The 105,198-nt window shown below is 45.3% G+C and overlaps 3 protein-coding genes across 3 annotated transcripts; all 3 read left to right on the forward strand.

Annotated features, from left to right (window-relative positions):
• The first annotated feature begins 3,522 nt into the window (after positions 1-3,522).
• On the forward strand, positions 3,523-5,849 carry LOC138846101 (lysine-specific demethylase 4D-like). The gene has a single exon (XM_070060795.2). It carries the CDS (start codon positions 3,523-3,525, stop codon positions 5,698-5,700), a length of 2,178 nt encoding a protein of 725 aa, XP_069916896.2. The 3' UTR covers positions 5,701-5,849.
• Positions 5,850-10,161: 4,312 nt separating this feature from the next.
• LOC138843084 (lysine-specific demethylase 4D-like) lies at positions 10,162-12,315 on the forward strand. The gene has a single exon (XM_002708438.6). The coding sequence runs from the start codon at positions 10,162-10,164 to the stop codon at positions 12,313-12,315; it is 2,154 nt and encodes a 717-aa protein (XP_002708484.4).
• Positions 12,316-39,510: 27,195 nt separating this feature from the next.
• Positions 39,511-73,033, forward strand: ENDOD1 (endonuclease domain containing 1). The gene is made up of 2 exons (XM_002708622.6): positions 39,511-39,810; positions 68,843-73,033. Exons 1-2 carry the CDS (start codon positions 39,511-39,513, stop codon positions 70,043-70,045), a joined length of 1,503 nt encoding a protein of 500 aa, XP_002708668.1. The 3' UTR covers positions 70,046-73,033.
• The last annotated feature ends 32,165 nt before the right edge of the window (positions 73,034-105,198 follow it).

Genomic DNA, 105,198 nt, shown 5'->3' on the forward strand with positions numbered 1-105,198 from the left:
GCGCCGCTCCAAAGCCAGGAGCCAGGAGACTCTTCCAGGTCTCCCACGGCTCCACGGCTACGCAGGGGCCCAAGCACTTGGGCCATCTTCACTGCTTTCCCAGGCCACAGCAGAGTGCAGGATTGGAAGTTTAGCACCCTGGACTCAATTGGCGCCCATATGGGATGCTTGCAGGACTGGCAGTGGCTTTCACCGGCTATGCCACAGCAGTGTCCCTGCATATGCAAATCGGAATGACATACCACTACACTCTCACTCGATTGGACAACACTCCAAAGTTGATACTCATCCAGAGCTTGACAAAGTGAAAAGTGTAAATTGTCCTCCTAGGCAGAGAGTGTTTCAACTGATACAAACTTGGGCAGAACAGTTTGAATGGTCAAGTGTGCATTCACATACATGTTTTCCAAGATGTGTCCTTCTCTTTTTGAAAGATGTATTCATGCATTCGAAAGGCAGAGTTAGAGAGAGGCAGTGATCCTCTGGTTCACTCCCTAATGGCCTCAACCTCCAGAGCTGAGACGATCCTAAGCCAGGAGCCAGGAGCCAGGAGCCAGGAGCCAGGAGCCAGGAGCTGCTTCTGCGTCTCCCATGTGGGTGCAGTCCTGGGGCCATCCTCTGTGGCATACCCAGGTACAATAACAGGGAGCTGGACCTGATGAGGAGTAGCCCGGACTGGAACCAGCACCCATGTGGGATGCTGGCCCCATAGGTCCTAGACATCGGCTTTACCCGCTGTGCCACAGCGCCGGCCCCTTCCACAGAGCTTTGAAGTACACTTGAATGAGGCTGCTGCCAGCACATGACATGCTGGTTGACAATACACATTTTTATGAATAGAATGAGCACACTGAAATTAGAATGAAAAATGAATACATACATTAGAAATAGTTGTTTATCGTCAAGTACTGCGTGCATAAGACACTATTTCAATGCGTTTTCATTAATTTAATAAGAATGTAGCGGATGTATCAAATTGCACATATTAATGTGATTCTGTGTGATGTCTTGATGCATGTGTACATTGTGTAATAGCTATTCATGGGACTGGTGCTATGGCCTAGCGGGCACACCACCACCTGCAATGGCAGCATCCCAAATGGGTGCCAGTTAGAGTCTCAGTGCTGGGTAGTTAGCCGCATACCATAATCACTTTTTGTCTTTTTTTTTTAAAAAAAAAACAGGTTTTTGGTATGTAGTCACATATACAACTTGTGTTTATTAAGTGGTGTTCTTTTAATTTATTTGAAAGGCAGAGTGACCGAGAGAGGGGAAGAAACAGAGCAAAGAGGAGATCTTCCAGGGAGGCTAGCAGGGAGCTGCATTGGAAACAGAGCAGCCAGGAGTCCCGCACAGCTGTGGGCTGCTGGAGCCCTAAGTGGAGGCAACACAGCCTCAGCTCCACCTTCTTCACTTTAGTCCTTTCCTACTGAACTCACTTGAATCCTTTCTACTGAATGCGTCTTTTTCTTAACTATGAAGGATCTTCTAAAAGTTGCTAGAAATGTATTAAGAGGCTGGCGCCGAGGCTCACTTGGCTAATCCTCTGCCTGTGGTGCTGGCAGCCCCGGTTCTAGTCCCAATTGGGGCGCTGGATTCTGTCCCAGTTGCTCATCTTCCAGTCCAGCTCTCTGCTGTGGCCCAGGAAGGCAATGGAGGATGGCCCAGGTCCTTGGGCCTGCACCCACATGGGAGACCAGGAGGAGGCACCTGGCTCCTGGCTTTGGATCGGCACAATGTGCCAGCCGCAGCGGGATGGCCATGGCAGCCATTTGAGAGGTGAAACAACAGAAGGAAGACCTTTCTCTCTCTCTCTGTCTCTCTCTCTCTCTCTGTCTAACCGTGCCTGCCTTCCTATAAATAAATGAATAACGAAAGAAAGAAAGAAAGAAAGAAAAGAAAAAGAAAAAAAGGAAATGTATTAAGAAAATCCATGTTTCTATATCAATTTTTAACACTAAAATAATTGTATTTTTAAAAGGAATTTTGCAAATCTTTGAAAAGGACTTTTGTGTAAAATGTCCCCTTAGGGGCCTGTAGGGTGAGAGAAAGGATTAGTTCACACCCTACAGGGCTGACCTCCCATAGTGCATGTTCTGGCCACTCCCCTTCCACTCCAGCTTTCTGCCACTGCACCTGGGAAAGCTGTGGGAATGGCCCAAGTACTCCAGCCCCTGCCCCTCTTGGGGGAGACCAGGATGGAATTCCTGGCTCCTGGGCTCAGCCTGGCCCAGCCCTGCCTGTGGCTCCCAGCTGGGGAGGGAGCCAGCAGATGCAAGACAGGTTGTTGTCACTCTTCCTTCCCAATGAAGCTGTTCACAAAGTACCCGCTCCATTCGTTTGATATTCGTGTTGCTCCCTGGGATTTCTTTGGTTGTATCTGTCAAGGTTGCCTGTCCCCAACACTTGATTTTCAACTCTGATGTTCCTTTGAGTTTGGCTACAAATGTCAACGCAAAGGGTGGGGCAAAATGAAGCTGGGCTGTCAGACAGAAACCCAGCTCTGGGATGTCCTGAGCTGAGGGCTGATTGGATTCGAACCTGGCCCAGGTATAAAGCCGGAAGGAAGCGCGGAGAGATGGAGCCTCCTTGCGACTGCAGCGGCCACGGGAAACCACCTCTCTCTGAGTCCTAGAGTGTGTTCACCTGGATCAGGATTTCATCCACGGCAGGTAGCTCAATTTCTTATTCTGTTAGGCCATATTTGGTGCCTGTGCTTTTGAGAAAGTCCTTATGCCAAAAGCGTTGACGACTCCATTTCAACTTTAAAAACGTCTTTGGGAGACGTTTATTAATGCCACCTATGTTATCCTAATATGCTTTATGTGCGTTGTCTCTCTGTTCTCTTCGTGTTTCTCCATGTACTCTTCTGTAGGAGTATTCACGGATTTTTTCAAACATGTATTTATTTTTTGAGTGGCAGGGTTAAGACAGAGAGATGGAGAGACGGGGAAAGAGGTCTTCCCTCCTTGGGTTCTGCTATGACATTAACAAGCCTGCAAAAGAGACCTTCTCATTTCTCTACATTTCGATCTCTGTTAGGGCTTCACATAGAAAGGAAACCACGTAGCAAATCAGCAGAGAGGGGCAGGCCGCTCTAGCTTAGGTGGTTAATCCTCCGCCTAGGGGCCAGCATCCCCAATGGGCTCTGATTGGAGTTCCAACGGCTCTGCTCTCAACCCTGCTCCCTGAGATGGCCTGGGAAAGCAGTGGAAGGAGATCCAAGTGCTCTGACCCACTGTACCCACGGGGGATGCAGAAGCAGCTCCAGGTTTGGATGGGCCCAGCTCTGGCTGTTGAGGCCATTTGGGGAGTGAACAGGCAGATGGAAGACCTCCCTCTCTCACTCTGTGTGTGTGTGTGTGTGTGTGTGTGTGTGTGTGTGATTCTGCCTGTGAAATGAATGAATCCATCTTTACTAAAGAGAGACTACGTAGAGAAGATCCTCTGGGGGAAATTCTAGGGGGACGATCTAGAACACACCTGGGGACTCAGAGTCGCCCACTTTCCTGTCTTGCAGCCATGACGCCTGAGAGCTCCGGCCCCCAGAACCCCAGCTGCCACATCATGACCTTCTACCCAACCATGGAGGAGTTTATGGACTTCAACCAATTTATCGCTCAGATGGAATCTCAGGGTGCACACCGAGGAGGCCTGGCCAAGGTCATCCCACCCAAGGAGTGGAGGGCCAGACAGAGCTACGACGACATGGATGACATCTTGATAGCCCGCCCCCTCCAGCAGAAGGCCTATGGCGGGGCAGGTGTCTTCACTCAGTTCCACAGAAAGAGGAGAGCCATGAGCCTGAGACAGTATCGCCAGCTGGCCACCAGCACAAAATACCAGACCCCAGCGCACCTGACTTTCGAAGAGTTGGAGCAAAAGTACTGGAAGACCCGTGTCTACGATGCCCCGATCTACGGCGCTGGCATCAGCGGCTCTCTGTTTGATGAAAACACGGCACACTGGAACCTCAGGCGCCTGGGCTCGCCTCTGGACCTGCTGGCGCAGGAGTGCGGCGTCGTCATCGAGGGCGTCAACACGCCCTACCTGTACTTTGGCATGTGGAAGACCACGTTCGCCTGGCACACGGAGGACATGGACCTGTACAGCATCAACTACCTGCACTTCGGGGAGCCCAAGACGTGGTACGCGGTGCCCCCGGAGCACGGGCGGCGCCTGGAGCGCCTGGCCGGGCAGCTGTTCCCGGGCAGTTCCCGCAGCTGCCAGGCCTTCCTGCGGCACAAGGTGGCCCTCATCTCGCCCAGCGTCCTGCGGCAGAACGGCATCCCCTTCCGCCGCATCACTCAGCAGGCTGGCGAGTTCATGGTGACCTTTCCTTACGGCTACCACGCGGGCTTCAACCACGGCTTCAACTGCGCCGAAGCCATCAATTTCGCCACCCCGCGCTGGATCGACTATGGCAAAGTGGCCTCCCAGTGCAGCTGCGGGGAGGCCAGGGTCACCTTTGACATGGACCCCTTCGTTCGTATCCTGCAACCCGAGCGCTACGAGCTGTGGAAACGCGGGCAAGACCGTGGCGCTGTGGCCCTCCCGGAGCCCATGGGCCACACAAGCCAGGATCCACACACTAGCCGGGAGCCAGGCACCAGCCAGACGCTTCTCACCAGCCAGGGGCCAAGCCTCAGCCAGGAGCCACGCAGCAGTGAGGAACCTCACAGCAGCCAGGAGCTTCTCACCAGCCAGGGGCCAAGCCTCAGCCAGGAGCCAGGCACCAGTGAGGAGCCATGCAGCAGCCAGAAATCACGCCGCTGCCTGAAGCCGCGCCCCAGCCACGCGTTGTGCACCAGCCAGGAGCTGACGGCCTGTAGGCAGGATCGCGGGCTCTGGAGGGCTGCCCTGGGCCTCAGGCAGCTTTCCTCGCCCCAGGCTAGGTCCACTGGGCCTGTGCCGGCCTCTGGTAGCACCCGTCGAGCTGCTCCTGTGGGCCCCGGATCTCAGTTGGCTCTGGGCCGCAGCAGTGATGTCACACTGCACACTGACGTTCGCAGGTCCAGGCAGCCCAGCCTGGCCTGGTTACCGACTCCAGCTCTGTCTGCCGAGGCTGTGCGCCTGTCAGCTGCCAGACCTGGTCGTGGTCGTGGTCTTGGTCGTAGTCGTGGTCGTGGTCGGCGTCCTCGGCCACTGCAAGCTGAGGAGCCCAGCCTGGAGGTTCCACCCAAGAGGCGGCTGTTGTCCCCCTCTGCACACACCGATGCTGGCGCCGAGGCTCCGCCCCTGCCCAGTGATGGAGCTTCAGAGGTCAGTGCTACTCAGAGCCCTGAACGCCCGTTTCCTGCCAAGGCTTCGGGATGTTGCTGCGCCCCGGATCTTCAACCCTTGGGGCCCCCGCTGGATCCCCATGCCCCGATGCACCCGGGCCCCTGCCTGCTCTCCTTGGACAGCATCACCGTGGGTCTCCCTGACGTGGTGCCGCTGACTCCTCCCAGCACCAGCGTGCAGCCATTCAGAAGCTTCTGCAGGGACACTGCTGGGGACTGGGCGTCTCCTGGGAATCAGGCAGAGGATGGGGTGGTGCGCCGCACTTGCGCCTCCAGAACCTTGGCTGCGTCTGTGCTTGCCCCCGGCCCTGGGGTGCCTGATGCTAGTCCCCTCTGGCTCAAGCCACAGGGAGGCGCTTTCTGGTGGCATGAGCCAAGTTCAGCACCAGTGAACGCTCTTCAGCCCCTGAGCCCTTGACCATCTGCTCTGTGACTGTGCAGTGGCCCCTGACCCTCAGAACCTGTAAAGTTCCCAGCCACGGGAGCATTCGTCCTGGCCTGTCCCCACTGGAGACCTAGTACCTGACTGGCATTTCTGATTTCTGCCTGTTATGTATTCCTCGTGCAAAGAGAAACGAGAACTCCTTGGCGTGTTTTTAAACTTAAATTGTATATGAAGCAGAGTAGATGAAAGGTAGTCAATGATTGTATTTTTGTATTCTTGTTGCTGAAGTTGTTGTAATTGCTCAAATAAACTTCACTGAATGAATTTAGTGTAAGTTTTTTCTCTAAGCTGGTTTAAAAAAGAAAATGTAGGAATAAGCTTATCTTAGCAATGCAGTCAGAACAAAAGGGATAGGATCAAGTACTCATGAATGCCAATGGCAGCTGACAAAATTCAAGCCTAGGTAGGCCTTGTTTCAAAACATACCACCACGAGGAAGCTGCATACCCTCTGAAGATGCAGACTTTTTATTTAGTTACTATTTAGTACCAAAGTCAGCATTTTACTGAAGAAGAAATACTTGATACATGTCTAGCAAAATATATAGAATTTAGAGGCATCCCTAATACAAAATGAAGGTTATATGTGCAGGAAGGCAGGTGGCAAAATGTATTTTGTTGTTGCAGTTGGTAGAAACGGAATAGCAGGACAACCCGGGGTGGGGAGAGTCTCGTCTTCCTTTTCTCCCCTGATCTTCACCCTAAGAGGGATTCTTGGCTGCCCAGAATTACAGCCCCAGACTCTTTAGTAAAATGCTCACGGGCATGTCGGCCACGAGGAAGCAGATGATAAGTTTATTTTTTTTAAAGATTTAGTTATTTGCTTGAAAGTCAGTGTTAAACAGAGAGAGAAGGAGAGGCAGACAGAGAGACAGAGAGAGAGAGAGAGAGAGAGAGAGAGAGAGGTCTTCCATCTGCTGGTTCACTCCCCAATTGGCCACAAGGGCCAGAGCTGCGCCGCTCCAAAGCCAGGAGCCAGGAGACTCTTCCAGGTCTCCCACGGCTCCACGGCTACGCAGGGGCCCAAGCACTTGGGCCATCTTCACTGCTTTCCCAGGCCACAGCAGAGTGCAGGATTGGAAGTTTAGCACCCTGGACTCAATTGGCGCCCATATGGGATGCTTGCAGGACTGGCAGTGGCTTTCACCGGCTATGCCACAGCAGTGTCCCTGCATATGCAAATCGGAATGACATACCACTACACTCTCACTCGATTGGACAACACTCAAAAGTTGATACTCATCCAGAGCTTGACAAAGTGAAAAGTGTAAATTGTCCTCCTAGGCAGAGAGTGTTTCAACTGATACAAACTTGGGCAGAACAGTTTGAATGGTCAAGTGTGCATTCACATACACGTTTTCCAAGATCTGTTCTTCTCTTTTTGAAAGATGTATTCATGCATTCGAAAGGCAGAGTTAGAGAGAGGCAGTGATCCTCTGGTTCACTCCCTAATGGCCTCAACCTCCAGAGCTGAGACGATCCTAAGCTAGGAGCCAGGAGCCAGGAGCTGCTTCTGCATCTCCCATGTGGGTGCAGTCCTGGGGCCATCCTCTGTGGCATACCCAGGTACAATAACAGGGAGCTGGACCTGATGAGGAGTAGCCCGGACTGGAACCAGCACCCATGTGGGATGCTGGCCCCATAGGTCCTAGACATCGGCTTTACCCGCTGTGCCACAGCGCCGGCCCCTTCCACAGAGCTTTGAAGTACACTTGAATGAGGCTGCTGCCAGCACATGACATGCTGGTTGACAATACACATTTTTATGAATAGAATGAGCACACTGAAATTAGAATGAAAAATGAATACATACATTAGAAATAGTTGTTTATCGTCAAGTACTGCGTGCATAAGACACTATTTCAATGCGTTTTCATTAATTTAATAAGAATGTAGCGGATGTATCAAATTGCACATATTAATGTGATTCTGTGTGATGTCTTGATGCATGTGTACATTGTGTAATAGCTATTCATGGGACTGGTGCTATGGCCTAGCGGGCAACACCACCACCTGCAATGGCAGCATCCCATATGGGTGCCAGTTAGAGTCTCAGTGCTGGGTAGTTAGCCGCATACCATAATCACTTTTTGTCTTTTTTTTTTTTTTTAAAAACAGGTTTTTGGTATGTTGTCACATATACAACTTGTGTTTATTAAGTGGTGTTCTTTTAATTTATTTGAAAGGCAGAGTGACCGAGAGAGGGGAAGAAACAGAGCAAAGAGGAGATCTTCCAGGGAGGCTAGCAGGGAGCTGCATTGGAAACAGAGCAGCCAGGAGTCCCGCACAGCTGTGGGCTGCTGGAGCCCTAAGTGGAGGCAACACAGCCTCGGCTCCACCTTCTTCACTTTAGTCCTTTCCTACTGAACTCACTTGAATCCTTTCTACCGAATGCGTCTTTTTCTTTACTATGAAGGATCTTCTAAAAGTTGCTAGAAATGTATTAAGAGGCTGGCGCCGAGGCTCACTTGGCTAATCCTCTGCCTGTGGCGCTGGCAGCCCCGGTTCTAGTCCCAATTGGGGCGCTGGATTCTGTCCCAGTAGCTCATCTTCCAGTCCAGCTCTCTGCTGTGGCCCAGGAAGGCAATGGAGGATGGCCCAGGTCCTTGGTCCTTGGGCCTGCACCCACATGGGAGACCAGGAGGAGGCACCTGGCTCCTGGCTTGGGATCGGCACAATGTGCCAGCCGCAGCGGGATGGCCATGGCAGCCATTTGAGAGGTGAAACAACAGAAGGAAGACCTTTCTCTCTCTCTCTGTCTCTCTCTCTCTCTCTGTCTAACCGTGCCTGCCTTCCTATAAATAAATGAATAAAGAAAGAAAGAAAGAAAAGAAAAAGAATAAAAGGAAATGTATTAAGAAAATCCATGTTTCTATATCAATTTTTAACCCTAAAATAATTGTATTTTTAAAAGGAATTTTGCAAATCTTTGAAAAGGACTTTTGTGTAAAATGTCCCCTTAGGGGCCTGTAGGGTGAGAGAAAGGATTAGTTCACACCCTACAGGGCTGACCTCCCATAGTGCATGTTCTGGCCACTCCCCTTCCACTCCAGCTTTCTGCCACTGCACCTGGGAAAGCTGTGGGAATGGCCCAAGTACTCCAGCCCCTGCCCCTCTTGGGGGAGACCAGGATGGAATTCCTGGCTCCTGGGCTCAGCCTGGCCCAGCCCTGCCTGTGGCTCCCAGCTGGGGAGGGAGCCAGCAGATGCAAGACAGGTTGTTGTCACTCTTCCTTCCCAATGAAGCTGTTCACAAAGTACCCGCTCCATTCGTTTGATATTCGTGTTGCTCCCTGGGATTTCTTTGGTTGTATCTGTCAAGGTTGCCTGTCCCCAACACTTGATTTTCAACTCTGATGTTCCTTTGAGTTTGGCTACAAATGTCAACGCAAAGGTGGGGCAAAATGAAGCTGGCTGTCAGACAGAAACCCAGCTCTGGGATTTCCTGAGCTGAGCACTGATTGGATTCGAACCTGGCCCAGGTATAAAGCCGGAAGGAAGCGCGGAGAGATGGAGCCTCCTTGCGACTGCAGCGGCCACGGGAAACCACCTCTCTCTGAGTCCTAGAGTGTGTTCACCTGGATCAGGATTTCATCCACGGCAGGTAGCTCAATTTCTTATTCTGTTAGGCCATATTTGGTGCCTGTGCTTTTGAGAAAGTCCTTATGCCAAAAGCGTTGAAGACTCCATTTCAACTTTAAAAACGTCTTTGGGAGACGTTGATTAATGCCACCTATGTTATCCTAATATGCTTTATGTGCGTTGTCTCTCTGTTCTCTTCGTGTTTCTCCATGTACTCTTCTGTAGGAGTATTCACGGATTTTTTCAAACATGTATTTATTTTTTGAGTGGCAGGGTTAAGACAGAGAGATGGAGAGACGGGGAAAGAGGTCTTCCCTCCTTGGGTTCTGCTATGACATTAACAAGCCTGCAAAAGAGACCTTCTCATTTCTCTACATTTCGATCTCTGTTAGGGCTTCCCATAGAAAGGAAACCACGTAGCAAATCAGCAGAGAGGGGCAGGCCGCTCTAGCTTAGGTGGTTAATCCTCCGCCTAGGGGCCAGCATCCCCAATGGGCTCTGATTGGAGTTCCAACGGCTCTGCTCTCAACCCTGCTCCCTGAGATGGCCTGGGAAAGCAGTGGAAGGAGATCCAAGTGCTCTGACCCACTGTACCCACGGGGGATGCAGAAGCAGCTCCAGGTTTGGATGGGCCCAGCTCTGGCTGTTGAGGCCATTTGGGGAGTGAACAGGCAGATGGAAGACCTCCCTCTCTCTCTCTGTGTGTGTGTGTGTGTGATTCTGCCTGTGAAATGAATGAATCCATCTTTACTAAAGAGAGACTACGTAGAGAAGATCCTCTGGGGGAAATTCTAGGGGGACGATCTAGAACACACCTGGGGACTCAGAGTCGCCCACTTTCCTGTCTTGCAGCCATGACGCCTGAGAGCTCCGGCCCCCAGAACCCCAGCTGCCACATCATGACCTTCTACCCAACCATGGAGGAGTTTATGGACTTCAACCAATTTATCGCTCAGATGGAATCTCAGGGTGCACACCGAGGAGGCCTGGCCAAGGTCATCCCACCCAAGGAGTGGAGGGCCAGACAGAGCTACGACGACATGGATGACATCTTGATAGCCCGCCCCCTCCAGCAGAAGGCCTATGGCGGGGCAGGTGTCTTCACTCAGTTCCACAGAAAGAGGAGAGCCATGAGCCTGAGACAGTATCGCCAGCTGGCCACCAGCACAAAATACCAGACCCCAGCGCACCTGACTTTCGAAGAGTTGGAGCAAAAGTACTGGAAGACCCGTGTCTACGATGCCCCGATCTACGGCGCTGGCATCAGCGGCTCTCTGTTTGATGAAAACACGGCACACTGGAACCTCAGGCGCCTGGGCTCGCCTCTGGACCTGCTGGCGCAGGAGTGCGGCGTCGTCATCGAGGGCGTCAACACGCCCTACCTGTACTTTGGCATGTGGAAGACCACGTTCGCCTGGCACACGGAGGACATGGACCTGTACAGCATCAACTACCTGCACTTCGGGGAGCCCAAGACGTGGTACGCGGTGCCCCCGGAGCACGGGCGGCGCCTGGAGCGCCTGGCCGGGCAGCTGTTCCCGGGCAGTTCCCGCAGCTGCCAGGCCTTCCTGCGGCACAAGGTGGCCCTCATCTCGCCCAGCGTCCTGCGGCAGAACGGCATCCCCTTCCGCCGCGTCACTCAGCAGGCTGGCGAGTTCATGGTGACCTTTCCTTACGGCTACCACGCGGGCTTCAACCACGGCTTCAACTGCGCCGAAGCCATCAATTTCGCCACCCCGCGCTGGATCGACTATGGCAAAGTGGCCTCCCAGTGCAGCTGCGGGGAGGCCAGGGTCACCTTTGACATGGACCCCTTCGTTCGTATCCTGCAACCCGAGCGCTACGAGCTGTGGAAACGCGGGCAAGACCGTGGCGCTGTGGCCCTCCCGGAGCCCATGGGCCAAACAAGCCAGGATCCACACACTAGCCGGGAGCCAGGCACCAGCCAGACGCTTCTCACCAGCCAGGGGCCAAGCCTCAGCCAGGAGCCACGCAGCAGTGAGGAACCTCACAGCAGCCAGGAGCTTCTCACCAGCCAGGGGCCAAGCCTCAGCCAGGAGCCAGGCACCAGTGAGGAGCCATGCAGCAGCCAGAAATCACGCCGCTGCCTGAAGCCGCGCCCCAGCCACGCGTTGTGCACCAGCCAGGAGCTGACGGCCTGTAGGCAGGATCGCGGGCTCTGGAGGGCTGCCCTGGGCCTCAGGCAGCTTTCCTCGCCCCAGGCTAGGTCCACTGGGCCTGTGCCGGCCTCTGGTAGCACCCGTCGAGCTGCTCCTGTGGGCCCCGGATCTCAGTTGGCTCTGGGCCGCAGCAGTGATGTCACACTGCACACTGACGTTCGCAGGTCCAGGCAGCCCAGCCTGGCCTGGTTACCGACTCCAGCTCTGTCTGCCGAGGCTGTGCGCCTGTCAGCTGCCAGACCTAGTCCTGCTCGTGGTCGGCATCCTCGGCCACTGCAAGCTGAGGAGCCCAGCCTGGAGGTTCCACCCAAGAGGCGGCTGTTGTCCCCCTCTGCACACACCGATGCTGGCGCCGAGGCTCCGCCCCTGCCCAGTGATGGAGCTTCAGAGGTCAGTGCTACTCAGAGCCCTGAACGCCCGTTTCCTGCCAAGGCTTCGGGATGTTGCTGCGCCCCGGATCTTCAACCCTTGGGGCCCCCGCTGGATCCCCATGCCCCGATGCACCCGGGCCCCTGCCTGCTCTCCTTGGACAGCATCACCGTGGGTCTCCCTGACGTGGTGCCGCTGGCTCCTCCCAGCACCAGCGTGCAGCCATTCAGAAGCTTCTGCAGGGACACTACTGGGGACTGGGCGTCTCCTGGGAATCAGGCAGAGGATGGGGTGGTGCGCCGCACTTGCGCCTCCAGAACCTTGGCTGCGTCTGTGCTTGCCCCCGGCCCTGGTGTGCCTGATGCTAGTCCCCTCTGGCTCAAGCCACAGGGAGGCGCTTTCTGGTGGCATGAGCCAAGTTCAGCACCAGTGAACGCTCTTCAGCCCCTGAGCCCTTGACCATCTGCTCTGTGACTGTGCAGTGGCCCCTGACCCTCAGAACCTGTAAAGTTCCCAGCCACGGGAGCATTCGTCCTGGCCTGTCCCCACTGGAGACCTAGTACCTGACTGGCATTTCTGATTTCTGCCTGTTATGTATTCCTCGTGCAAAGAGAAACGAGAACTCCTTGGCGTGTTTTTCAACTTAAATTGTATATGAAGCAGGGTAGATGAAAGGTAGTCAATGATTGTATTTTTGTATTCTTGTTGCTGAAGTTGTTGTAATTGCTCAAATAAACTTCACTGAATGAATTTAGTGTAAGTTTTTTCTCTAAGCTGGTTTAATAAAGAAAATGTAGGAATAAGCTTATCTTAGCAATGCAGTCAGAACAAAAGGGATAGGATCAAGTACTCATGAATGCCAATGGCAGCTGACAAAATTCAAGCCTAGGTAGGCCTTGTTTCAAAACATACCACCACGAGGAAGCTGCATACCCTCTGAAGATGCAGACTTTTTATTTAGTTACTATTTAGTACCAAAGTCAGCATTTTACTGAAGAAGAAATACTTGATACATGTCTAGCAAAATATATAGAATTTAGAGGCATCCCTAATACAAAATGAAGGTTATATGTGCAGGAAGGCAGGTGGCAAAATGTATTTTGTTGTTGCAGTTGGTAGAAACGGAATAGCAGGACAACCCGGGGTGGGGAGAGTCTCGTCTTCCTTTTCTCCCCTGATCTTCACCCTAAGAGGGATTCTTGGCTGCCCAGAATTACAGCCCCAGACTCTTTAGTAAAATGCTCACGGGCATGTCGGCCACGAGGAAGCAGATGATAAGTTTATTTTTTTTAAAGATTTAGTTATTTGCTTGAAAGTCAGTGTTAAACAGAGAGAGAAGGAGAGGCAGACAGAGAGACAGAGAGAGAGAGAGAGAGAGAGAGAGAGAGAGAGAGAGAGAGGTCTTCCATCTGCTGGTTCACTCCCCAATTGGCCACAAGGGCCAGAGCTGCGCCGCTCCAAAGCCAGGAGCCAGGAGACTCTTCCAGGTCTCCCACGGCTCCACGGCTACGCAGGGGCCCAAGCACTTGGGCCATCTTCACTGCTTTCCCAGGCCACAGCAGAGTGCAGGATTGGAAGTTTAGCACCCTGGACTCAATTGGCGCCCATATGGGATGCTTGCAGGACTGGCAGTGGCTTTCACCGGCTATGCCACAGCAGTGTCCCTGCATATGCAAATCGGAATGACATACCACTACACTCTCACTCGATTGGACAACACTCAAAAGTTGATACTCATCCAGAGCTTGACAAAGTGAAAAGTGTAAATTGTCCTCCTAGGCAGAGAGTGTTTCAACTGATACAAACTTGGGCAGAACAGTTTGAATGGTCAAGTGTGCATTCACATACACGTTTTCCAAGATCTGTTCTTCTCTTTTTGAAAGATGTATTCACGTATTCGAAAGGCAGAGTTAGAGAGAGGCAGTGATCCTCTGGTTCACTCCCTAATGGCCTCAACCTCCAGAGCTGAGATGATCCTAAGCCAGGAGCCAGGAACCAGGAGCCAGGAGCCAGGAGCTGCTTCTGCGTCTCCCATGTGGGTGCAGTCCTGGGGCCATCCTCTGTGGCATACCCAGGTACAATAACAGGGAGCTGGACCTGATGAGGAGTAGCCTGGACTGGAACCAGCACCCATGTGGGATGCTGGCCCCATAGGTCCTAGACATCGTCTTTACCCGCTGTGCCACAGCACCGGCCCCTTCCACAGAGCTTTGAAGTACACTTGAATGAGGCTGCTGCCAGCACATGACATGCTGGTTGACAATACACATTTTTATGAATAGAATGAGCACACTGAAATTAGAATGAAAAATGAATACATACATTAGAAATAGTTGTTTATCGTCAAGTACTGCGTGCATAAGACACTATTTCAATGCGTTTTCATTAATTTAATAAGAATGTAGCGGATGTATCAAATTGCACATATTAATGTGATTCTGTGTGATGTCTTGATGCATGTGTACATTGTGTAATAGCTATTCATGGGACTGGTGCTATGGCCTAGCGGGCAACACCACCACCTGCAATGGCAGCATCCCATATGGGTGCCAGTTAGAGTCTCAGTGCTGGGTAGTTAGCCGCATACCATAATCGCTTTTTGTCTTTTTTTTTTTTTAAAAAAACAGGTTTTTGGTATGTAGTCACATACACAACATCTACTTATTAAGTGGTGTTCTTTTAATTTATTTGAAAGGCAGAGTGACCGAGAGAGGGGAAGAAACAGAGCAAAGAGGAGATCTTCCAGGGAGGCTAGCAGGGAGCTGCATTGGAAACAGAGCAGCCAGGAGTCCCGCACAGCTGTGGGCTGCTGGAGCCCTAAGTGGAGGCAACACAGCCTCGGCTCCACCTTCTTCACTTTAGTCCTTTCCTACTGAACTCACTTGAATCCTTTCTACCGAATGCGTCTTTTTCTTAACTATGAAGGATCTTCCAAAAATTGCTAGAAATGTATTAAGAGGCTGGCGCCGAGGCTCACTTGGCTAATCCTCTGCCTGTGGTGCTGGCAGCCCCGGTTCTAGTCCCAACTGGGGCGCTGGATTCTGTCCCAGTTGCTCATCTTCCAGTCCAGCTCTCTGCTGTGGCCCAGGAAGGCAGTGGAGGATGGCCCAGGTCCTTGGGCCCTGCACCCACATGGGAGACCAGGAGGAGGCACCTGGCTCCTGGCTTGGGATCAGCGCAATGTGCCAGCCGCAGCGGGATGGCCATGGCAGCCATTTGAGAGGTGAAACAACAAGGGAAGGAAGACCTTTCTCTCTGTCTCTCTCTCTCTCTCTCTCTCACTATGTAACTGGCTGCCTGCCAAAAAAAAAAAAAAAAAAAAAAAAAAAAAAAAAAAAAAGAAAGAAAAGAAAAATAAAAAAAGAAATGTATTAAAAAAATCTATGTTTCTATATCAATTTTTAACACTAAAATAATTGTATTTTTGAAAGGAATTTTGCAAAAACTTTGAAAAGGACTTTTGTGTAAAATGTCCCCTTAGGGGCCTGTAGGGTGACAGAAAGGATTAGTTCACACCCTACAGGGCTGACCTCCCATAGTGCTTGTTCTGGCCACTCCCCTTCCTCTCCAGCTTTCTGCCACTGCACCTGGGAAAGCTGTGGGAATGGCCCAAGTACTCCAGCCCCTGCCCCTCTTGGGGGAGACCAGGATGGAATAGCTGGCCCCTGGGTTCAGTTGGCCCAGCTCTGACTATTTTTTAAAAGATTTATTTATTTGTTTTGAAAGACTTATAAAGAGAAAGAAAGAAAGAACTTTCATCTGCTGGTTCACCCCCCAGATGGCCATAATGGCCAGTGCTGGAACAGGCTGAAGCTGGGAGCCAGGTCCTTCATCCAGGTTTCCCACAGGGTGGTAGGGGCCCAAGTACCCGGGTCATACTCTGCTTCTTTTCCTAGATCATTAGTAGGGAGCAGGATGTGAAGTAGTGCAACCAGGACCTGAATCAGTACGTACATGAGATGCCAGTTTTGCAGGTGACAACGTCACCCATTCTGCCACAACACCAGCCCGAGTATGAATTTTTAAACTGAAGTGTTTGTTGTTGCCATGTCATATTTCCAATCCCTTCCCCAAAATTTGGATCTCTACCACAGTTAGATTTTTTTTTTTTTTCAATGAGAATTGTGTATTTGGGGATTTTGGCTTTCAAGATTTCAGTGTTTGGAATTTCAATCATTTGGGATTGTGACTTTTGGGACTTCAAATTTTAGGGATTTTAGACACCAGGGACTTGATCTTTGGGACTATAGTGTTCAGGATTCTGTGTTTTGGAATTATGATGAGCACTGCTGGAAGGGATGCGCCATGTTCAGAGAACTTGACACTCACATCCATTGCTTGTAGGAATGGAAAAATACATAGCACTCTCCCTTTTTTGGAAATCTAATAAATTGCCTTTATTTCTTTTTTTAAACAACATTTACTGTTCTAATGAGATGTGTATTTAAAGATTTTTTTCTAATGAAACAGTTATTTAAGGAATACAAACTTCATGCATTTCATAAGTACAGCTTTAGGTATATAGTGATTCTTCCCACCGTACCCACCCTCCCACACCATTTTCTGCTCCCTCTCCTATTTCCAGTCTTATTTTTTACTAAGATCTATTTTCAATTAACCTTATACACAGATTAACTCTAGGCTAAGTAAAGAGTTCAACAATTCATATGAAAAAAAAAAAAACTGTCCCTCAATAATTGAGACAAGGGCTGTTCAAAGTCATTGCATCTCAAAGTTGGTTTCACTTCTTTTTTTCTGTTTTGAGAAATTTAATTAACTTTAAAGAGGCACCCAAGAATTATATATTTTCACAAACACTTAGACATAGCTGTGATTTATGAGACATAAGAATATCCTCCACTTAATACATTAAAAGAAAGTAAGACTTTGGGAACAAGTTTTATCATTAATTAAAGAAGCATCTAAGAAGACAAGCACTTGAGTTGGACACTTTGGCATAACTAAAACTTATGAGACTTAAGAATATCCTCTACTTAATACACTAAAACAAAATAAATCTTTGGAAATAAATTTTCTGCTAATTCTCATAATACAACTCTTTGAGGACAGAGGTCCTGCATGGGAAGTTAGTGCACAGTGATTCCTGTTGTGTTAACACTCTTATGTATGATGTCAGTAATCACCCAAGGCTCCTGACATGAGCTGACTAGACTATGGAAGCCTTTTGAACCCACAAACTTGGTCAGTATTTAGACAAGGTAATAAACTAAGTGGAAGATCTCTTCTTCCTTCAGAGAAAAAAGTACATCCTTCTTTGAAGACCACTTCTTTCCACTGGGGTCTCACCCACAGAGGTCCTTCAAGTAAGAAAATTTTTGCCACAGTATCTTGGCTTCCATGCCTGAAATGCTTTGTGGACTTTTCCGTCAAACCAGAATGCCTTAAGGGTTGATTCTGAGGCCAGGGTGCTACTTAAAGCAATTATCATTCTATGAGTCACAGTATGGACTGCTTTCCATGTTGGAGCAGTCACCCCTTTTTAATTCTATTTATTATTATTACCAAATATTTAAGCCTATTTACATGATCACTTTAACACTTTATCCTATCTATATGAGCACTTTAACACTTAATCCTATCCATATGAACATTTAAAATGCTATTATTACTGCCCAGCTATAGAGGATTTGGAGTTCCATGGCTAGTTTTTAAAATGTACCCTTAGAGATAAGTACACAGGAATGTATGCAGAACTACACAGCTTTACAGTTACAAACTTCACGTATTTCATAATTACAACTTTGGAAACATGGTGCTTCTTCCCACCATGCCCGCACTCCCCCTCACATTCCCACCCCTCTTCCTCCTCTGTCTCTTATTCTTAATCTGATTTTTTACTAAGATCTATTTTTTTCTAACTTTTTTTTTTTTGACAGATAGAGTTAGACAGTGAGAGAGAGAGAGAGAGAGAGACAGAGAGAAAGGTCTTCCTTCCGTTGATTCACCCCACAAATGGCCACAATGGCCGGAGCTATGCCAATCCGAAGCCAGGAGCCAGGCACTTCCTCCTGGACTCCCATGCAGGTGCAGGGGCCCAAGCACTTGGGTCATCCTTCACTGCCTTCGCAGGCCACAGCAGAGAGCAGGACTGGAAGAGGAGCAACTGGGACTAGAACCCAGCACCCATATGAAATGCCAGTGCCACAGGTGGAGGATTAACCAAGTGAGCCACGGTGCCAGCCCCTAAGGTCTATTTTCAATTAACTTTATACACATATAATTAACTCTGTTAGGTAAAGAGTTCAACAAATAGTATGAAAGAAAAGGCTGTTCCTCAAGATTCAAGACAATTGCTGTTCAAAGACATTGCTTCTCAAAATGTCAATTTCACTTGTATAGATTAGTTTTCAGGTGCTTTATTAGTTAACATAGATCAGGGAGAACATATGATATTTGTCCTTGAGGGACTGGCTTATTTCACTAAGCATAATGTTTTCCAGTTTCATCCATTTTATTGCAAATGAGAGGATTTCATTTTATGTTAATCTCTGCGTAGTATTCCACGATGTACATATCCCATAATTTCTTTATCCAGTCTTCAGTTGACAGGCATTTGAGTTTATTCCATGTCTTAGCTATTGTGAATTGAACTGCAATAAACATGGGGATACAGATAACTCTTTCATATGCTGATTTCATTTCCCTTAGGTTAATTCCCAGGAGTGGGATGGCTGGGTCATATGGTAGGCCTATATTCAGATTTCTGAGGTATCTCCATACTGACTTCCATAGTGCCTTTACCAGTTTACATTCCTATCAACAGTGGATTAGGGTACTTTTCCCCCACATCTTTGTCAGCATTTGTTGTTTGTTGATTTCTGTATGAAAGCCATTCTAACCTCCTTGTGGTTTTGATTTGCATTTCCCTGATGGCTAGTGATCCTGAGCATTTTTTCCTGTGTCTGTTGGCCATTTGGATTTACTCTTTTGAAAAATGCCTGTTTAAGTCCTTTGCCCATATCTTAACTGGGTTGTGTGTTTGGTTGCTGTTGAGTTTCTTGATCTATTTATATATTCTGGTTATTAAACCTTTATCAGTTGTTTATATCAGTTGTATCAGTTGTTTATAGTTTGCAAATAATTTCTCTTATTCTGTCAGTTGCCTCTTCACTTCGCTATTTCTTCTGCAGTACATAAGCTCAATTTGATGTAATCACTTTTGTCAATTTTGTCTTTGATTGCCTGTGCCTCAGGGGTCTTTTCCAAGAACTCTTTGCCTATGCCAATGTCTTGCAAGGTTTTCCCAATGCTCTCTAATAATTTGATAGTATCAGGTCTAACATAGGAGTTTTGCTTCATACTTCTGCTTGTGGAGACCCAGTTTCTCAGCACCATTGTTTAAATAGACTGTCCTTGCTCCTTTGTCAAAGATAAGTTGGTTGCAGATGCTTGGATTGATTTCTGGCATTTCTATTATGTTCCATTGGTCTATTTTTGTTGTTGTTGTTTTTGTATCAGTACTAGGCTGTTTTAATTATAAATGCCTTGTAGTATGTCCTGAAATCTAGTATTGTGATGCCTCCAGCTTTGTTTTTGTTGTATAAGATTTCTTTAGCTTTTCAGGGTCTCTTATGTTTTCATATAAATTTCAGCATCATTTTTTCTTTATCTGAAAAGAATGTATTTTGATTGATAACACATTGAATCTGTATATTGCTTTTGGTGGTATGGACATTTTGATGATACTGACTCTTCTAATCTATGAATATGGAAGATTTTCCCATTTTTTATTATCTTCTTCTATCTCTTTAATATTTTGTAATCCCCATCCTATAGATCTTTGACATTCTTGGTTAAATGTATCTCAAGGTATTTGATACTTTTTGTAGCTATTGTGAACGGGATTAATCTTAGGAGTTCTTTCTCAGTCATGGAATTGTCTGTGTATACAAAGGCTATTGACTTTTGTGTGTTGATTTTATATCCTGCTACTTACCAAACTCTTCTATGAATTCCAATAGTCTCTCTTAGTGGAGTCTTTTGGATCCCCTATATATAGGATCATGTCATCTGAAAATAGGGATATTTTTATTTCCTCCTTTCCAATTTGTATCCCTTTAGTTTCTTTTTCTTGCCTGATGGCTCTGGCTAAAACTTCCAGGACTATAGTGAATAGCAATGATGTGAGTGGGCATCCTTGTCTGGTTCTGAATCTTACTGGGAGTGCTTCCAACTTTTCCCTATTCAATACAATGCTAGTTGTGAATTTGTCATAAATTGCCTTGACTGTATTGAGAAATTTTCCTTCTATACCCAATTTTCTTAGAGTTTTCATCATGAAAGGATGTTGTATTTTATTAAAAGCTTTCTCTGTATCTATTGAGAAAATATTATGGTTTTCTTCAATTTGTTGATGTGATGTACCACATAGATTGATTGCAAATGTTGAGCCATCCCTGAATTCTGGGGATAAATTCCACTTGGTCAGAGTGGATGATCTTTCTGAAGTGTTTTTGTATTTGATTGGATAATATTTTGTTGAGGATATTTGCATCTATGTTCATCAGGGATATTGGCCTGTAGTTCTCTTTTTCTGTTGCATCCTTTCCAGGTTTGGTTATTAAGGTGATGCAGGCTTCATAGAAGGTGGTTAGGAGGATTCCCTCCTTTTTGATTGTTTGGAATAGGTTGAGAAGAACTGGAATTAGTTCTCCTTTAAATGTCTGGTAGAATTCTGCAATGAAGCCATACAGTCCTGGGGTTTTCTTTGTTGGGAGGGTCTTTATTACTGATTCAATCTCTGTATTAACTATTGGTCTGTTTAGATTTTCTATATCTTCATGACTTTATTTTGGTAGATTGTATCTTTCTAGGAATATATCCATTCTTTCTTGGTTTCCTAGTTTGTTGGTATACAGCTCTTTGTAATAATTTCTGATAATTCTTTTTATTTCTGTGGTGTCTATTGTTATATATCTGTTTTCATCTCTAATTTTATTGATTTGGGTCTTTTACTTATCTTTTTCGGTTAGTTTTATCTATGGTGTATCACTTTTGTTTATTTTTTCAAAAAAAAAAACTCAGTTTTTCATTTCACTGATCTTTTGTATTTTTTGCTTCAAATTTGTTTATTTCTTCTCTAATTTTAATTCTTTATTTCTTCCTACTAGTTGTGGGTTTGGTTTGGTTGTTTTGATATTCTAGGTCCTTTGATGTATTGATAGCTCATTTATTTGGTACCTTTCCAATTTCTTCATGTAGGCACCAATTGCTATGAACTTTCCTCTTAACACTGCTTTAGCTATATGCTATTGGTTTCGATATGATGTATTGTCACCTTCATTTGTTTCCAGAAATTTTTTCATTTCTTTTGTAATTTCTTCTATGACCCACTATTCATTCAGGAGTATGCTGTTCAGTCTCCATGTGTTTACATATGTTCTAGGGATTCATGAGTTGTTGATTTCTAGCTTCATTCCATTGTGTCTAGAAGATGCATGAAGTGATTTTGATTTTTTTTGAATTTGCTGAGACTTGCTTTGTGGCCTAGTATATGGTCTATCCTAGAGAATGTTCCATGCACTGATGAGAAGAATGTATACTTTGCCACTGTGGGGTGAAAAGTTCTGTAGATATCCATTAGGTCCATTTGGTCTATAGTGTCAATTAATTCTGTTTCCTTGCTGATTTTCTGTCTGGTTGATCTGTAATCCTGACTTTCAAATAAATAAATAAATAAATCTAAAAAAAAGAGACTTGGACTTTATCTCATCATTCTCTTCTGACCTGTAGGGTTTCTGATGAGAAGTCAGCTGTGAGTCTAATTGGAGAATCTCTTAAAATAATCTGGCATTTCTCTCATGCCAATCTTAGAATCTTTTCTTTATGTTTTATTGTGGAAAATGTGACTACAACGTGTCATGATGAGGGTCTTTTCTGGTCATGTCTGTTCAGAGTTCTATGTGCTTCCTCTACTTGTACATCTGCTTCTTTCTCCAAATTAGGGAAGTTTTCTGTAATTATTTTACTAATTACATTTTCTATTCCTTTCTCTCTCTCCACTTCTTTAGGAACTCCTAAGACCCATATGTTGAGTAGCTTGATAGTATCCCATAGATCTCCAAAACTGTTTTTAAGTTTTCTATTTTCTTCTTGCCTTTTTTTTTTTTGTCTGACTATAGGATTTCCAAAGATTTGTCTTCTAGATCAGATATTCTTTCTTCTGCCTCATCAAGTGTGCTGTTAAGACTTTCTACCACATTTTTACTTGATCCATCGAATTATTCATTTCTAAAATTTCATTTTGATTTCTTTTTATATTCTCAATTTCCTGGGAAAAATTTTCATTCATGTCATGTATGGTTTTATTTTGTTCACAGATTTGCTTCTGATTTTTTTTGAGTAACTCTATGAATAATTTTTCTAAATTCCATTTCTGGCATTTCCTTCATCTCTTCATTCTCACATTCTAATATTGAAATGTTGTGTTCCTCTAGGAACACACTAGGCATGGTGACTTCCTTATTCTTGCTTCTTGAATTTCAACTGTTATTTTTTGGCATTTGTGGGGTTGAGTTTTAATTTTTTCTTCTGTTGGTTTTTATCTTTGGGGTTATGCTTCTGTGGCTTCATGGAATGTCTGCCCTTTCAGTGAATACCAGGAGGTGTGAGGTGGGTGTGGCCCCAGGGCTGTGGTCAATGCTATAGAGTGAGGCAGGTTTCCAGGGTAACACCCAGGTTGGGCATGGTAGAGCTCCAAAGCTGAATACAGCCCTTTTTGAAAACTATTTGTCAGTGGCTTAGAAACTTGCATACACATCTATTTCTAGCAATTCTATTCCTAGGTATTTAACCTAGTTTGTAATAATCAAGAGTTGTGAATAATCCATGTGCCTCTGAACAGATAAGGAACAACTCAATTATTAAAATATTATTCAGCAATAGAAAGGAATGGACTGCTGGTGTGTAAAACAAAATAGATGGATCTCATGTGTGTCAAGTTGGGCAAAAAAAAAGCCAGATCCAAGTGAAAATATATTGCATGAATCCATTTATATGTGCTCCAACAACAGGCTAAACTAAGCAGCGTCCATGGAAGTTACAAAGTGTTGCCCCTTGGGGAGTGGGGATTGACTGGGAAGTTCTAGGTGTGAGAGAATGCAACGGGGTTGTGGGAATGTCCTGTGTCTCATTCGGGGTGATAGTTGCATGAATATATTCATTTAAAACTCATTGAAGTGAAGACTTAAGATCTATGCTTAAGAAATCTGAATAAGAGCCAACACAGAAGCACATGAAAAAGTGGGATAATAAACATCATAAAGCCAGATCTTTAAAAAAAAAAAAGTATTTATTTATTTGAAAGATAGGGAGTGGAGAGCAAGAGAGATAAGGTGGGGGGGAGAAACTTCTATCAATGGTTCACTCCCCAAATGGCCTCAACGTTCAGGGCTGGGCAGGCCAAAGTCAGGAGCCTAGAAATCCATCCTGATCTCCCACATGGGTGGCAGGAACACAAGCACTTGGGCCATCTTCTGCTTCTTTCCCAAGTGTACTAGCAGGGAGCTGGATCAGAAGTGGAGGTCCTGTGTTATCCGTCACTGAGTGCTGGTGAAGGTGTTCAGGGAGGATCTTCTGCTTTCTCATAATAGCATAATCAGACCTGTGGAGTGAGGTTATAGATGGCTACAGAAGTGCCCATGGTCAGGGGCTGTGTAGGAGATGCTCTGCCTGCCTCCTGTAGGGGCCTCTGATGTAAGACAGATCTTAGGACAGTGGGTTAACTGAAGAAGAAGTGAGACTTGCTGTTGGCCAAGGAAGACAGCCAGTCCTGTGGGTGGCATTCAAGGGGTACAGACAGTTCTGTTGTAGCTGGAGTTATGTCTGTAACACCTGAAGTCAAAAGGTGTCCATATTGATAGTGGAGGACACATGGAAGCAGTTGTTGCTGCTCTTCTGGATTCTCAGGTTGGCTGCCATCTACTGGAGGTACTGTGGTTAAGCGTAGTCCCAAGTGTAGACTGCTTTCTCCTGTGAGCTCTCCTACCACATTGTCTCTGCGACTTGGCATTTCTGCCCTTCTTGGCACTTTGGGGCTCCCATCAGCAAACTGGTATCAAGTGACCTGTTCTAAAATGGTGAGTGTGATGAACTGAGCCACATTTCCCTGGGCCTCAGCCACTCCCTGCATTGTCACCGGGCTGTGAGGCAGCCTTTCCTGGCACGGCTCCAGAGCTGCAGAGGTTTGTCCTCCCTCACCACCAAAGGGATGGTGACTCCCAGCAAAGTCTCACTCCACCAGTCCACTAAAAATGACCTTAAACCCTTGGGATGAGAAATTCTACATAGACGATTACTGTGGATAGTAATAGTCTCTCTTTATTACTTCTTCCCCATTGCCTCCTGCATAGCCTGTTTTTTTTTCTTTTAATGGTGCAGTAAATAAACAATGATGCTGTTGATGTGATTCTATATTTTCTCTCCATTCACAAACCAAACCCATCCACATGCTTGTTATGTATGTTTCATGAGTCCTCTAGATCAAGCACAAGTCCAAAGATATAGTTTTATATTATTTCTATTATTTCTATTTCTATTCTACCATTGCCCTCATCACTATCCCCACACACCTATCCATTACTTTGTTTAAAAAAAATTAATATGCTTTATTTTTAGAGCATTTTACAGCAAAACAGAATAGAAGTAGGTTCCTGTAGACCCCTTCCTGCCACATGTACATAGCCCTCCTCCCATTATCAACATTCTCCCACCACAGTGGTACATTTGTTACCCTTAGTGAACATACATTTTGCCTCATTATCACCCAAAGCCTTTAGTTAACAATAGGGTTCACTCCTGGTGATATACCTTCTAGGGGTTTGGACAAATGTGTGTTTGATGGTAGGTACTCACCCTTATAGTATCACACAGAAAAGTTTCACTGCCTAAAAATGTCTGTGCTCCATCATTAGGTTCCTCCCTAACTCTCAATCTTTTTACTGCTGCCACAATTTTGACTTCTAAAGAATATCATATGGTTGAGATCATATAATATATAATCTTTTGAGATTGGCTTCTTTCACCTCATAATAGTTTAAATTTCCTTTATGTATTGCAGCTTGACAGGTCATTTCTTTTTATTACTAAATATTATACCATTGTATTTTGTTCTACAGTTTATCATTTCATATATTGGAGGACATCTTGGTTGCTTCTACATTTTGGAAATTATGAATACAAATGCTATCTCTATGGACAGGTTTTGTATGGATGAATGTTTTCAATTCATTTGGACAAATATTAGTGTGCTTGATTCCTGGATAAAGCAAATATGGTGAGAGTATGTTTAGTTTTGTAAGAAATTAACAAACTGTCTTATACCATTACTTTTAATTTTTGTTCTCATGATCTACCCACGTATTTGCACAAAAGGTTATCACATTTATTTGCAAATTCCACTTCTTGTCATGTTTGGCCCTGTTGTGTTGTTACTGGGCAAGGCCAAGGTATCATAAACAGTCAGGAACCAGAAGAGCTGATCTTTCTTCAGACTTCCTCATTGGCTTGTTGAGTAAATGTTGGCTCTTATTATTACATATAAGCCCAAATTTGTGAGATGCACAGTAGAAACTGTAGTTAAATGCAACACTTTCTGGTGTACAGGTATTAAGACTCCCCTAAAGTTTACAAAAATGTTTTCAGTTATGGGTTCTGTCTGAATACCTGGCACATGGAATTATTCATAAAGTTTAACCATTACACTCTCTCTTTTTTTGTATGTTTAAGCAGTCCTTTCCATATATTTAGAAATAATTTCACAATATTTATTTCACTGGGTTGTGGCCATATATGGATTCAAAATTTTTTCAGTGTTTGTTTTACCTATCATAACTTTAAATAGAAAACCACTGACAGTTGCTAGGTACTGGTTTCAGAGATAAGTGGGAAGGAAACCAGTTTGAGTTGAACAGAACCTTTGTGAGGAGCAAACTCTGTTCCAGCAGTCTGGCTGACCCCACTCTGCTCAGCATCCTCTCAAACAGAAATACATAGCATTCTCCTATTGCTCCTTGTTGCCACTGTGACCTGTTATGACTACGAGGCATGGCTACCTGCAGTGACTGTTGGGCTAATGCCTGGAGCTCTTCTCACTAATCAGCATTTTCTGGATGTTATGGAGATGAGCATTTTCAGGGAGGAAAAAGTGGGGTCACAAGTAAGCTTTACAGGAAAGGGTGCCCTTATCAGAGGTGACACCCCCAGGAAAATGCTTTATTAGTACTTCTGGGTTTCTTCATTTTCTTACCTCATCTCTAGTACCCTGATATTCAGTACCTTTAGTTCCTAGTTGTCTGGGGTCCATTGCCCTCCAAATAACTATATCCAAGTCGATAGAGCACCTTTTATCAAAATCTTTTTTCTCTGTCCCATCCTTCAGAGCCTCTTCTTGAAAGATTCATATTGTGCCTGTCTGTGTATTACGGGTCCATTCATTCTTTCATTCATTCATCAAATGGTTACTGAGAATATACTGTGTACTAGGTACTGTCTTTGGAATTCAGTACACAGCAGTGAAAAGAAAGTTTTAACTCACTTGTAGTTTGTAGTCTCATTATAAAGAGTAACAAATAGTGGTTAAAGAGTGACAGGAGCTGCTATATTTGACGGGGAAGTCCTCCACAGGATGTGGTGTTCCAGTGAGCCATGTGGATGTGGGAGATAGCCATCATTTTGGGTAGAGTGACAGCAAGTGCAAATGCCCTGAGGAAGGAGCATGTGCCACAGAACAGCCAAGAGGCTGGCATGTGGGAGGAAGGAGTAAGAGCCAAAGCTGGAGTCTAGATGGGGGGAGGGGGGTGGTACAAATGTCTTTACCCATTTAATGCATTCTCTTTCAGAAAACCACTAAGTGGGTGGAGTGGTTGGTGTTTTCAGTAAGATAGGGGTGGAGGAACTGGGGGACAGCAGAGCCTCTGAAAGCAGTCATAACTCACAATCAACGCTCCAGTTAGTTCTCTTTCCAGCTGCAAATCCTATGAAAGCATGAACTATAATCTTTGCTTCTCTGCTGTAGCAGCTAAGGTGTCATGTGTCTGACTCATGCTAGGTACATCATAATTGTGTTGAATTCAACTGGGCTTTAGCAGGTACAGCAGGTACCTGACATTCACTGAGTTAACAACACCTATTTCAGCTGTTTATGAGTAACCCAAAATCAATGATGTGCAAGTCAATCGCTTGGAATTTTGCTGAGGGTCATATTTGAATATGGAGAGAACTATGACACAAGTGTGAGGGGAGGAGACACTTAGTTTCTGTGGAGCTTACAGTAGGAATTCCCTGGAAAAGCAGCTACCAGGAGAGAATTCAGGAATGAGAGCCAGGCAGTAGATTTGGGGTGGGAGGGTATACACAAGAGAACTCTGACTCCAGGTAAGTATGATACGTAAAAAAAGCCTCCACGAGGAGTAGAAATTTGCAAAGATCTCAGGATCCATTCTTTGTGAACGCCAAGGGTGTATTGAATAAGCTTCTCCTACATGGGAAACTCCTTAGCCACTAAATGAACTAACCCTTATTCTCCTGTGATGACTGTTCTTATACGTGATCATCTAGGATTCTAAGGACTTTATTTAACCTACAGTTTATCTCATTGATTGAATCAAATTGATATGATTTATCTTATTTTTTTCTGTATGGTGAGGACGGAGAAAATATTATTGAGCAAATGAAAAATTGAGCAGAGCCATCAATAGAAATGAAAACAGGCTAACATCATTAGAAATAACTATAACAAATAAATTATCCCTACTATGGCATTATTTTTCACATTAATTAATTTTGTTTAAAGATTTATTTATTTATCTGAAAGGCAGACTTACAGAGAGAGAGGGAAGCAGAGAGAGAGAGAGAGATCTTCCATTCCCTGGTTCATTTTCCAAATGGCTGCAATAGCCAGGCAGGACTGAGCCAGGCCAAAGCCAGGAGCTAGGAGCTCCCTTTGGCTCTCCTATGTGGATGCAGGGGCCCAAATACTTAGGCCATCTTCCACTGCATTCCCAGGTCCATTAGCAGGGACTTGGATTGGAAGAGGAGCATCCAGACTTGAGCCAGTGTCCATATGGGATGCTGGTGTCACAAGCAGCAGCTTAACCTGCTATGCCACCACATCTGCCCCACATTAATTAATTTTTAGAATAATATATCCAATTATAAGCTGGAGGTAACTTGAAAAGATAACTTCAAGAGATAACCTGAAGAATCAGAGGATAAATTCTGTCTCTCATTCCATCAAAAGACTCCATTCACTCATTCAACAATTGTTGCTAAGCACTCTCTCCACACTGGGCACTGTGATAGATGCTAAGAATGGAACGTAATCCAGAGTTTGCAGTCTCCTGGGATGGAAACAAAGACAGGTGATTAGGCAATTTCCCTATGGTACCATATTTTACTGGGAAACCATAGAAATGTACCATCTTGAGGGTGCAGCCAGCTTGGAGTACAAGGCCAGAGACACAAGAGCTCTCAGAGCCATTTTATTCCAGCCTTGGGCTCTTGACAACTTTCTTAATCACTTCTTCCCAATTTGGCAATTATTTATGCTTCCCTCCACCCCTTTTTTTCAAAAGATGTTATTTTTGGTGCTGGCTCTGTGGTATAATAGGCTAAGCCTCTCCCTGTGGTGCTGACATCCCATATGGGTGCCAGTTCATGTCCCAGCTACTCCTCTTCCAATCCAGCTCTCTCGTTATGGCTTGGGAAAGCAGTGGAAGATGGCCCAAGTGCTTGGGCCCCTGTACATGGGGGACCAGAAAGAAGCTCCTGGCTCCTGGTGTCAGCCTGGCCCAGCCCTGGCTGTGCGGCCATTTGGGTAATAAACCAGAGGATGAAAGACCTTTCTCTCTGTTTCTCCCTCTCTTTGTCTGTACCTCCCAAATAAATAAATAAATCTTTAAAAATATATTTTATTTGTATTTGTTTGAAGGGAAGAGAGAAGGACAGAAGAAGGACAGAGAGAGAGAGAGAGAGAGAGAGAGAGAGAGGTCTTTCATCCACTGGCTCACTCCCCAAATGCCTGAGCCAAACTGAAGTCAAGAGCCTGGAACTGCATCCAAGTTTCTCAGGTGGGTGGCAAGAAGTCAAGCACTGAGGTCATCACCTACTGCCTCTACAAGGCAATAAACAAGAAGCTGGATCAGAAACTGAGGTACATTCCTGCCACCCACATCAGAGACTCCATTGAGGTTCCTGCCTCCTGGATTCAGCCTGGCCCAGTGCCAGTTGTTGTAGGAATTTGGGGAGTGCACTAGTGGATGGAGGAATCTCTCTCTCTGTCTCTCTCTCACTCTGCCTTTCAAACAAATAAACAGTTTAGAAAGCATAACTTTAGCATACTGTTGGTCAGGGAGAAACACAACAACAGAGTGTAACTATGATTGATGTTTTTATTATCATTTTCATAGTAATATATCACTGCTTTTATTATTTCATGGTACTTTCAGACTTAGAGGTGACAAACCTGCTGTCTTCCCTACTGTGGCCCTTGGAAAGAGACAGAGCATAGAGCTCTAGCGCCTTGTCTCTCAAAGTGTGTCTCAGGCATCCTACAAGCTTGTTAGAAATGCACCAACTCCTGCCCAGATCCGTGACTCAGAGTCTAGATCCCAGGTGAGTCATGGGCAAGTTCAAATCTGAGAAGCACTGCTCTAAGGAGAGCTAGAACTACTTCTAGCACTGTTTCTCAATCCATTGGAATCATATTCGAAACCTCGATGCCTGGTTCCCTACCCTCATCCCCCAGAAATTTTGTTGTAATGGGCTAGAGTACAAAGTGTAGAGGCTCCCTAGGTGGCAGTAACATGCACTCAAGGCTTACAAGCCTACTGCCAGCAATTTGTCCTTGGAGAGTTGGGCTGCAGGGCATGATGGGAGTTTAGTTTCTTCAGCCACAGCCAGTGAAAGTTCTGGTTTGTTTTCCAAAAGCAAGTATAAGGGGACACAAAGAGGACACATTCTTCTCTCCCCACCCCCACCATTCCCCAGTCGTCATTCCAGCCAGCCAGTCATGTGCCAAGGCCCAGTGCCAGCTTCTTGGCCAACGTTCCTGTTTCTCTCTGCTGCAGTTTGCACCGTCAGGCTGTATTGCCTTGCCCTGTCTATCTCACTTGATCACTGTGCTGATCATACTGAGCTTTTCTGCAGTGGGAGTTTGTATTTCTTTAAAATGAGAGTCATCTCACTTCTCCCAGAGGCTACTGGGTTGGAGAATACCAGGAAAGATCTCCACCTCCTCTCATGTCAGACCTTAACCTCGGTGGAAAATCCAAATTCCCAGGAAGTTACCTAAGTGAATGCTGCTGTGAGGATGATGGCACATGTCTCACCGTAAGAGGTAGATGCTCCCAGAGGGGGCAGCTGACTGTTAATGTGGGGATGAGGGTCACGTGGCTGTCATTTACTGACTTTTCATGAGAAGCAGCAAACCTGGAATTTTATGAAAAATCATCCGATTTTTCAATGTTGACAGATAATTCAAGAATTTTAAAAAGCCCTGCAGCCAAAAAAAAAAAAAAATCTCCAGAGGCCAGAGCTGGCTCATGGATCTTGGAGGCATTCCCCATGCTCTAAATAGCTCATTTGAGCTGCCAACTTTCCCCCAAGCAATAGCAGCTAACCTAAATGATCTGTGCTTTGGGCACTGGTGGAAAAGGTAAGAGACACTTGGAATCTTCTGAGTCATGTAGTGAAAGGTTTTTGGTTGAGGGGAGTCGTTCTGGGCATATTAGTTGAATAGACCCTGTGCCATGGGCACACCTTCCATACGGCCAGGCTCAAGCAGGACTTGTTCTATCCTCTATGCATCCTTCAGGGTCTCAGTGGACTCCTGCATGATCTGGAATCAAACAGTGTAGGAGTTGTGTAGAACATGCCGTGTCTCCCTGGGACCACAGAAAGAGGGAAAGCCTGCTGTCCTCCCTCTCCTCCCTCCCGTATCCTCTCCCCTCCCATGCATAACAGACAACCCCATCTTTGACAGAACTCCTTGTTTGATGCTGCCACATCTCTGCTAGTGACCAAACGCTTCTCCCTCAATATTCTCTTTATACAAGATGATGTGACTTGTGTTTGTTACTAATATTAGATTTGCAACAGATGCCCTCATTGTTGGGCCCTGGGCACACACAGGGCAGATTAATAATCCAAAGACAAAGGCCTCAAATGTCCAGAAGTTGCTGCAAGGGATGGGGGCTCACATTCTGTCGGGCAGGGGAAGGGTCGGACCTGTGAGAGACCCAGGGACTGAGCCCAGAGATCCACGTTCATGAAAATGTAAGTAGAATTCCTGGGGTGAGGGAAGAGCGGGTATAAAGCACCAAGAGGAGGCATCTTCATGTGGACACAAGCAGTGATATCCAGAAATGTGCTGAAAATGGCAGTCACCTATCACATCAGAGGCCAAAATTAGGACCCGGGGTAACCAGATAGCAAGATTAAGAGGTCAGTGGGTATTTCTTTCTTTCTCTTTAAAAGTATTTCACAGGAAGTGGTGGGGCAAGGGTAAGAGAGAGAGGGAGAGGCAAAATGAATTCCCATCTTCCAGTTCACTCCCAAATGCCCACACTGGCCAAGACTGGACTCAGACAAAGCTGGGAGCTGAGAACTCAAATCAGGTACCCAATTACTTGAACTATCACTTCTGTCCCCCCAGGGTCTGCATTAGCAGGAAGCTGGATTCAGGAACCAGAGCCAGAAATGAACCCAGGTCATCCATGTGGGATGTGGGTGTTTAAACACCTGTCCCAGTCAGTAGATATTTCAGTGGCTGAGGCCAGTGTCATGGTTCTTTCTGCTCCTTTCCACTTTTCTCAATAATGTATTTGAGACAGACCCGAAGAGGGTAGTTACAAACTGTGAACATTCTGGCTCTAATAAAAAACCCCTAGGACTTTCTTTCCCCCTCTCTTGTCTTTACCATGCCCTCTTTCACTTCTGCAAGATAATCTAAGTGTTTCTCAACAGTCAATGAGTTTTGTTGAGCCCTTGTGAAAGTCAGTGTCATACACTGACAGATAGAAGGTGTCTCCTTGTCTCTGTGACCTCCAACACACTGCTACAGGTAAACAGACATTGTTCTTTAAGATTTATTTATTTTATTTGAAAGTCAGAGTTACACACAGAGAGAAGGAGAGGCAGAGAGAGAGAGAGAGAGAAAGAGAGAGAGAGAGAAAGGTCTTCCATCCTCTGATTTACTCCCCAGTTGGCCGCAACGGCCGGAGCTGCACCGACCCACAACCAGGAACCAGGAGCTTCTTCCGGGTCTCCCACACAGGTGCGGGGGCCCAAGGACTTGGGCCATCTTCCACTGCTTTCTCAGGCCATAGCAGAGAGCAGGATCGGAAGAGGAGCAGCCAGGACTAGAACCGGCACCCATATGAGATGCCAGCACTGCAGGCAGCGGCTTTACCTGCTACTCTACAGTGCCGGCCCCAGACGTTATTTTTAATGAGCATTTTCTTTCCCCGCAGTAGTCCTAGTGCTAGTGCCTTGAAAAATTGCCTGGCTGGCACTTTGGTGTCGGGGGTAAAGCTGCAGCCTACAGTGCCGGCATTCCATATGAGCAACAGTTCGAGTCCCAGATTCTCCACCTTCGATCCAGCTCCCTGCTATAGCCTGGGAAAACAGTGGAAGATGCCCCAAGTCCTTGGGCCCCTGCACCCGCATGGAGATCTGGGAGAAGCTCCTGGCTCCTGATGTCAGTCTGGCCCAGCCCTGGCTGTGCAGCCATTTGGGGAGTAAAACAGAGGATGGAAGATCTCTCTCTTTCTCTCCCTCTCTGTCTGTCTGACTCTGCCTGTCTGACTCTGCCTCTCAGTAACTTTCATATAAATAAATAATCTTAAAAAAAGAAAGAAAGAAAGAAAGAAAAACTGGTCTTGGTTAAAGTCAGTGAATCAAGGTCAGTTGGTCTCAGGATTTTGTCAGGAAAGTTCAATGCTTTAAAGCCCTATCTTGGTTTGGAGTTGAATCATTAAGTGAACTCTGCATCTTGCCCATTTATAAATTATTTAATCTTTCTGCAAATGACAAAAAAAAAAACTAAAATACTTGCCTAGAAAGTCCAGAATTTCAAAATTGCATTTTCATCCCCAAATCAAAGTCTGGTCATCTGCTTGTAGAGATGGAAGAAAGGACTTAGGTGTGTTAAACCTTGCAATAGGTTGGGTGCTTCACAGGATTATCTCATTTAATTTCAAGCCAATGACATGAGATAGCTATTACTGTTTCGTTACAGATGGCGGACTTCAGAGTGAGAGAGCTCAGTGGGTAAGTGGCAGAGTTCAGATTTAATCCAAAGATTCCTGCCTCCCAAACCTGTGTTTTCCCATGTGTCTGCACTTGGAGAGTTCTTCTGTAATTCCCCCATGCTGTGGGCAGGCACATATAGGCTTAGAAATAGGACTGAATGTTTTTCTTTGTCTTCTAGTGATAAAAATAAACAGCGTTTTTAAACTCATCTGTAATTACAATGAAATGGACACTGAGGCAGATGGCTTTCTGAAGGAAATGTTTACACGTCTGTGTTGAAAATAGACATGACCTGGTAGAAAGCTTAGATTGTAGGTTCTAGAAGGGCTGAGACCATATTTAATTCATTCTGTGTCCCCAGCAATTATCACTAGGCCTGGCCTCCAGGAGTCTACCCCGTATTTACTAAAAGAATGAATGAATGTTTCTGCACCAGGAGTTGGAAAGAGACCATCTTCTGAACTTAGTCAGGGAGAGCCTCAGGGCAGTGAATGGATCTCTTTCACCTACTGAGCAGACTGCTGTCTTCAGTGGTACTGGGTAATATTAGCAGGCCCAGTCAAGCAGCTTGTCCACATCTGGAAGACATGGATTTTTGTTGTCTCACTGCCTGGGGCATTACAAGCAGAATGAATGAATGTCTTGGTGATCTATGAAGCACAGTGAAAAGGAAGTCCTACTGAGAGTTTTTCTATGGTTGACACCTAACTAAATTTATAGTGGCTTCCAAACTTTAATATAATTTGATACTATTTGCTTTTTAAAATACAGTGTTTTCTTCTTTTCATAAAATTTCTTTATTTAGTTTAAGAAAGGCAGAGAGACAGAGGGATACCGAGATGGATAGAGATCTTCCATTTGCTGATTCATTCCACAATTGCCTGTAATAGCTGAAGCTGAGCCAAGCTAAAACCTGCAGCCCAGGACTCAGTCCAGGTCTCCTTCATGGGAGACAGTGACCCAACTAGTTAAGCCATCATCTGCAGCTTCGAGCACTGGTCTGAGTCCCAGCTGTCCCATTTCCAGTCTAATTCCCTGTTAATATGCCCAACAAAGTAGTGCAAGGTGACCCAAGTACTTGGGCCCTTGCCACCGTGAGGGAGACTCAGAATAAGTTCCAGGATCTTGGCTTTGGCCTGGCCCAGACCCAGCTGTTGCAGCCATTTGGAGAGTGAACCAGTAAACAGAAGATCCCTCTCTTTCTGTCTCTCCCTCTGTCACTCTGCCTTTCAAATAAATAAATAAATCTTTTTAAAAGTTTATCGTCTCAATCATTTATTAAAATTTATTATCTATTTGAAAGGTGGAGTGACAGAGAGGGAGAAAGACAGAGAAAGGAATCTTCTAACCTCTGGTTTAGTCCTCAAATGGCTACAATAGTGGAGGCTAGACCAGGCTGAAGCCAGGAGCCAAGAACTCCCTTCAGGCTTTTCATAACATCCTCTGCTCATTTCCTGGCCACATTACTAGAGTGCCATTTTTTAAACCATTTTTTTTTTTTGACAGATAGAGTTAGACAGAGAAAAAGAGAGAGAGAAAGGTCTTCCTTTCCGTTGGTTCACCCCGTAAATGGCCGCTACTGCTGGAGCTGCTCCGATCCGAAGCCAGGAGCCAGGTGCTTCCTCTTGGTCTCCCATGCACATGCAGGGGCACAAGCACTTGGGTCATCCTCCACTGACCTCCCGGGCCACAGCAGAGAGCTGGACTAGAGGAGGAGCTATCCGGACTAGGACCCCGTGCCCATATGGGATGCCGGTGCTGTAGGCGGAGGATTAACCAATTGAGCCACGGCGCCGGCCCTGAACCATTTTTAAAATATAGTCCCATTGTTTCAAAACAAATCTCAAGTAATTTTTCATCTAGGAAATCTCCATACTCATTAAACAGCAATCAATACTACTTTTAAGCATTATCAGAAGTTTAGCTTTGCTAGAAAGAAGACAGCTCTGCAGGATTTCGGGTAAACATGACTCAACCTCCCATGGCTAATGCCTCAACAACCCTCGTGACGCAGTAGACTGCTTTCTGTTACCCACCTGTAGGCTGAGCCAGGCAGCCTCTCTTACATTTAATCATTCATAGGAAAATAAATCAGGCATTCTAACTCACATAGGAGCTACCCCTCAGCTTCCTCACTTCTCCTAATAGGTCATATTATATCAGCTTCCTCATTATTTGATTTCTTGTAAGTACTAGAACATCTTTGGAGAGGAGAGCCAAAGACATAGCTTCAGGGGTCTAGAATTTCATGATTGCTGTAGTACACAAGCCATGTTTCAACACCTCTCATGATGAAGTCTGATTTTCCATATTCCCTTTGTCTTTGCAGAGCTGCTCCATCTCAGAATAGCCCAGGGATCCGTAACACCTGGCACTTTCTGTAACAGAGCATTTCTCATGCTGAATTGTAATTCCATGTCTGTCTGTCTTCCATACTAGACTTCAAGTGCTGTGGTGCAAAGACTGTGTCAGTCTTGTGCTAGACTAGAGTTGGATACAGCTTGGGTTAATGGTACAGAACTTGGCTGCGCAAAGATTCCCCTGCATTGCCTTTCTTTGGTCTGAGACAGAGTAGCCTACAGAAGATCAGTTAACTTCTCTCTGCTCTTCCGGTTACTCACATGGCACAGAGATGCTGGCATGAGTGCCATGTTGGCAGGAACCAGGTTAAATGTCTCTTCCCCTGAATACCCAGCATCTAGCAAAATTTCAGGCTCATGGTAGATATTCTAAAAACATCCCGAGAATGAGTGAATGAATTAGAGCAATGAGAACTAAAATAAAGCTTCAAAAACGAGGAACTTTTTCATTCATTTATTCAGTCACTCACTATACTGGATATTTATAGGAGCACCATGTGTTTGTCGAATGGGGAAGGTAACAATTATGAAACAAGGGAAAAACTGACTTTAATAAGTACAAGTGAAAGAAGGCTCTGAACCGCAGAAGGGGGTGATGGGTGAAGGCATGCGTGCAGGAAAGTGGGTGACTCGACAGTAGTAGGATTGCAGGAAAAAAAAAGATTACATGAAAGGTGAAGGATGCAAAGGGTGGTGAGAATTCCAGGACAAGGGAAAACACTTATGCTAAAAAGGCTCAGTGACAGGAGAGAGCATTGCACTTTCACAGTCTTGGAACTGCAGTAAGTTGAATTCCGTGTAGGGCACAGAGACACGGTGAGAATGGCAAGAGGAGAGGCTTGAGAGCATGGATTCAGCCAGAAGGGAGCATGAGAAGAGGTTGTAGGAGTAGGATAATATCATCAGATTTATATCAGGAAGGCAGCTCAGCTGGGGAGTAGAGTCAGAGATGACAGGGTAACAGGTGAGTATGAAAGATGAGCATGACTTGATGTGACCGTGGGGATGCAACTGTCACCAGAGCACGAGGGCAAGGGGAAGAAATATCTATGGGGCTCATGTGTAAACAGCTTGGGAGAGAACCACCAAACTACAAAGAGCCAATCAACTATCATTTCACTCCCCATCAAACACAATTGCTCCTCTTCAGGCCACCACTGAAGGCTACTGACAGATGTTAGAATTGACTATGTGTGAGTGTAGAAACCTATGAGTATCTAGTTTGAAACTTGCTCCTCTGTGAAGAAAAAGTCTATAGAAAAGTAAAGGGGACTAGATGTGGCCAAATGGACACACACATAAAGACACTTCTCAAGACAGTCTTCCCCTGGAATGAGCAGTTAGCCAACATTTTAATTAAATAAAGGCAGTCCCACCCTGTTGCTTCAGAATCTTGTGGTGAGGACATTTATAATTTGCAAAAGCAAATATAATATAATATATATATTGTACAAATAATATAATTTTATATTTGGAAGACAAACACATGAAAAGAACCTCTGTTGCCTTGTATTATAAAGGAAATAACACAGATAAAATTGTCCTCACTTCGAGATGTGCAAAGGTTCTGTGTATGTGTGTGTGTCAGTCACCATGGCAGGAAATCTGCCCAGAGGGTAGAAGAGTGGGTATAAAGGTTTTATTTTTATCAAAGGTGGGACAGAAGGCAAGAGTGAATTAAAGTCCTATGCCTTAGTCATAAAGCCCAGTGATTTATTGTGTTGTATTTTCTGCACTTGTTAAAATACAACATAATTATCATATCTGACATTAATCACTCCTGATTTTGGAAGCCATTGGGATCCAGAGAGTAAGGAGCCACTACCCGGCCCTGGGAGTATACCTTCTAGCAGAAAGGGCGGATGCAGGAATCATTAATACCTGAATACGGGAAGCGTCACAATAGATGCATGTGCAAAAGGCACAGAAAAGACAGGGGGTGACCCCTCGTTATTCAACTGTGTTTATATGGATTTTTATGGTTGGCATCATGAATCCCACTGGGGGACACCTGTCATCAATTCTAGAGAATAGTATCAGTATTTAACAATATTATAAAACCTATAATCCTCCCAATATCCAAGAGGGGCCTCAAGCCATGAGATCTGAGAGGAATGAGTTACTGCCTCCAGATGACAAGAGTTATCACCCTAGATCAATCTAGCCTCTTCTGGGACATCACACTAACTCTGTGTGTGGGTTTTCCTTTAAGATACAAAGTTAGTCTTCATTTTAGAGCTCAAACCTTGTCAACCTTTTCAGGCATTGAAACCCGCAGGGAATAAAAGTCCCAAAGTCAGTTCTCTTGAAAATTAGCCTCCTACTTTATAGGCTCACCTCACAGCTTTGCTCTGACTTGGAGGAAAGGCCAGGCCTGGGAATTAGAGCGATCTGCTTCAAGTCTGGCTCAGGACTTGCCTGCTGTGCCATGGCAGGCAAGCATCAACACGCTCTGGACCTCAGTGCCCCAAGCGGAACACTGGGAAACAGGATTATGTGAGAAGCCCTTAGTGGGTGCCCTGTCTCTGTCTCTTCTGCCATACTGTCCAAGTCACCATCTCTCACTAGGGGTTATTGCTTTTTCATGTCTTTCCTTCTTTCATTCTGGACTGGTCCTATGCACCAGATTCTGTCCAGAAAGCAAATATGATTGTGTCACCACTGTTGTAAGGTCCAAATCCTCCATATTACCTATGATGGAATAAAGTAGACTAGAACAGAAATGAGAGATGGCGAAGCCAATTGTACGCCTGGGTATTATTCCACGAAACTGGTTTTCTCACTGTGGGTCTTGTCAAGCAATATTTGAAGGCCTCTGGCCTATGATTCCCTGGAGGATAGGAGCCCTGCCTCCTTCTTTAGCCCCATTTCCCATAATCTTCCCCCAGTTACCTGCTGCGGATCCCCACCAGAAGTCTTCCTGAATTCCTCCAACACATCACCTTCCTTTCTGCCAGGGGAATCCCATAGCACAGTTCAGTTCCTCTCTGTTATGTAATGATCCTCCAGGTCTCAGCTCAAATGCTACTGCTTGAGGCAAACCTTCCCATACTGTATTCCAAGCCCCACAGGCGCCGAATTCTCACAGCGGCGTGGGCAGTTTGTAATTAGTCCTGTAATCGCGTGCTTCTTGGGTTCACGACAAGCCCGTCGAGTGGGGTGCTGTCTTCCTGACCCGGAGGACCTGTTCTTGTTGGTCCCTGTCGTAAGCCAGCACGGAGCCCAGGGTGGCACGTGAGCATTCACGGAGAGCAGTGAGGACGGAATCCCCTAGCCTCTCAATCCTTGGTGGTGGTCTCCCTTTCTGGATGTCAGTTTGGCTTCTCATCCTTGCACCTAGCCAATCACGGCAGGGCTGGGACGGTCGGCCTAGGTTTGGAACTTCCGCTAACGGGATCCTAGCTGGGATGTCAGGGCTTCTGAGTAGCTTAAAACAAACAAGCAAACCAAACATCAGGGTTGTCTACGGAGACGGCGGCGGCCGAGCAGTTCGGTGGGGAGGAGAGATTGAGCTTCATCAGCTTTCAGGAGGGACCGCTGCTCTTTAGCTTCGAAGTCCGCACAGCTCCGCGAACCCCTCACGCGGCCCCTCTGCATCCCCGAGGGCCCCTGCGGCGCGCTAGACCAGGGGGTTTCTTGGCGCCCAGCCCCGAGGACCGTCCCCTCCCAGCCCCTCGGACTCGCTCGGTCAGGCTCCAAGCCGCCGCTCCTGCCGGGGACGCGCTCGCTGCTGCAGAGAGCAGGGGCGCGGCGGCAGGTGTCCCGCGCCTCCAGGCGCTGCGGCCGCACCCCGGGGCGCTGGTCCCTGGCCTCTGCTGCCATCTTCAGCGAGGGAGGAAGGGCGGCAGGGGCGCGGCCTCCGTGCGCGGACCGCCCCCGCCGCCAGGGCCGCCCCGCCCGGCTGGCCGAGCGCCGCGCCTGGGTTCCGACTTCCCCTCAGGCCGAGCCGGGCGGCATCGCGCGCTCCCCGCCCAGCCCGCAGAGCCCGCGCCGCGGCCGTCCCGCCGCGCTCGCAGAGGCCGCCATGGGCCCCGCGCGCTGGCTGGCTCTGGGTAGCCTCCTCGCCCTGGCCCGGCTGCTGGAAGGCCGGCTCGTGGGCGAGGACGAAGGTGGCTTTGGCGAATGTGACAAGTTCTTCTACGCCGCGACCCCGCCCGCGGGGCTGTCGGCCGAGTCCCACGTGAAGATCTGTCAGCGCGCGGAGGGCGCCGAGCGCTTCGCCACCCTGTACAGCACCCGCGACCGCATCCCCGTGTACTCGGCGTTCCGCGCCGCGCGCCCCGCGCAGGGCAGCGCCGAGCCGCGCTGGCTGGTGGAGCCGCAGGTAAGCGAGGTGGCCCCCGAGCCTGGCCGCGCCTCCAAGGGGGCACTCCGGGAAAAGCAGCTTCCACGCCCTAGGGGGCCTGAGGAGGCACCCCGCCGCGCCCCGGGAGTTCCAGCCTGCCTCCCCCCTGCCGAAGCTGCAGGAAGAGCTTGGCGACCTGCGAGCTTTCGGTGAAGCGACTGGGGCGGGAGGTGCCCCGTGGGAGGCGTTCTCCCTCCATTTGGGCGCGGACATCTGCAGTGTCTCACTCGTTTCCTGAGTAGTGAGGAGCTTGAGATAGACCCAGGAGAGCGTTCTGATCCGCAGGAAGCCCAGGCTGGGCGCCCAGAGGCCTGGGCAGGCGTCACTTGCCGCATTCGGGGGGGGGGGGTGTAGGCGGGTGGGCGTTCTTATGCCCACTGTGCAGAAGAGGGAGTGCGGGTGGGTGGGGCGAAGAGCCTCGCAGAAGCCCACCCTGCTGGTAGGTGGGGCAGGTCTTTTGGCTAGAAAGTCGCTGTCCTTTCTCCTAGGGAACGCTCCCCTTCTGCGGAGCCCAGCCTAGCAAGGGCAATCCTTCCCTCTATTAGATGTGAAGCTGTGTTGAGCTAGAACAGCAAAATAAAGGCACAGGTTTGGGGGAATGTAGTGGGAAAAGTGGTAGGGAAACATTGAGTACCTTCCGCTGATGGGAAGACCAAACCAGTTTTTCCTGATGTTTCATATCAATATCTGTACTATCAGATCACTTGCCAAGCCTGTCACCTCTCCTGGTGTTCTGTCCCGTCTGGTGCTGGTGACCAAACACTTGGAGAGGCTGCCCTGCTGAACCTGCTAGCCTACTCTTAACACCCCCTGGCTCACCTCTGCCCAGCTGGCCTCTTCTCTGCAACACCCCCAGCTAGGCCCCCTTCAGCCTCTGGCCAGTCTCTCTCCCTGCCCTCATTCCTCATGGCCACAGCTGCCCAAGACCACACCACACTGGCCTTCAAGGTGCTGCCTCCAGAGCTGCCAGCTATGAGCCCATTCAGATATTTCGAGCTCTGAGATCTTAGCTGGATCTCCAACAATCCTCACCTGATTGCCTTGCCCTCTCCGCACCCTTCATGTGCCCTGCCTGTCGACATCAGAGGCAGTGAGATCTGGCATGCAAAGCAGACTGTAACTTATGCATACTTCAGATAGTTTTTTTTAAAGACTTATTTATTTATTTGAGAGGCAGAGTCACAGAGAGAGGGAGAGACAGAGAGAGAGGTCTTCCATCTGCTGGTTCACTCCCCAGATGGCCACAAGGGCCGGAGCTGGGTCTATTGAAAGTCAGGAGCCAGGAGCTTCTTCCAGATCTCTCATGTGGGTGCAGGGGCCCAAGGACTTGGGCCATCTTCCACTGCTTTCCCAGGCCATAGCAAGAAGCTGGATTGGAAGAGGAGCAGTCAGGACCCGAACCGGCACCCACATGGGATGCCAGCACCACAGTTGGAGGCTTAGCCTACTATGCCACAGTGCAGGCCCCCAGACACATTTTAATCTAAAATTATTCTTCCCCTTGCAGTGCAACCCAGCTCCTTGGGGTATGCCCTGTGATTGTGGGCCTGTGAAGAAAGTGGGTGGCCTGATCCTTTCTCCTTGAGAACCTCACAGGACTGCTCAAGGAGACAGGATAGAAGTGTGAAGAAGTCACAAGACTGCAGATTTCAGTTAGATTCAGAGCACATTTAGTAATTACCTGCTGTATGCCAAATATTTAGAAAACTGAGCATAACTGCACATCCCCGGAGCTTCCTAGCTTGCAAGTAGAGAGGTGCCATAGCACCTGGTTAGAGTTGTGCTGTGTGGGTTCAGATCCCAGATCCTCCACTAACTCTGTACACTAGGGCAGGTTAGCCTAGAGACAACAACAGCGTGGGATGGTTGTTCGAATTAAAAGTGTTAATGTTATGAAATTCTCAGAGAGGCAGCCAACGCACAAGTGCAAGCTGTCGTGACAAGCAAAAAACCGTACTTTAATAAAGGTACACAAAGTCTTATTAGATTTCCTTTGTATTGGAAGTGATGGGGGAAATCTTCTGGTCAAGATGATATTTTTGCTGTGCCTGGAAGGATAAGGCAGAGTTCAGAAAGGAGACAAAAGGAGGGAATTTCAAGCAGAGGGAACATCACCAGTGAGAAATGCATGAGTGATTCAGGGATGAGTGTGTGGGGTGTGGTTGGGACAGGTGAGCAGATTGTAGCCTATTAAGTGTTCCGGACACAGGGTGGTAATGGAAGGGAGGGGCGAGTAGGGGAGGCTCAGGGAGGCAGAGCCATTCATTCAGTTTTTGAAGGGGTCATCAAGGAACACTACTTGGCGGAGAGAAGTGGAGAAGAACCAAGTCACCAAGCAGTGGAGACCCTGGACAGAATAATGAAAAATGGATCAGGAGGAGGAGGGGAGTTGTTCCAGATGGTTCCTGGGCAGAGAAGTATAGCAGTTTTGGCAAGTACAGGAGTCCGGAGTCTCCCCTCCACCTTGCTGGAGAAGCCAGAGTGGCCGCTGATGCTGAGCCCTGCAGGATGCTTTCCCTGGGAGCTAGATGGGCTCCCGCCCCGCCCCGAGTCGCAGGGAGCCAGGGATGATGAGGTGGGAGGTGCACTGCAGCAACCCTGACCCCTCCTCCCATCTGCTTCCAGAAGCCTGCCTCACAGCCAGGAGCCCCACTACAGAAGGATGCTCGGGGCTCAGTGCTTACTTCTGGCTGCTTCCAAACAGTTTGGAATGCTGAGTCGCTTTGTGCCCACATCACCTTTTTATAAAGTCAGCATTACCAAGAGGCGGGGCAGACAGAGGAGGAAGGGCAGGTGAACAAAGGCGCACCAACAATGAGTCAGGCAGGCTGCACCGACACTGGGATTCCGAAGCCCAGCCTGGCAGGGTGGAAGCCATCCTACAGTTCTCTTTTGAAAAAGGCATCTAATTCTAAGATCACAGAAACTTAGTCACTCTAGTACTTAGAACCTTTAAGGTGTCAACTGGCCATTGCTTACAGGACCAAGTTCAAATGGCAGAATGCAGTTTATAAGGCTTTTCAGGACCTGGTGTCTGTCTCCACCTCCAGCCTTGTTTCTCACCTTGCCCCACTCTGACACTTAAAAAAATTATTTGAGAGGTAGAGGGACACACACACATGGAGAAAGACAGACAGACAGAGATCCTATCTGCAAAGTCATTCCCAAAATGCCCATATTGGCCCAAAGCTGGGGGTGAAACTGGGGGCCAGGAGATCAGCCCAGGTCTCCCACATGGGTGACAGGGATCCAGCTACTTGAGCCATCACCTGCTGCCTCCCAGGGTCTGCATTAGCAGGAAGGCTGAGTCCGGAGTGAAGCTGGATATCATACCCAGATACTCCAGTGTTGGATGTGGGCATCCTAAGTGGAATCTCAACTGCCTGGCCAAATGTCCACCTTGCCCCTTCATGTTTTATTCTCCAGCTGCCTGGAGTTGCGCTCATGGACTGTAGTTTATGTTTCTTTGCTCATGTTGAGGGAACTCTGCTGTACCTGTTTCTCTCTCTCTCTCCTTCTCCCTTTCTTTCTTTTTTCTTTTTTTCTTGAATGGGCCATTCTGGAGCCAGCAGCTTCTTCCAGGTCTCCCACATGGGTGCAGGGTCCCAAGAACTTAGACCATCTTCCACTGCTTTCCCAGGTGCATTAGCAGGGAGCTGGATCAGAAATGGAGCAGCCAGCATTTGAGCTGGCGTGCATATGGGATGCTTTATCTGCTACACCACAGTGCCGGCCCTGTACTTGCCCTTTCTACACTTCCCCCATCTGGGCCTTCCTTCCTCCCCAGACTGTAAGACTCTCCTGAGTCCTGTCATACTATACCAAGGTTTCCCTTCCTCCAGAGAATTCTCCTCCTGAGTTAAGTCCACCCCTTCCATGCTCCTATAATTTCTCTCTTTGTACTTACCATGTTGTATTGTAATTATCTACAGATCTATCTGTCTCCCCAACTTGAGCCCTTGAGTGGCTTCCCACTTACTCTTATACTCCTAGTGCCTAGCACACAGGAAGCACTTGGTAAGCATTGGATAAAATAACTTGATGTTAGGAGAGCCTATTGAGAATCAGGGGTGAAAAGTTCTGCTTGGGTTTTCTCGGTGAGGAGCTTACCCTGTTTCAGAAGCTTACCCATAGCTGGCCAGCAGTTGCTGTTACAAACGTATTCCACGTGTGGAACTGGAACTTTCCAAAGGCCACCCCAGCAGTCCTGGCCCTGGCATCTGGAACTGTATCAGATGATTTGGAGGTCTTCCTCTCTCCTCCGCCTAACAGCCCCTTCAGTGTTGGACACAGCATGCCAGATTTGCTCACACTGGAAAAATCTACAAGGGATCTCCTGAGATACAGAATGAGCAAATGTAGGCTGCTATGGGAAGTGGCCACCTTTTCATTGACAATGGAGGGTAGGCAAGAAAGAGGTGGGAACACCTCCCCATCTGGTGTGGTGGAGGTGGTCTGAGACTACAGAAACCTGAGCACTACACTCTGGTGTCGTGGAGGGAGCCTCAATCTTCTAGTTTCTCTACCCCTTCCATTCAATGGATGAATTTTTAGACCAGGACCAATGCCTTTCCAAAGAACATTGCCAACTCAGGCCAGATGGCAGCATGTAAGACCCTATCACATTATGAACATGATTAACTGTGTACACTTGCTTAATCTTACAAAGATGCTGTGCACATGTAATGACGGTGTACATTTATTTAATCTTAAAAAGATACTTTGAGGTAGATGTTATCCTCTTTATTGTAGACATGAGAAAACTAACTCAGAAAGGTTAATTGAGGTGTCCAAGGTCACACAGCTTGAAGTTGAACTTGTGACTAATAATTACTCCTTGTCCACTGCTCTTTCTGTACACTATGGATATTCTTTGACCTGCTGGTAGATCCTCTGCATTAACAGTCTTATGACTTTAATTCTTATCTTTTATATGAAAAAAAAATCCCAATTTCTATCACTTTTCTGTTTCCCAGCGGTCATGGGAGAACTGGGAACACACATCTGGCTGTATAACTGTTGCTCAGGTATCAGCGGGTCTGGAGTAAAGGGGATATTCCAGTTAAATGCGAAAGCGTTTTCCTAGAAGGCCCCATATTTCAAATCTTAGTAAGTTCAGTTCACAGTTGTCACAAGTTGGAACCTTAAGTCCTTGTAGTTTAGTTTCCATCGGTGGCCTCTTGTTTATGCACTCTGAAACAGAAATACTATTTACTTTTCCCTATCCTTAACTTTCTTTTCTTTGTCAGAAAGTAAATATATAGGAGATATCAGACAGCTAAATCTCTGTGTAGGGAGTGTAGCAAACAAGGCAATTCTGCTTCTTATTCCTTGTGCAGAGTCTTGATTTGGATCTCTACTCTGCCATTCATAAGATATACGACCTTCTGTTCTATTCATTATAGGTAGTAAATGGAGTGGCTGTCACAAACTAGGGAAGACATGTAAGCATGCAGTGTAGTATTTGGAAAAGAGTAAGTTCTTAGTAAATGTTACCACGTGTACTTTGCTAAGTGAGGTCTTCCTCTAATAGCTGTGAGGCATTCACAAATATGTACAGACAAATGAAATGGTAGATTAGATGAGTGACTCCTGCAATTCTAAGAATCTCTCCTGGAATATAAAGCATCTATCTGTGTATCTTCTCAGATGCATGATATATGTTCTACTTTCACATTGGTGCTAAGAAAATGCATGGAGAGAGATGGAATGAATGGAACATTAAGTGAATGAATAGGTGGATGAATTAATTATTTTTTTTAAAACAAACAAGTACCAGAGATATATCCACCCTTTTTGCCCTGAGCAATGGAGAGGTGTGTTGTCACAAACAGTGTGCAATGGCATTCCAACCTATTGTGCTGAGCCTGGGTGAGGCTGGGAAGCACCTGACTCAAAGGGACCGTTCCAGAGTCAGTCACTCACAATTTATTCCTGACTGTGAGGCAGATTGCAAAAACAGGGGCCATACACGCTACCCTTTGCCTCTTTATTCTCTTTCACTGGCTTTCTCTTCATCTTTGAACTCTGCATTTCCATTTGTTTCACAGGAGCAAGGTAAGGAACTTGTCCTATGTTTGCAGACTGTTTCAGGGACATTTTGTCCTGAAACAGCCCCATGGTGTCAGCCCTCTGTACTATTCTTTCAGTTCAGACAAATTTGGACAATCAGGAAAGGAAGTATCATGTATTGATCTCCTACTATCTGCAAAGATCTTCACAATCTAACTCATTCACCTATGTAATAACTCCAGGTGTTAGAATCCATGTGTAGAGTTCAGGAAACAGTGGTTAGGTAACTTATCCCAGCTCACACCACTCTTAGGTGGTAGAGCCCAGACTGGAGCTGACATCTGCCCAATCCAAAGCTCTCAGCTCTCTGTTCTGTCCTGCTGTTTTCCAATTCAAGTGTCAGTGCTTTCTCTTCAGAATCCAAACTTCCTAGATTTGTTATTTTGTTTTCATGTTACTGATTTCCTCAGTTCTTTTTTTTTTTTTTTTTTTTTTTTTTTTGACAGGCAGAGTGGACAGTGAGAGAGAGAGACAGAGAGAAAGGTCTTCCTTTGCCATTGGTTCACCCTCCAATGGCCGCCGCTGCAGCCGGCGCACCGCGCTGATCCTGGCAGGAGCCAGGAGCCAGGTGCTTTTCCTGGTCTCCCATGGGGTGCAGGGCCCAAGCACCTGGGCCATCCTCCACTGCACTCCCTGGCCATAGCAGAGAGCTGGCCTGGAAGAGGGGCAACCGGGACAGAATCCGGCGCCCCAACCGGGACTAGAACCCGGTGTGCCGGCGCCGCAAGGTGGAGGATTAGCCTATTGAGCCACGGCGCCGGCTTCAGTTCTTGAGATGCTTTATGGCTTTTCCACTAATACACTGTTCTGAAAATCCCAGCATCAGATTGCTACTGTTGGCTAAGTTATAAACTCAGCGTGGTGGGCAGGAGCTTTCCTTGGGGGTATGAAGATTTTATTCTTTGGGTCTCAAATTTTTCTTCCTTTTAAATTGTCAGCTCTAACAGTGAAAATAGGAGAAAATAAATCCTCGCACTGCTGGTATTTCTTACTTGCAATGGTCTTGTCTTGCCCCCAAATTAGTGTAAATCCAAGGATCTTTTTCCCTTTTCTTCACGAAGCATTTCATCTCTCCTGAGTGGCTACTTACCCTTTTGGTGTTCTTTAGAACTCGACATCCATCCTCACACTGATTCGTTGCCTGCTGCTGTATCTTTGTAGTCATTGAAAGGAAGGAGAAATAAAAAAGACACTGATTCATCGGCAGAACCAAGAATAGAAGCTTCATGTCATATTCTAGTCATGATATGATTGACCCAGTGCCTGACAGAAGTGTGGCTCAATCAAAAGATGTCGTGCTGGGAGCATTTTATATATTTTCAATCAAAACTGAAGATACCGGTGTGTTTTGTTTTACAAAATAAACACAGACAGAATGTTATTTAAAGGTACACATCACGTTAAATGTTCCAGTTGACTTACACCTTAACTTTGGGAAAGATTTGTCTTGAGTTTTGCAGACCTGCAGTTGACAGTGATATCTAATGTTTTAGCAAAGCTCTGGGCCCTCTGTTGATTAAAACATTTATTTAGTTAACAGATGCTGATTGAGTATCTGCTATGTATCAGACACTCTTCTGGAAATAGAGTAGTGAACCAAACAGACAAAAGTATCTACTGTCATATCTGACAGATAATACAGGTGATAAAATAAATAATGGCAGCATATTAAATAAAATTAAGCATTAAAGAGAAAAATTAAGCCAGGAAGGAGGATATGAGATATTAGAGAAAAGGTGAAGTTTAAAATAGTTTCTAGGGATGGGTGCTTAGTTTAGTGGCTAAGATGCCAGCTAAGATTCCCATGTTCCACATCAGGATACTTTGGATCTCTACTCGGCTCTGGCTCTTGACTCCAGCTTCCTGCTAATGCAGACCCTGGGAGGTCATGAGTGGTTCTTGTATTTGAGGAGGAACTATGAAACCAGTGTAACTAGAGAAAGGTAAATGGGAAGAGTTGCAGGAGATGAGGTCAGATAGGCGGCAAGGGGATGAAGATCTTTGGGGTCCTTCTGGACTACTTGTAAGAAATTTGTTTTGTACTGTTTGGAGCCACTGTGCAGGGTTCTGAACTGAGGGTTTTGACATGATCTGAATTGCATTTAAATAGGATCATTTTTGCTGCTGCATTGTGAACAGACTTATAATGTTAAGGAAAGAAGCAGTGAAACCAGTTATGACATTTCAATTATCTGGCAAGAGACAATGGTGGCTCATACCAAGTTGGTGGCATTATGTGTGGCAGCATGATGACAGTGTATTTCTGGAGGAATTTTGAAGAAAGAGTCTTTGAAGTGAGAGAAAGGAAGAATTCACAGGTAACTCCAAGAATTTGGTCCCGAAAAACCAGGAGAATGAAGTTACCATGAATAGAGTGGAGATACAAGCTCTCTTTTGGTCATAGGAGCAAGAATACAGTAGCCGTTCGCAGGGGCTATTGGCAGGGGGAATGGTAAGCTGCTCTTTCATGGGTGTAATGTTTCAGTTATGCTGGATGAGTGAGTTCTAGAGAGCTGCCATACAATATAATGCCTATAGTTGACAATGCTGCATTGTGTACTTCAAAATTTGTTAAGAGGGTAATGCTAACTCTTCTTCTCACACACCCACTGAAACATAAGCGCAAACAAGGGACACAAAGAAACTTTGAGAGGTCTGGGGTACGTCCACTAGTGTGATAGTTTCGTGGATGTTGGCCTGCTTCCAAAATAATCACATTGTTCTCATTAAATACAAGCAATTATACTTAAGTGAAGCCATGGGGAAAAGAAGTAGATTTTGGATGTGTTGAGTACAAGGTGGCTTCAGGTATTCACCGGAGCTTCAGATACAGATCTAGAACCCAATGCATGCTTGCAGTATAACACACTTTTCTGGGATTTTTTCACAGGTGAGATTACTTAATCTTCACAACAATCATAGAAAATAGATGCTACCATTATCTTTCTTAGAGAAGTAAACTGAGGCACAGGGGGCTTAAATTATTATTCCATGTTCATATAGTTAAGAAGAGTTAGAGTTAGGGGTTGAACTTAACCAGCCTAATACCAGAGCACAGCTGGAGCTGCCTCTTAACAAACCTGTTAATGTGGAATGTATGATGTTCCTCTTTTGAGAACTCACAGGTTTATTTACTAAGATTTCACAAAGCAAGTCATGTTCCAACCCCATAGTCACATGCTACTGTGCCTCCAGGGATACCTGTGTGCATGCAGTAATAGAGTTTACAGACTCAATAAATATCGCATTGGGTTAAGGGTGTGGCTGCTGCCTTGTGCAATCTTATTCTAATCCATCTTGAGCACTCCCTATGAGTATTATACAAGCAGACATTTTCCAAAAGGTACTAGATTTGGGCTGGGGAAATGTATTATCTAAAAACTATTAATTCTATTAACCAGCAGGTACTGTGTTTGCTATAGTTAAGAGGGTGTGGAATGGGGTTTTGCATGTATGAGAGAATAGAGCTGCTGCTGTCAGAGAGGCTGTTGGGTTCGATGCATGTGTAAGTCCAAGAATAACCCAGCTCCTGACAAAATGACAATTGTCCTGAGAGGCAAGAGGATGCAAGCAAAGCTCATTCTCTCAGAGCTCAATCACCTGAGCAGGGGCTGAGGACCCATTCCTCCATCTTTCAGCCCAAATCAATTCTAGAGCCCCATTTATCCTGTCATCTCAGCTCCCCAGCAAAGTAAAACCAGCTGGACATAGCACATTCTGAAAAACATAACCTGGTAATGCAGGGGAGACCCTACTTTGGGATCAGAAGAAGGACTTTGCTCCGACTCAGAACACTTTGCCTCCTTGAAGATGCAGAAACTTGTTTTTCCATTATCACTGTCTAGTAAGCTGAAGTTCTTCATTTGTGAAAGTTCATACCTTTGTCCTTATATCCTGATTTCAACACAGCTTGGCCAATGTATTTGTGAGATGGCAGTGTAGGTTTCAGGAAATCTGCTAGCCATAATCTTAGTATTTATGCCTAAGGAAAGGAATTGGTCCAAATCAGATTTGTATATTGAATGGACCAGCACATGAATGATTGAATAGGGATCACAAAAATAAATGCTCGATATTCATGTCTTCTAAAAATGAACGTCCACTGTAGTCTGAAGACGCATAGAAGTATTGGGAAAGGAAAGCTAAGCTCAGGAACTGTGAAGTTTTTCTTCCTCTTGACTATCGCTGTTGTATCTGGGGCTGTGATACTTATCATCTTCATAAATGTGGGCTCTTTGAGATGGTTGATGGCCTTACTTTCAGCATCTCCACTGGATGGACTTCAGTACTATAATCTTTACTGTCTACTCTGAGGTCCCAGCCTCCATCGTTTCTTATCTAAGTCTCTAACAACAGCTTCCTGACTGGTTAACCCATTCCAGCTGGTTCTCTTCCAGTCCTTCTCCCCTCTAAGCTAGAGAAACCGTTTGAAATATGTCTTGCTGTGTCTTCAGTGACCTCTCTGGAAACCCTCAGTCTTCCTCATTTTTCTTCAGATAAAGGCACAGCTCTTTATCATGATTTCCAGAGTCCTGCCTGCTCTGTCTCCCATCCCTTTCCAGTGTTATCTGGTGTCACACACTTTGCTAGGTCTTTAGCTGTGGACATTTCTTCCTCTTCCTCCTCCTCCTCCTTCTTTTCTTCTTCTTTCTTTTCCTCCTTCTCTTTCTCTTCTTCATTCTCCCCCTTCTATCTCTAAAATGTCTGTGTTGCTGCCATCACAGGGCCTTTGTACCTGCTAGCTTTTTTTCTTTTTTCTCGACCAGAACAATTGCCCATAATTATCTAGCAACACCAAACATGTGTTTTTTGCTAGCGTGTTGCAGTTACATATTCATTTGTGTGACTCACTGAGTGCCACCCACTAAACTGTAAGTTCCATGTAGGCAGTGACGGGGCTATTATTGCTCACCATTGACTCCTCAATTCTTTTAAAATATAGTTAAGGCTTTGTAGGCCATAAGTCTCTTTTACAACTATTCAACTATGCTGTTTTCATACATAAAACCTAAATAAAAGCGTGTAAAAGACTGTGTTCCAGGAAAATCTTATTTGTGAAACGTGGTAGCCAATCCCTGTTCTAATGTGATCCAGTGCTTAGCATGTGACTAACAAATGTTGGTGTCAAGAACTTAGCAAATAAGGATTGAATAGTGGAAGTAAAATTTTAAGGCTGTGCAATTCTGTTCCACTTATGGAAATGTAGCCCTAGACCTAGAACTACAGACAGTTTACAGTCTTTTCATTGTGGTGGGGATGATGGTTGTCATTTATAATATATACTTTTTATGATCATAAAAGTAACATATGCTTATGGGAAAAAATTTTAAGCATTTTAGAGATATATGAAGATACCAGTCCTCACAGATTAACACTCTTAATTGTGTGTGTGTGTATGTGTGTGTGTGTGTGTGTGTGTGTAAAACGTTCCAGAAATTCCCATTGTACCTAGAGGCAGATGTACCATCTGATACCGTTTTTCTAGTCAACAAGGTTCAGCATCTTTTGGCCACTATGAAGCCACATCTAAAAAGCCCCTTACACAACCATCCCTGGAGTGGGAGAGGGTAGAGACTTTTGATGGATAAATTGCACATCAACATGATTTATTTCTTTAGGCATTTTAATTTAGAAGTAACAGACCTGCGGACTTCAAATGCAGTCTTCTTCATCAATTTTTTTTTAAAGACTATATGCTAAGGACTCACAAGTTGCTTGAAATAATCAGACCTTCTTTCCCCATCCCATGTTCCTGCACAGAAGGGTATTATCCTTTCCTGGAAGAGACAAAGGCTGTTCTGCCCAAAGTCACAAGGCCAGTAAGTGGCAGAGCTGACCAGTGTCCACCTTTCTATCCTGATGTTCTGTTAGTAACCCTGTTGCCATATAGGCCATGTTTAGGACATTGAAGACAGCTGCATTCCCAAAACCCAGGAGAAAGAGCCAAAGAAATGGAAATTATTTGCCTGGGGCAGACTTACCAACCTTAAGTTATATTTATTATAAAGCACTGAGAAGCAGATGTTGTCTGTTTTGTACATAAGAAAAGAGGTAGTCAGCTTAAATAGCCCGAGATAGATTTAGATTGATGCAAATAAACCATTTCCTGACAATGAAAGTTATTACATTATGGAAAACAGCTTAAGGTCTGTCAAGTCTTCTCTTGTGATGTTTAAATGAAGGGCAAATGTTGCCTGTTGGTTTTGGAGAAAGGATATCTGTTATCGTTATATTCTTGTGTGGAGACGGGCTGTAGGTTTTTCCCATTTTCAGATGAGGGTGACTCAGCTTGAGTTGGCAGTGGTATTTTTCATGCAGTTCCATGTGTATGTAGCTCACTGACCAGGCTACTTAGTGCTGGTGCTGTATTGGGTACCATTGTGCTTCTCCATCGCTCCACAGCCCAGTACCTCAGGCCAGCTGTTAAAGAAAGAAGATGCAGGGTAGTTGATTGGAGCAGCAGTTAAGATGCTGCTTGGGATGCCCACATCCCCTATTGGAGTGTCTGGTTCAAGTCTAGGCCAATTTACTTGTGATTAGCTCAATGCTAATGCAAACCCTTGGAGGCAGCAAGTGATGGTTCAAATATTTGGGTCCATGCCACCCACATGGGAGACCCAGATTGAGTTCCTGGCTCCTGGCTTCAGCCTGGCCCAGACCTGGCTGTTGCAGGCATTTGGGGAGTGAACTAGTGGATGGAAGATCTCTCTTCTTCTGTCTGCCTGAGTCACTGCCTTTCAGATAAAATGAAAATGAATCTTGAAAACACTACAGAGGAAGCTAGGGAACTAGGAAGACTGGTGTGTGCATGGACAAGCACATGGGCCTGGGTGTTGTCTCTCAGCTTATTCATCTATTTGTGCAATAAACATGGACACAGCCAATCAGAAACAAGAGTTTATTACACATTTGTGAATTAGGGCTTAAGAAGCAGGAATGAAATTACAGGTAGCTTTAGTGACAGGAAGAAGCTCACTCTATTTGCTTGACCATGTTCATTTATTCATTCCTAGTTAGCAGGTCTAGCCTCAGCATTGCAAAGAATTAACAGCCATTCAACTGCTGATTTGAAACTTAAATCAGTGTTGTATCATTATCAGTACCAAAACCATTTATTGAAGGGCTGGAGTTTCGGCTCAGTGGTTAAACTGCCCTTTGTGACCCTGACAGTCCATATCTGATTGCCAGTTGGAGTCCCGGCTGCTCTGCTTCCAATCCAGCTCCTTGCCAATGTGTCAGGGAAAGCCAAGTACTTGCACTCCTGCCGTCTATGTGGGGGACCTGGATGGGGCTCTTGACTCCTGATTTCAGCCTGTCCCAGGCCTGGCTGTTGCGACTATTTAGGGAGTAAACCAATGGGTAAAGGATCTCTCTGTGTGTCTCTCCCTTCTCTCTGCCTTTCCAGTAAGTAAATCTTAAAAAAAAAAATTATTGGGACCTCAGGACTAAGTCAAGAAATATGAGTCCAAAACAAGTCCTGGGGCAAGGCATAGCCCCTGTGCTCAGATGTCTTACTGCTTGATCAGGAAGGAGGGTCATGAACAAGTGGTTTTCTGAAGTCTCTCTCACTAGGCGCTTAGCCTCTAGTGGGCAAAGGATGAACATACAGAGTGACTAAGAAAATGGGCTTTGTAGTATGACCAAATTGGGATGAGTCCCATCAACTCTGCCATTTGCCAGCCATGTGGCCTTGGAAATGTTACTGGATCTCATGGAGCTCAGTTCTCCATCTGGAGAAGGGGCTAATAAGTTGCCCCTATCCTACAGAAGAGTTGGGAAGATTTAATGAGATAGTGTGTACCTAAGTACTCAATATACATGTGTTAGGCATGGTCAATAGATAAGTAGCCTTTGCTTCCCTGACCTGCCTGCCTTGGAGACATCAAGGGTGAGTGTTGTCATTATCCTAGGCCTGACCCAATATTCTTGCTGAAATTCCCTGTGTTTCACACGCCCCTGTTCTGTTACTACCTTCCCTATGACTGGTTTCAGCTTTTGGTCTCAATTTAGCTGCTCTGAACTAGCATCTGTGTTATTGCTGCCCACTGATACTCTTCCCAGGATTTTGGAAGAAATTCCTTCTCTCTGTCCTCTGGGATGCCCCTATGATCTGCTCTCAGATTTCTGGGACCAAGACAACATACCTCTTCATTTGTTCCCTGGTTTTAATCCTGGAGTCTAGAAGTTTCCATGACCTACAAGTTCTCTGTTCCTTTGCCCTCAGGGGTTACTGAGTTCTCATAAGAATAGGATTTCTGAGATTCAGGCTCATTGATGTAAAAATCATAGCCGTACCCATGCTTATTGAAGTGAAAGGCAGGGATGCTGTGAGATATCATGAGTAGATTCATAGGAACAGAAAGAGACACATCAAGGGCTCAAAGAAAAACCAAAGCTTGGAAACTTCTAGAAATCAAATGGACCCACAGAATCTTCAGAGTCTTGTTCCCATCCTCCTTCTTTCTTCTCTTAACAGTTCTGCCTTCCCTTCGGTCGACCTGGCTGCCAACTCTAGGAGCCTACATACTGACTGTTGTCAGTTTCTGAATTTCTTAGATTAGAAATTCAAGAGAGCCATCTGGCTGCTTGCTGGCCACACTGGGTGGCCCTTGGTTGTGACTGCCATGGAAGTAGGTAGGAGGGGATCGTGTGTGTGTACTCAGAGACAGCATCAGAAATGCTTTGGTTTGGGTGTGAGCTCTCTGGACTGGGTTAGCTGGGAACTCAGGAAAGATTTCACTGAAGTTGTATCAACCAGCATCCTGGCTGAACACAGATGCAACTCAGTTCAAACAACTATGGCCAGGCACCTAGGCTAGCATTAACAGGAAGCTGCGACTATCCTAGTTCTCTGGGGTGGGAGCCTGGTAAGAGCTGTGTCCATAGAGGAATTCAGCAGAACCACAACCATGACAATCAGGCAGGCAGGGGACAAGAGGAACATAATCCAATCCCTTTCACTTCCCACCTTCTCATTGGTGGCTTCTGGCAGCAACCAGAGGACAAGAGAGCTCAGATGCTGTGGTCCTTGGAAGTCTGTCTCCTGGGACACAGAGCATTGGTAAAGAAGACTGGCCAGTGGGTTTGGAAGACAAAAGGATACTGCTTAACACAGGAACATGAGATTGGAGCCAGGCCTGGGCACTCACGTAAGATTCAGGTAGCAGAGAGGAATGGTGAAGTCATCCCCAACCAATAGTGTCAGGAGCAGCTGTACAGAGGGAAGCAGAGCACATGAGAACGTTCACATTTCAACCATGAAACTGCTATGTTTGGGGGATGCTGATTGATCAGTTTTGGTTGAATATAAGGAAAGATTTGAGAGAGGAGATTAGAGGAGTTGGGGTTAGGAACAAGGCATGGAAAATGAAGATGCCAGTTTGTCATTAAGCCAGGAAGTAAGAGGTTGCTATTGAAGGTGTTGGGTAATGATAGGTCTCAAAAGAGTAGAGCTAGACATCTCATTCCATATATGAATAAGGCAGGGAATCCATGTTTACTCATGTTATATTGATCAGAATACTGGCAGATCCACTAGGTGGAATATCCAAGGGGCCCATAATATTTGATTCTGTACCTTCACATTGTCATCACAGCTCCTGGCATGTGTGGACAATGCCTCTCACAAATGTGACTATCATGTCCATAAGGTAAGCCCAACCTGGGCACTCCCAAAGATGGTTTGCACACTTGTTTTTCACTCTGAGGTCTAGGGGGCCCCTGCAGTCAGCATCCCCTGGGCTGGTGGCAGAACTGCGTATCTAGGCGCCACCTACACCTCCCTTCTGTTATGAAGCACAGGAGTCTGCTTTGTTAACAAGCGGTAAGGCCCTTTTTGTACAAAAATAATTTTGAGAACTATTGATTTAAGGGGACTTTGTCATTTCCCATAGTGGTTGTCTTCATTCTTTCAACGACTAATAAAAAATAATCTGATAAAGATACAATCCAGTGGCTTCCGATTTGAATCATATGATCATCACAAGGGAATTTAAAAACATCCCGACTGGGATAGAGGGTAACTCTTTTTATTATTTATTATTCTGGTTCAGTAGGTCTGAGTGAGACCTGAAAATTTTTTTTTTAAAGTTTCCAGGTGATTCTGATGTACAGCTAGGCTCAAGTTGGAACTCAGAAGGTGGAAAAAATTAGAAACGAGACTTCTCCATTTAACTGATTTTTCTGCACACAGTGACGGCTAAGAATAATTGTTCTGGACGAGAAAGCGGAGTCCAGAGTGGAAAACAGGCTTCTGTGAGTAATGAGGAAGGAAACCCAAGAAGACCAGGATGATGTAACCTGAGAAGGTGCCGCTGCCTGCAGAGGCCTTAAAGGAGTCTGCTCCACCTTCTTAGGCTCCCAGAGGAGGAGCTGCTGAGTGCCCTGGGGAAGTTTGCTTGCCCGGGAGACCACCCCCTCAGCCTCCCCTCCTGGCTCTCTTGCCAGGTTACAGTTGATGCATTTTTTTCATTCCTCCTTTTGTTTTTAGTTGCTCAAGTTTTCAAGGAAAAAGCAAAGTCTGGAAGGAAGCCTTCCAGGGCATCGTGCTCCCCCAGCTTCAGGTCTTCAGCCAGTGGCCTTTGCATCCCACAGTCCCTGCCACAGCCACAGTGGTGCCCTGCACAGGCCTGGGCTGGAGATGCCGCCTTCTTCCCCGCGGCAGGAAGGTGTGTGTGGCGAGGGAGCAGGGAGGAAGGGTGATTCACTGGGAAGAAGGCGGAGAGGATCTGGAAGCCATCCATCCTTAGTGCCAAGGGGCCGGCCAGGAAATGAAAAACACTGTATCCTAAAAAAGGAGAAAGAAAGGAGCATTCGCATCCTTCTAATTCTTCTAAGGCTGCCTCTATTCCCAAGAGGATCAAGAATATTTCAGATGCCCAGAAGGGAGGATTTTTTCTTTCTTTCTTTCTTAAATGGGTGGGTTGGGAATTTTGTTTATTTCTTTCTTGGGAGCTGAAAGGCCTCGTGGTGTGCTCCTCCTCAAATGTCCTTAATCTGCTGCTGAGGTCCCACCAGCCTCCCCTTCTGTGCTGAAAGGCTGTTCTTTGCCTTGCTGGGTATTTTCCATGGTAAACAAGTTCTCATAAGACTTACCCAGGCCCCAGACCTAGATCCTTCTGTGTGTGACAGTGCAGGGAACCTTTCTGCCCCATCCAGCTCTGATAAGCTTATCTGATGTTCCGATTGTCAGCTGCACACACGATTCCTTGTAAGGAGGGCCTCTGAGCTACCTGGTGATGGGCAGTGGGGGTGAAGGCATCTCTTATATCCCAGTGGACTGGTGAGCCCGTGTGCCTGAGTGCGTGTCATGGTTCACACGGCAGAAACAAAATTGGAACACCCACTGTGCAGCTCCTCTTTTTATTTCACTGTTGTTAGAGTTTGATTGGGGCTCACTAGGTTGTCTCCTGGCCACAGGCTTCTTGTCTGAATCATCCCACGCGTGTGCTTATCTAGTCTCAGCTTAAAATTCTCCAGGGGAAGGAAACCGCACCCTCTCCATGGTGAGTCATCATGAGGTTTAATAACCGCTTTGACCACCTTTTGTCGTGACCACCTCTTCCACGGGGCAGATGGTGGTGCAGGGCAGGAGGACAGCCAAGGCTCTCTAGAGCCTCATCTGCTACCTGGAGGAAGTCCTGTGTGCATCAGAAGGTTGTTGTGGAGGTCAAATGAGATCATTGTTTTAACAAACACCAGTCACTTCCTGCTGCACAGAGATAATTGGGCACTGGCCCAGACCCTTCAATTTGGAGGGACACACAGATAGATAAACATCTATTCTCAGTACAATGGCAGACTACTGTGCCTTTGGTGGTCAGCTTGCCAAATTCATGCATTTGCACCTCAAGCTGCTGGGTGCTGTCAACACACACACACCCCAGCAGCTGCCCTCCATTGCCAGGGCTACACCTTGCCCTCCTCCTGGGAGCTGCTGACACCCTGCTCCTTCTCCCCAGCTTTCTCTGCCTTCCCCGTGGCCCTTGAGTGTGCCCGGCTCTTCACTTGCACATGTCCCCACTCAGTCTCTCACATCAGCAGTGCCATTCGCTGTCACCTGCAAGTCTTGGCCCCTGCCCACCAGCAGTCTGAGGTTGGGTACTTCAACCTGTTTGCAGTGACAAGGGTCCCACACTTCATACCCCCTATTGAGCCTAGGCCTGTTTCTTTCTTTCTCTCTTCCTGTCCCTGGACTACAGGTGGTAGCTGAGAGTGTAAGAAGTTAAAAAAAAAAAAAATCCAAACCCTGGAGAGCCGGCCCTGCCCATTAATCCTGGCTAACCTCTACAGGGTCTGCTTTTTCTTTCCTCTTTTGCAGATTTGTAGGCACTGGAACCTCAGGAGGCTGAGTGTCTTCCTTATGACTTGGGCAAATAAAGAGTGCAAGAGATGACCTTGACTCTTGAAGAGATTCCAGTCTTTAAAAAATGCAAGAGGCAGATGCCCGGCAGCCCACCCTTGGGCATGCTCAGCTCCCCACTCTCTGACAACTCTTCCCTCTTGCCTTTCAAATCCCTTTCTATGTATGTGCATGTGCACATGCTCTTTAAAAACCAACCTTGGGAACACACTACAAGCTTCTCTTCCGCTCCCATCCTCTCTATAGAGCGCCTTGTGCTCCTGTGCGTTCTGAAACATTCTGTCACCTCTGCCTACTCTCGGGGCTATTCCCACTCATTGCCCGTTATGGCTCAGTCCCCTGATGGATCTCCTGGGACACCTGACCTCTTCAGCTTCTGGCCTGTGGGGACTTCTATTGCATCAAGACACTTGTACAAGGATACGTCACAAAGTTTGTGGGAAAATGGAATCAGAGAGTAAGTTTAGGGAGTGGGTATTTGGCCTAGCGGTTGAGTTGCTCATGTCCCGCATTGGAGGACCTAGGTTAGATTCCCAGTACCTGAGTTAGGTCAGGTGTCTGACTCCTGCTTCCCACCAAGGGAGACCATCGTGGCAGCAGTGACAACACAAGTCATTGGGTTCCTGCACCCACATGGAAGATCTGGATTGAAATCCCAGCTTCCAGCCTCAGGTTGGCCCAGCCCTGGCTGTGCAGGTATTACGGAGTGACCAAGCTGATGGGAACACTGTCTGTGTCTCTGCCTCTCCAATGAAAGCTAAAAAATAAAGTTTTTAAGGTAAGTTTAGTCTGGTGTGAAAATACATAGGTTATTCATAGTATGCTCTTTCTATGAACTTTTTGAAAGTTTTTCATCTAGTTTTGGCTGTGGGAAAGCAGTGCAAGGAACTCCTTGTGCCTGCCGCATCTCTGAGCTGTCGCCAAGAAAGTGCCCGTGAAGGTGGAATGACTCTAGGCCTAGGGGAGTTGAGAGCAGAGTGGGTGGAAGGCGGACCAGGGGAAGTGGAGGAGGCTGCTGTGCAGTGTTGGCGCTGACAAGCCCGAGCCCTGAGTCGGTGCTCCCTGAGGATTGCTTTCAACAGCAGCTCCTCCCTTCTCCACAACAAACTCCCCCTGGCAAGTCCGCGCCGGGTTTGCGTGGGTTTTGCCTCAGAGTCCTCAGGGACTGGGCCCTGCTTAGTGGCTGTCTTCTGCAGCCTGTTGCTTTCTGATGATTCTTGGGCTTTCAGGAACTGAACTTAAGTGCAGAGACTCCTAGTAGCCCCAACCTCCCAGTGCCCCTTTGGCCTTGAGTGGGCCCTCCGACACGACTGTCTCCAGGTGTGAAAGGCCTTGACCTCTCCCCTACCTTACCTTGTATCTCTGCGACAGGTGGCACATACTGTTGGTTGTCCTCTGGCTGATGCTTTTTTCTTCCTTGACTTTGGATGTGACACTTGGCAACTGATGACACTTATGTCTCCATCTGTTTCCCATTTGACTCCTCAGCTTCCCTTTGGCCTCTTTCAATGTCCACACCATGGCTGTCAGTATTCACTTCCTCTTTCAGAGGCTGGGCTGCTACTTGTATGTAGTTACGAGATTTGGAACCACAGGAGCTTCGCTTAAGCCTTGCCTCCTTCATATGTGTGTTGGATGTCTTGGTACCTGCCACTTATCTGAGTTTCAGTGTTCCTGTGTGTGAAATGAATATGGTCATGGTGCCTAACTTGTGAGCTCGTGTGGCAGGTAAATGGGATGCAGCAATTTTTTCCAGATTTTAGTCTGATCCCCTGCTACCCAGTCCAATCAAACCTTGTGCTCTCACTTAGAGTCCTGTTTCACAGGCTGCTTGCTTCTGCCCCTTGGCCTTGCATGTAGAAATCTTATTAAGCCCTTACTGACCTTTCTGTGACACTGAATCTACCAAAGTCTCACACATCCTTCAAGTCCCTCTTCAGGTTTTATTCCCTTCAGCAAGTCTTCTGCCCTGATTGCATTCACTACGCCCTTCCTTCCCCTGCAATTCTGTGGCTCTCTGTCTATTTATTTAGCAGTTGATTAAACTGCCTTACACTATTGTTTTTCTCTCGATTTTCTGTTTAACTTGGTATGCTCTTGTGCTCTGTTCCTATAAATAGGTAATGACTTTCTTGATGTCAAGTTCTGTTTTGAGGCATGGAGACAGTGATTCAGAACACTAGCTATGGGGCTGGACATTGTGAGTTCACACCACATACTAACTGTGTGATGTTGGGCAGGTCATTTAATCTCATGCCTCAGTTTCCCCACTTGTTAGAAAGTGATAATAATAGCATATACTTGTGAGTTTAAATGAAGGAATTGTTAACTCAGCCACTTACTGACAATGTGTACAGCTGATAGAATGGTGTCTGACATGTAGTACTCAATAAATGTTGGTGGTGGTTGTGGTCATTCTCAGTTCCAATGCCTCCTCCTACAGTGCTAACCACACAAAATGCAGGCTTAACAATTAATATTGAGTAGGCGAATATTTCCCCTCCAGCAATGCTTTTCGACCTTTTACCCTTTTTTTATACATGTATATTACTTTGAAACTTATCTCCCTTTATATAACTCTGAAGCAAAAAAATGAAACCCTGTGGGTTTAAATAACTTTGACTTTATGTTATAAGGAAACAAACCAACTCATTGAGAGAAACAATTTTTTTTCTTGGTACTAAATTTGAAAGTGAATTTATTGTAATACTTTGGGACAAGAGGCTGGTAGAGTGGGGACAACTCATTCTTCTAAAACCTACTTAACATCTTGTGATGTGGAAAAGTTTCCATTAAACATTGAAACTATATCAAATTACATCAGCAGCCCTGGGAGACTAGGGCAGCCCAGAGGTGAATTAGACAGAAAGAGCTTTGTATGTTCACCTACATCCAGAGATCCCATGTGGAGACCAAAGAGTAAGATTGGTGGTGAGTGCAAAAGGGCAGGTGTACTCTAGAAATGATAATCGGAATTACTTCTTACATCATAGGTATACTTCTGTCTTTAGGGAGCAGTGTTGTCAGTAATTTACTGTAATTGCAATAACCAGATCATTAAACTACTTCTGCAGAGAGCATGGAAAACACATCTGCCCTTTAAGTGACAACGTTCAAAGAATCTAAGACTGTTTTAATCAGATAGTAGTCCTATTTTTAATGCATTTCCCATGTGTTAGGTATTTTAGTTACACACACACAAGCATGCATGCGCGTATGTAAGTGTGTGCACATGCGTGTGCATGCATACTTTGACATCCTTTCAGAAAATGAGAGCCTATAAAAACATTCTTGGTTGTTTTCTAGAGTTAAGTGAGCGTGGTAGCTAGCGTATTGACTTTATTTAGATTTTTTAAATGATTCTTCAACACAGGCTATTTTTTTTTTTTTTTTTTTTTTTTTTTTTTTTTGACAGGCAGAGTGGACAGTGAGAGAGAGAGACAGAGAGAAAGGTCTTCCTTTTGCCGTTGGTTCACCCTCCAATGGCTGCCGCGGCCAGCGCGCTGCAGCCGGCGCACCGCGCTGATCCGATGGCAGGAGCCAGGAGCCAGGTGCTTTTCCTGGTCTCCCATGGGGTGCAGGGCCCAAGCACCTGGGCCATCCTCCACTGCACTCCCTGGCCACAGCAGAGAGCTGGCCTGGAAGAGGGGCAACCGGGACAGAATCCGGCGCCCCAACCGGGACTAGAACCCGGTGTGCTGGCGCCGCAAGGCGGAGGATTAGCCTAGTGAGCCGCGGCGCCGGCCAACACAGGCTATTAAGTCATTGGATATCTAGGAGCCAGAAGAAAGCTTTGTCATAGGTTAAAAAGAATTGGTCTTAAACCAGGAGCGAGTTACCATAATGGACATTTTTCTCAAATAACACATACACCAATGCCACAAAGAACTTATACCACAAAGAACTACTCCGACTACAGAAATGCAAATAATCCCTTACTTAATCCTTCCATATCTATAACAAGTATAGGCTATATAATGTTCAGTTTGTAGATGAGAAACTGATACTGAAAAAGGTTTAAGGACATAGCAAGCAAATTGAAAGACAAAGATTCGTTCCCAGGTGTAAATTTCATACTTTCACCATTCAGTGGCTACCACAGAAAGCAAATAACTTGATAATCGCTGGCCTGTCACAATTTTTTTCTACAAATTTACTAGGAAAATATATTAGGCAAAATGAATCACTAACACTGAAGAATTTCATACACATATATAAAAATATCAGTATCACAATTTGCAAATTCTCTCTCTGGTTCTTTCTTTTCCATACCTACTAGAAAGTATCAAGCCACACATCTGTAACAAGTTTAGAGGCATAATACCATAAAAGCACCCACAAACCTTCATCAAAGTAAACAGGCCTTACTGGGTTAGCAGCAATTAAATAATCAGTCATTCTATAAAGATGGCCACTTGTATACATGTTGCAAAGATCAGCTGCTTGCCAGAATAATGAGATCAGTAGGGTATTACAAAATTCTAAGATTTAACATTTTTTATATATGATATGGTAATGTCCATTGTCTAGGGTGCTTCTAAGTTACAAAATAGAAATCAACAGAAATAAGTTTCAGGAAGGCAGAAATACCTCATGAGCAGATTCAGAAGGGCTCTGAGTAACAGATAATGCAAAGGAATTCATGAGAAAACAGACTCACATTGCTTACAGCGTGGTCAGTATGATTTAGGAAAGGTATGAGAGTACTAGTACTTACTCTTTTTTTTTTTTTTTTAACAAGCAGAGTTAGACGGTGAGAGAGAGAGACAGAAAGGTCTTCCTTTTTTCCGTTGGTTCACCCCACAAGTGGCTGCTACGGCTGGTGTGTTACGGCCGGCGGGCTGCACCAATCCGAAGCCAGGAGCCAGGTGCTTCTCCTGGTCTCCCATGCGGGTGCAGGGCCCAAAGACTTGGTCCATCCTCCACTGCACTCCTGGGCCACAGCAGAGAGCTGGACTGGAAGAAGAGCAACTGGGACAGAATCCGGTGCCCCGACCGGGACTAGAACCTGGGGTGCCGGCGCCACAGTCAGAGGATTAGCCTAGTGAGCCACGGCGCCAGCCAGTGCCTTATTCTTGGGGAATCGTTTTAGCCTACAAATAATAAATCCATATTGAGTAAGAAAAGGGTACAAGGCATACCTCAAGAGCAGCTTTTTAAGCCTGAGACAATGAAGAAACATCTGATCAAGTGCCTGCATGCGTGTGCAATTCCTCTCTTTGCACTATAAACACATAGAAATATTGGAAAAATAATTTTTAAAAAATTAAATTAATATTTGAGAAAAAAGAAAGTAAAATTTTCAGGTGCCAGAAATACATAAGCAATCAATATCCAAAAGTATATGTGGGAAGCCACTAGAACCTTCTGGACTTAGGCTGTGGGTAGGACCCTGCTTGTGACATGGAACTACGACTAGACTCACTGAGCAGAGCTGGGAGCTGCCACTGCTGCAGCCCTGGGGAGCCAGTGAGGGAAACTTGACCTGCAAGTTGTTAGAGGAAGCAGCTGCCCATACTACATGGTGAGTAGGAATACTCACCCTCCAGAAGTTAGCCCGAAGCCAGCACCTTTTTTGTGTGGCCCTAATTTGTACTGCTTTCTCCATGTGGAAACCCTGAAACTGAGGAAATAACTCAGAAGCTGGTCCAGAAGCACTGAACTCTGTGGGGCTCTGGCAGAGGCAACCACAAAAACAATCCCATTGTTCTGGTTTTTTCCTGACAAAACTCCATGGGCTCTTAGGAAAGTGAGCTCACCAACAATCATTGCAAAACATTTAAGTATACCCACTACTTTGAAGTCAACCATAGACTTCAAAGTAAACTAAATACATCAAATAAACTTCAAAATAAACTACAAAAATACAATGGAAATATTTTAAAGGAAACTTAAGATAAGCGTATCTAGGTTTTTGAAACAAAAAAGTGAATTCTACAAGAGAAACAGGAGAATTTGAAATAGAAATTCTGGGAAGGGATAAAAAGTCATTGAAATAAAAAATCAGCAAACAGATTAGACAACTAGACATAGCTAAAAAGATATTCAGTAGATTGAAAGTTAGATCTGAGGAACTCATCTAAAAATAGGCTGTTAGAGAGATAATGAGATATAAAACATGAGAAAGAAGACACAGAAAGAATAGAGAAAGCAGCTTTGGTATATGTCTAACTTGGATCTCCAAAGAGAAGAAAAGGTTTGTGAAATTTCAATATGTCTTCTTACAAACATCATTCAAGGGTAGATAGTATAGTACAGTAGATTAAGTCACTGCTTGAGACTCTAACATCCCATATTGCTAGTACTTAGGATCAAGTCTCACCGTTGCTTCCAATTCAGCTTCCTGCTAACACACACCCTGAGAGACAGCAGATGATGTCTCAAGTGCTTGAGTCCCTGCCACCTACCTGGGAGGCACGGATGGAGGTTCTGGTTCCTAGCTTCAGCTTGGCTTGACTTGACATGGTCTGATTAGAAAAGATGAGCACTGGAAGTAGGAAATCAGGTAACAAAGAGGGTAAAATTGAAGGTTAATGAGGACAGGTGGCTAGAGAGTCCATGATGGCCCAAGTCCAAGTCCAAATCATGATGGAACAAAGATCATGAGTTACAGAAAGCCAAGAGGTATAGAGAAGCTATGCAGAGAGAAATGGCGAAGAATCCAGTGGGGGAAATGGAGAAAAATCTGACAGGTCAGTGTGTTTGTGTCTCATTAATGGTAACCATGATTGACTGTTTAGTCTCATCCACAGACTCTTCCTGCCAAAACTCCTGAGGACTTGGAATCCATTTCTAGTTCCAGCAATGCCAACCTATGCCACAAATCCTGGGTCTTTATGTCTATTTGTTCAACTTTTCTTGGGTTTCCAAACCGTTTATCTTTGTAAAAGAGTGTGTCATTACAAGAAGCAAATGAATGAGTCTTAGGAACACAGACCACATTCATTTAAGCTGTACAGATGATCCAGGTCGCTTTGGCTATATAGCATCCCTTTCCTAAGTGTTTAACTGCAACCCATGGAGTGGAAGCCAAGGAAGTTGTAGTGAGAGGACTGATTTCATGGCTTTTTGTTTGGATGCCTCCTGTTCTCTGCTACCATTGCTGGTGTAGAGAAAAACAGAGTAGCCAAGTGAGGCGCTGATGGGATCAGGGCCTTGGGTGGACCAGCCCACTGACCATTGCTAAGGGTGACTGCACATGGAAGCTGCCTCTGCTGCCACCTCTTCAGACTGTGAAGCTGGGGCTCAGCTGCTGTCTGCTTAGCATTCAGGCAAAAAGGAGTCTTGAGGGTCAGCTGGTACATGCACCCTTCAGCCTTCTTTTCTTCTCCCCCGCTCCCCCCCCCCCCCCCGGGTCTGGGGACAATAATACAAGGGCTCAGGCGTCACCTTCACTCCCTATGACCTTAAGGAGTTTCACCTACCCCATGGCACAGAGAATAAAGGCAACTACAGATGAGGCCGCATTTCTTTTTTTCTACTCAGAGAAAACTGTCACAGCAGTGTCCATTAGTAGTAAAGATTCTACGCTTTAGAGAGAAAAAGACTGAGTTCAAGTCTTGGTTCGGCTACCAATTATTGGATGATTAGAAAAGTTGCCTTGTCTTTCTGAATCTTAGTTTCCCCATCTGCAAGATAAGGTAAAAATATCTTCTGTGTAATGCTCTATTGAAAATATTTAATATGTATATATTCTTTAATAATATTAATATTTGTAACATTTAAATATAGATAAAATATTAGTCTCTGTTCCACCGCCACTATATAGTTATAGTTTCCTTGCATTCTCTCTTGATTTCAAATACAGTTTTCTACCTCATCATCAGACTATAGGGTCTAATTTGGGGTTCCTAAGAGTAAGTGATGCAAGGTATGGGGTTCAGAAGAAAGAAGGAGGCAGGGGAGGGAAGATATGATACCCAGAGCACATAGTTTAGTTACTGCTTTGCCCAGGAAGGTCTAGGCTAGGGGAGGCACAGAACCCAGTGTGGAATTCATCCCTGACCCCAGCCTCCTCAGTTCCATCCTGCCCCATTTTCTTGTGAAGTATGGGCAGGAAATGCTCACCCTGGTTTCCAAGTGCATGACCATGGGCAAAATCTGGAGTCCTGTGAACCCAGTTGGCCCAGGAGAATGCAGGAACACTCAGCTCAGCCTCCTCTGACTGTGGCAGCTGGGAGGCTATGCTCTGCAGTTTGGGAGTGAAACAACCCACAGTCTTGGTTTCTGCCTATTTGGTTTCTGTTTATTTTTTCTGTTTATTTCTTTATACCACACAAACACTCTGTCATTCAGTTCTCTCCTTTTCTTCCTGTTTTATCCTTACCTTGTCTCCTCTTGTGTCTCTCTCTTTTACCCTTTTACCCATCCTGTCCAAGATTCCTTCTTCTCTGATTGGGTTGCAGGCCTGCTATCTGGCTCTGCAGGCGCTGATTCACCTCTGTGTGGCCTGTTGGCTGAACTATGCTCTGGCACAGAGCTGTTAATTTAAAAAATACCTCCATATTTATCTGAGTAGCCTTAGACAAACATGCATCCCTGACCTTACACCCAAGACTCCATGGATCTTGGCTCTGCCATATCTTGATCTCATGATTCAGGAATGAGGCTGATATTTCCTTGGGGTATATCTTTCAGTTATAAGAAAGCAGAGATAGAAGCTTTGCAAAATGAATGAGCATCTTATCTCTGTCCTAAAGAAGATGTAGTGGGAGTAGAGAACATCTAGGATCATTGTTCCTAAGTCTGGGGGAAGGGGTGGAATGACAGGTAGGGCCAGCCTATAGAATACTCCATTAGGCTTCAGCAAATATTCCTGCCTTCATACCAAATTCTCATTGATTTTCCTCACTGCCGCTACATGGACATGCATGAGGGAGCCTGCATTTGCTATTGCAGAGCTGGAGAAATGCCCAGGCAGGTTGCCCTTAGACAAGACACACAGCAATCCCCATGGTCTTGACTCCCCTGGGGATTTATTAAGTAGATTAGTGAATAGCACTAATTCTAGGAACTCAGGAAGAATTAACTCATTTAAAATAGTTTTTATTTACTTTTGAAAGCAATACATATTATAAATAATTTTTACAGTTAATATGAGTAGGGACGATACAATAAAAGAAACAAGAAAGTAGAGGAACATGTCACTTGCATTGCCAGGAAATCAACCACTGTTGACATTTCATGTGTTTCCCTCCAAAGTTTTTCTTGCATGTTTTTAGGCTTTTTATTTTAAATGTGATCATTTAATTTTATGTCCCACCTTTTACTTCCAACATAATGGCCTATATTTCCTCATTATCACAAGCCCTTTGTAATTCTAAGCATTTTAATGGATATAATACTAAGTTACATAGTCTACTCCCACATCGTTTTGTCATTGTCATTGTTGTTGCTGTTTAATATGGATTTGTTCAGCTGCCTGTTGTTGTAAATGTGGCCATGATGACCCTCTCAGGGCATAACCATTAACAAGAGGCCTTCAGATTCTAATCTGTCAGCTCTTTGGGCCCATGGGGAATGTACATGGTTCCTGGTGTCAAGGAATTTACAATCTAGTTTGGGAAATAGACACACAGTCTTTGGTTTATTCTGGGCTCTTTCCTTTTGTCTTTTCAGATTTGTAAAGTGAAAATATGTGTTATACTATTGAACTTTTAAAGAAAAAGAAAAGGAAACAGATCCAGATATGTGTGTGTGTGTGTGTGTGTGTGTGTGTGTGTGTGTGTAAAGTGGCATACAGCTCATATTTAGATTAATAAAGACAGAAAATAAATTGTTAATAACAACAAATGCCATGAGGTAATTTAAATCCGAACACAGGTTGCTATTTTAACTTTGTTGCCTGATATCTAATAACTGACACCAAAATACACATGATTTAATTACTATGATGATAGTTGTTTTTCATATATTCCCCAAATGTATAAGCATTCATTAAAAATATATACATCTAATTTCAGCTAGTATTGTTGGCTGATAATCTGAATTGCAGTTCCTATTTTGTTTCCATTTTTACTGTTACAGGAACAGTAGCCCTTATAGAAAATGCTTGAGATTTCAGAACTTTTCAGGTTCAAGAATAATTGGGTAGATTTTCCTGATTGAACATCTCTAATCTGAAAATCCCAAATCCATAATGTTCCAAAGTCCAAAACTTTTTGAGCACTTAGACTTTCTTAATGGGGATGTTCAATCTGTACTTTGAATTTCATTTGAAAAGGAGCTAGGAATTATAAAAAGGAGCTAGGAATTTGATAAAGCTACAAGATTTTTTTTTTAAATGACTTTATGGTATGTATGTGAGTGACAGGGTGTTACCGAAGAGTAGAGGTGGGATAAACAGAGGGAGCATAATAAGAAACAGTCTATTTGGAGATACTTTCAAACTCAGGATTGTGGGATAAATAAGTATGTGTGCACCAGAGAGCCAAGTCCCTCTAAACTCAAGCATTATAAATGTTAGAGTAACAGGGATTCCTCAAGAGTGTTGGCAGAATGATTCCGACTCAGAATGAGTCTTAGCACCCTCCCTTCTGTGAACAAGGATACATCTCAACACTTGTTCGTTTCTTTCAGATTGATGACCCCAACAGCAACCTTGAAGAGGTGATTAATGAGGCTGAGGCCATCACCTCTTTGAAAAATCTGGGAGGCAAGCAAGCCTTGAATACGGATTACCTTGACTCTGATTACCAAAGAGGACAGCTCTATCCATTCTCCCTGAGCAGTGATGGACAGATGGCCACATTCACTCTCACAAATTCAGTTCCCATGACCCAGTCCTTCCAGGAACGGTGGTACATGAATCTCAACAGCCTGATGGACCAGGCATTGGCCCCGCAGTGTGGCAATGGGGAAGACTTATTTATCATCACGGGCGCGGTGCCCTCCAACCACAAAGTTAAAGACAGAGTGACAGTCCCTGAGTTTGTTTGGCTGGCAGCCTGTTGTGCTGTCCCTGGAGGAGGCTGGGCCATGGGTTTTGTCAAGCACACCCAGGATGGTGGCATCATAGAAGACGTGATGGTGAAAGATCTTGAGAAACTTCTTCCATTTAACCCTCAGCTTTTCCAGAACAACTGTGGTGAAAGTGAGCAAGACACAGAGAAAATGAAGAAAATCCTGGAAATGGTAAATCAAGTGCAGGATGAAGAGCGAATGGTGCAGTCTCAAGGGAACTCTGTTCCTCTCTCCAGCACGAGGAGCAAGAGGTCTGCTCTGTTGCCTCCAGAGGCATCTGAAGGAAGGAGTAGCTTTTTAGGAAAGCTCATGGGCTTCATTGCTACCCCATTCATCAAGCTTTTCCAGTTAATTTATTACCTGGTGGTAGCAATCCTGAAGAACATTTTCTATTTCCTGTGGTATGTTACCAAGCAGGTGATGAATGGCATAGAAAGTTGCCTGTACCGCCTGGGCTCAGCCACCGTCTCATACTTTGTGGCCATTGGAGAAGAGTTGGTAAGCATACCCTGGAAGGTGCTCAAGGTCATGGCCAAAATCATCAGGGCTGTTCTCCGGATCCTTTGTTGTCTGCTGAAGGCTGTTTGCCGTGTTCTGGGCATCCCTGTCCGGGTCCTTGTGGATGTGGCCAGTTTCCCTGTGTACACAATGGGTGCAATTCCAGTTGTGTGCAAGGACATCGCCATGGGCCTTGGTGGCACTGTCTCCCTGCTGTTTGATACTGCTTTTGGCACCATGGGTGGCCTTTTCCAGGCCATTTTTAGTGTCTTCAAGAGAATTGGCTACAAGGTTACTTTTGACAATTCTGGAGAGTTATAGAACTCAAAAAACTCATAGTGTCCAGTCACAGTGAATTTGATTTTTTTAAATAGTGAAAGCTGGAATATTTTTTCTTTGATGGGTTTCTCTTACTGTCAGTAATCATTATGTGTTAGCTTTTGGTGGGGATGTCTGCTTGGTTTGCAAAGGAAGAAGACCTCAGAGAAATGCTTGGGGTGGGATTAGGCATAGAAACCTGCTGCGGACCTCCAGTTACATGTGCAAGTTTCCAAGCCACTAATAACTTCATTTATGCACTTATACAGATGATAAGCTTAAATGATCTGGTGTTCATTTTTCATAAATTAAATTAAAATTTAATTTTAATTTGATTATTTTAAAATATTAAAAATTTCAGAGAAGAGAAGAATTAGAAAAAGGACAATTTTAAACCAGAGGGTATCTGAGAAAAAGAGAATCTTGTGGCCCCCATTACTCTTTGAGACTTCAAGCGAACAGATATAAATATCCTTGGCCAACTTCTTAGCAATTGCATTTTTTTTCTTCCCAATTCATCTGACCTTGGGGAAGTGCAGACGATGCTTCTCTGTGGACAGAACAGTGTAGTCTTGTATACCTCTTAGTTTTCCATGGTTCCAAAGGAACTGTAAGGTTTTGTTTTTCTCAAGAGTTGAATTCTACCACATTTTCTTTTGAGTAATGATAACCATTTTTTCGCAAAATTGGCATAACAAAGTTTGAATGTAAGGGCAAAAATTGTTGCCCCTTGAATTGTGTCATATGGTCTCCTCAGGTGTAAAGAGGACGCAAGGTGAGAACCCTGCTCTTAGTAGATTCAAGGGTTTCCTTAGCCAAGCTTGGATTAACTTAACATATATTAAATCTCTGGCTGATAAGAATGAACTCAAAGATCTACATGTTAAGTAAGCTATTAGGAAAATTCATATTCTACAACATACTAGATCTTTCTAATGTATCAAGTAAGTACTCAATACAGTAAAACACTGACTTCTGTCCATAAATGATTGCTTTGCTATAGCTCTATAGGAAAAAGCCACAAAATAAAAAATCATTTTGGTCATCTTGGGATATATATATATATGTGTATATATATATATGCATATGTATATATATATATAAAGAGTAATTATTGCTTAGGAAATTTTTTACAGTATGTTTGAGGCTGGAATGCAAGTCAAAACCGAGAGCTCATTCTCAGTTTTTGTCAAGCACTTGTAATTTTAAATCATGGATTAAAATTGTAACAAGAGGAACCAAGCTTTGCTGTGTCTTCCACAGCTAAGATGGAATCATCTGGATTTATCTGAGTGTCTTGTGAGAGTAGAAATGACCAAGTGTGAAATCCTGATCTTGAGGGCACAGCCTATGATTCATCAGAAAGTCTGATACAAAAATCCGTGGTGCAGAAAGAGAAATCAGGGAACAGCAAGACAACCATCTGTATGGGATTTGTGGATGAGAAATGTGATTGTATCAAGGGTAGCATTTTTTCCCAGAAAATGGTTGAATTGCACCAAGAATAAAACAGCAGCCACCAAGTTGCTGTCCTGATCAATTTATGATTCAAGTTTATAAGTGTGAACACCAGACCAGTCCAGGACACAGAGAGATGCACTAGATTTTCCTAAGAACCTTAGAGGAGTATTTAACAATACTTCTATTTCTGAGCATAAAAATTTGTAGTGAGATTTCCTTTCACTTCAGCAGTGTGAAGGTAGATGGAAGGGTGAGAGACGGCTTTGGAACTGTTGGGTCAATAATCCTGCTGAAAGAAACGGAATCTTGGAAGTAACCAGAGAGATCATCTGGCCAAATTTTTATTTGATAAGAAAACTAAGACACAGGGAGGCAATTGGCTTGCCCTTGGTTTCATGACCAGCAATGAGCAGATCAGGGGCCAAGGTTGTTTGAATATGTTCTATCACATATGGAATGTCAGGTCCATGGAGTGTGTGGTATTCAGCCTCCTCCTTGGGACATGGCGCGGTTTTCATATCCGTCCAGGCCCTGACTAATCATTTGGCTTGTGTGCTGAAAATGATTATCCCATCCATGTACAACATCATGCTCACTGCATCCCATCGAAATTATCTCCTCTCTAGTAGGCAGCTTCACACTAAAAGGCCCCAAGAGGGCACCCATGGCAGCTTGAGTCTCAGCACCGTGCAAGGAACAGGACATCCAAACTGCTTCTTGAGAACTATTTGGAAATGTCTTCTTTTTCATGTCAAGTTATTTAGTGTCTATTTATTTATTCTTGCCTGTATTTAAATGTGGAAAGTGACGATAAAACAGCAACAATAAAATAACCTTAATGTAAGGTGCTTGAGATTGTCTACTCTGGGCCAATAATGTTGGCTATATTGGGCCTGAAGGCTTAGCAAGTGGCTGAACTCCTGGCCTCTTCCCAAGGAGTTACTTTGGGCTTTAATGGTGGGAGTCTGGGTTAATGAACAACCATTCTGGCTTGAAGATATTATGTGTCTCTGTTATGTTCTCAGACCCTTGGGGCAGCCAGCCAACTCTTTCTTGTTATGGAGCTAATTTTGTAGTCTGTGAATCAGCCATGCATCTAGACACTCCTCCTTTCCGTTGTGCCTTTTGAATGTTGACTTCCTGGTCAACATCAGCACTTCTACCTAAATGCAGATTAGGGAGTTGGGAGAATAATCAAAGTGAAGCACTCTTCATCCAATTATTCATTCAGCTAGCAAACATGTATTCATCAGGGTTACAGAGATGTACAATTGCATAGATTCCATCTTTGAAGAGCTCAAAATCTGGTGGAGAGATCAGGTGGTGTAACTGATACTTGTAATCTTTCATGGTAAGTGCTATGATAAAGATAGTAGCAGCATGCACCCTGGAGCACAGGAGGAAGAACCACAACCCTGTGGAAGTGAGGGAAGCCTTTACAAAAGGTGTGACTAACATGCTTTTGATGTTTTGAACCATGTACAATGCTATGCACCTTGTTGATACTCAATAAAGTAATTCTTGACCATTTATTAGCCATTTCATGCAGTACCTAAAAGGGGAGAATCCTAGTACTTGAAGTTTGGGGATAATGATTTTTTTCCCATTTTCTTGATGCACAGTAACTCACACAATTTCTAGTCACATCTGCCTTTTTTTTAAAACAGAAATGAGTTATGCCTGAGAAGGGAGAAATTTGGATTAGTGAAACAGACCTTAGAACTACTTAGATCTGTAATTGATGCACAGTTATTCTTAAGTGTTGAAAATTAACTGAAATGTGATCCCTGTTGAACATGGTGGTGGGAATGGGAGAGGGAAGAGATGTATAATTTGGGACATGTTCAGGCTGACTTGCCCCAAGTGGTGGAGTTGGAAGCATACCAGGGGATTCCAATTCAATCCCATCGAGGTGGCATGTACCAATGCCATCTCACTGTTCCAGGTGATCAGTTTCAGTTCACAGTTCGTCATGGTGGAGGGACTGGGAGTCAAAGGGAGCACATAGACAAGTCTAGTACCTGCTAACGCTAACTGATGGAGTAAATAAAGGGGAGAGTGATCCAACAAGGGAAGTGAGATACTCAGCAGACTCATAGAATGGCAGATGTTCTAAATAGCACTCTGGCCTCAGAATCAGCCCTAAAGGCATTCGGAGCTGGCTGAAAAGCTCATGAGAGTATTTCAGGCATGGAAAGCCAAGACACTCTGGCAAAAGATCTCTGCGAGTGAGATCCCGGTGGAAAGAACAGGTCATCAAAGAAGGAGGTACCTTTCTCTGAAGGGAGGAGAGAACCTCCACTTTGACTATGACCTTGTCTAAACAAGATAAGAGTCGGAGAACTCAGAGGGCTTCCATAGCCTTGGAAACTCATGACTGGAGCATAGGGAGATTACTGATGCCATAGACAGGAGTGTCAATTGGTAAAGTCAACAACAGGAGTCACTGTGCACTTACTCCTCATGTAGGATCTCTATCCTTAATGTGCTGTACATTGAGATTTAATGCTATAACGAGTACTCAAACAATATATTTCACTTTGTGTTTCTATGGGGGTGCAAACTGTTGAAATCCTTACTTAATGCATACTAAACTGATCCTCTGTAAAAAAAAAAAAAAAAAAAAAAAAAAAAAAGAAAAGAAATTATCAATTCCCAACTTGACTCTCACTGGGATTAAACATGACAATAGGTCTGCTCTGATTTCATCATCATTTAAAAAAATCATCTATTATTTTTCACTTTATGTTTCTGTGTGGGAGCAAACTGTTGAAATCCATACTTGATGTATACTAAGCTGATCTTCTGTATATTAAGATAATCAAAAATGAATCGATGTGAATGGAAGGGGAGAGGGAGTGGGAAAGGGGAGGGTTGTGGGTGGGAGGAACGGTATGGGGGGGAAGCCATTGTAATCCATAAGTCGTACTTTGGAAATTTATATGCATTAAATAAAAGTTTAAAAAAAGAAAAAAAAAAGGTATTTGGGACATCAAATATTTTTGATATGTCCTTCACACACAACAACCACAGGCTTATTGCTTCACTGAATTCTCTTTTTTGTTTTTTTGTTTTGTTTTGTTTTGCTTTTTTTGTTGTTGTTGTTGTTGTTTAAACTTTTATTTAATGAATATAAATTTCCAAAGTACAGCTTATGGATTACAATGGCTTCCCCCCCCCCATAATTTCCCTCCCACCCACAACCCTCCCCTTTCCCACTCCCTCTCCCCTTCCATTCACATCAAGATTCATTTTCGTTTCTCTTTATATACAGAAGATCAGTTTAGCATACATTAAGTAAAGATTTCAACAGTTTGCTCCCACACAGAAACACAAAGTGAAATATACTGTTTGAGTACTAGTTATAGCATTAAATCTCAATGTACAGCACACTAAGGACAAAGATCCTACATGAGGAATAAGTGCACAGTGACGCCTGTTGTTGACTTAACAAATTGACACTCTTGTTTATGGCATCAGTAATCACCCTAGGCTCTTGTCATGAGCTGCCAAGGCTATGGAAGCCCCCTGAGTTCACTGACTCTGATAAGTTTTAGACAAGGCCATGGTCAAAGTGGAAGTTCTTTCCTCCCTTCAGAGAAAGGTACCTCCTTCTTTGATGACCCGTTCTTTCCACTGGGATCTCACTCGTGGAGATGTTTTGTTTTTTTGACAGGCAGAGTTAGACAGTGAGAGAGAGACAGAGAGAACGGTCTTTCTTCCGTTGGTTCACCCCAATAGTGGCCGCTGCAGCCAGCATGCTGATCCGAAGCTAGGAGCCAGGTGCTTCTCCTGGTCTCCCATGCGGGTGCAGGGCCCCAGGACTTGGGCCATCCTCCACTACACTACCGGACCACAGCAGAGAGCTGGACTGGAAGAGGAGCAACTGGGACAGAATCCGGCGCCCCGACTGGGACTAGAACCTGGTGTGCCAGCGTCGCAGGCAGAGGATTAGCCTATTGAGCCGCCGTGCTGGCCCGCTTCACTGAATTCTAATTACATAGAACATTATAGAAACATTCTCATGTGTGTTTTCATTGGTAAACCCACAGTATGAGAAGTAACAAGCATTCTCTGAAGGGAGCTGACCTCTCTGTGGCTTGTAGGAGGGCACCCGGGAGTGGTGGTGGCAGTGTGGGAGGGATCTTATGTGTGAGTCTGTGATTTTCAGCATTTTGTCTAAGCTCAACACACAATGTGGAGTTTTATATGTTACACTTTAAGCAATGTAATGTGGCCTGTTTGACTTTCATAGATGGGTTCTCAGACTTCTCACTGTCTCTTCCTGTAGATATTTTCCCCCAGGTCATGGATTGATTCCTAACAACCACAATCCAAACTAATTTTTGAGTGTAAATTTCAACAAAGAAAGTGCTCACGGTCACTCATCATCATTTGCTGGGTTCTGTGTAGGGGTTCCACAATGAGATGCTTAGAGGAGGCACGTGTGATGTTGCTTGTGGAAAGATACTTACCCAGCACCCACCCAATGACTAAGAGCCCAGGCTTTAGGGTATAAATGACGCGGGCTCAAATCCTAGCTTCCCCGTTTACTACACGGTTATGGACAAGTGACTTGTCTCAGCTTCCCTCATCTGAAACGTGCTAATTATTAGTACCTACTTCAGAGGGTTGCTGTGAACATTCACTGAGTTAACTACACCTCACTCATGGTAAATGCTCAGCAAATGCTGATTGATGTCACTGTGGCTATTATTGATAATACTGTCCATTCATATTGGGTGATATTGACTGGAAGTTGCCTTGTAAGTCAGGATGTTTATAGATCAAAGCTGGAAAGACTAGGATCAAAGTACAGTAGAGGAGCCGAAGTCTTGGCTGAAAATGAAGAAAGCCAGGGCCTCATCAGTGGTGTCAGCAAATCTGAAAAAACAGGTGAGATTTGGAATTAGAGCCTTGAAGGAGGGTCAGAAACGAGAAACTTCACATATATCCAGCGCTCTCCAGGGAAGGAGGGAGATGTGACCATTCCTGGTCTCTGGAGTGGAGAAGCATTGCCCTCCATGTCCCCATCTCACTGGGCCCATGATCCTACAACAAATGCAGCATCCCAAGGACACTATTACTTAGGAGTGAATGAACTAGAAGAGAATATGCACATTTCAGCTGCTGAAACAGATGAGAGCCCTCACTCTAAATAGTCATTCTCCTTTAATCTTCAACCTCTTAGGAGTTAAGGAATTGTGAATTAGATCCCAAGAGACAAATTGATCCTGGAGTACTGATAAGGTAGAACTGGGTGCTCCCACAGGTGACCCCTGGGTCCTATGCTGCAATGATCATCCCCCACCTTCCCCTCTCACCAACCCACACTTACTAGGAACAGTCTTCAGGAAGCTCTGCCTTTTCCCCAGTGCCACTTTTAAGTAGTCTCACACCACCTGTAACACTTACTTCCAAAGCACATGCTGACAATAAATGTGGACTTTGCAGGCTTGAACATGATGTAAAACTGCATAGCATCTCCACAGATTGCATAATAATATACCACTTAAAATGAGATGATTTTTTTAAAAAATCCATGATAACCTGATTAACCAAAATATAATTTTAACATTTAAGAAATTATAAACACTGTGTAACTAGACTTCTTGACTTAATGAACCACCCTAGGACAAACATTAAATAAAAAGGGTCACACAGGCCAGTGCTCAGAGCGCATATGGACTTAGCACCTGAAGCACTCTCTTGGCAAGTTTTGTTCTCTCCTCCTGGTCTCCTCACTGAGCATCCTCTCATCTTTCTGCCTCTCATTCCAGTGTGCTAGGCGCCTTCTGAATGTCTAAGGGTTGACTCCTCCAGGACAGGTTTGCCTTTTTTATCTTCTGTGGACAGATGCTCAGGCCACCCCAACCAAGGGGTGCCTCAAAGGCACCCTAAACACAACTAAATATTTTCTGGCCAAGGGATAGAAGCTTTGGAGCATACCAAGGGAGCTTTGGCCTATGCAACCACTCAAAGTTAAAGTTACATGATTTTGAAAGTATAGAAAAATGCAACTCATGCTTAATGGGAAGGGCTTTGAGAATAAATATAATAATTTGGATCAATGGGTAATGTCTAAAAGTGTCAAGATTGAGCTCTCATTAAAGATTCTCATAACTTTCTGTAAATCCTTCCTAAACGCAAACATGTTTTGGACACTCTTTGCCCATCTGGAAAAGTTTATTGAGTTCCTTTTTGTCTGATGATGGCAAACTCATGCATATAGAGCCATAGGATTTGAAGAGGTACTGTCACCAGGGATCCATCTGATCTTTCTAGACCTTTTGTTCATTACAATATTGGCAGGTACACCCATAGTCCTCCAAACTGTGGCAGTGGGAGTTTAGGGCTGCTTTTCTCTTTCCTTAGGGAACATTCGATTTCTTTTGCATAAGAAAAGTGTACACTTCCTTAGATGGACCAATATTCAGTAACAAATTTTTTTTTCAGTTTGTGGGTGCAAAGAGAAGTTTCACTTAGTACTTTATTGAGCAATACTTTCCTAATTTGGAACATCATTCTCTAGAATCTTCTTGAAGAGTCAGTGTTACAGGAGATGCTATGTCTCAGCAAGAACTTCCACAATTTGTGATAGCTTTGGTAGGAAAAAGGAGTTTAAGATAAAATTTTGCACAAAAATACAGAATAAATGCATATATGTAAGAGCTATGGTATAGGGTTTGAGTGTTTTGCCCATCAGTTTTGTTGTAAGCCTTCACTTTGGACTCTGTAGGCTTGGGCTCTGGTTTTAACATTCTTTTGACACCTTTGGGAAAGCTGCCAAACCTGTGTGAGCTCTTTCCTTATCTACAGAATGTAGGTAATAAAAATACTGACTCATTGAGTTTTTAAAATGAGATACTCTGCTTTGTAATCTGTAAAGTGCCATGAAAATATAAAGATGTATTTTTCTAGGAGGCTCCAGAATTAGTCCTATTTCTTTCAAAATTGGTGCACATTTGTTTTTTCAAACAGTAACCAAATACAACTGAAAAAGTAGTTATTCAGAAGTCATTAAGGGTCTTAGCTAATAATTGGATCTGATTGTAAATGTTGAACATGATGCCTTGGGAAGGCTCTGAACTTAAGGTCTTGAGAATTCTGATGCTTATCTGTCTTCCCTTCTTAAAACCCCATAAAGCCTCTATTTGGTGGGCCCCTCCACACACCTCAGGCCCATTTGCTTTCTTACTCTGGGTCCCTGGGATCATAGACATTGAAATGAAAGACACCATGTGAGTCGTATAACAGAAAGAACTGGACAAGAAGCAAGAACCAGAAAGTGAAAAGTCACAGGTGAGTCCCTACCCAGACTTCCCTGGCAGTCTGCAAACTGAAGGCCAGCCCAGGCAAGACCCTTACCCATCCATCCTGACAACACCTGCAGCAGCTCCCAGAATTCTGTTTCTGGCGGTTGTGCCAAGTATGTGTTTCCCCAAGGAACTTGCTGATGAGACGTGTCCAGTGTCTCTTGTTTATTGTGTGTGGGAAATGGACATTCCAGAAGTGAGGAATCAGCAGGCTTGTGGAAGGGGGAGGAGGACTTCAGGGACTTGGGAGACGACCTGAGTTCCTGCCTCTTTCCTAGATGTCCTCATTGTTACATTTGCAAAATACGAAGAGAGAGATGAGCAAGATGATTAGGGTTTGAGCAACTTGCAAGTAAGAAATTGCTTTTCAGCAGGTGCTTTGATATTATTGGGCCACAGACTCTGTAAATGAGTTTTCTTAACCTAGCTCCAATCTAAGGGTTACCAAAAACTGGAGAAATCTCCTGAGATATTATTGAAAAGGACAGTGTCATCGTCGTCGTCGTCATCATCATCATCATCATCAGTACTTCTCCTTCCCAGACTTGCAGAATTAATTAGTGGACTTACCCTGAGGTGGTGGCTAGCCTGAAAGAATTTAAGACATGTTGGTTAGGCTTCTTGCTCTCAAATAACTCCCCCAGCAGCCTTTAGTATTGCCAGAAATCTCATCACTTGGCACTCTTTCTGTAAGCTATGAAAATACATACAGTGCAAGGACAGTAAACAAACACATTATGTCTATATTAGCAACTCCCCCCAGCCAGGAACAACTCCTACACACAATTGTTTAGGTAGGTAAGAGATGTGGTAAGAACACTACTCACAACGAACAAGAGACACTGGACATGTCTAATTAGTGAATATCTTGAGGAAACACATTCCTGGCACAGTTGGGAAGTACTTGTTTTAGACCACCATTCTGTGGGTCCCAAGGGGAGCCCTGTATTTTTAGAACCCACACAATGTGAAAGGCCCTCTAAGAGATCAATCTATCTATTTATCATCTATCATCTGACCATCTAAGGCACTATAAGAAATTTGGCAAATTGCTTCCTAAATGTCTAGTATAAGATCAACCCATAGCATACAGTCCTAAAAGAAATAATCCGCTGTCAGACCTACTGCACCTATAACCAGTGATGTGCTGGTAAACACTGAACAACCAGGTTTCATGGCAGAGGATGGGGTGTTGTATGCATACTGATTTGTAATTTTTGCCAATTTCTGTGGTGTAAATACTTTCACCATCGATGTGTTAAAGTTACAAATGTGACCTGACAGAAGGCAGAGTTGGGAAGAGAAGCCTATAATCTGTACTCCTGAGCTGTGAGTCATTGCAAGGCAGATCCCCAGCACCATTACTTACAAATCCAATTGAGAGCATTAAGATAGATATAATATACACATGTTTTGTATATTATATACGATATACAATAGTTCCAACAGTAAAGAAATTGATAAGCCATGGTATGGCAGAGAAAGGAAAGTCACTGAAACCCACATTGCCCTTGCCCATAAGAATATTATTTAGGAGTTGGGAGGACTGGCAATTTGAATATTTCCAAATCCAAAGGTTACATAACTGGTTCTGTAAAATGCATGCATCAGGGTATTTTAGCACAAAGCCTTTAAACCTCAATTAATTTAATACCTCTTTTTCAGTCCATTCCAACCACACAAGTTCTGAACATGACTTGGCTTACTTCGTTGTTTTGCCGCTGTTGAGTGAGTACTCTGAACATGCAGATTTCAAAACCCTGACGATGCTTTTTCACAGTAAATTTGAACCAACTGTATTTTGATTATGTTTTGGCTTCCCATGAAGCTTAAACACATAACGTACTTAAGATGCTAATGGAAGTGTTCTCATCCATACATCAGCTCTATTTGTCAATGGATATTAATAAAAGGTCATTGTCGTGCTGTCCTCCATCTCTCATGTGTCCTAGTGTGAATCCTTTTCCTAGAGAAGTCTCATCACTTCTAGAAGCTTATTAGAACCTGCATCTGGGGGCATGGTGTCCAAAGCAGCAGAGTTCTTCACACTGCTGGCTTTCCCTGAAATACCACACGTTTCCATCCCTGTGTTGGGATTCTCTTCCTAGATCTGCAACCCCTGTCAAATACCATGAGGATACGTTGAAAATTGCTGAAAACCCTGCTGCTGATGCGCTTCAGGATGACAACATGTGTTAGTCAGGATTCCTTTAGATGCAACAACAGAAACCCCACTCAAGCTAGCCTAGTCCAAAATTTACTGGATCCTGTAATAAAAACTTGAAAGGATCTGTGGATATCAGGGATTCTAACGATGCCAGAACATTCTCTCTCTCTCTCTATCTCTCTCTGTGTGTGTGTGTGTGTGTGTGTGTGTGTGTAGACAGTCTTTCTTCATGCATCAGGAGCATGTCATACACAGCTCTGGCTTCGTATTCAGAGGGAGGGAAGCTTCTTTGTTAGTTCTGGCTAGGAAAATCTTCAGAAAGTGTTGGTATGTTTGTTTTTCTAGTTGAGTATATGCAATCTTTGATTCAACATTGTGGCTAAGAAGGGGCTGTAAGACAATTGGCCAGACTGGGTTATGAACCCATGAGGTGGTGGTGGAAGTTGTTGTAAGAAGGACAGAAGAGGAGGTGCTCAATGACATCCACACCGTCTCTTGTAGACCCGACTCACAGCCTTATTTAAGAAATGTAGTGATGCCCTGTGAATACACAAGAAACCTTAGGATTTACAAAGCCTTTTCATATTTATCAGTGGACAACATCTGAACCACAGATATGTCTACTTTCTGGCTTCTCTTAAAAAAAAAAAAAGCTCTGGCACATCTGAACCAGCATCTCTACCAAGCCATAATCAGCTGGAGTTTAGTAGACAGGGTGAACTCTCTACATTTCTCTGTTTCCTCTCCTGTAGCTATTTGAACTTCTTCATCCCCGACAGGACCTCATTTCTTTCACATCTATCCAGTAAACACTAATTATCCCTATTTTATATTGTAAACTAAGATTCAGAGATTCAACTGGATTCCTGGGACTAACAGTTAAAATTTTGTTTTGTTTTCAATAGAAGGACAGACAGACAGAGATCTCCCATCTACTAGTTCATTCCCTAAAGCTCACAATAGCCAGGATGAGAGGAATCCAGCTATTTGAGCCATCACTTGCTGCATCCCAGGATGCTTGAATCAGCAGATTAGCAGGAAGCTTGAATCAGAGGCAGAGTTGGGACTCACACTCGGGCACTCCAGTATGGAATGTGGGCATCCCAAGTGGCATCTTAACCACTGCTCCCAACACCCATTCCAGAAGACAGTTCAAAGGTGAGACCCAGAATCCAGATCTTGGAAACTGTAGTTGGTCAGTTCCACTGCACAAAGCCGTGACAGCTGTGCACAGATTCATGCCATCTTCTGTATACATGACAGAGTTGTGTCCTCAACACTGTATGTGGGAGTCCCGAGGCTATTTGCCCTTCAATTTCACCAGAGTCACAATAGTGTCACAAATTTGGTGGAAATAGCAGAGTTCCATAAATTTTATTGTAGAAAAAATAATTGTCACTAAGTATACGTGATGAAAGATCAGATTGGAACAAATGCCTGAGTTAGTTATATCAGAAAGTTGTACTTCAGAGCTAGATACAGTGTCTGACTTATGGAAAGGGAAAAGATGTTTTTAGGTCTACAATGAAGAACTCACTCCCTAACAGCCACAGTTCTCTTAGGTGTGATTTCATTGTGTTTAAATTTCTTGATCTACAAGTAACTCCAACCTCTCAGTTGTCATATGATTACAATGAGAGGTTTATGCTGAATTTTCTGATAAGACAAATGTTATTTAATCTTCATTGCATATTAGATTCACCAGGTAGTTTTTAATTATTTTTTAGCTGATATTTAGGTCTCATCTCTCATGTGTTGAGCAGAAACTTCACCAAAGAAGATATATACACAGCAAAAACAGCACACAAGAAAATGCCCAATCAGTAGTCTTTAGGGAAATGCTACGAATACAGTTTTAATGATCTGTGACTATTTTAAAATTTACTGTATATATGTGAAATAAGCATCTTTTCATTTGATCATTGTTGGTTAAAAAATCACTGAGTTATGGTATATTGCCCCATACACAAGAATCATGAGGATGTGGAGCAATGGGGTCTCTCATTTACTGTTGTGGCAAATTTTAAATGGCATATGTTCTTTGGAAAACTGGCAGTTTGTGAAAGTGTTAAAACACATGTCCTCTGTATGATTCAGGCATTCCAGTCCTAAGTGTCTGTCCAAGAGGGGAAAAAAAAAAAGGCATACATGAATACCAGCACTTGTATATGCACATCAGAGCAGTTTAATGGGAACAACTCAAACGTCAAGCAGCAAGGGCATGGCCAAACCAACTATGGCGTATCCACATAATGGAATGCTGCTTAACAATCAAGGGGAATTGATACAGAGTAACACAGATTAATCTCAAAATAATTTTGCTGAGTTTAAAAAGCCTGACAAGAGAAAAAGAATATGCAATCTCATATTTCTGTAAATTATAGAAAATGTAAATTAATCTATAGTGACAGAAAGTAGATCAGTGTTTGCCTGGTGATAGGTGATGGGGATGGGAGGGTAGGGAAGGATTTCAAAGAGTGTAAGGAAACTTGCAATATTGTGTATGCTCAGTAACTTTATTGTAATGATGGGTTAGGATGCATGCTTATGTCAGCGCTCATCAAATTGATCGTTAAATATGTACAGATTGTTGTCTACCATTATAATTTAATATGGCTATGAGAAATACTGATGCCTGGATCTCAGCCTCTAAGGTTTTGACTTAACTGGTCTGAGTATGATCCTGACATCATTATTCATTGAAAATTTCAGATATGACTCTGTTGTACCGCTTGGATTGGTTCTATGATTTTAGATCATTATAGTTGCTTTGGCGCAGGAAGGTTGGGAAAACTATCCCCAGTATGTGGATTAGAGCAGAAGGGGTTGGTGCCACAGCTGCTGTTGCTCATGAGAAACGACAGTGACCAGAGATCAGGTCTGGCTGGCTGCAGTTAGAGCAACTTGGACGTTTTCCAGACACACCCTACACTCCCACCATCTCTCCCTCTACTCCAGTTGGCTTGATGCCTCCTTGGGACTTCACTTTCCTTTCCTAGTTGCCTTTGGTGAACATGTGAATTATTTTTAAACTATACAAAGATGTTAGTTGAAGGGTTTGTTTGTGCAGAAACATATGGCTTCCTTCAACCAGGCACCTTTTAGAAAAAGCTATGGGTATAGTCTCGGATATGATCAAAAGCTGACACCAGATGCTTAGGGTTCAGTACTAAGGCAGTCCATCCAGAATCCTTGGAAGTAAAGAAGAAATACCCTTCATCCCAATGCTACCAGTGATGGCAGCAAAAATAAACAAATGGCAATGACCAAGGATCACAGCAGTCGGAAACTCCAACTGGGGGCTGCTCTCTTCTGCCCAAGCTGTTCCTACTCAGCCCAGAGAAACAATGAGAAAGAATTTGTGTCAGCTTTCACTCTGCCTCATTAAGCTGGGTAAATCACAGAACTCTTTCCCTTTATTTCCTCACTTGTAAAACGAAGATGAAAAGATCTTCCTTGTTTACTTCAATAAGATTATTGTGGGGATGAAATGAGACGTGATCATGCCTTATAAACACCAGTGCGTTATTATTTACTTTGATTATCCCAGGGTTATAGAAAGGAGAAGTAAAAGCATGACTTAGTTGGTAGAAAGCTGGTGTGAGTGAGGGATGACATGACTGCACTCTCTAGAAACTGGGCTTGCTGTTTATAAGACTTGGGTCATATCACAACCATAATGATAATGACAGTAGCAAGAACAGCAGCTACAATGTATTGAGCACTTGTGTTCCAGATACTGTACTAAAGTGTGCATGTATTTTATTCTGAGTTATAAATAAGGGCCCTGTGGCTTGGGGAGGTTAATGACCTTGTCCATGGTCATACAGCCAGTAAATGAACTTGAGTCTTGATGCACCACAGTCTCACTCCAGAGCCCACAGTTATAAGCAGCCAAGATTTCTCCTACCAATATTTTAATACATAACTTGGGTGTTCTTTGCAGATATTCCCAATGCCAAGGCAAACAGCTTTCTGCTAAGAATCAGGAGACATAAATAGTTGTTTTAGAATTTTCTGTGCTGGGGCCAGTGCTGTGGCGCAGCAGGTTAAAGCCCTGGCCTGAAGCATCAGCATCCTATATGGGCACTGGTTCTACTATCAGCTGCTCCTCTTCCCATCCAGCTCTCTGCTATGGCCTGGGAAAGCAGTAGAAGATGGCCCAAGTGATTGGGCCCCTGCAACCATGTGGGAGACCTGAAGAAGCTCCTGGCTCCTGGCTTCAGATTGTCGCAGCTCTGGCTATTACGGCCGTCTGGGGAGTGAACCAGCGGAGGCAAGACCTCTCTCTGTCTCTACCTTTTTCTGTAACTCTGCCTTTCAAATAAATAAAATAAATTTAAAAAAAAGAATTTTCTGCACTATCTGGGGATAAGAGAAAGCATTTGTGATTGAGTTTTCCATGTAAATATTTTTTTCTTGGCTTCTAAAACTAAACCTAATGAAATAAAATTATGATTATCAGACACGTTGCAAAACATGGGGTGTTTTGCACTTCCTGGTGGAGTTCCTGGTTTAGTGCTTATTGAAATTTCATGTCTATCAAGCTATTTACTGGGCAGACAGTGTAGATCAAAAGTACAGTTTTTATAACATGGTGTTACAGTGATGACAACTTATAGGCTGCAGTTGGGGAGGTGGAGAGAAGACTGATAAGCATACAAAATAGTAGACAAAGAGCTAATGGCCTTAATATATGCATATCTCACATAAATGCCTAAGGAGAGCATTATCACCAGTTTTGTTGTTAAATAAGGTCACAGTTTATCTTTTTCAGAAAGGAACAGTTAACAAAAAAGCAGATTAGACATGCAATCTTTTCCATATGATATATTTCACTTATATTTTTTACTTTTTATTTTCTCTTTATTTGGGGGAGAGAGGGAGAAAGAGAGAGAGTGCTCCTGTGTACTGCTTCACTATCTGAATGCCCACAACAGCTGGGCTGTACCAGGATGGAACCAGGTGCTGGAATGCAATCTGAGTCTCTCCAACAGGTGGTCAGAACGCAATTCTTGAACCATCACTGCTACAAGAGAGAGTCTGAATTGGTGGGAAACTGGAGCCAGAAACCAGTGCTGGGAGTTGAACCTGGGTACTCTGATGGGGACTGTGGGTGTTTTAACTGATCAACCAAATACCCACTCCTTATATATATATATATTTGCTGTCAATAAAAAGTTTATATAATTTTTAATGGGCAAAGCATTTCAGAATTTTTTTTTCATTTTGAGAAGGGAAAATGCAAAATCATCATAAAAATATTTTTAAGAATTCGAGGGGTTGGCACTGTGGTGTAGTGGGTTAAGCTACTGCCTGCGATGCCAGCATCACATTTGGGTGTCTGTTTGAGTTCTGACTGCTCCACTTCAATCCTGCTCCCTGCTAATATTCCTGGGAAAGCAGCGGAGGATGGTCCAAGTGCTCATAGGAGACCCGGAAGAAGCTGCTGGTTCCTTTGTGGCCATTTGGGGAATGAAGCAATGAATGGAAGATCTTTCTCTGTCTCTCCCTCTGTCCCTCTCTCTGTAACTCTGAGTTTCAAAAAAAAAAAAAAATCTTTTGTAAAAAAGAAAGGATTGAATTCACAAATGCATTCACCCACTGTGACTGGCATGCATGAAACCCACAGAATTGCAGAACGCGGCTCAGTTCCTGGCTTCTCTGAGTAATCTGGCCCCCACTTGAGTTGCTTGATTTCAAAGAGTCACTTCCAAGAAAATAAAGGTTGAGTAACATTGACAACCGGCATTATGGGGGTTCTGAAAATTCTAGAACTGGATTTTCTTTAAGCGTCCAGGCAGCCTTCATGAGTCTCATAGCCCTGTCAGTTTGAGAGCAAAATAGCTTTTTTTTTCCCTCTGGGAAAATTGCACAGTCTTTTGCTCAAACAGGTCTTGGTGAGAATCCAAGAACTTTGGCTCCATCACCAGCCTCTGCTGGCGCCGCGGCTCACTAGGCTAATCCTCCGCCTGCGGTGCCAGCACCCCAGGTTCTAGTCCCGGTTGGGGTGCCGATTCTGTCCCGGTTGCCCCTCTTCCAGGCCAGCTCTCTGCTGTGGCCTGGGAAGGCAGTGGAGGATGGCTCAAGTGCTTGGGCCCTGCACCCACATGGGAGACCAGGATAAGTACCTGGCTCCTGGCTTCGGATCGGCGCAGCACGCTGGCCGCAGTGAGCCAGCCCATGGAGGCCAACTGGGGGGTGAACCAACGGAAAAGGAAGACCTTTCTGTCTGTCTCTCTCACTGTCTAACTCTGCCTGTCAAAAAAAAAAAAAAAAAAAAAAAAAAAACCAGCAGCCTCCACAGTGCCCTCCTGCTCCTGTCAGCCTTGAGGTCTGTTTAACCAACAGCCCAGAAACGGCAGTTCTTCCCATGCCTTGGCCTACAGAGATAATAAAACTGAGTCAGGTGAGGAGCCCATCCTCAAGGAACACGTGAACAAACTGGGTAGCTCATCAGTGTCCCGGCCCCTTAGCTTGCTTAGTTGCATGCTCCCTGAACAATGTGACCTGGAGAAGCTGCCTAGCACCAACTGCTGCATCGTGTGGTGAGAAGTGAGAGGAGCTATGAGAAGTGCTTAGCCCGTTTCTGCGAACACTGAAGTGCTTCCGAATGAGCTGTGTCATCCAGGAGTGTTGTTCACAGTCCTGCCTCTGCTTCCTTGTGGATGCAGGAAGTGCAGGTTAGCTGTCGTCTCGGATGCTGTCAGAGTGCTCCCACGGCATAGCCCTTGGAGCCATGTCCTTCCTTGGAGGAGAGTCTCACACTGCTCCACTCAAGGCCCCAACCCCAAGCAACTGGGTTTACAGACACGGAAGGTAATTTGATCATCAATACACATCTCTCTCTCTCCCTTTGTCTCTCTCTCCCTCTCTCATACAATCACACAGAAAATCTCAGAATTATTCACTCTGAGAAATTAGATATTTCTAGGCATTGTCTCCAAATGCTAAAAATTATGCAAGGAAACGATACTGCTTTATTCACAAGGCAGAGGAAAACAGTCTCCTTGTTTGACTTAAATTGAGTCATGTGAAAAGAGTACAGAAAAAATCAACTATTGAATCATGGGAAACTATACCCATTTCTGCTGAGGAAGATAGTATTCTGAATATAATGAAAATGTAACTATTAATAAAGAAACTTTTAGATTTATCCATATATCTTTAATGACTGGAAAAGATAAGCAGAACATATCCCTGAGAATAATTTGATCCCTAATCTTCATCACACAAAGATCTTTTCCCTTGAGTGAGTAGGATAACCAATCACTTGGACAATGCCCAGGTATCTAGTGTTAACTTGATGTAGGTGAAAACTGTGAACAAGGCTAAGCTGAATTCCAGTAGTTGCATTGCTTTGAAAACACTACAGCCATCTCCTTAGGGCCTGAATAGGAATTTTGCAAAGTTGTGAGGCCCCAAGTGGCCCTTCACCCTGCCACATTCCCCTAAGAGTCCCAACTCGGGATCTGAGAAACTGGGTGGACTTTTGATGTGGTTTCTCCTGCCTGCTCGTTAAGGCACAGAGGCCTGACAGGCTGCTGCCTTGGCAGCTACTCTGCCACTCTTGGCGTCACACATCTAAGTGTCACTTGTCAGTAATGGTGATAAGTGCTTTGAATTCAATGGCAAGTGTTTCACAAGGCAACAGAGGCTTGGCAGGTCCAGTGACAAGGAGAGGAAGGTTTGAACTATGCTGAGAACTGCCTCTCCACCCCTAAACTGGAAAGGGGGAAAGAGGAAGACGATGGAGATTTTTCTGCATGGGATGAGATGGGTGGGGAAACAGATGGGGTCCTTTCAAACTGAGGCCAATGGAAGCAAAATGAAGGTTTGTCTGTCCACAGACATTTTCCCATGACATCACAGACTCATCTGTTCCAAGGAAGGCTCCTTCCAGTTCTGGGAGTACTCACAAAACACCTCTGGGGAGCGCCAAGGATGGTCCTCGGGACACACGTCAATCCAGGAGGGCTCTTGCCTGCTCAGATGCAGTGCAAAGTGGGAAAGTGCTTCCCCGATGCCGGCCTTCCTCAGAGAGCAGATCGTGTCTTCCCACAGCCGATGCCTCGCGGGAGGACCCATCCTAGATCTTCAGACACGTCTGCGTCTAGGACGACCCCTCAGGCCTTGCAACAGGGGGGCTTCGCCATGGCTCCCTGCTATGACTGCTAATGTCTGTCACTTTCTGCCCAGAACCAAAACAGCAGACACCAGAAAGAACCTCCAGTGAGTCTTCTGCACGTTGGGAAGGCACAGGACCCTCTTATCAATCATTCCCAAAGGACAGCAAATATGAATACCATTCAGACTTCTCTCCACCATGAAGAAAGTGAGCAAAACTTCAGTCTGCAAATAATCAGTAACATGACTTCCAAGGCTCTTTGTTCAGCCGTGGGAAATTTGAGGTAAGTTCCTTGTCTAGAAGTCACACTCCAGACTCCACTTCCCAACAGAGGCAGAGCAGGAAGACCTCTGAACCTGATCCATCTCTGTGGGATACATTTTGACCATGGAGCTCAGATCCTGGAAACAGAAGACCAACTCTTCTGATTCCAAACAGACCCCACTCAACAGGACAAGCTCCTGGAAATATGATTGGACATACTCCTTCTGTGGCCCAAACTGGATCGGCATTAATTGGCAGGCAGTGAGAATCACAGAAGAAACAGTGGAGGCTGAACCTGAATTCCAAAGCTATATATAAGTTCAGCCAAATAAGGAATTATTTGGAGCCAAGGAGAAAAGCAGAGAAGAGGAGTTTGCCCAGCGGGGAAAGGACCTGGCCTGGAGCCAGCCAGAATAACAGCCTGTGGAGATGCAGAAGCTACTGGGCTGTTGCATTGAAAACACTTAGACCAGATGTTCAGGGAACAAGAGGGAGCATCTCATGACCAAGTTAGCTGAGAATAATAAGCCTAAGGAAAACAGGGATAAGAAAGGGAAGACTTGCTGGAGTGGCCTGGACTTACTTCCATCAGGTTCAATATCTGGTCGGGGTATCTCAAGGATGGAGTGGAAAGAGACAGAGTTTGTGGGACTGGTGTTTGTTTTGGTTTTTCTTTATATGAAAGACAGACAAGAGACTGGCAGTGTGGCATAGCAGGGAAAGTGGCCACCTGCAATGCCTGTATCCCATATGGGTGCCAGTTCGAGTCCTGGCTGCTCCTCTTCCGATCCAGCTCTCTGCCATGACCTGGGAAAGCAGTAGAAGATGGCCCAAGTGCTTGGGCCCTTGCACCCATGTGGGAGACCCAAAAGAAGCTCCTGGCTTTGGAACAGCACAGCTCCGGCTGCTGCAGCCAGTTGGGGAGTGAGCCAGCGGATCTCTCTCTCTCTCTTTCTCTCTCTCTCTCTGCCTCTCTTTCTCTCTCTGTGTAACTGTGGCTTTCAAGTAAAATAAATAAATCTTACAACACACATTTTAAAAAGAACACTGATATCATCAAGAGTCCACATTTTATGAATAAAAAACGTGGATTCATTTAAACACAGGTTAAAACACTCTAATGTGTTGCTGATACATGTGCAAGGGAAAATGCAAACCAAACTGTTAGCAGTTTGCAGCTCAGCCAGTGCTGGACAAGTTCAAGATGGAGATGAAAAAAAAAAAGAATGAAAATCAGCTCTTTGGGCTATAAAACAGCCAGGCAGAGAAATCAGGAGGTTGACTGTAGAATCCCCCCCTCTTGTAGATGGGCCATTTAGAGATTGTCAAAGGCACCAAGCTCTACTATTACTTTATTTCTGCTTAAGAAAAGAGGCGTGAATCCCTGGACAGGTGCTAAAAGTGCCCACTGATCGCCACGGAATCTCTTGGCCTTCAGACCAGCACCTTCAGGCTGTCAAGCAGAGGGCTGGCCAGGCAAGCTGCACCTGGAACAGCGTCCGTCCACTTTCACTTTAAAGGGGAAGACCCAGACCTCCCGGTGTGAAGGGGCTGCACTCCTGCTGATAACAGTTCCTCCCATGGTCTTCACCACCCTGATGTTTTGGCCTCACCTTCGCGGATGGTCCTATATCCTCAGAGCCCCCTAGACTACTCTCTTGCCTCTGCAGCTCTTTGGGGCTAATCCTGGCAGCAGGAATCCATCACCACGGTTGAGGGCTGCTCCCAATGCCTGATGTGCACACCCGTATCCAGAAGTCCATCCTCGGACCGCTGCCGTTCTCTCCCAGATCCCAGCCGGAGGCCCCCTCACCCCCGCCCCGGCTTCTGGGCTTTAGCCTCCAGCTTCCCGGCTGTACCACAGGCTCCTGGAGGACATCGCACTGACCCAAGAATACACATTGATTCTCAACTCCCCAGTGCTGAATTCAAGGAACTCCAGAGACTCCATTCACCCCAGAAATTCCTGAAGACATCCCTCCTCCTCTCCCATGTTTTCCTTCTTTTTCCAACTTCCCATATTCTCCTCCACAGGGAAGTTTCAGTGATTCTGTATAGGAGGCTTCCCTGTAGCTCCAGGGTGGATTTCAAAGATATTGACAGTCCTGTTCCCCCGCCCCCAGTATGAATACATCATAGCAATGGAATCGTGGTAAGTTGCTAGATGGAAGAGCCCTATGCTCCCTTTTGTACAATCTATAATTACAGTGATGCAGAAAGACAGCAATACAAACTAATGATAACATTTCAAACAAGAGGGAGGAAAGGAGATTTGAGGGGTGATGGAAAAGAAACCACGGACCCTGAAGCAGATAGTAGTCTATTCGTGCAGACTGCGTCTCCTCCCCGTCAGGAGCTGGAGCTCCTGAGGAGGACAGCTGGGCTGAGAGTTAAGGCCTGGTTCAGGTGGCTCTCTCTACTTGGTGGGTCACAGCACATGCCTCTCAAAAGAAGAAAACAAGGGCTTTCTTAGAAGTGACACATAACATCATTTAAAATGAAAATTCTACTCCCCCGTGTTTGTGTCAAACTCCTGATTTGTGAAACATGTTTAAAGATGTTTTTAAGAAGCCATAAAACTCGGCTGTGTGGGAAACAGTGCTAGGTCATAAACTACAGCAGCTGTTCCTGGTTGGCTGTTATGAACTCCGGGTGAACTCTTCAGGGTTTGCTAAAACACTGGTTTCACCTGCCCATTAAAACCCAGCCTATTAAACACTTAGTGTCACTTGTGGAGCTTGAGAAAACAACTTATACTGTTCATTTTCCCTGATTAGTTGTTTGAGATAAACTGGAATTAAAGGAGTCTCTGACATTTTTCTGAACCCACATAAAACAGGAGGCAGTTTCTGGTTTTCCTTTCTTTCTCTCTGTCTCCTTTGCTTCTCTCTCTCTCTCTCTCTCTCTCTCTCTCTCTCTCTTTTTGTCTGCTCTATGAGCTGGGTCCTCAATAATGAAGCTGACTCACACTACGCTCCAAGAGCCCCTAGGCTGGTGTCCAAGGGCCAGGCAAACCCCTCCTTCCTTGATAAGCATCAGCTTGTACAGAGAGGGATAAGTGGATGTGTAAACAGCCAACTTCAGGGTACGGAGCAAGAAGGGAAAGACTACAGGAAGTGCCACTCAAAGTACAAGTTGGTACACAGGAAATATATCAGTAGGATCCAGAGCCCAGGTAAACTAAATGAGCAGCAAAGGCCAACGTGGCCAGATTCGTGTCATTCAACACTGGGGAAAATGCTCTGCTCTGCCTTCCTCCTCAGTGCACAAACTAGCAATGTGGAAGTGCTCCACGTGTTGCCTTTGGCACAGGACTGGGCCCCCATCCTCTTTACCTCCTCCTTCCCAGTGCTGCATCCAGCCCATTTCCTGGCACACAGCAGGAGGGAATAAATAATTGTTGGATTAAACAAACATTCCAGAAGTAATGTCCTCACTGCAAGGGAGATGGAACTAGAAGAGCTCCAGGATTCCTTTTCACTCAGCTATTCTATGACTGTAGAGACAGCCAGGCAGGGGCCTACGAAATATTATATTAGGTGATGCTAGCTTAGTATTGAGGTTTTTTTTTTTTTTAATCTATGGTATCTATTTCCTCATATAATTAGCTTGCTTTTTTTATAAGTGCAGAGATAATTTACTGAGCATGCTGTTAATCAATTTGCATACTTTATCTCATTCAGTTTTCACAACATCCCCAGGAGGTTGGGTTTCAGTTGCCACTTAACAAACCAATCCATTACTTGTGGTTGAAAATACATGTCTTATTATGTCTGGATTTGGATTTGTGGGTTAAGTGACCTCAGCTGGGACATTCTTTTTGGGCATAGGGTTGCTAGACATCCAGGAGGGCTCACTTTGGCAGCTGGCAACTGATGCTGGCTCTTGACTGGCACTGTCAACCATAGCACCTACAAAGCACTTGGGTTTCTTGTAATATAGTGGCTGGAGCCTGAGGGAGAATGTCCTAAGATGTGTGTGACCCAGTTTTGGAAGCCCCAGAACATCCATTCTGCTACAGTCCAATGGTCAAACAAATCACTGGAGCCATCCTGGAGGCAAGGTTGGCTTGCTTCCATCTGTTGAAGGAATGGTGAGGTCGCTTCTGAAAGGCAGCTGGGTTGGGAAGTGTTCTGAAGGTATTTTTGAACCTACTGTCTGTCAAAGTATGTCTTATTAATCTCTCTTTCTACAGATGAAGAAATTTTGCAATGACCCAGGTTGGATGGTTAACTTGATTGTTAAAGGTCAACCAAATCTAGACACCTGATTATAACACTTAATAGTTAAGACAATATTCTAGAACTTTAGTAATGAAGAAGTCACCTCTTTCAAATATGCATTAGTTTAAAGAATATGAAAATGTAATATAAATGTTAGTAAAATTTCTAAGTTAGGAATATAAATTCTAGGAGGATTGGGATGCTGTGTTGGAGGAATACTATTGGTAGATGGACTATAACTTGTTGAACTGTGGTCCAGGTACTTATTCACAATATGTAAACTCATTTAATCCTCACAATAATCATTTTATCCTGGATTAAAATGAAATTAAATATTTTAATGGTATTAACTATTTTTCCCCAAATTACATAGCCATTAAGTGGTAGAGCCAGTGTCTCAGTCCATATTCTTTGTGTTTTCCATGTATCAGATTGGGCTCTCCAGGAATCAGACTGTATGACATTAACGGGAGCAAGTAGACTGAGTGTTCAGGGCCAACATTGACGAGGAAGGCAAAGGGGCAGAGCAGGGCAAAGGAGCAGGTGCACTGTGCAACAGTCATCACAAAGAACTCAGCAGATCCCTGGGGAGCTAAGACGCTGAGGACATCCTTTACAGTTGTTCCAGTACCCTTATGACTACCCAGATTCCCCATAAACAGCAATGCAGGAAATGACCACTCAATAAACAAATTCATCATGATCAAGATTGACTATAAAGAGAGGCAGTGTTACACAGGGAGCAGACTCCTGATGTGAAAGGTCCTGGTGCTGGATACGGAATCTTTCTTGTAGAAGACTGGACTCTCCAGGCCTCAATTCCTACACAATCCTCAAAAGGTGCATTCAGGTCTCTTAACCCGAAGTCCCAAGATGCATGCCACAAGGCCCTCTATATCATCTGCCCAAGGAGTCCTCAGCGCAGGCTGTTACATTTTTAATGTTGTTGAGTTTCGACATGGCCCCAAATTGACTCAACTTACAGTATTGAATTTGTTTACTCGAAGATTCCAAATTGTGACCATACACCCAATTGAGGAGCTCCAAAAAGTAAATAATTCAGGAGCCGTTCACCCATGGAGGCTGGCGTTGGGAGGCTGTTAGCTAATGAGACATTGACAGCTAATCACAGTGATAGTTACTGGCAAACCACAGAATCCATAGTGTGTGGAATGGAATAAAAGAGCCACACGTTCTCCAGACCCCATCCTCCTGTGTGTCTGATCCAGCCTCTCCTCCAGTGTCTGTGGGTAGCATAAAGAAGAGAAGCAGAGAACTAGAAGTCAACAGGGAAGAGAGCAAGATGAGAAAATGTAGGAAAGTGGGACTAATTTACTGAATGCATTCTGTCACTTAATCCTTATTACAACAAAACATATATTGGTGTGATTATAAGTTTTACAGATGAGGAAATTGAGATTCCAAATGACAAGCTGAGATCCCACACATGTGGGAGAAACAAGAAAGACAAGGAAAGCATGAAGAAGCAGGTGGAGAATAAGCTGGGAGCATTTAACAGAAAAGGAGACAACACTTAACATGTTTAATAACACCCCACATACTCCCGGGACTCTGTGCTCCCCCTCGGCATCCGAATTGGGCAAAACCAAGAAGGAAGCCAGTCTCCAGACCCCCAGTCTCCATTCTCCCTTCCCAGTCTCCTTTCTCAATAACTCCAGATCCATCATGGGATACCCTATGGCCTCTGACAGACTGTCTTTCCAGAAGTTTTTAGATATGTGATCACAGAGATCAGTCTTGGCTTCAATTCTAACAGAATTATTAGCCGTCAAATAAACAATGAATGATTAGTTCCTGTACTTTAGGGACTTTTACATATAGTATTTCATCTATCCTCCAAAACAAGCTTGACATCATAAAATAAGTATTTTGTGTGTATGGAAGAGGAATTTGAAGCTCCAAGAAGCTAAGTAACTGGTCTAAGATCACACAGTATCAGAACAAGGAATGGAGGCCAGGTAACAGGCCAGGTTGTGGCTTACACATTTTCCACTTGCTTCTCCAGCATCAAAGTTATTGAGGTCTGTGAGCCCCACATGCATTGCCCTGGACTCACTTTTGTTTGACACAAACATTCAGGACTCACCAAGGATTGCAAATTCTGCATGGACTGCTAAGTTTCCCAGTGACAGGAAGTATGTGTGAGTGTGTGTGTGTGTGTGTGTGAGAGAGAGAGAGAGAGAGAGAGACTTTTGGTATTCACATAGCACGCAGGCTCCCTCAAGGCAAACAGTGGTATGTGGACAAAGGGAAGAGTGAGAGAATTGTGTAAATGAGTAGAAGAACCTCTTCCCCTCCCCCTTCCCAATAACCAACACCTCCACACTGATATTTCCTCAAGGAATTATTCAGTCTACACCTTTGGTCTATGTCCTCTTAGTGCCCTCACTGCCAGCAGCCACTGCCCTGTCCCGGAACTGGGACTAGCTCTAGCCTTTGTGGGTGCCTGTGAATGCTACCAAAAGTCCTCAAGGGGAGATTCCAGCACCCCTAAGTTTCCGCTATTCTGTAGAGCAGATGGGAAGGGCCACATCTTCTTAAGACCCAGCAGTAGGGCTGGAAGATTGGCTGATGAACTAGAGCCCTAGGGGGAGGAACATTCTAGAAACACACCCACACAGAACGTGAAGTAACATCTTTACAGTAGCAACTCCATTTTGGAGCACCTGAGACTCCATCTTGAGAAAGAACCCCCCGCCCTGGGAGATTCTGCTCTGAAACTATGATCTAACACACTCGAACAATAGCAATCCACTACATCACAACCTGGCAAAGCATAGAAACCCTCTAGCGTGATCGCTCAAGCATGGAAGAGGATAGGCTGCACCTGGGTTAATGATAAAAATGTAATTTGTCTATGTCCTACACACAATTTAAGCCAATACCTGGATTAATGTCAAGATTATAATTGAAATTGTTAAGGTTGTAACTGGTATTGTCACGATTATAATTGCTATTAATTTCGCATAGGTTTTAGGTCAGCTTGACCCTGGTAACCATGTATTCCCTCATCCTAGCAACCATGTATTCCCCTCCTGATTTTGTGGTTTTTGCCTTTATAAACCCTGTTGCTTTGGACTTTGGGTATGAGCCCACTCTCCATGGACCATAAATTTTATCAGTGTGTGGGTTTTTTTTTTTTTTTTTTTTTTTTTTTTTTGCACTCCCTCAGGTACAACAAACACACTGTCTTCTGGTAAACTGAATGAAGAGGCAGGGGACATAGTGAGGCCTAGAGCTCCAAACCTAGGTGATGCTGTGACCCTGAGTGCTACCAGGGAGATGGGACAGATAAAGAAGGAGGTGTGAAATGGCAGAGGGGGAAAGATGGTATTTGCCACTGCATGTAGAAGAATCAGGGTCAAGAAATGCAGGAAGCACAGTGGTATGAGCCGCTGCTTGCCCCCTCTTAGGCATAAGTGATTTCTCCAAGTCAGCGCTGGGCTTGGGAAGTCCCTCTGCCTTTTACTGAGAAGGGGGGACTTTACGCAAGGCACACAGCAGAGCTGTCAAGGGGATGCGGTAGGCGTGGAAAGTTCCCTGTCTGTCCCCGCATCTCAGGGTGATTCGGAAAGCTGCTTTCTCTTCTTCCCAGGCAGAGACACCGAGAAAGAGGAAAATTGTGGCTATCTTTGGAATCCTCTAAGGGCAGGAGCCCTGAGCTGGAAGAGGCCGGACCAGCAGGCTGACAAAGGGGCATTGTTTCCCAGGAGGGCTAGCCAGGGCTGGCGCTGGCTCGATCACGAGCCACAAGTCCTCAACAGTCAACCCCAAACACTTTTGTCAAGTTCAAGAATGTAAGAGGAGGCCAGCCGCTGTTTCTTTACAACCCTGGGGTAGGTGGGGAGAAAGTCGCTCCTTTTGCTGAGCGGGACAGAGTGTGCACCAAGCCCCCCCCCCCCCCGCAGGTCTGCAAGGAGGCGGCGGGACGACTGCGCACCCCTTCGTGTCGGAGGCTGCACGCCTTTTGGTGCTACTCTGGGCCCGTTTCCTGCAGCGACGGAGAAGGTTGTGGCGACGCGGATCCCTGAAACTTACGGGTCAGCCACCAGGGGGAACACAAGGCCTTAGGGGCCAGGCGCTGCGCAGTTTCGCAGCATCTGCAAATTCCCTTCCTCTCCTCGGGCTGACCCCAGAGCTGGATGGAGCCGGTGCTCATTCCGAAAGCTGACAAGCATGCGCTCGCAACCAGAAAACGTGATGCGCGTGGTGCCAGCGACTCCTTTGATGAACATTTCTTGGGTCACAGCGGGGCGGTGGTGGCGAGAAATTCCCTGCCGGGATAAAAGCGGCGGGCGGGGTGGCCGGGCTCTTTTTTGGAGGACGTTTGCTGCTCCAGGGTCCCTTCCTGGGACTCGAGCTCAAAGGAGGCAAGGTTCTGGGGGAACCACGAGGAAGTGATGCTTATTCTCTGGACCCTTGCTCTGGCCGGGGCTGTGTGCTTCCCGACACCCACCCGTGTCCCACACCTCTGACACTCGCTGCCACGGGAGGGTCTGGTAAACAAGTCGACCGAGGCGGGCAGAACGCCCAGGGCTTCTTCGCGCTCCTGGGAAGGATTCTTTCCCTGCTACCGGATGGGAGAGCCTTTGAAGAGTCAGAGGGAGGCCTAGGGACTCCTCCCAGAAAAACGCACCCTCATTCCCCTTCGGGGCTCCCAGCCTCTCTCAGGCTCTGGCTGGATCACACTCCGGCGCGGGAAAGGCCGCTGGTCTGGGCGGGTCCGCGCTCTCGGAGCCCTGCTGGAGTCCAAGCGCGGCGGCGGGGCCTGGCCGGCTCTCGCAGACCGGGAAGCGCCGGGCGGTGCCAACCACGCTGCGCCCACAAAGGGCTGCCGGGGGTCCACACGTGTGATCCTTCCTGTGGAGTGCGTCCCTCCCTGGCGGCAAGCCCCGGGGGCGGGCAGAACGGGCTGTGTCTCTAAACGACGACGAACTGAGAGTGGGCAGCGGCCTCAGAGAGCCTGCGGACTCATCGCCACGCGCCCAGACACTTCCATGGGCCCGCTTTCACTGTGCCCCTTGTTGGGTGATGCGCTCTGGGTCTCCCCAGCCCCCAACCATGGCCCAGGTGGGCTGTGTTAATAAACGCAATCTGGTTACAGTGTAGGTGGCTGCACACACCGCGGCACTCTTTCGCGGTGGGCTGATTTCACAGCTTCACCCGCAGAGGGCGACCTTGTGCCAATTTCTTGAGCACCCCAGGCTTCGCTCCTCTCCCTACCAAACTGGTGAGGTGCCTGCTTGCTTTCCTTTCGCGCTGAGGCTCTGGGCCTTCTCCAGGGATCGGTAGGTCTGTTGTTCCCATGCCCGCCAGTAAGATTGAAGGCGCAAGGACCTAGCACTTTTTGACTGGAGTACAATCAGTGGGCGCTGACTCTATCGAAGTCCGCCTGAGCCCTGTTGGATTTTAAGGAGCCTAAAAATCCTTCGATGTGAAGAAAGTAGATCAGGGAAATGCAGGTGCCTGAGGATGCATAGGAAGAACCTACTGTGAGCCAGGCTCTCCAGTGCACACTGAGGGGGACAGGGGCTTGGTTTGGAGCCCTAAGAGCTGGCTGTAATCCGTGCTGTCTCCATATGAATTTCCTCACATGGTTTCTGCCCATGGTAGTCTATCTTTTTCACAGCATTTACCACTATGCAGTCAAATGCTTGTATAACCATTTATTTTGTCCCCTACACACACATTTATAGAGTGCCCACTATGTGCCAATAAGCGAACCCATGCTGAGCGTGTCATCAGACAGGCAATAAGCAACAAATATAAAAACTGCCTGTTGGAAGGGGGCTGGGTGTGTAGATATTTTACAGACTTTGACCTTATGTGAAAAAATGGAGAGCTATTGGTGAGTTTTTGAGTGGCAGATGGACACTGGCTTTTCATGAGGCTCCCACCAGCTGCTGTGTGAACAAACTGGAGGGATAACTGAGCAGGGAAGAGAGGGAACTGAGCTGGAGGCAGAGAGACGTGGTCAGATTCTGCCTGTGTGTTTAGAAGTCAAGGAAGAAAGCTTTCTAACTGACTAGGGGTGGGCTATGAGAGACAAGAGATCAGCAAAGGATGACTCCATGTAGCTGGAAGAAGAGAGAAGAGAGAGAGAGAGAGAGAGAGAGAGAGAGAGAGAAAGAGAGCACGTGCGCGAGAGCACTCAATTTGCACATATTAGAAAAACAAGTACAGAGGTCGACTTGGCAGACATACTTCTGGAGATAAAGAAGTGGGGTTAGCAGGGCATGAAGAGGACTTGAAAGCCTGGTGCCCAGAGAGAATCTCCAAAGTGAGTGTGCATGAGGAGTCCAGCCCGGGCCCTGGGGCCTCCTCTTCTCCACCCTGACTCCAGTGGTCCTCATTTGCTCCCTACGCCTTCTCCAAGAACATCAATTGTGTGAATGAACCCAATTTCTCCAACTCTTACTTTCATGACATGTAAAATGAACATTAACATTATTCCTACCTTATACGGATGCTGTCAGGAAAAGTTCGATGTGTTAATGAAAGTGAAAATGCCTCACAAATGCAAGGGTGCTTCAAAACGTTCAGGGAATTGGAATTAAATAAGTTTATTGTGGTGCAAAAAATATATTGAAATCCCTGCAGTTTTTTTTTTTTTTCATAACATACATTTCCCATGAAGTCTTTGAAAAACCCCCAGAGTAGGCACTCAATATATATGCTAATTTTTATTTATTTACCTGACAGAGAGAACACTCCCATTTTCTGGTAACTCCTCAAATGCCCCCAATGGCCTGAACTGGGTGATGTTGCAACTGGGAACCAGGAACCCAATCCGAGTCTCCTTCATGGGTGTCAAGGGCTCAGTTGCTTGAGCCATCACCATTGCTCCCCAGGTCTGGATTAGCAGGAAGTTGAAGTTAGGAGTCAGAGCTGGGTACTAAAGCAAAACATTCCAGTATGGGATGAAGGCATCCTAACCAATAGCTTAACTGCTAGGCCGAACACCTGTCCCTCAGTAGATTTTTTAAAATGTGGCTTTCATGATCTCATTCTCTACTCTCTTCTGCATCAGGTTTATGGGAACTCTACACTTATGTTAATTACTTGGTCGGATCTTCACAGTTTCTGAAGTTTGCATGTAGGGCAAACGTTGTTTTTCTCATTTTATGGGTGAGGAAAGTAGGCTCAGTGAGACACAATAACTTCCTGAAGGTGTACACCTCGTAGCAGTACCAGTGGTAATCCACTTGAGCACATCTGTGTGTGGCTCCATGCTGTTTTCTTCCAACAATACTTGAAGGTGGGCATTATTAACTTCTTTGCAAGGGAGGAAACCAAAGCATAGATGGGTAGTTAACTTAGCTAAGATCCCAGAGTGAGGGAATAGCAGAGCCAGGGTCACGAAGCAGACTCCTCATCCTGACTGGAATGTTCTTTTCCGGACCTCATGCTTGCTGTTCTGTGTCCCCTACTAGACTCCTACCAGGACCAGATATCACCATTCTTTGTCTTAAAGTTGTTCTTCTCCTCACTCTTCTGTCTTACCAGGCCTGCTGCAAGATCCAATGCTCCTTGGGAAACTTTCTCAAGCAAGTTAGGTGAAAGCACTTTCACTTGTTCTTTCTGGAATATTCTTTTCCTTATTCTCTTTGTGGTGAGCTCCTTTGTGTTCTTCCAGATTCTTGCAGAAGTCTTATGGTTCTCCATAAATGTCACTTCTACTCTGAAGGCTTCCCTGCTTGGGCCAGAGTCAGGACTGAACGCATGTGATCCTTTGTACATCATCTCTATCGTAGTAAGCTGACAAACTTTTTATGGGATGACTGATACCCTGTAATATTGTGATGTCCACTAGGAAGGGTTATTTTTTTCATCTTTATGTCCAACATGGCATTTGCTTAATGATTACATGAGTGAATGATTCATTAATAATCCCCATCAAAGCATATTTGTGGATTCAAATACTGTTTTAGAGATGAGGTGATAGGCTAAGAGAAGTAACTTACCTGAAGTTCCTCAATTGATTAAAACATTGGAGCCTGGGCTCCAGAGAGGTACAGAGATGAGTTTTTTTTTTTAATATTTTATTTATTTATTTTACAGGTAGAGTTACAGGTAATGAGGGGAGAGACAGAGAGAGAGGTCTTCCTTCCATTGGTTCACTCCCCAAATGGCCGCAATGGCCAGAGCTGCGCTGATCCAAAGCCAGGAGCCAGGAGACTCCTCCCAGACTCCCACACAGGTGCAGGGGCCCAAGGAATTGGGCCATCCTCTACTGCTTTCCCAGGCCATAGCAGAGAGCTGGATGGGAAGAGGAGCAGCCGGGACTAGAACCGGCACCCATATGGGATGCTGGCGCCACAGGCGGTAGATTAACCTACTGTGCCATGGCGCCTGCCCCCAGAGATGAGTCTTAATGAAATCTCTTGAGTCCTGGTGAAACCAAAGACTTTGTCCTTCTGTTGCTTGCTTGTTCCTCTGCCATCCAGAGTTCGGAATTCCCCCAAATAACCTTGCAGCTGGCAACAGAGGCAAGGAGAGACGAAGCACCCTCCGGGAACTACAGCCCCGGGTGGGGTGTGAGAGGAGAGGCAGAGCTCCCTGAGGGCCTGGGCAAGAGGGCTCAAAGAAACATAGACATCTATCATTTTTTAAAGAATTATTTATTTGTTTATTTGAAAGGCAGAGATAAAGAGAGAGAGAGATAGAGAGAAGGAGAGAAATAGAGAGAGATCTAGCCACTGGTTCACCCCCCAGAGGAGAGAGAGATATAGAGAGATCTGCAACCCACTGTTCCATTCCACAAATGGCCTTAATGGCTGGGGCTGGACCAGACCAAAGCCAGGAGCCTGGAGCTTCATCCAGGCATCCCATATGGGTGGCAGAGGCCCAAGCATTTGGGCCATCTTCCACTGTTTTCCCAGGTGCATTAGCAGGGAGCTGGATTGGAAGAGGAGCAGCTGGGACCTGAACGAGCACCCATATGGGATGCTGGCTTAACCTACACCACGGTGCTAGCCCTGACGTCCATCATTTTTAATTTAGACGCTGTTGAGGTACTTTTACTGTATCACTGGTCATGAACTAACACGAAGAAAGGAAAAAGTGATTAAAGTATAAGGACAGCAAACAACAACATACCTTCTATTAAAGCTATGCAGATCACAGAATTAGAAGGTAGCAGCGGGTTCAGTCAGGTCAGGGCCATTGCCTCACATCTGTGGAGGTGGTTCCTGCCTGACGCTTGAGCACAAAGAACCGATCCAGGTTTAGGCACGTTCAAGGGACTCAGGGGGTGTTTATTCATGGACTGATCACACCCAGAGGGTCAGAAGTTCTGGTCGTTCAGGAGCTCTGTCCCCAACTCTGCCCTAATAAGCATTTCTATCTATGGCTCACCAAAAACACTGAGAAACATTGATTGAATTTGCCAAGGATCGGAATCTGAATATCTCTGAGTGTCCATGCAGAAGACCAGGCATTGTCCAAGTTCAAACAGCATAGACAAGTGAGGAAATGGAATAAGGTTACATTTTACCCAAGGGTATGGGATATTTGGATAAGGAAAGCATGAAAGGCACATGGCTTTAGCAGTAGTGTTATGTGGAAAAGAACAGGGCTGGGGCTTTTATTATAACAGCTCAACATCTAGACGTTCTCCCCTAGTGGAGTACCTGGAATTGAGCCTTCACTTCCTATCCAGACTCCTGCTAATAGGCCTGGGAGGTGGCAGATGATGTCTCAAATATCTGAATCCCTGGCATCATGTGGGAGACTCAGATGACATTCCTGGGTTCTCCCTGCCACTTGGCCTAGCCCTGGCTCTGTGACCATTCAGGGACTGAAACAGCAGATGGAAGATATTCTCTCTCTCTCTTTCTCTCCCTCTCACACTCTCTCTCCCCCCCTCTCTGTTGCTCTGACTTTAAAATAAATTTGTAAAATGAATATATACACCTTAAAAATTTTTCATTTTTTTTTTTGAAATCTAAATTTAACTATTGATCTTGAATTTCACCAGGCAACCCTGCAGACAAGCGATAGAGTTCTGAAACATCATCTCTTTTGTTCCAAAAATTTCCATTAGCTCCCTGTTACCCACTAGCCTGAGTGCACAAACTCAGATTCCCACAGGTAGGTAACATGAACGTGTGAATTTGGTGAGTGATAGGAAAAGTGGGGGCCTGGCGCAAAATTGAAAATTGAGGAGCAAATGTTTCTTCCTCTCAGATGCTCAAATTTAAAATTTTAGAGACATAATTAATTCCAATGAAAGCAACACACACACACACACACATACACACATACACACACCTGTCAGAGAGCTGACCTCCAACCTGAAACCTAGGCTAAGCAAAACCGTGTGCACTGGTGCTGCACAGCCCCTACCTGGACTTTCTGCCCATAATGCTCTCTCTTCAGCCTGGCCCATGTCCCCCTCTCCTCTGTTCTGTCCTCTAGGCCTGCTCACCAGGGCCATCTTCCACCACACCAGTCTCATTGGCCACAGCAGTATCACAGGCCCACAGCAATCTTTCCCCTAGTCAAAGTGCCTCCCGTGTCCAGGGACACCTCTAGCGGTCACATCATTTTTCTCTTCAGCAGCCAACAGTGATTTTGAGAGGTGCCTGCCAGGTGCCAAGTCCTCTCTGCGTACCCTTGCTTTATATGAATTAGTGAATCTCCCAAAGAACGCGCCAGCGTCTCCTACACCTCCAGGTGCCCATGCTGAGCTTTGGTATAAAATACAGGCTCGGTGTTTACCTGCCCAGAGGTCCGAGATTGTACAAATCATGAACTCAGTTACTGCAGACTGGAAGCAAAACCACAGACCAGTGCTTCCCCCACCCCCACACCCTCTTACCACACCTCGGGGCCTCCCAAGTCTAGTGTCAAGCATTTTTCAAGCCTGAGCCTTTAGCCCCAGTTTCAGCTTTGACTGAAATCATCTGTTTGTTTTTACAGAGCTGATGAGAAGCTTCATTTGTAAGATGGTTCTTTCTTGCCCACAGTACTGCTGGGTAGTTCTACTCTATTAGAAAATTAGCCATTGGACCTTCCTAGGCCACTTTTTTGTATGTGTTGAACTGAGTCAGACTTGGAAGTGAATGACTTTTAATCTTGGCAAAGCCCTTCCTTTTGTTTCTAAGGAGCAGAAAAACTGAGAATGTGGGTGGCTTGGGGACCACTTACACCCACACCTGATCTGCCTTTGCTGGGGAAAGAGTCAGAAACTTGGCAAAGCACAGTGTAGATACCACTCTGGGGCAGGCAACCTTTAGTTTTGCTAACTCCAAAGATTTAAAAAATATCCTCCCTCTCTCCCGAGCGCTTGGCCTGCCCAGCTACGTTCTGGCTGAGGGGTGCTGAGCTGCGCGGGGGCTGTGGCTCTGGGACTGCTCTGCAGCCAGCTCTGACTTCCAAGAACTCCCTCTGCAAGACTTCCTCCAACTCCGGATTCCCCAGCTGCCTGCTGGAGCTGCCAGGCCAAGGAGCCCCCTTCTAGAAAGCAGCTTGCCTTTTACATTGTTATTAATCTCCGTAAACAATGTCTTCCTTGCCGTGGGAAAATGTGTCATGACAAATACTTGTCTCTATCTGACCATTAGACTTCTCCA

The sequence above is a fragment of the Oryctolagus cuniculus genome, chromosome 1, assembly GCF_051225735.1.
Source record: "Oryctolagus cuniculus isolate XC-2025 breed Fujian yellow rabbit chromosome 1, ASM5122573v1, whole genome shotgun sequence".
In the NCBI taxonomy this organism is placed as follows: domain Eukaryota; kingdom Metazoa; phylum Chordata; class Mammalia; order Lagomorpha; family Leporidae; genus Oryctolagus; species Oryctolagus cuniculus.

Excerpts from the sequence above, each read along its gene's own strand:
- ENDOD1 (XM_002708622.6), top strand. The coding sequence starts at position 39,511 with ATGGGCCCCGCGCGCTGGCTGGCTCTGGGTAGCCTCCTCGCCCTGGCC. Across the intron at positions 39,811-68,842 it reads GCTGGCTGGTGGAGCCGCAG|ATTGATGACCCCAACAGCAA; the intron begins GTAAGCGAGGTG and ends CGTTTCTTTCAG.
- LOC138846101 (XM_070060795.2), top strand. The coding sequence starts at position 3,523 with ATGACGCCTGAGAGCTCCGGCCCCCAGAACCCCAGCTGCCACATCATG.
- LOC138843084 (XM_002708438.6), top strand. The coding sequence starts at position 10,162 with ATGACGCCTGAGAGCTCCGGCCCCCAGAACCCCAGCTGCCACATCATG.